This window comes from Bufo gargarizans, chromosome 7, assembly GCF_014858855.1.
Source record: "Bufo gargarizans isolate SCDJY-AF-19 chromosome 7, ASM1485885v1, whole genome shotgun sequence".
Lineage (NCBI taxonomy): Eukaryota > Metazoa > Chordata > Amphibia > Anura > Bufonidae > Bufo > Bufo gargarizans.
In genome coordinates, this window is record NC_058086.1 from 146,688,094 (window position 1) to 146,832,272 (window position 144,179).

General features: G+C 42.4%; 1 protein-coding gene across 1 annotated transcript; it reads left to right on the top strand.

Annotated features, from left to right (window-relative positions):
• The first annotated feature begins 10,000 nt into the window (after positions 1–10,000).
• LMX1A (LIM homeobox transcription factor 1 alpha) lies at positions 10,001–109,549 on the top strand. Its single transcript, XM_044301245.1, has 9 exons — positions 10,001–10,256; positions 11,233–11,312; positions 13,710–13,896; positions 89,433–89,665; positions 96,858–97,018; positions 99,067–99,144; positions 102,277–102,352; positions 104,095–104,262; positions 108,627–109,549. Exons 2-9 carry the CDS (start codon positions 11,240–11,242, stop codon positions 108,782–108,784), a joined length of 1,134 nt encoding a protein of 377 aa, XP_044157180.1. The 5' UTR covers positions 10,001–10,256; positions 11,233–11,239; the 3' UTR covers positions 108,785–109,549.
• The last annotated feature ends 34,630 nt before the right edge of the window (positions 109,550–144,179 follow it).

Sequence of the window (144,179 nt, forward strand, 5' to 3'; positions counted from 1 at the left end):
AGGGTGGTAAACAGAAATTAGGGAGGAGATGTATGGAGATACAGCTTTGTGGTTGAGGATCAAAAGTCTGAACTGTGTTCCGTGGTGCTTGGTGAAGTAACTTGCACAGGATAGAAGCATTGGCATAGTAGTTGGACAGATAGATGAGCCTGGCTGCTGCATTTAGGACAGATTGACGAGGGGAGAGTTTAGTGAGGGGAAGAGCAACTAGTAATGAGTGTCAGTAATCAAGACGAGAGTGAATCAAAGCAACAACAAGAGTTTTGGCCATTTCCACCTTGAGAAAAGGGCAGATTCTGGAGCTGTTCTTGAGGTGCAGACGACAAGAGCGTGCATGTGATTGGATATGGGGAACAAATGAACAAATGAAGGATCTAAATCAAATATGACCCCAAGACAGTGGGCGTGCTGCACAGGAGTTATGGCAGTACCACCTACTGAAATTGAGATATCAGTGCTTACCTTTTAGTCTCACAAAATAATAGTGTCAATTTCTACTGAACACAATAATAAATGGTGCTCACGCGGTATTTGTGATCTTCTCATTCCCACCAAACATAAAATTGCCCCTTTTACACCCCACACAATAACAGTGCCCCACACAGTAATAATGCTCACTGTCTTGGCTCCTACAGAGTAATTATGCCCCCTTTGAGCCTCTTAGACAGTAATAATGTACCTTTGACAATAATAATGCCCAGTTTGTGCCGCAACACATTTAAAGCGGATATTGTTATTTATTAAAAAAAGTGTCCCAAAGCAGTCATAATATTAAAAAAAAATTGTTTTGTGTTTCCATATCCTGAGAGCGATACCTTTTTATTAATCCATTGATAGAGCTTTGTGAAGGCTTATTTTATGTGGGATGAGAGGTCATTGTCATTGGTACTATTTTGGGGTGCGTATGATTTTTGGGGAGGTAAGATGAAAAAAAAAAAAAAAAATTCTGCCATTGTTTCTTTGCCTTTTCAGGTTTCACCGTGTGTTTTAACCACTTCAGCCCCGCTAGCTGAAACCCCCTTAATGACCAGGCCACTTTTTACACTTCTGCACTACACTACTTTCACCGTTTATTGCTCGGTCATGCAACTTACCACCCAAATGAATTTTACCTCCTTTTCTTCTCACTAATAGAGCTTTCATTTGGTGGTATTTCATTGCTGCTGACATTTTTACTTTTTTTGTTATTAATCGAAATTTAACGATTTTTTTTTGCAAAAAAATGACATTTTTCACTTTCAGTTGTAAAATTTTGCAAAATAAAACCTACATCCATATATACATTTTTCGCTAAATTTATTGTTCTACATGTCTTTGATAAAAAAAATGTTTGGGCAAAAAAAAAAATGGTTTGGGTAAAAGTTATAGCGTTTACAAACTATGGTACAAAAATGTGAATTTCCGCTTTTTGAAGCAGCTCTGACTTTCTGAGCACCTGTCATGTTTCCTGAGGTTCTACAATGCCCAGACAATGTTTTTTGTCACAAGTTAGCGGAAAATGATTTTTTTTTTTTATATATTTTTATTTTTATTTTTTTATTTTTTTTCTTACAAAGTCTCATATTCCACTAACTTGTGACAAAAAATAAAAACTTCCATGAACTCACTATGCCCATCACAAAATACCTTGGGGTGTCTTCTTTCCAAAATGGGGTCACTTGTGGCGTAGTTATACTGCCCTGGCAATTTAGGGGCCCAGATGTGTGAGAAGAAGTTTGCAATCAAAATCTGTAAAAAATGACCGGTGAAATCCGAAAGGTGCACTTTGGAATGTGGGTCCATTTGCCCACCTAGGCTGCAAAAAAGTGTGACACATCTGGTATCGCCGTACTCAGGAGAAGTTGGGGAATGTGTTTTGGGGTGTCATTTTACATATACCCATGCTGGGTGAGAGAAATATCTTGGCAAAAGACAACTTTTCAAAAAAAAAATTATACAAAGTTGGCATTTGACCAAGATATTTATCTCACCCAGCATGGGTATATGTGAAATGACACCCCAAAACACATTGCCCAACTTCTCCTGAGTACGGCGATACCACATGTGTGACACTTTTTTGCAGCCTAGATGTGCAAAGCAACCCAAATTCCTTTTTAGGAGGGCATTTTTAGACATTTGGATCCCAGACTTCTTCTCACACTTTCGGGCCCCTAAAAAGCCAAGGCAGTATAAATACCCCACATGTGACCCCATTTTGGAAAGAAGACACCCCAAGGTATTCAATGAGAGGCATGGCGAGTTCATAGAATTTATTTTTTTTGGCACAAGTTAGCGGAAATTGTTTTTTGTTTTTTTTGTATTTTCTCACAAAGTCTCCCTTTCCGCTAACTTGGGACAAAAATTTAAATCTTTCATGGACTCAATATGCCCCTCACGGAATACCTTGGGGTGTCTTCTTTCCGAAATGGGGTCACATGTGAGGTATTTATACTGCCCTGGCATTTTAGGGGCCCTAAAGCGTCAGAAGAAGTCTGGAATATAAATGTCTAAAAATTTTTACGCATTTGGATTCCGTGAGGGGTATGGTGAGTACATGTGAGATTTTATTTTTTGACACAAGTTAGTGGAATATGAGACTTAGTAAGAAAAAAATAAAATAAAAAATTTCCGCTAACTTGGGCCAAAAAAAATGTCTGAATGGAGCCTTACAGGGGGTGATCAATGACAGGGGGGTGATCAGGGAGTCTATATGTAGTGATCACCCCCCTGTCATTGATCACCCCCCTGTAAGGCTCCATTCAGACGTCCGTATGATTTTTACGGATCCACGGATACATGGATCGGATCCGCAAAACGCATACGGACGTCTGAATGGAGCCTTACAGGGGGGTGATCAATGACAGGGGGGTGATCAATGACAGGGGGTGATCAGGGAGTGTATATGAGGTGATCACCCCCCTGTCATTGATCACCCCCCTGTAAAGCTCCATTCAGACGTCCGTATGTGTTTTGCGGATCCGATCCATGTGTCCATGGATCCGTAAAAATCATACAGACGTCTGAACGGAGCCTGACAGGGGAGTGATCAATGACAGGGGGTGATCAGGGAGTGTATATGAGGTGATCACCCCCCTGTCATTGATCACCCCCCTGTAAAGCTCCATTCAGACGTCCGTATGTGTTTTGCGGATCTGATCCATGTATCCGTGGATCTGTAAAAATCATACGGACATCTGAATGGAGCCTGACAGGGGGGTGATCAATGACAGGGGGGTGATCAATGACAGGGGGGTGATCAATGACAGGGAGTGATCAGGGAATCTATATGGGTGATCACCCGCCTGTCATTGATCACCCCCCGTAAGGCTCCATTCAGACGTCCGTATGTGTTTTGCGGATCCGATCCATGTGTCCATGGATCCGTAAAAATCATACAGACGTCTGAACGGAGCCTGACAGGGGGGTGATCAGGGAGTCTATATGGGGTGATCAGGGGTTCATAAGGGATTAATAAGTGACAGGGGGGGTGTAGTGTAGTGTTTTGTGGTACTTTACACAGCTACCTGTGTCCTCTGGTGGTCGATCCAAACAAAAGGGACCACCAGAGGACCAGGTAGCAGGTATATTAGACGCTGTTATCAAAACAGCATCTAATATACCTGTTAGGGGTTAAAAAAAATCACATCTCCAGCCTGCCAGCGAGCGATCGCCGCAATAGCAATTATGTATATTTTTTTAAATTATTATTAAGTCTTATAGGGGAGAATCAGATGTTTTTACTGGTGGATCCTGTGTCTGCCTCCATCTTTATAGTATTATCTTTCATTGTAATCCTTCCCTGTGATAAGGAGATAACTGGAGATAACGGCTAGTGCACACAGTACAAGCTGAAAAGTTTTTTTTTGTCAAGCTTGACAGGGGTGGAGGTGGATTTGCAAGAGAGCAGAAGTGGCCTAAAATGGGACTTTTTACACCAAAATTCTGTCAAAATGTCACATAAGCCAAAAAGTCCAAAGAAGGGGGAACCTCAACAAGGGGAGGATCTCATAGACACAATGTTAGGTAAAGTAGACTGTTTGGGTTTTCCTGGCTGCATCAACAATGGAGTATGTAAGGGTAGGTTAAAACTTGCATTTAGTAGGTTGTTCTGCCAGAGTTCACCAGATCTGGTCTAGGTGGATACTGTTGTTCATTGCCCGACACTATTGACTATAATGGGATCCGGTGATCTGGCCAGTTTCCGGCATAAGTGCTGGGTTTAAACTGGACAAAAAAGTAGAATGGAAAAGATTTTGTCTACCCAGTTTTTGTCATTTATGCTGGGAAGTGGCTGGATCCCAGCCAGATCCCATTATTGTCAATGGGGGCTGGCGATGAACATCAGTATCTGGCTAGAACAGATAAAGTGAACTCTGTCAGGCTGTTCTCTGCTGGAACAGCCTACTAGATCTGATAAGTGTGAATCTACCCTTACTGTATATGCTCCACGGTTGGAGCCCAGCCGCGCCCATTATCTTGGAGCCCACCACCGCCCCGCTGTTAATTATTCACTCCTTTCCTCGCTGACTTTTTTTTTTTTTCTAGTGCGCTGTAATCTCGCGCATGCGCCCTGAATCCACACGTCCTGGCAGCAGCCTCACCGAACCAAGTGCGCAGACAGCTGGCCCATGTGCGCTTGGTTCGGTGAGGCTGCTGCCAGGACGATGCGCGGGCCAGGATGAGTGGATCCAGGGCACATGTGCGAGATTACGGCGCACTAGAAAAAAAAGTCGGCGAGGAGTGAATAATTAACAGCGGTGTGGTGCTGGGCTCCGAAATAATGGACGCGGCTGGGCTCCAACAGCCAGAGGGACAGCCCCTTGGGTTCCTTAGAGAGGTAATTTGCATATGAATAAAAGCGATTTTTAGCCTAAGTGACAAGACATATGGGGGTAAAACTAGTATATTTTAAACTAAATCGAGGAGACTGATGTGAAAAGCTCTGTAGCTAAAATCCGGATGACAGAATCCCTTTAAGGTCCCCCCCCAGTGTAGAGCTGTGGTAGCTTCACTGCTTCTTGCAGTGATATCCCACCCACCTACTGTTCAGTGAACTGCGTTGCTGCTCCATTTTAGTGTTTTTTTGTTTTTTTTTGTGCCAGAAAACCAAATCAGTCCTTTTTATAAGCAGGCATAGATTTGCGCCATAATTTATGTCAATTTTGGTGTAAATGATTGTAAATCTGCTGGTTCATGTATATCCGGCCATCCATACTACAGAAAAGTTGGAGGAAAACTGATGCCGGAACAGATCCCAACGATTTCTATGGGATTGCTCATGGCATCCAGCACATCAGTTGTGACCCAGGATGTCTCCTAGTTCAGTATTCAGTGTTTTTCTTTCCAGCTCTTTTAGGCTGGGTTCAGACCTGAGCGTTTTACAGCGCGTTCCTACGCGCTGTAAATCGCTCAACAGGCAAGAACCAATGGTTCCCTATGGGAATGGTTCCCACCTGAGCGTTTTACAGCGCGTACGATCGCGCTGTAAAACGCCCGACGCCCAAAGAAGTACAGGAGCTTCTTTGGGGCGTCTTGTCGCGCAATCCCGTACATAGACTTCAGCGGGAACGCGCGACAATGGGCGTCCGCTTGTTCCGGAGCCGCGATTGTAAACGCGCATACAATCGCGCATAAAGAGCGCTCCATCCCGAACGCTCAGTTCTGAACCCAGCCTTAGGCTATAGACACTGGACTGGTGCACTGGAGTGCACATACTAGACATCAGATGGAAAACAACTGGCCGGAGGAAACTATTATATGTAGACTGAGCATAATAGGTGTTTTGGTGCCATTTTTATTTTGTGTCATTTTTACATGTATTTCATACAGAGAATCCACTGGGAAAAAAGTCAAAACGAGAGGATGCAGTATTAAGAAAAAAAAAAACAATGAACCAAAATGCGTTGTATGCAGTGCATCTTTTATTTGACTATAGACTTAGAGATATGTCCCAAAGGTGCAGCTGTCTGCATCAGTATGTCCGTTCCGTTGCTCCGCAAAAAAAATATTGCATGTCCTATTTTTTTCTGGTTTGCGGACAAGGATAGGCCTTATTACAATGGATCCGCAAAAAAAACAGATCCGCAAAAAAAGTATGCCATACGGAACGTCATCCGTTTTATTTATTTTTTGCGGACCGCAAAACACATACGGTCGTGTGCATGTAGCCTGCAGCTGAGTGCTAGCTTGGCTATTAATGTAGCAAAGCATTGAATGGAAAGGTGGTCAGTGGTCACACATGCAGCAGGGCTTGCTCCCCATTCACTGCTATGAGAGTTCCAAAACTACGGTAGCTAAGCGCGCTTCCTTGGCTATTTTCAGAAATGTCCCATAGCAGTGTGCGCAGAGGATGCCACACGTGCCGTGCCCTGTACATTCCCAGTGGACCCTGTTCTGGAAATAGAAGCAGGTTCCAGAGGTAGGACTGCACCTATCAGGCATTTATGGCATACCCTAGTGATATGCTATAAATGTTCAGATGGGGCAATCCCTTTAAATGTAACACCTGACTGTAGAATTTTTTTGGGAAAGAAAAAAAATGCAATGTATTTTTGCACCACAAAAAAAAAAAGCCTCGGTGGAATTATTAAAAAAATAAAATAAAAAAATCATATCTAACCATATGAGAAATTGTCACAATCATTTTTTGTGATTGTAGAAAAAGGGAAGGCTCTAGGAAACTGAGTAGAATATATACAATTCCATGAACGCGTTGTAAGGTCATGTTCATACTTTTGTATCTGATCAGTAATTGTAAGCCAAAATCAGGAGAGGAACATGAAGAGAGAAAAGGTACAATGGAAAGATTTGCACCTCTTGCCCAGTTTGGACCCACTCCTGTGTTTGGCCTTCAAATACTGATGTAAAATGCTGACTAATGTGTTCTTAGGCTTCCTTCACTTCAGGTTTTCGTACTCTGGGTATGGATGTTGTTTTCAGAAGTCTTCCCATAGAACACCTGAAAAAAAAAAAAAAAAAAACACCCCTAAAAGCGCTTGTAAAAAAATGCCAGAATGAATATTTTACAAGCCATAATACACTATAAGGCTAGGGCTACATGGCAAAATGTATCGTGCGACAATAGGTCGCGCGACAGCAAGGGTACAACTGTACTGCGACTTGAGAAGCATGACATTCATGTCGCACCAATGTCACGTGACATATTTTAGAATGACAGTCAATAGTGTTGCACTGAGACATACTGCTACTGCGACAGTCCAACTTGGATGGATTGTTTGGGACTGTCGTGACGCAGTCGCAGCATGTCTCATGTCTACACATTGACTATCATTCTAAAAAATGTTGCACTACATTGGTGCAACATGATGTCACGAGGGTGTCAAGAGCCACGCCTGACTCCGTTGTACCTGGGGTCAGGAGGTCGCAGCGGTTGGCTGCACGCTCTATGTAAGATAGGGATGTTTCCTTATTGTAGCTTTCTGGGTTTGCTTTGCAACCCCTTTTGGCTCACTCAGGGATCCGTAGCTCCTTCTCTCAGCTGTTCCTTGTCCAGCACTCCCAATCCTCCTTATATTCCCCTCTTACACTTCTCTGGTTGCCAGATATAGAGCTTCCTGCCTGGACATCTATTCTGACCCACTGGAGCTGTGTTGCTGCGTTCTCTGGTAGTTGATCCAGAACGCTACCCTCCGGATCCCTGTTGGACCTTTTGTGGACAGTTGTTGTCGTCCACCTGGGTGTTTGTTTGTCTGTGTTTGTCTGTCCTCTCCCTGGTGTTTCCCTCTTAGTGTCAGTGGTGAGGACTTGCGATCCCACCGGCCCATTCATTATCTAGGGTTCATTTCAGGGAAAGCCAGGGTTTAGGCACGTGATCGCCGCACGGGTGAGGAACCCGTCTAGGGACGTCAGGGCAGTCAAGGTGCCAGCCGCAAGGAGAGTTAGGGGTCACCACCTTTCCCTCTCCCTTGGGCAGGACTTTCCCTTTTTCCTCCCTGTGCGTGTTGCCGGTCATTACACATGAATTGTGCAACACATGTCGCCGTGTAGCCCTCACCTAAACAGACAATTTGTGGCAGCACCCTAAAGGTGGGTTCACTTCACACACAAGTTCTATAGCTGGCATTTTTCTGCACTCTCACGTTTTTGTGGCATTTTTTGCATCTGTTTTTTTTTTGGGGGGAAGAAAAGAAAATGCAAGTGGTAAAACACACTGCAAAAAAAAAAAAAGCCCCAAGAAAAGTGACAGAAAAAGTAAAAAGTGTGGTGAAATGCGCAGATGACCAATAAGAAAGAAATAACGAATATAGTTAATTTGGAGTTTCTACCCCCCCCCCCTTCAAAAAAAATAAAATAAAATGTCAGTTTAAATATGTGTGTAGAGATCTCTAAGGGGTCAGGGTCAGGGGAGCAGCTATAGAGGGTGCAGAGGTAGCAGTCGCTACCGGGCCCAGGAGCCTGAGGGGGCCCAAATACCCTTGTGCTGCATAAGAAGACACACAAAGCACTGAGGGAAGGGGGGCCCAAGTCTAACTCTTGCACCAGGACCCATGAGCCTTTAGCTACGCCCCTGGTCAGGGTCACACGTGACTGGTTAGCTGCGGATGTGCCATCATGGTTTTTCATGTGGGAAATCCGTAGAGTTGTACAGCACCAGCAAAGTGGATGAGAAAGGTGCGACATTGTGGATTTAAAATCCGCAGCATGTCAATTTATAGAGCAGACTGCTCCTGCAGTGGAGAGGGTAAAATCTGATGGCTTTTTTGCAGCAAAATCTGCATGCACTACATGTGGCTTTGTTGTACTTTTTGTGCATTTTTGTTGCTGCAGAAACGCACCGAAAACCGCTGCGTTTTTTTTTTCCCACTGGATTTTTAGTCACTTGTTAAGGCAACCTAAGGACTCCTGCACTCAACCTTAGTATTGGTCCACATCCGATCTGCATTTTTTGCAGATCAGATGTGGACCAATTCATCTCAAAGAGGCCACAAAAGATGCGGACAGCACACCCGCGTACTGTCCACATCCTTAAAGGTATATTCCCATCACAGACAATGGGGGCATATAGCTGGGATATGCCCCCATTTTCTTATAGGTGCGGGTCCCACCTCTGGGACCCGCTCCTACGCCGAGAACAGAGAGGGGGGGAGTGGTGGCTGGAGGACCCCGGGCAACCACCAAGCGCTCTTCCCATACAGCGATTGCGTTGCCACCGCTCCCATTCATCTCTGTGGGGCTGACGGAAATAGCTGAGCCAGTGCTCGGCAATTTTCGGCACCCCCATAGAAATGGATGGATGCGCATGCGCAGTGTGCCCTCCACCACCTTTCCCCGCTCCGTTATGTGGGACCCGCACCTATCCTAGCTATATGCTCCCATTGTCTGTAATGGGAAAACCCCTTTAAGTCCGTTCCACAGCCACACAAAAAAATTGAACGTCCTATTCTTGTCCGTTTTGCGGACACTGATAGGTCAGTTCTGTAGGAGAAAAAAAAATGGAGGCAGGCTCTTGGGTGGTATCTGTGTTTTGCGGACAACAAAAACCTGATACGGTCGTGTGCTGGACCCCTTAGGCTGCTATAATTTAGTAATACATTGTTAGAAAATCCTTGCCCCAGAAACTGTGGTAACAAGATGAATTGTTGAAATGTAGGTTTCCAGGTATCTATATGGTGGACATCTTCACCCCCTTCCAGCCATTCTCCCCTACAGTATGTTCCTACAACTTTCTTATGTAAGCCATAAAACCTTTTCGGTCTCTTCAGGTGACTCCTGTAGAGGTTTACAATGAGATGAGACCTATAGGAGTTACTCATGTACACTGCAATGTGAGATACCAGATAACTGAGGGACTGTGAAAGAGATTTAGATTTGTGCAAGACCTAAGATTTCAGCAGAGAGTGGAGAAGAAGTAGGAGGGGGGATGTGGGAGAGGAAAGATAGAAGGAAAATTGGAAGGAACATCAGGAAGTTTTCCCTCCCAGGGAGTAGGAGAAGTACTGGAGGATACATTACAAGGAACTAGTGCCTGTGAGAAGAAGCAGGAGTGAGGAATGAGGAAGCCTGAAGGATCTCCTCTGGTCTCTGTCCTGTAGGCATCACATGGCTCCAGGGTCCCAGCAGTGACCAGTGAAGAGTGACAGGTGTCAGAGGCTGGATCCCAGTGACCAGTAGGCACACAGCTGGGCAGGGCTCCAGGGTAACCTGTAGCCTGGAGGAGGAGACAAGTCTCAGGACAGGAGCCGCACTGCTCCCTCTTATACCAGTATACCCAGTCCAGGCTGTCAGTGTCTGCAGGAGCTGCCCTGTCCATACAGCTGGTGAGTGCTCTGCTCCCCTGCCCCAGGGGTGCCACCATCAATACCTGTCACTGCCTAATGGGCATCAGTATCCAGCCTCTTCTCTGCTTTGTTTTATCTCCTCCGATGTCATTTACTGTATCTATTGTATGTCAGAAATGTATTACATGAATGTATCTATAGCTATTCAATACATTGTATCCAACTGTACATGTCCTATATTGTATATGTAATAACTTCTAGCTGTCATATCTCTAATTCTGTGAGTAAGAAGCTGCACTTGCAGGTCCCGGTGCCTCCATGTGCCTGAAATTACAGTAACCGCAGGATAAAAGCCAAATGTGTCATCATGTGACAATAATATATAGTGCAAATATATTCACACAAAAGTATAGTAAATATACGGTAGATACATTGTGTGTGTGTAAATGTATGTATATATATATTACACACAAAGTATAGTAAATATACGGTAGATACATTGTGTGTGTGTGTAAATGTATGTATATATATATTACACACAAAGTATAGTAAATATACTGTAGATACATTGTGTGTGTGTATATATATATATATATATATATATATACACAAAGTATAGTAAATATAGATTTTGTAAAAGTAATAAAAATATGTGCAATAATGCATATTGTAAATATATATATATATATATATATATATATACACGCCATAGTAAATATAGATACATGTATATTAAAAATAATATATAAACACACTAAAGTATAGTGAATATAGATTTTGTAAAAGTAATAGAAATGTATATGGAACAAATAGTTTTTATTCATGTAGCTTTACCCCTATGATTAGATGGAAGCGCTTTTATCTGGAAACAGAATCTATGATCCAATGTTCATTTATGACTAAGATCTCTCTATTTATACTTTATATCTATTTACATTATATTTATATATCTATTTATACTTTTATTTGGATGGGCTGTGCCGCTATATGACGGGTGCACGTTTCTTCCCCTCAGTTCCACAATGCTTGATGGGCTTAAAATGGAGGAAAACATACAGAATGTCATCGACAAGTCGGCGACTCTTTCCTTATTCGGTGAGTGTCCTGTATTTACTGCTGCGACCTGGGGGTGATCCGGCTTGTCTGCAGAGTCCTGTGTGTCCTACATTACTACCCCCATCATCCTCCTGCTTCTTATAATTATAATTATTTATAAAGATATCAGCTGAATAATAACAATAATAAAAAATATTATTATTATTCCAATAATACTAATACCAATACTACTACTACTACTAATAATAATAATAACCTCCATTGCTTCAGAATGAATGTGACATTTTACCATTAATGTAGTTCCCACACAGACTGTTCTGGTGATGTGTACGATTTATATCTGCTCAGTGCCGGTGGTATTAATATTCTGTGATGAATCCACAGACATTCCTGTCACATACTGTATATCAGGAAACAAAAACCTCTCCTGTATAGTGATAGTAGTAATAATCGGGGCCGGGCACTGGAGATAGTAGTAATAATGCGGGCACTGGAGATAGTAGTAGTAATAATCGGGGCCGGGCACTGGAGATAGTAGTAATAATGCGGGCACTGGAGATAGTAGTAGTAATAATCGGGGCTGGGCACTGGAGATAGTAGTAGTAGTAGTAGTAGTAATAATCGGGTCTGGGCACTGGAGATAGTAGTAGTAATAATGCGGGCACTGGAGATAGTAGTAGTAATAATCGGGGCTGGGCACTGGAGATAGTAGTAATAATGCGGGCACTGGAGATAGTAGTAGTAATAATGTGGGGCCGGGCACTCGAGATAGTAATAATCGGGGCTCAGATGGGCGCACAACTCGGACTGCGGGAAAGTAATAAAGAGAATTAACCCTTCCCGCAGCTTCTGCCTCCTGAAAAACCCATTCCCTGAGCTGAGAGAAAACGCGGGGTCAGGAGCAGCTCAGGATCCTTATACTGTGTATAATATATATATATAATTTCTAGGCTTATAGAAGTGATAACAGTGTTCATGAACATAAAATAGAATAGTTACATTGTATACTATACACCATATAACTACAGGGAATAAGGAGGTATTGTCCCAGAGAGATTATATATACTATATAACTATATATATATATATATATATATATATATATATATATATATATATATAATTTCTATATAGATATGATATAGATAATAGACACAGAGATGGATAGATATTACATAATAAAGATCTAGTTGAATTACAGAGATAATCCTTTGGGATGAGACGCTTGGATCCCCCCATAGGTCTATTTCTGTACCCATTACCCATCCAGCCCTGTGTGGAGGAAGGCTGAGTGACTGCAGGACTGGCACCAGTGCTTGTAATGTACTGGTGTGTTCCCAGTACATAAGGATAATAATTAGACCTCCTGTACAGTGATGTGCTCCAGGTATACAGTAGTAGGGAATATTGATTTGTCTACAGTCTAATATTATTACTACTAATACTACTACTGTTTGAAACAGCAGACACCTGAAGGACAGTGTCCACAATCGGCCCATCGCAGACATTTAACCCCTCAGATGCATTGGTCAATTGTTACCATGGCATCTAAGGTGGCTTTTCCCTGGAGTGCTGCACTCTGTCCCTCTGAAGGATCCAATACTGCCACAGCAATAGTTCCTATAGAGCCCTGGCTGTGATAGGGCTCCATAGAAACATAGCAAATATCCCATAGACTTCAATGGTAATTCATTGTAGTCTATAAGAGAAGTGATCAGATGACTGCATGTTCCCCTAGGGAGGCTGTACAAAAGAGAAGAAAAAAAAAAAAAAGTAAAATTAAATATTTTTTTAACTCCACCCCTCCCCCCATATTAAAATAAATAAAAAATGATCATAGGCACCAATGCCTCCAAAAACACCTGTACTATTGATATATAAATGTATTTGTCCAATACAGCTCCATAGATGTAACTAAAAAAAAACGGTTGTGGGGGGTCAGAATATGACAATGCAAAAATAAATAAATAAAATAATTTTTCTATACAGTTTATTTTTTTTAAGTATAAAAAAATAAAAATAAATCTGAATGTGGCATTGCTCTAATTGATCAGACACAGAGAATGAGAGACACAGGTCAGGTTTACCATGTAAAGAACACTGTAAAAACTACTTATTTTTCAATTCTACCCTATTTGGAACTTTTTTCTCCAGCTTCCCACTACATCGTATGCGATATTAAATGCTGCTATTAAGAAAGTCCAACTTGTCCAGCAAAAAACAAGCGCTTACAGCTATGTGATCGGAAAAATAAATAGGTTATTGGTCGGGGAAGGCAGGGAGTGGGTGATGTACCTGCCCCACTGCGCCCTGCTTAATGCAAACACAAAGCAAAACGGACTTTAAAGTCACCCTGAAAGTTTTTTTCTTTTTTTTAATGTCGCACATATGTTATGCGCCGCATGTGGCAGAGGGTGACTTGCTGTTACTTTGCAGGGCGAGCTCTGGACCAGAAGTGGCTATGTGAGGGCTGTGACCGTGTGATCTGTGACCGCTTCCTTCTGCGGATCAGTGACCGTCTGTGGCACGAGCAGTGTGCCCAGTGCTGCGCCTGCAAGGAGCCCCTGGAGAGCAGCTGCTTCTACCGGGACAAGAAGCTGTACTGCAGGACTGACTACGAGAAGTAAGTCCCTGAATTAGGCCTCTCCATTCTGTCTTGTCTCCTGTGTGGACAGCCTGGAAGTGACATGCAGTCCGATCCTTCCTATAGTGTTGTCTGTTTGCTAACTAGAGCTGATGGCGCTGCCTTTCCAGGGGTTGGCTGCTTTTTATTGAAGGCCAGGCCTGCCAACACCCTGACATTACACTGTGTAGTTCTATGGAATATTTATTACATCACACATGGTACAGGGACAAGTCAACCAAATGAGAATAGTGCAAGGGATTCTGTACAAGATCCTTGACAACTGGGCCTCACTGAATTCTGATGTATCACTTGTCAGGTTGTCGAATATATATTATGATTACAAAGTATATAGATTAATAAACATGATCAGTAAATATTTTCCAAAGAGGATACGATGGGGTAAGATGTAGTCCCTCCATTTATCTGCAACATGGTTGGAATTGATTGACATTTATTTCTGTGACCCATCTAAAAACACATTAAGGCGTCATGCACATGAATGTATTTTGTTTCCGTTTCTGTACCGTTTTTTTTTTTGTTCTGTTTTTTTGCGGGAAGGATGCAGACCCATTCATTTCAATGGGTCCACAAAAAAAATGCGGACAGCATCCTTATGTCCGTTCCGTAGCCCCGCAAAAAAATATAACATGTCCTATTGTCCATTTTAGGCATTGTTAAAATGAATCCGCCCCCCCAAAAAAACGGATGTCATCTATTTTATTTGCGGACCGCAAAACACATACGGTCGTGTGCATGTAGCCTAAAAAAGCAATATTTATTTCTTAAGTGCATATAAGACAAGGATTTGCGCTTAATATTTGTGTTGGGCATTGACCAAGTCTTGACTGAAGACTCGTTGTAAGCTGCGGTGTGAAAGGTCCGGATGATATACAGTATTTGTAACCAAATTCAAGGGGGCAAATAATGCAAAGCCCATTGCCTACACAGAAACTATTTTAGGGCAATATATTCGTATTCGTTTATTGTCCGCAGATTGCAGATCCACTAAATACTGGTGCGGTCCATGTGCATCAATTGAAAAAATGCCTATTATTCTCCGCAAAACAGACAAGAAAAGGACATGTTGTATGATTTGTGGAGCACGTGCAGGGATGCGGAAGGCACACGGATGACATCCGTGTGTTGCCTGCATTTTTTTGAGGCCTCATAGAAATGAATTGGTTCATGTGCGATCTGTAAAAAAATGTGGATCGGACGCGGACTGAAAGTATGGTCGTGTGAATGAGCCCTCACTTGGCATATGACAGGGTAGTGCCTTTAGTTCGAATAAAAACCGGACCTGCTACCAATGGATGTGTTGCGACAGGTTGTCCATTAGAAGATAGTATTATTAGGGCTCATTCAGACGACCATATCTGTTTTTGCGATCCGCAAATTGCGGATCTGCAAAACACGGATACTGGCCGTGTGCTTTTGGCATTTTGTGGAACAGAATGGCCAGCCCTATGATAGAAATGCCTATTCTTCTCTGCAATTGTGGACAAGAACAGGACATATTCTATCTTTTTTGCGGGACCACAGAACGGACATATGGATGCGGACAGCACACGGTTTGGAACGGTGTGGACACAAATATACGATTGTGTGTGTGAATGGGCCCTTAGTATGTAAGTGAGCATTATAAAAGTGGGCGTTACTGGTAAGATAAGTCTTCATGCCTATAAATAATTAGTAGGTGCATATAACAATACTGTGGGGCAGATATACTAAGACTGGCATGAAAACACTAGTCTTAAAGGGGTATTCCCATCACAGACCATGGGGGCATATCGCTAGGTCCACCTCTGGGACCTGCACCTACACTGAGAATGGAGTGGGGAAGGTGGTGGAGGGTGCACTGCGCATGCGCTCTCTATTCATTTCTATGGGGCCGTTGAAAATAGCCTAGCGCTGGCTCGGCTATTTCCGTTGGCCTTATAGAAATGAATGGGCGCGGTGGCTGGACCCTGGGAAACCTGGGGTCCTCCAGCCACCACTCTCCCAGCTCCGTTCCCGGTGTAGGTGTGGGACCCGCACCTATCACACAATGGGAGCATATCCTAGCGATATGCCCCCATTGTCTGTGATGGGAATACCTTTAATGAAAAATTCATTGGTGCAAAATGTACCTGCAAAAGAAATGGCGGTTACTCTGTGTGCATTCTGTTTCCATATTTCCGTTCCGCAAAATAATAGAACTTTTCTCATTATTGTCCACATTACGGACAAGGATAGTACTGTTCTATTAGGGCTGTTCCGTTCTGCAAAATACGGAATGCACATGGACGTTATCTGTGTTTTGCAGACCGCAAAATATATACGGTCGTGTCATGTGTCCTGTGCCAGATACTGAAGTCTACACCAGCTACAGGCTGGCATAGATTTCAGCTACACCTTACACCACTCTCTGTGAAAGTTGTAGTAAATCCAGTGGGCTGTGTGAAGCCATGCCGCCTCTCTTACCTGCACCGTGGAAAAGTGGCTAGAAGCTTAAAAGTTGCGCAAATATGGCAAACACTAAAATTAGCTATTTTTCTTTACACCACAATAATGGCAAAATCCTTTAGTAGACGTGCCCCTATGTGATGCCAGGAGACGGGGCACATATTTACTAGTATTATTTGAATACCTGTTTATATAGCAATAGATAGTGATTTTATTTGTCTTGTGCCGGGCAGTGCAGCAGGTAGACCTGACGCTGTCATATATGCCTCTTGTGGCATGCTGCTACCTTACAGCACACATTAGGGGGGGATGTAATCACCAGATATGTCACGGCACCTGCATAATTGCTGCACTAAATATATGAAGTGCAAACAACACCGTTTTTTTTCCCCATTTGCAACGTGTTAAACACGACTTTCTTGAAGACAACTTTTCTGCCAATTTTTTTTTTTTAGTCCTACTTTGGCCTTTTTGTCACAGTATTAGGCCTCATGCACACGACCGTTTTTTTTTTTTTAAGGTCCGCAAAAACGGGGTCCGTAAGTCCGTTATCCGTGACCGTTTTTTCGTCCGTGGGTCTTCCTTGATTTTTGGAGGATCCACGGTCATGAAAAATGAAAAAAAAATCTAAGTCAAGTTTGCCATTGAAATGATAGGAAAAAACGGACACGGATCACGGACGCGGATGACAATCTTGTGTGCATTTTTCACGGACCCATTGACTTGAATGGGTCCGTGAACCGTTGTCCGTGAAAAAAATAGGACAGGTCCTATTTTTTTCACGGCCAGGAAACACTGATCACGGATGCGGCTGCCAAACGGTGCATTTTCCGATTTTTCCACGGACCCATTGAAAGTCAATGGGTCCGCGAAAAAAAACTGAAAATGGCACAACGGCCACGGATGCACACAACGGTCGTGTGCATGAGGCCTCAGACACATTTTGGCGTATTTTTTGGGTCAAAAAACCTATTCAAGCTTCTAGGTGGTCTAAAAGGTGGTCTAAAATTCTGTTAGTAAAAGGACCTATGGTGCACAGTGTTGCAGATAGGCATCATGTGGCACATTTGATTACATTTCACAATCCATATTCATACTGACCATAACTGATCATGACCATAACATGCCACTAACTAAAAATGGCACAATCCAATATAAACCTGCCTTAAGATACCTGCTCTGGGCACTTTCTGTCGCAGGTGCAATTATTTAGTGATTGTATTTTACTTTATATTTAACAGCAAATCCAACTACTGTACGAGTATTACAGCATTACTGTACCTGGCTGTACGCCATGACCTGATCTGTCCAAGGTACTGAATGGGCTGATGAGCCATGCTATCATAACTCTACTTAATGGGGCAAATTATGACCCAGTGTATATGAAGGAAACTCATTTCAGACTTGTTACTACTATGTAACTGCAGAAGTGCAATGGCCATGTGCTTTTTAATAATGTCTATGTAGTTTGTATCCATCATTGGGCTGCTGTAATGAACTGATCAAAATTATTGATGTTTGGAACCTCATGGTCTCTTATGAATAATTATCAATTTTTTCTTTTAGTAATGCAAAGAAATGTGTTTTTTTTAATGGTTGTCTGTGTTATGCTTTATGTGTATTTTGAAATCCATGTTCTGGTGGCTAAGCTGTCAGAGCATTGCATGCTGTATATCTTCTACCGATATTCATGGTCTTGGTGGTGCCTAAATTTGACCCATTGCAAATATTCAGTTTGCTGTCCTAGCCCTGAACACAAAGGGGTTAAATACATAAATATTAATCACCTATCCTCAGGATAGGTCAACGGTATCAGATTGATAGCGCTTCAACTCTTGCAACCCCTTCCATTTGAAGGGCCAAGGACAGTGGCCTTTTCTTCAGCCTGTGTTATCAAGTCAATGGGTCACAAGACCTTTGTGCAGCACAGTCTCATTCTAGTGAATGGGGCTATGCTGCAATACCAAGCATAGCCGCTATACAATCGTCATAGAGTTGCTTGGTTTTCTTTGAAGAGGCTGCAGTGTTCGTCTGAGTGCCACAGCCTCTCAAGCTGCTGATTGGCGGGGGTGCACAGAGTCAGACCCCTACCAATCTAATATTGATTGCCTTTACTGAGGCTAGGGATAGAATTGGGTTTCTATTATTGTAAAAAATATTGAATCTAAGTCATAGTAACATAGGCCCCGATTTATCATACCTTCATTTCAGAATTCTGGCATCAAAAAGTTGCAATATAGGGCTTTTGCGGCTCTTTTGCACATGGCGCTTGCGCAAAAATTAGCAACCTTTTACACTGGGTGGAAAAGTGGGCGTGGTGAGCTATGTTAATGAGTTTCACTCCAGATTTAACATTGAGACTTTTTTTTAAAAGTCACAAAAAAGTCTCAATCTCACTCCAGGAGGAGGGTGGAGTAGGAAAACTGGAGGAGCTTCTTTAAGCCAGGCCAAATTTATCAAACTACCTGTGACATTTGATGAATTTGGCACAAAGTACTCCAACCCAGACTCAAGCAAAACTGACTACAAATATTCTCCTCATAATAAATTCCCCCCATAGTTTATAAGGCTGAAAAAATACATTTGTCCATTCAGTTCAGCCTGCAAGTTGATCCAGAGGAAGGCAAAAAAAATCCTCATGAGTTAGAAGCCAATTTTCCTCACTTTAGGGGGAAAAAATCCTTCCCGACTCCAATCAGAATAACTCCCTGGATCAACGACCCTAGTGGTCGGTGAAATAATGATAGAGATGTAAAAAAACTACAATTCAAATTGTAGTCTAGAATGCTGTTGTGATGAAATAAAAGTAATATTACCAGTAGGAATGACTCAATATGAAACTCAAACTGGTGGAGTCTCACCTTGAGCCTGATGAAGGCACTGGTTGAGTGCTGAAACACGTTGTCACCAAAAAAGCTTTCCTCTTGAACCCTAGTGGCAAGATTCAGTTCCATTCCACTGGTGGTTGTGACAGTCGGCTCTACTCTGGGCTCATTGAATCTGACAGATGACTCCTGTGACAAGTTTCAATAACATATCTGAAGAGATAGTTGATAACTTGAGCTCTATTTTCTCTTTGATGGAGAGGAACCATGTGGCCATCTCTCCAATAAAAAAGGGGTTCTGGACCCCATCATGCGTACGCTCCTAATTGTGGGAAGGGGCTAATATGTTTTCTGTAAGGTCTTGCTCCAAAGCAATACAAGTGTACACATAATGATACATAAAAATACACATATAGCAGTAATATCTGCATTAACAGGCCCATGATGTCCCAAGAAGATAAAACTAAATAAACAAGTCCCGATTTGGAGGCCAAGATGACATATGTCTTCAGTGGTGAATCTGACTTTTGACAGTTTTCTTTCGTTTGAAGCCATATGGAGTTCATTTTCTTTTTGCCCAAATGTACATAGACCTAGTTCTGTATTTGTTGGTTCAAAGTAATCAGTGGCGATGTGGAACATTTCCAGAAAAAGTTTTTTTTTCCTGGCTACAGATAGTTTTGCTTAAGGGGTTAATTGGCTCTTTGAACCTGCTGCTTTCTAAGCTTTGAGGGATCACCAGAGCTATTTCTGGAATGTCCGAGTGGGCCATAATAAGAAGCCCCCGCTGGGTGTCAGCCCCGTGGCTACAACCTTTGTCATCCTCACAATCCCTGGGCAAAAAACACTGTCTCTGGCCATTCAACTCACCTCTTGGAGTTAAAAGGTTAAAAGTGCTTTCATGTTTTTTCCACTGGTGATTATTTTTTTTTTAATGTTTGAACCAAATTCATTATAGAAAGACCAGAACCATAATTTTTATTAATCTATTTTATGTGATAAACTCTATTTAAAGGGGTTTGTGAAACCCTGAAAGTTTCAGACAAACCATTGCTGTTCTGCTGTGATGGTCTCCTATGTCTTCCATTGTTTTAGAGTATTCTTCGCTCTTCGTTACAGTTAAAACTTAAAAGAGACATTTTTACGTACTATATTATTCCACTCCAACATATGTAGATTATTGGAAGTCAACCTTCAACACTGAGGCTGTTGACTCCAACACATCATATACAGCCATGGACATGACGGGGGTTCACATATACATATAAGCCTATACTAATCTATATTTCCCCGGCTCTCTGGCAGTGATACATGTATAGTAATGACTCTTTGCCATTGCTAACCTTGGGGAAAGCAGCTTGTAAACCCTATTCAGTAGTTGGCTCCACACAGAACACCTATATGGCCAAGTTGGGCATCACAGCTCTAAACCAAGTGTAGAAAATGATGCCAGCCCGTCCCCTTCCCTGCCCATGCCATGCCCACTTTTTTAGACCTGGCGTGAGTGGGGAAGAAGTTGCAGATTGTGCCGCACTATGGTGTGCATCCGAATCTGCGCCAAATATACGCCACAAAAGTGGCGTGTATCTGGTCATAAATTACCCCCTATATTTGGTTGGGTGTTGAGTTGTCTAGATATCATCTGTATCTTTTTCATAAACTGTTTGCTTAGCACCGGTTTTGTCCCGGGCGCACCGGATCCGTCTCGCCAGTGTCATCTAGAAAAATGCATCCGGCATTTATTATTTTTACATTTTTAAATGTATGCGCAGACCGGAAAACTGGATCCGTCAATGCGGCACTAATACATTCCAATGGAAAAAAATGCCGGCAAGTGTTCAGGATTTTTGGCCGGAGAGAAAAATGCAGCATGCTGCGGTATTTTCTCCGTCCAAATACCGTAAAAGGACTGAACTGATGCATCCTGAACGGATTGCTCTCCATTCAGAATGCATTAGGATAAAACTGATCAGTTATTTTTTCCTGTATTGAGCCCCTAGGACGGAACTCAATACCAGAAAACTTTGACGCAAGTGTGAAAGTACCCTTAGACTACATGGAGAATCTCAGTTATGGATTTTGGTACAAATTCCTTGGCAAACCTATGTCAAAGTTTTGCGACTTTTTTTATTTTTTTCAAGAACTTGCTGCGGCTTTCACCCTATGTATTTCAGAAGGTCAATTCCGCTGTGAAGATCCACAGTAACCCTGGGTTCACACCTGAGCGTTCCTCAAACGCGCGTTTTACGCGCGTTTTTGTCGCGCGTTTTTATGCGCGTTTTTGTAATAGTAAACGCGCGTTTGACGCGCGTTTGTGTCATTGACTGCAGTGTCCTATGGCCACAAACGCGCGTCAAAACGCCCCAAAGAAGCTCAAGTACTTGTTTGAGCGTCGGGCGTTTTACAGCGCGTTCGTACGCGCTGTAAAACGCCCAGGTGTGAACCCTTCCCATAGGGAAACATTGGTTTTCATGTCTTAAGCGTTTTACAGCGCGTTTGAACGCGCTGTAAAACGCTCAGGTGTGAACCCAGGGTAAGAAATTGACATAGTGCGGATTTACAATCTGCACCGCATGTCAATTCACATGCGAATATTCTTTTCTCAGCATTTGGATAAGCTTTTTAAAATCTTTTCCATTTTTCTGCTGGTGTAATACGCAGGGTTTGACGTAGCCTTTGAATTAGGAGATTTTAAAGAAATGTCTGTCTCCCGTAAAGCAAATAGGATGAGAATGTAGAGAGTTACAGTGTTTTTCTGCTTAGTCCATTTCCCTAAATTCCCTTCCTTAGCCCCAGGCAGCGAGCGTCTTCCTACTGTGACCCCACACTTCCTACTGTGATGCTCACAATAACCGTCATCCCTACCTTTCTCTTTTCCTAAGTCTGGTGACTAATGTGACTCCGTGGAGACTATTCTCTGTGTGACAGCGCAACAAATCCTATTTAGCAAAATTATCATTGTCTGCTGATGGTAACTGATGGACCTTCCCACATAGAAGATAAATCGCCCATTTATTATTCATCTGCTGGAATTCAGTTAACAAACAGTCCAGGTAAATGGACCTGAGCATGCCCTGTGTGAAGCAACCATCGCTTATGGGGGTCATCTACAATCAGAAATATGCCTATATTAGACTCATTTCTGGTGCAGATTGCGTAGCAATTATTTCCCTGCTCATGCCAGGTGTATAAAAAAAAGTGGACGTGGCATGGGTGTGGAAGGGGGCGGGCCATCTTATTCATTATTTTCTAAGCCTATTTTAGGTGTAGAAATTGGTCTAAATGTAAGGAAGCCGGTCGGCCCTGAGAACACCAAAGTTATGTAATGGCCGGCGCCTCTGCATAACTTCGGCGGATCCATCGCCAGGTAAAGGGCTTATTAAGACTGACGTCTAAAATGCCGGTCTTCATAAATGACCCCCTATGTTTCTATTGTAGATCCACCTGAATATATGATAAAATATTAAAAGGAGTTATCCAGCTATTTTTTTTTTTTTTTTTAACTCCTTCACAAATGTTCTATCCTTGTCTGCAAAACGGACAAGAATAGGACATGTTAGTTTTTTCTTTTTTTTTTTTCAGGGCCGCAGAACGGATTTACGGATGCTGTCCGCATCTTTTGTGGCTCCATTGAGATGACTGGGTCTGCATCTGATCCGCAAATGATGCAGATCTGATGCGGACCATAATTACTGCCGTGTTCATGAGCCGTTAATCTTATCTCGCCCACAGGGGCGAGTCTTACAAGAATTGCTTTATGATGATTTTTTTTTTTTTTTCTACCTTACTTTGTGAGCGCTGCACTTCCTGGTCTAATTATGTTGCGCCCACTTCCGGATTCACATGTCGTACATTGGGCAGGTGATCCTGACATCCTAGCCTGGTTTCCACCCACAATGTACAGGGATTGCGTCTGCGCAGTGATGCAGCCTCTGACAGACAGCTCAGTGTCCAGGCAGTCTGATTGCGCAAGCACAACCCCCGTACATTGTGGGTTGAAACTGGGCTAGGGCAGGTTATACAGTTTATATATTTATACAAAAAAAATAAAAAATACTGCATGATATAAATTTCTCTTATGTAGTTATTTAATCAATTAACAGAAGTCTATGGCAGATGAATTTTACTCTTTCATAACTCTGGGACATATGCTGGATTGTTTGCCGAATGAAATGCCTGAATGCAGTGTGAACCTAGCCTTAGCCTTACCGCTGTTTTATGATATACTGTACTGTGTTCTCTGTCCTATTCACACACAACAATAAATGACAGCATGAAGTCTGCAGATCAATGCAAAAGGCAATGGTAGGGAATACATTTGCTGCTAAATGAGTTATTGCTTTATTACCTCTGTTTGTTTTTTGCAGTTGCTAGAATGGCAGGGAGCTGGTCGTCCTGTCACTTACTGACCTCTCAGCTCCGTTCAGTACAGTGAAGGGGCAATGAGGGCAAAACTACTGTGAGGGGGCACAGAGAGGGCAAAACTACTGTGAAGGGGCACAGAGAGGGCAAAACTACTGTGAAGGGGCACAGAGAGGGCAAAACTACTGTGAGGGGGCACAGAGAGGGCAAAACTACTGTGAGGGGGCACAGAGAGGGCAAAACTACTGTGAGGGGGCACAGAGAGGGCAAAACTACTGTGAGGGGGCACAGAGAGGGCAAAACTACTCCAATGCTCTCCTTTGCCCTGTGCTGAATCGCGTTGGTCAGAGGCATTTTATAGGAGATCTGGTGATGTATCGGGCTCTCCATAGGGACTGCTAGGCGGAGTCTTCTGCCCATCAGTGAGCCCGGTGATGTCACTGGAACTAATGGGCAGGCTTTAGCCACTGGGAACAATGCTGGGGGGAAGCCTTCGCCTAGCAGTGTACTAAAGTAAACAAAAAGAGCCCTTGAAAATTCCTAATAAAGACCAATTAGAAAAACTTTTTTTTAGCCCGGAATGAGTAAAATACAGTGATAAAAAATTTGTTCCCAAAGGTGTTCTTAGCTTTTAAAAATTTCTGGTAATTTTTTTTTTTTCAAATTTACTGTTTTATACAAGATATTCCATGCCAATCTGACAACTGGCCACCAATGAGCTGATGTTCAACAGAACTTTATAGCGGCATACAAAGGACACTCTATTGACATGTGTCTCTCCATTAATGTCTATTGGTATGTCAGTATGTACATTGGCAGACTGGGTATATGCCATCCATGCACTTTGAATAACCTACATGCCCTGATCTAGAGCACAGTAGGAAGCATAAACTGGAAAAGGGGTTTGCTATTCCAGAGAAACAAGGGCAATGCTCTACCATAATCACATGGCAGCAGAGAAGGATGTTGATAATGTTTCATAACCAGACATCACTCCGTGCAGCTCCCCACCTTGGCACATGTAACCTTCTGCACAGTCTGTTCCTGATGTATATCTAAAACCTGCTGCCTCCTTCCATCCATTTCAGCAGCATGTAATATGTCAGTGCTGCACAAAGATGATCCTGGCAAATGCCCCACCAGTATAGACATGAGACCTTTTATTCTGGTATACTTTTTACCTGGAGGTAAATAAGTCATGTTCTTTGTCATGAACCTTTAAAACTCTAACTTTACCATAGATGATATAACAACAATAATAGGCATGGCTAGTCAGTTGTGACTTTTTGGGACCTTAAAGGAGTTAGCCAAGAGTAATCAAAAGACGCTGAAATCAAAATCTGGTGATGGGGAACACGAGACCTACAGCCAATCACAAGTCACAGCGGTGAGCTGCTCCCTTTGAGCTACCAGGACTGGTCATGTGACACATGGGGAGCAGGTCACCACTGTTATTGGTTGCAGCGGTCACATGTACCCTCATTGACTGATGTTGATTTCAGCTCAGCAGGGAGAGGAAGAGCCAGCCCGGGGGAGTTAGACTCCAAACCCTGCAACGAGGATTGGGTAGGTATGATCTTCACCGTGAGTCGGCCACCCTGGGACGTCTGTCAGACTCTTGGATAACCCCTTTAATAATAGTCCATGTGCACTTTTTAACTAGATGGGCCCACTCAACTTATACAAAATTTGACTTCACGTTTGTACATGAGAAATATCCATTAGAAGAGTCTTTCTATAGATATCCTTAGTGTTATATTGTATTTTTAGGTTTAATGGGTTTCTGTCACCTGAAAAATGGGTATTAAGCTTGCTGACATTAGCGATGTGCTAATGTCAGCTGAACATAACTATATTAGTGCCATCTTACTGCCTGCCGCCGTTATTGAGAAAAACAAACTTTTATAATGTGCTAATTAGCCTCTAGGAGCAGGGGGGGGGGGGGGGGCATTGCCGCTGCTCCTAGAGGCTCCGTTCTCCCACCTCTGGCCACGCCCTGCTACACTAGATTGACAGGGGCAGGCATCATTGGTCTCCTACCTCGGGCCCTGTCTGCAGTGTAAATCATGCGCTGTTCAGTATTCGGCGCAGGCGCAGTGAGTGAAGGGCGCTTGCCGGCTGCTGAGTTCCTCACTGCACCTGCGCCGAATACTGAATGGCGCGAGATTTACACTGCAGACAGGGCCGGAGGTGGAAGACCAATGCTGCGTGGCCAGAGGTGGGAGATAGGAGCCTCTAGGAGCAGGGGAAAGGCCCCCCCCCCCCCCTGCTCCTAGAGGCTAATTAGCATATTATTAACTTTCGTTTTTCTAAATAACAGTGGCAGGCAGTGAGATGGCACTAATATAGTTATTGTCACACACATGGGGTTGGGAAGTGACCACTGAGCTCAACCCACACCCCTGTCCCTGCCTACTTGCCTCACAAGTCCTAGTGACAAGGGACAACTGGTTGACAAACCCTCAAGTAGGATAAGTGCAGGAAAGACAGACAAAACGCACAACAGAGCAGCCAAACAAGCCGAGTCAAAACCTGGAGATCAGCAAGGTACCAGAGGAGCAAGCAGAGGATCGTCAGGAGGAAGCCAAAGTCAGAACCAGGAGGGAACGCCAAGACCAAGGGATGAGACAGACGGAAGTCTAACATGAGCAGGAGAACAGCAAACCAGGTAAGTAATCGCAGGAAGGACCTCAATAACAGGCAATCTGTGGCCAGCAGATTGCCTGTTTAAATAGGGCCCTGGTGGAGTCATGTGACGTGGCCAGCATCACATGACTCCTGAGTTCTAATACAGCTGAGCACCGAGAGAGCAGCTCGGCGCTCAGCCCCATTGCAGTTACCATGGGAACGGGTGACGCCGTGGCGCGCTGATGACGCGAGCGCGCCCCGGCCGTCCCCGCCTACGTACAGAGCGCACTGTGGCAGTTATGTTCAGCTGACATTAGCACATTGATAATGTCAGCCAGCTTAATACCCATTTTTCAGGTGACAGAAACCCTTTAATATTTGGAGTATTTGACTTTTTTAGATGTCTCTTCAGTGGCTGAACAGCTCTCTCTCTTTTTTCAAAGATGCATGTGTTCTGACATGTGTACAGCCAGACTCCTCTAGTGGCAACATCTCACAGGGAGCAAGAATATTGGGTTTCTAAAAATCTGATGTCCCAATCCTTCTCTCCCCCAACATCTGCCTTTTGGGGAAGAGTCAGGAGGCTTCTGTAGATGGTCAGCTGGTGCTGCATAAATTAGCAGGTTTGGATTATATACATATATTGTGTATGGCCAGTTTAATTCTGGCTTCAAACACAGCATTTTTTTTTTCCGCCAAAAAATGCCACTGCCGTTTTTAGTTTATTTATTTTTTGGCGACAACCAGGATTGGTTTAAAAAAAAAACAACTGAGAATACAAAGGAAGTATGTGTCCTTCTCCTTCCTGTTGAATCCACCTCTGGCTTTGGCTGAAAACCAAAACTGCATCAAAAACTGCTGGATCTACTTCTGGCTGGCCACACTTTGTTCACAATACTTGGACTCCCCACACATTAAATGAAACAAATGTAGATCAGTGTAGGACCCTATCATGATCTAACTTTGGTTACGTTAAACCGTGTGTGTTTGGGGTTGGGGGTTATGACTAGAGATGAGCAAATCGAATCCCACGATTCGGAAATAAAGAAAATTCAAACTTACCTCCATTTCCTCGTGATGGGCCGCCAGTCTCCATCTTGATTGAAGATCTTGGCCGAAATCCAGTGCGTGGTGACATATGACGTCACCATGCCGGCCGGCGTGATGACGTAATCTCGCATCGCTCCAGATTTCGCTCCAGATCTTCAAGCAAGATGGCGGCCGCCGGCCCATCGCAAGCAAATGGAGACTGTAAGTTTGAGTAAAAATAATTTTTTATTATTAATTTTACACTGTTTTTACACTCAGATGCCGTGATCATGTATGAACTCGGCATCTGATGGGTACAATGAAGGGTGCGGCACTATAGCCGCTTCCTGTCATTGCACCTGCTACTTACAGAAAAATGCGCTTCGTGACAAAGTAATTCGGCACAAAGGAAATTTATTTTGATGAAAATTGGCGAATCAGCCGAATCAAACGTTTCAATTATTCGCTCATCTCTAGTTATGACCCTAATATATGTTTGATATCAGGACTACCAGACAGTTCTTGACTTCTCTTCAGTTTGTAATAGTATTTCTAAGATTAATATGAGGACTGTTAGACTTTTCTGTACACATCATTCATTAAATATATCTCAAACCATGCAGTTCTCTGGACGTTTCTTCAATGCTATAAAATTCGAGAGAATATATTAAAACTGGTGAAGTTCTCTGGACGTTTCTTCAATGTTCTAGAATTCGAGAGGATTAATATCATGGTTAATATAATTTTCTGGACCCTTCTTCAGTTGCATATAGTGGTTTCAGGGTTAAAATCTGGGATGGTGTCTATCACCAATATTATATTGTATTTTTAGGGTTAATATTTGGGACGGTGGACTTTGGCGCTTTCGTGTGATATCTCTCACATGGACTCTTCTGGAATGATGTGATCATTGAGTCACTTCACAATTAGCTGCAGGCGTGTGGAAGTGTTTGTCTGCCTTGCCTACATATCATCTCCTGTGTAGTTGCAGGTCCCAGCAGTTTGCTGCAAGACATTGCAGCGCTATGATGATTGTACAGCGCAGCCACGTGTACTTGACAGCAGCACCGAGAAGAGCAGAACTGTAGACTACCTACCACCCCCTAACTAGAATAACACAGAAGGGATGCAGTGGAGAAGGATTTTATTTTCTCATTTATAATACAGTATTGCTTTTGGTGGCATTTTTTGCTTCTAGTTTTCACCAAGTTTACCCGTTTTCTTTATTCTACTGAGAGACAATTCTTCACACATTTCCTGCAGATGTCTCTTGGAATTCACATTCCTCAAAAATAATACCAAAAATACTTGTAGAATGTAAATTTTGCTGTAGTTGCCATGAGTGAATTTGGCCAAATGCAACTTTAATGACACTCTGGAGAAAAGCTGAAAATCTAATTTTTGCTTCAAAGTTCAGGTGCTTACCTCCCTCCAAACCAGAGATCTCCATGTGTTTTTTTCTGCCAGATACTACTGCAGCCTATGTTGTCGTGACTCACATCTTATACACTTTACCATTGGATGGATAACATTTTTTTCATACCAAGACATTTTTTATAAAAATATTGAGGTAGATGTATTATTGTATTTGACCCTAGCTTGTTGGTGTTTTTTTTTTTTTTTTTTGTGCCATTAGTTTGATGTATATAATTTGGAACACATTATTTTGTACCAGAAAGAACAGGTTCGACACTTTGGTTTTTAGAAAATGAAAATAGGCAAAAGAGAGGTAAAGTCATTTTTAGGCTACATTCACACAACCATATGTGTGTTTCTGATCCGCAAAAAAATACAGATGCCCAGCTGAAGGCATCTGTGTTGGTCCCATGTTCATATGTGCCTGCATTGCTGAGAAAAATGATATTTTATTATATGCAAATGAGCCTCTAAGAGCAATTGCACCTAGAGGCTCTGCTCTCTGTGCAACTGCCACGCCATTTCCACTTTGCTTGGCAGTGCCAGGCGTGTTGATGTTTTCAACTGAGCAGTGCCTCTAGGTGTAATAGCAACGCCCCTGTTGCTCCTAGAGGCTCATTTGCATATATTAAAACACCATTTTTCTCAGCAGTTTGGGTACATATGAACATGGTGCCAACACGGATGCCTTCAGCTGCCAAGCACACGTGCAACAAGTCATCGACGTTCATAAGTACAAATCTGCTGACAGATGCCCATTAAGTGATTTTTATTTTTATTTTTAGCTGTCTTTATAATATAAAGTTAATCTGATTCATGTATTTTAGACCATGTTGTATGTTTACTGAGTTCCTACAAATGATAGATTTCCCCAGTTGATACCAATAGTCACCATCCTTCCGAATACTTGTCATCAGTCCTATCAGCCATATCGTCCGGGTCTGCTGTCTTCTGCATTAGAATTTTATTATCTCGCTTTTCTCTAAATCTTACTCCATTGTCAGCATCACATTCTTAATACTGTATCCTAGTTACAAAAACAACATAAGCTAAAGCCATTAACATCACATTGTATTGTACTGGGATTGTAGCTGCAGGCACTTACATGGAGTGTGGCCATGGAGTAGGAACATGGACATATCATTCCTTATATTATCTTCATGACTGGACATGCTCCATGGATGTAACAGTGTGTCAGTGGCTGGAGACCTTGAGATCTGTTATTAAGGGCCAAATGACCGTATTGGGGCCTGTCCACAGGGGAATTGTGGCACAGCACGGCGCCAATATTTTGGTGTCTTCCTGCCATTGTTTTCAAAGGGAGGAAACTTTGCAGTTTGCCGGCCAGCTTAAAGCCGCTACTGCGCCAAGAAGGAACATCTACTTTCTGGGCGCTGTGTCTTGATGGATGGCACCTGAAGCTGCAAAGGGCGTCTGCTAGTGGCTTACATCCATTCAATGCAACTGGATCTGGGGTATTCAGAAGTGAACAGCTGCGACAGAAACCATACGCAGCGTCAACATCCGCCATATGAACATACACTTTTGCTAACTGTTTGTGCTACTTTCACTACATGAAACTTCCTAAGCAGAACGTCTTTGAATTGGAACAGTGGCCATAAAATTTTTTATTATGCCTCTAACATATATATTAAATTACATATGACATGCTTCAATTGGATTAGAGGCCAATAAATAAGAAATAGCGCCTCTACGGTGTATGGCTGTGTCTGGTATTGCAGCTCCAACCCATTCACAAACCCTTTAACCAGCTTTAGGAGCAGGTCACCAGGGTCAAATTACCTAATGCAAAGTTCAGTATGTGTCATTTATTACAGACATGACTTCTTCCTTCTAGCTCAAGACAAGGTCATTGTCACTTTAGAGACATTAGGGCTGCTGATCTTCATGTTGATACACAGTTTATCTTACTCCTGCAGCTAACACTTCTAGACGTAGCCTTTAAATATTGCGGTGGGGCAGTTTTCTCATCAACAGTCCAGATGTCTAAGCACAATAGGACTTTTCATGATGAAGAAATAGAGGGAGCACTGTGGAAATCATCTCAAGACTTAGCACAAGTTGGGCCAAGCAAGATCAAACAAATAGAACAATGTTACAAGCTTAACGTGACAGGAGAGCAGCATCTTCCACACCTGCACTCCAGGGAAACCAAGGTAAAGCAGGCGTCTTACAGAACACAAGAGAATTTTACCTAAGTGAGGTCCAAATTCTTATGAAATTAGCTTATTTTCATTTATTTACGAACACTAGATAAGACCTTAGAACAATATCGTTTTGTATGCTTTGTCTGTGATATGGAAGTTCTGCAGATGACAGCATTACTAATCCATGTCGTTTGTAAGAGACTCGGGTACTAAAGGGGTTAAAGGGTCTCAGGTTTTGTTAGCTTTTGAGTCAGAACATGGTTTTCGACAAGTAACCAGAAGGGCTCCAGGGATAGGCCAGATGTTTCACAACAATCCCCTCCATCCAGCTGTGCAGAAACATCTCACAACTGGAAGGAGATCCAAAGTTTAGTCACCCTGCATTAACTCTTGCCTGATTGAATACGTCTCAAACACTCATAGATATTTTTCATTCTATAAACAATACGGCCTGGAGGATACTAGAATATTTGAGTGGTGTCTAAACACCTGACATTAGTCAGTTCCCTCAAGTCATGTTCATTTCTGTAACTTGTGGTGGAATCACAGCTGCAGTATTCCACATCTCCACTCTAGAATTCACCCTTTTTTTATATGAGTTTAGGGGCTAGCAGAGAAGATCTGTTTCCACTAAATGAAATTTCATCTTGTATTATGAGTCCAAATACATATAGTTATCAGGTCAGAAATATGTTCTGGGTGTTAAGGGTGAGGAGATTAGGCTACCTTGGGACTGAACCAGAGTTCGGCAAATGGTTTTCTACAGTAGAAATTGATTTATGAAGTTGTTATGCGAAGTCTCGCGAGACTTCACGAAACAATAACTTCGGCTCACCGTAGCCAATACATTCTAATACTGTACAGAGCTCCTACTCCGTACAGTATTAGAACAAAGTTTTATGCGAATCGACTTCAGATGTTTCATCCGAAGTAGATTCGCTCATCCCTAATTGTGAACCAAAAACGGATGCAGGTCAAAAACACAGAACAGGAGAAAATCTTTCCATTATACCTATCTCAGAGTAGGCTTCATGACTGGTTTTGGCTCACAATAACTGATGGGAATTACTGACCAAATAATTGAAGTGTGAACTCAGACTTAGAGTCCATGAAATGTCAAATTCATGGAAATCATTTACACATTGTGCATTCATGGTTTTTAGCTTTTTGTTGTTTCCTATGTTGTTTTCATCCCATTCAGTTCAGTGCATTTACAGGAGCTGTGTTATGGCTACTGTGCGGCATAGGGGGATGGGACTCAAGATTCAGAATTTCAACATACAGTACATAAAAAATGTAATGAACCACCGTTTGGGACGTGTGCTAGGCTTAACACTGTGTATCCATTTTGCCTTAAAAGTTCTATTGAGTTACCAGTATTTAATGCTGGAGATTTCTTGTGCCAGTCATTCTTCTTGAGAAAGTCAGTCAGATGACAAGTGAATTGTCTTGAAGGAAAATAAAACAAGTCCAGTTGCTTTGACCTATTACTGCTGATATGTTCCATTATAGGGGTTCTCCACCTACTGTATCTGAAGAAGGGGTTTACTACGTGCGGCTGGAGTCTGCGCCTTCTTTTGCCCGATTTTGGTTTTTCAAGCCGACATCTCTGCATCACTTAATTGACTAGGAGTCACCATGTTTCTGAGTATGATATAAAATATCAAAAGAATAATTATTACACATAAAACAACTATACGGTCCTGGCCAGCTTCTTCCAATGGAAATTCGCAAAAGGGACAAAAATTATATATTCAGGGACAGAAACGATTATAATGCAATAGATTTATTGTATGTTACGATAAGCTGGTGCAGCAAAAATAAAGTTTCAAATCTGTGGTGGAGATGGTAGCCAGGTAATATTACAACGTCAAAATGAGCAGATTAAAGTAAATTTGTCATCAGAAAATGACCTATTGTTTAAACACATTTTTTTAAGAATTTTTAGTGGATTTTTTTCAAGTTTCTCATGTCACTATCTACATGTATATTAAAAAATCAGAAACACAAAAACTAACATTCAGCAGTTTTCACTCTGGACACTAGGCCTTAAGACTTCCTGTCTTTTGAGAGTAGCTACAGGTACATGGGCCATAAACTCAATGGACAGGAACTGACCTCGTAGACTTCTATGGGAGAGATTTCTACGCATGCTCTGTGACCTGTACAAAGATGAGGGAGAGCTGATGAGCTCTGATATCACCTATTGTGAATGGTGGATTCTGTATTATCTATATAGAGGTGTTACTTGTCATTGTAATTCTGCCTGTGATGATAATGACAATAGCTACTAAAATGTTGCTGAAAAGAACGTCCAGGACATTGCACACCTCACCAACCATTTTATTGTAGACCTTACTTAAGGTACAGTGACCTTTTCATGCTGGAACAAGAAATATTCAGGCATTCAAAGTGTTGTCTCAAGGTTAGACAGACACACCTCCTCCTCTAAACTTTATACTGCTTAATGCCTTTGGGTAGGAAATGGTCTTCTTGAATCCACAAAGCCAAGTTTCGATTATGGTCGATTATGCATTTCTTCTACTTCATAGTTTATTGGTGGTATACTGTACTTTGACATGGCTTATAGTGATCTCAACTTGTGTGCAGTTCTTCCATACTGGCTAGAAGGGCATTCTACATGCATTGGGCCATAGAGTACCATTAGTACATAACAATGGACACAAATAGATAAGTGAATGTAACTGCGTAATTATTTTGTATTGCCAAGTTACATTTCACATGTGTTGCTTCATGGAATGTGCTTCTTCGTCCCTTTTTTTTAGCTCCACCAGTAACCTAAGTGGTTAGGCCACACTTGGCTGCTTGACACAACTATAGCTATAAATCTATAGCCTTGAATTCCTGCGTTGCCTTGTTGGATTGGGAGTTGTGTATTTCATCCACAAATATAGTCCTAGAGACCAACTACTGTGCTAAAATTCATATATTAGACAGAACAAACATCTTATAGTCTAAACATTCAGTAACATTTGAAGAATTGCTCTCATACAAAGTGAGAACATGAGATCATGTTGTCCTAGCGCTAAGCGTGCTGTTGGGGCCTACTGAGCAACATCAGCCTGGCGAACGCCTTACATTATTAGATCTGTGAACTATACTACATTAACACGCTGGCTAAACATTTGTTTGATTTGGTCGCAGATGAGGTTTCACCATACTGGGTTTTGTGAATCAGCAGATTTTTGTGACTGCAGGAGGTCAAAGTGTGGGAAAGTGGCAGGAAAAATAATATTAAGATCCATGAATTGGTCGGCATTGTATTTATGTTATCTGTCAAAATTTATATTGGCTAGAATATATTCCCATACCCGTCCATGTTTAAAGGTATAAACTAACACTAAAATAGTTAGGGGTGAACTCGAAGCTTAAAGTGGCCCTGGTAAAAACCTAAAAGTGGCTTCAATGTTGTAGGTGGGTCCAAATTGACATGTTAATGTGAGTTGTATAGACAAGTAATGAATTTGTCTATAAATCATAAAGTAGGTAGATGATCACACAAATCTAATTCCTTGCAGTTGCAGGTACTTCTGTAATTACAATTCCATAATATATGTATGTGTTCATGTTTGGTACAAGTGAATCTATGCTCTAAGGCCTCATGCACACGGCCGTGTTCCGTGGCTGAGAGCGGACCGTGGAAACCCGGCCGGGATTCCTCCTGACAGCATGAGCGCACGGCGTCATTGGTTGCTATGACGCCGTGCGCTTCATGCAGCCGCTCCTGTACAGTAATACACAGCTGCATGAAGCGCACGGCGTCATAGCAACCAATGACACCGTGCGCTCATGCTGTCAGGAGGAATCCTGGCCGGGTTTCCCTGGTCCGCTCTTGGCCGCGGAACACGGCCGTGTGCATGAGGCCTAAGGCCGCTGTCACATAAGATTGCAACCCTCATTTGGCCGACAGCTATCACTACCGATCCCCTCATACACATGTCTCTTTGGCTTGGACAAATAAGCATGTGTTCTCAGGACTAAAAGGGGGTTGAAGCTGCTGGCAGACTCCCCGGGAAGCTGCTTACCTGTGTCTTCCCAAAAACAAAAAGATTGGACAGTTGAAATCTAACTGCCGATCCCAACATCTGCCATTAGAGTCAGGAGGCCCCCATACACATAAGGCCACCTTCTTCTACCTGGCAACAGTGTATGCCAGGTAGAAAAAGGTGGCATACACATCTGCCACCACCTTTTTCTACCTGGCTACCAGGAAAGGCAGATTGTACTCAAAAACATTAGGCTCCATACACACGACCACATGTATTTTGTGGTCTGCAAAACATGGATCCGCAAAAAATACAGATGGCATCCGTATGATGTCCATGTTGCTTCCATGTTTTTTGAGGACCTATTGTAAGAATGCTTATTTGTGTCCGCAAAACGGACAAGAATAGGAGATGTTATATCTTTTTTGCGGGACAGCACACAGTGTGCTGTGTGCATTTATTGTGGCCCCATTGAAATGAATCAATCTGCAAAAAATGCGTATACGGTGCTGTGAATGGGGCCGTAGATAGATGCTGGTCCTGGAGAAATAAGTAGATTTGTCTGACATATACGGTATCTAATGTGTATGGCCAGCTTAAGTTTATTTTGGGTAGCTATTGTCCAGTTATAGCCCAGTCTACTACACATAGTCAGGGTTCATGCACACGGCTGTAAGTGTTTTGCGGCCCGCAAATCGTGGGTCCACAAAACACAGATACCGGCTATGTGCCTGTCACCTTTATTTTTTTTTTTTTTTACTCCTGCAGAAATGTCCTATCCTTGTCCGCAAAACTGACAAGTATAGGACATGTTCTATTTTGCTGCCGGGCAGTGGAATGGATTTACGGATGCGGACAGCATGGCTTCCATGCATCTTTTGCAGCCCTATTGAGAAGAACTATGGCCGTGAGCCCTTAAACTGAAAAATTACACATTGAATATTTTTAGAGCTTAGACAATATTCATGAGGTGTAGCAGGCATAACAGGTCAAAAAGGCATGAATAATACAAATAATAATAATAAGCTTTGACAGTGGCTAATTTATAGATAGTAGATATTTTTCTTTTATACAAACACAGTACATAAAAAAAAATGGCAGGAACCAGTGCTGTATAAAGAGGTGTATTATACCACAAATGTCATAGCTGTGGTAGTAGATCATAGAAAGTACTGCCAAGCCTTGTCGCCACCTTTGTGTTCTCGACTCAATCTGAAAATCTGGGACAGACTGATTACTAGAGATGTGATTCCTGATAACTCTTATAAAAAAGACTATAGCTGTACTGTCGCGTATTCCTAGCCCCCGGTCTGAGTCTTATATTTGAAAGCTACACTGGCACTGTGCATACAACAGATAGGAAAATACAGCTTGGTTACAGTAACACCAGGACATTCTTCATCTCAGCCTGTTATTAATTAGGTTTTTTTTCTCTTAAAAGTTTCTGGAAAGTAGACCCAAGGTCCTCTTTCCACTGTCTGCAAATGATGTTGTGGAATAATGGAGCTCTGGGACTCATCTGCCACCTTTTTCTACATGGTCACCAGAAAAGGCAGATTGTGCTCAAACACATTCAGCTGTTCAGAAGAATGTGAGTGACAAAGCCAAACCTCCTCAAGAGCGCGGAGACCCTGTGTTGTCACCTGGCAGGCGCATGAAGGGATACACTTTGGTTTTCCTTTACTTCTGATGACAACCTGTAGACAGCTCCTTCAGCAGAAAATATCCAGGCCGAATCCTTCTTGGAAGTCACCTGTGAGTTTTAACACCTCAGAAACACATTTAGCAAAGCTCTTCTAGATTTTGCCAAAGTGAAATTCAGCACAAAGCGCAGAGATCCAAAATCAACATTGAAGCAACGCCTGAAAGTTCAGATGTGTTAAAGCATAAATCCATCTTTGTGAGCTTTGATACAGTTTCTAAAGAAACCCCTGTGGCATATTCTGCTGTCTGCACGTGCTGCTAGATAGGATCCTTATTTTTATTTTTTTGTTGGAAGAGGAACACTTAAATAGGGGGCGCACAGTCTTATTTTGGTCATCGAGGGGCACCATTGATTGACTGCTCTTCTTGAAAGGACCGACGAGAATATGCATAGTATTCACTGCATTGTCACAAAATAGAAGATGTGCTGCTACAAAATATTGGAACTAGAAATAACATATATAACTTACTTGCAAAATACATTTATAGAGTAGTCTGACCAGGCCATGCTGCAAAGGCTGCTCTTGTGGACGTGTTTATTGATAGTTAATGTGAAAGTTACTGGCACATTGGATGACCTGAGCTTTTTAACAGTCTTCTGCCTTGGACACAAGGGACCACTGAAATCTCTTCTGAAGAGCCAGACATATAAGTAGTTCCGTAATCTGTAATTCCCTCGGCCACCCTCCGATCCTTTGCAGGAAAAGGTTTACATTAATATAGACATTAATTATTCACTGTCCAGTGCAAGTAATCGGAAAGGTTTCGCCGCAACCAACTTGGATAAAGTTAAATGCACTGACAACCCAATAAAAAAATGGAGAATTATCTTATGAGAGAACTTGTGGTCACCAGATGAATTGTTTAGCTGTTGGTTTTATGAAATAGAAGGAATTGCTTTCTTAGCCAGCTGGCTATCTGTAACTGTTCATAAAATAAAAATTAATCAGTAAATTCTAAAAATCAAATATTTTCTATATAGTTTATTTTAATAATAAAGGTTAGGAACCTTTGCCCAGGCTGATTTCAGCCTAGAACGAGCGCTGATCAACAGGCCAATGCAAACAGATGGGGGATGAACAATCACCAGTGCGATTGTTTGATCCATATACAGTTTGTACATTGTTGGCACACATCCAATGCCTGATGGCAGTAAATGCTCTCCAGCCCTCCTGTGAACTCTAGTGTGGGCAGTAGTACCAAGGCTTTCATCCCTGAACACCATTGTTTGACATCCATGCCTCCAATGGGCTCTCTCATGGCACCAGTGCAGGTGCAGTTGACGATGATGAGAGATCAGTGGCAAATGAGCTAGTTGAGTGCATGAATGCAGTCCTGCTTCAAGTAGATGGTTTCTTATGGTCTGGATAGTCACTTTAGGGTCTACTGCAAAACCAATTTGTGATGCAGTTGCTGTTTTGATATAGGGCAGCATGGTGGCTCAGTGATTGGCACTGGTGCCTTGCAGCTCTAGGTTTGAATCCGACCAAGAATAACATTTGTATGTTCTCCCCGTGTCTGTGTGGGTTTCCTCTGGGTACTCCAGTTTCCTCCCACACTTCAAAAACATACTGATGGGGAGCTTAGATTGTGAGCCCCATTGAAGACAGCAGGTGATGATAATGTCTGTAAAGCACTGCCGAATATGTCAGCACTATATAAGTGAGTAAAATAAATACAGCAACTCTTCTTATGGCGATCTTTTCATGAGTGTCCTCCTCTGACCACTGTTGACACCACTGATGCACTACAGAAACTTCGCATCCAACTCTTTCCGAGATTTCACAGACAATCCATCTTCTCGAAGTCTCACTATTTTCAAAGTCCATTGATTACACAAATGGTGCACAACTTTGTCTAGCAGGCATGAAAACTTCAATAACACCCAAAGAACAGTCCTGTAAAAGACAATGAAAAACACTGCAGCCAGACAAAAACAACAGTGATGCCAGAGGGGAAAGAGTCAGTAGAGCGTCTGTATATAAAGTAAGGATCTTAGAACTTTGATCACTACATATAATAAGCTCCAGCTTTGCCATATTGTAAAATAGGCTTTTTTATCATAACTCCTTGGTGTTCTTTTTCATTATATGTGTGCGTGTGTGTGTGTGTGTATATATATATATATATATATATATATATATATATTTATAATATAATTAAATGTACACATTAAAATGCAGTCAAAATCTTCTCTTCTCCAACTGACTTTCTTCTGAGACTCTGATTTTAAGGACATGGTAATATAATCTTCTATATGCATGAGATCTCCCTTTTCAGCAGCAGTGAAGAGCCTTTGTAATGTTATAAGAATATAAAGTCTGTCTATGGGGCTATTCCATCTCAGGGTCATGTCTTATCAAGATTCTTGTCATACTTCAAGCACTTAAAGAGCACCATTCATGGAATTTTTTTTGTTTAATTAAGTATCTTTACTTGCTGGGTACCCTCCGCTGATGCTGCCATCCTTGTCCTTTTTTTCAAATACCCCTCGCATGCCACGCTGTGCCCCCTTGCAGTTTTTGCTCCCAGAATTTTAATACTGCATAACAGTACAGGGAGAAGGAGACGCCAGGGTTTCTCACGGGGCATCTCCTTCGCCCTGGCTGTGCCGCAGTCCAATCACAACGAAGTGCATCACAGCCAGGGGGAAAAAACTGCTCCATCTCCCTGGCTGTGACGCGCTCCGCTGCAATTGGACCGCGGCAATCTGACCATGTGCGGCCACCTCACAAATGTAACAGAGGTGGACACAGAAATAAAGAGAAAAACAACGGGTGGTGCTATACAGATAGATTTTATTGAATAACTCAATGGCTATGCAAAAGTTTTAATGACATGCATTTTTGTATATAATGGTGCTAGTTTCAAAAGTGTAGCGTATTTTCGTACGACAACTCTTTACCTTACTGAGCTTTATGGCAGCTGGTCTTAGTGTCTCTTTCTCAATTCTCTACAGAGGAACATTTTGCATGTTTTAAAACAAAACTATCTGCTCATACACATAGCGTATCTCATCAATTCAATGCACATTTCCATTTTTCTCAGTGGATACAAGTAGCAGATGAATTGCCCAGCTCTCATATTCACTACTCACAATGTGGGCTACATAATTTAGATCCACATAGAAAGTGTCAGTAATGTAGAGTTTATCTCTATTATATCGGTATACAAGATACATTTACACATCAAAAAGTTTCTTTTTATAGAAAGTACAGTAAAGCATGCTAAAACCTCCTGAATGTAACTCTGCCGTCACTTTGTAAAGGGATTACCTTGTAAATTAGTGGAAATTGGACTATATTTATATGGTATTTCTGAGACCAAGTAACTACAAAGCAGGCAATTACACTAAGCTTTGCTGGAAGACGTCATTGCCTTCAAAACCGCTGCCTCATATCATTTATATGGTATTTCTGATGTCTGATACATATCCACCATATCCTTGTCACTGGAGATTACCCTGGATAATCAAACATATGATTACATCTGTGGGAGAAATAGCACTTTGCACTTAAAGGGCTTCTGTCACCAGTTTCATAGAATTCTAACAAGCTGACCATAGACCTGTGTGCTGGTCATCAGAATTGGCCTGTCTTGGTCCCATCCCAATATGTGGTCACATTTCAGTTAAAAATGATGTTTTAATATATGCAAATGAGCATTTAAGGGCAACTGGGGCGTTGCAGTTACTCCTAGAGGCACCATTCTCCCTGCTGCCACGCCGCCTGCACTTTGACAGGGCCAAGCATTGTGAACGTCATCGGTGCCTGGCCTTGACTTCTCATAAAGTCCCACATCTGCTCTGTGCAGTTTAGTAACCAACGCAGGCGGAGTACAGAAGAGAACTGCCGGTGAGCCTCCGACCTGTACTACACAAGCGTCAGTTACTGAGCTGCATGCAGTAACCCAAGACTTTATGAGAAGGCATGATGACGTTCACAGTGCCTGGCTCTGTCAATCAAAGTACAGGGGACGCAGCAGTAGCAGGGAGAACAGAGCCTCTAGGAGTGATGGTAACGCCCCCATTTGATCCTGTAGGCTCATTTGTATATGTTAAAACTTTTTTTTTTCCACCAAAATGCGGCCACATATCAAGATGGGACCAATCCAGGCTAATTCTGCAGACCAGCACACAAGTCTAAGGCCAGCCTGCTCTAATGCAATAAAACTGGTGACCAAAAGCCCTTTAAGGTTCCCATACACATTCAATAGCTCTCCCAACTCCCCAATACACATACACGTTGGGTTCAGCCAAATGTGTACGTATATTCAATGGGGAGAGCTGAGAAAGCCACTGCCCGACTTTTCTGGTGGTGGCTTATCTTTTGGGAAAACAAAAGGATCAGGAAAAATATTCATGTTAGGGGCTTCTCATACACATTAGAGTGATACCTGAATACAAAGAGAATATTGACGATAAACTAATGTTTATGGGGGGCCTTAAAGGAAATGATGTTTTTATGTTTAACATATTTCTAAAGAATTTTTGGTGATGTTGTTTTAAATTTTCCAAGTCAATATCTATAGTTAAAAACATAAAATGTGAGACGTCTCTTCCTTGCTCCCCTGAATTGGCACTGTTATCGCTAGGGATGGAGAACCTGGACAGACATAGAAAATCCCTCTTTACTCTCCTTTTAGCAGCGGCTAGATTACTTTTACCTACCCACTGGTTATCCTCTGAAATTCCCAGTATTGAACATTGGACGAATAAAGTTGACCAGATATATAGATTAGAGGAGATTTCACATTGGGAGGCACACTCTAGACCTCTCTTCCTAAAAACTTGGACACCCTGGAAGCGTTATAGGAACTTCCCCCTAGGTGTACATTCTTTGAGGCTTTTATATTTTTCATGACCCTCTCTATTACACCCCATCAGATAACAAATTACTATCGTTTTTCACCACTCCCTCCCCCTTCCTTCTCTTTCCCCCCCATCTACGCACCTATGCCATAGAATTGTGCACTTTATTTTTGCGCTTTTGTGCTAGACCTGACTTTGATGTCAGGCTTATACTTTTTGCTGATACCTGTCATGTTTTGGCTTAACCGCCTTCTGTTTTCTTGTTTTTATTTGTGACACCTTACACTAGGTGACCTTCACTTGTGATTCTGTCACTTATAATGTTGTATGCCTTGCTTATTGGACATTGTACTTTGCCTTGAAAAAATTGAAAACAATAAAAATTTTCAATATAAAAAAAATAAAAATAAAATCCTGCAGTTTTTGCACTGGCCACTAGCCTAATAGGCGACCCTTTTTGGCCTGTAACGATCACTTTACTGAAGTTACCTGCTTATCTGTCATTCTAATCCTGCCTGTCATGATATCACCTCTGTGTACAGGTAAGACAGAATCCACCATTCACAATAGGTGATTGTCAAAGCTTATCTATCCTTTCCTTGTACAATGACCTCGGCACAGGTCACAGAGCATGCCTAGAAAACTTACCCAAAGAAGTCATTGAGGTCCCCTCCTGACCATTGTGTCTATGGCCCATGGGGCTACTGTACAGGAATTTTCTTAATTCTTTCTAAATGCTTTTAAGAACAGATCAGGAAAGATGACCGCCCCCATAATCCTTTTCAGGAAATAGAATTAAAAAATCTGTAATCAGAAAATAAAAAGAGATTAGAAAAAAAAGGATGTATGTTACTGTCTGGTTTTAACTAGCAGAAAAAAAATTGTTGACACATTTCCTTTAAGTCTCTTGTCCTATTAGGCTTAGGGTTTACACCAACAGATTATATTTTCACCTATTCCTCATTTATAATCTGAATACTCTCTCAGGAAGATAGTCAACGTGGCATCTAAAAATGGCACCTAAAAAATTGCCTTATTTTTGCCACAATGCCCGTATCTTATGGATGCTAAGCAGCGCTTAACATTAGTGGCTAATATGCATATTTCACGGGTGCAAGTCCCGCACCCCAGAGGCCACAACCAGCTCTGGTCTAACCTGCGTAACACCACCAACTCTCCACAGGGTTGTGTCTGTCCATAGGGTCAGTTTTATATAACCTAATCAGCTCCCTCACCATGTTGAGACAATTTTTCTCATAATTTCCACCCACATAATGATATAGTGCCAATTAAATGCAGCTGTATGCATATGGCCCATATAATATCACCATATGCCACCAGAGTGCCCCAAGAATATGAAGTACCCAAATAACACTGTTTTGAGGGGCCCACTTAATACTGCCATATGCTCTCCCATGGTATATTGAAATTCTGCTCCTTAATAATATTACCGTACACCCCTATATAAAAATGATGGTTTAAGTTTGATAGTGACGTTTCTTGTCCTTGGGGGGCCCCTTAGTAAATGGAGACCCATCCACACTGCTGATGTACAGTTGCCATCGTTACTTTGACTGCCTTAATGCATTATTGCAACACAAACAAATTACACATTCTGTGGCAGATAGTGTCAAAATAATGCTGGCCACATCTGTAGGGACCATCTCGGCACAAAAATCACCTATTGCTGGAGTCTGCTAAATAAATGCAAGGGGAAACCCCAGGTTTTATTTTATTTTTTGGATTCTGGGAAGTCTAGCCGAAAAAGGTATTTATATTTACTTCTGATTTGGTTTATTTTAGGGGAAAATGCGTGTTTTTAAAAAAAAATTATTTGCAACCTAAAATGAATAAACCAAATTTAGTACAGATAGGAAGATTGTACATACTAGATACCGTATATGAAAGGGAGAAAAAAAGAAAGATCAGAATCAGATAGATATAGACAGTCAGTTTTGAAGCAGATGAGAAGGAAATTTATTGAGCTTGAATCAATAGTTTTCATTTTCCCTTTTGTTCTAGAATACACAGCCGCTTGTAACTGGCTTGTATCTATTACAATGAAAAACAAGTATGGAGGCACATCTCCTGGTGATCAACACGACCATTAAGAGGCGCAGGGTCGGGATCACCGTCCCTACACAGTAGTCACTGACAAAGAGGAGCTGAGATTTTATTTAACTTTCCAGCCAGGATCTGTAATTGGTCCAATAAACAGGGGCTATAAAAAGTAATTGGGGAGAAGGGTTTATTTACAAAGCAGGAAATTAAAGCATCCATAAAAATAGGAGCCGGGCCTCCTTCAGATGACTCTTTTAATTATGAAGCAAATATTTGAAAGAGACCGAGGTAATAAAAATAAAGGCGAAAATAGTAATAAGCTGTAGTGCACGCGTCCACACTGCTTACATAATGTGCGGGCTGCTGCCTCCATCCTTGAGGTTGGGAGAAACCACAGACTTAGGCCTCATGCACACGACAGTTTTTTTTCACGGTCCGCAAAAACGGGGTCCGTGGGTCCGTGATCCGTGACCGTTTTTTCGTCCGTGGGTCTTCCTTGATTTTTGGAGGATCCACGGACATGAAAAAAAAGTCGTTTTGGTGTCCGCCTGGCCGTGCGGAGCCAAACGGATCCGTCCTGAATTACAATGCAAGTCAATGGGGACGGATCAGTGTGCCCCCACCATCGCCCCCCCTCCCTCCCTCCCTCCCTCTATTGTATTAAATCGTTGGTGGCACAGTGTGCCAACCACCATCGGCCCACCCTCTCTCCCTCTATTGTATTAAATCGTTGGTGGCACAGTGTGCCAACCACCATCGCCCCCCCCCTCCCTCTATAGCAGTAACATTGGTGGCAGTGTGCGGTCTCAACAGTAGAAGATTCATACTTACCTGCTTGCTGCTGCGATGTCTGTGTCCGGCCGGGAGCTCCTCCTACTGGTAAGTGACAGGTCTGTGCGGCGCATTGCTAAAGAACTGTCACTTACCAGTAGGAGGAGCTCCCGGCCGTTCACAGACATCGCAGCAGCAAGCAGGTAAGTATGAATCTTCTACTGTTGAGACCGCACACTGCCACCAATGTTACTGCTATAGAGGGAGGGGGGGGGGGCGATGGTGGTTGGCACACTGTGCCACCAACGATTTAATACAATAGAGGGTGGGAGGGGGGCCGATATAACTGTGATTGGCTGCAGCGGTCATGGGACTTAGCCGCTTCCTTGTCCCACGGAGACTGGAAGCACCTGGGAACAGAGCATGGGTAGGCGAGTCTGCTTTGTTATGTTAAGGGACACAGGTTTAGACGATAGGGGTTGTTAGCTCCAACCCTTGATGCCCATTAGAATTAAAGGCTATATACATCTTTGGGGGCATTTTTTTTATTTATTATTGCATTATACTGATTTTGAGCTAAAAATCAAATTGGTCTTTATTAGTGGATTTTTTTTGTCCTTTGCGTCATCTGAGGAGCAGAGGGGCTCCTTTTCGCTGCTCTCTCACATCATAAACACTTTTGTTAAAGCTCAATTCTTATCTTAGTGATAAGATTGTGGCTTAAATAAGTGGTTATGACCTCTCAGTAGTTTAGAAATAAGGTTAATTAGAGGCACAAAGTGAGAGTGAAAGTACCAGTCACACAGTAAAAAAAACAAAAAACAATTGTTAACCCTTTGTGACTGAACAGCTCAATATTTTTAATAAAGGCCAATTGAAAATATGATTTTTAGTCAAAAATAAGTTAAATGCAATCATAATTAGTTTTTTTTTTTTTTTTTACTTCAAACGTGTACGTAGCCTTCAAGTTGACCGGTCCTTCCAGGTTAGCAGGAATAGGCCAACCATCTAATATGCATTAATATGCATGGGGGCTCCTGACTCTTTCCTGAGGGAGAGAAGGGTCAAGCATGTTAGATTTTACTATACACCCAATCCTTTGGTTCTTGGGGTGAAAAGCCACAAGCAGAGGATTGTTGATTTGCTTGTCATTCATTCTAAACACCCAGAATTTGGTAAATTTCTGTTTTGTTTCCTCTCTGTGCCATCACCATGCCCATCATACCTAGCTGCAGGTAGATCAGTGGATCACAGATGGCGTTCCTCTTCTGTGAGGTCTACAATACATGCCCTAATAGGCTGAAAATCACTTGTGTAACTACATGAACCATGTGCATTCCTACTTGTTGTATCTGATGTTGGTGCACACTTTAGGATTGTTCACAATATTGCAGAAATTAAATTATGCTCATACCTCTGTGGTGCTTAGAGCTCAAGGCACAGAATCCGTGACCAGCAGCCGTGAGTGGATTGTCTTATGATGACAGAATACCAGTAAGCACTGACCGGATGAGAGGAGTCATAGTATAATGAGAGACTCCTTGTAAGAACTTTTTGTCAAGGATTGTATGTACATATCTGAAATACGTTACCACAGCCATCTAGAGGTACAAGGCGAGGTACAAGTAGAGCCGACTGTGCTTCTATATTTTATTGGATTAATATACTGTACAGAGATAGGCTTGTAGGCTCTTTTGAGAATCCGATGGGAGATATAACATTTCCATCAGAGTTAAAGGGGTTTTCCAAGGTCCCCCCCAGAAAAAAAAAAAAAAGCACCATATCTTTCCACAGGTTGTGTGTGGTATTTCAGCTCAGCCCCATTCACTTCAAGAGAGCAGGGCAGTAATAGCAGACAACCCATGGATAGGTGTGGTACTGGTTCTGGAAGAAAGCAGCCATGTTTTACTAACTCTGGACAACCCCTATCGCTTCATTCATTTCTGTGGGACTGCTTGAGATAGACAACCGCGACAACCCTGCGATCCTCAGCCTTGCCTATTGAAATGAATGTGGCTGCCGCTGGGATTTTGGCTAAATTGTCTGCACCAATATTCCACAGTAATACCCGCTGTGTGAATGACCCCTAATATCACAGACTGAAAGTAGCTTCGCCTTGTGTCATAAACTGAAATCAGGAGAAATATGAAGCAGGACTGGCTGTGCTTTCAAGAAACGACACATAAGGAAATCCTGACATAGCCTTGCTAAAAATATATAAAATGCAGAGCTAAACTGGCCAAGCATGATACCATTTATTTATCGCTGAGGACTCCCTGGTGTCTTAACTGGTTTTCTGGGGAATTAAGAAAATAAAATTACAGAAAATACTTAAATATTACTTTGTTATAAATATATTCCCAAATACCTTTCATTAGTTATAATGGCTTAGGCTACTTTCACACTAGCTTATAGGTAGATCCGGCAACGGATCCGGTTGTATTATCTTTAACATAGTCAAGATGGATCCGTCATGAACTCCATTGAAAGTCAGTGGGGGACGGATCTGTTTTCTATTGTGTCAGAGAAAACGCATCCGTCCCCATTGACTTGCATTGTGGGTCATGATGGATCCATCTTGCTCCGCATCCCAGGACAGAAAGCAAACTGTAGCATGCTCCGGTATAAGAACGGAACTGAATGCATTTTGGAGCATTCTGTTTTGTTCAGTTACATTTTTCCCCCATTGACAATGAATTGGGACAAAACGGAACCACGTTTTTTCCCCCAGTATTGAAACCCTATGACGGATCTTAATAACGGAGAATATTAACGCTAGTGTGAAAGTAGCCTTATTTTGTCTGGGGAGCAATCATCAGGGGAAATAAAATGGCAGCTGTCCTATTAGTACACATAAAACCTCTCCTAATCACACAGCAGGACAAGTTACTTCAGAACACTGAGCTAAAGAGCTGCCTCGTCCTCCTCTCTGCTCTGCTTTTAAGGGATTATTATCCCGAATACAGATTATAAGAACTTCAGCTGAATCTCTGTAGGAATGGTGTGGAACTTATATGCAGTCTCCATTACTACAGCCCCACATTGCCACAGCCTGTCCTGTCCATCCTCTCTGTACTTCATGTATTCTCAGGAATTCCATTCCTACAGAAATTCATCTAGTAAGCTGTATTCAGGATCATAATCCTTGACAAGTAGAGCAGAGTGGAGGATGGGGCAACTCTTTAGCGCAGTGCTCTGAAGTAACTTCTCCTCCTGTGTGATTAGGACAGGTTTTGTGTGTACTAATAGGACGGCGGCCATTTTATTTCCAGACTAAACAAGCCATTATAACTAAAGAAAGGTATTTGGGAATATATTATATATAATATAATGAAGTAATATTCAAGTATTTTCATTTTCTTGATTCCCGGAGAACCCCTTTAAACAGCAGGAGAACTGTGAGGTCACCTAGAAGGACTTATCCATACAACTGGAACGGCCAGGGGCAATGTCCGTCAAGCTGGTTCATCTACGTTGTGCTGTTAATTGTTGAATATATCACATCAATTACTTTAGATTTTAAGGCCAAAGACAAACAAAAACTCTTTAAATCAAGTGTGTGCTGGAAGCCTGGGCCTGAAGGTAATAATAAATCCACCAAAGATGGTGCTTTATCCCTGGGATTAAATATAGTGCTATTTAATGGCCGTTCCCCCAATGTTCACTTGTAACCCTGCATAATAAATCAGATCTATGAGGCTGTCTAAAAGAAAAGCAGTCTTTGTTGCCCATAGCAACCAATCACAATGCAGATTTCATTTTTCGAGAGCACCATAAGAAATGAAAGCTGCACTGTGATTGGTTGCCATGGACAACAAATACAGCTTTTCTGTGAGACAGTTTCATAATTCTCCCCGATGTGCCCGTGCTGGGTAGAACAGCGGCGTGTTAGCCATAGCGGGGCCTCTGACAATACCTATACCCCCATAACAGACAAGCTACAACCAGAACACAAAAGTTACACTTGGACTGCAATATCGCAAGAAAATGGAACAAAACGGAGGAATAGAAGCAAATGCCTGGAAGGACAATGAAGTCCCTGCTGGCTCCCAGCGGGGACATGACTGATGGCTGTGCAGTCTTAATAATGGCAACAAAGACAGTGTCAGCTCAGTCATCTACCAGTTCATAATTTAGGACCACTTAACATCGGCTTGTGTTAACCCCTCACCACCTAAAGTGTCATGCTTTTATAGAAATGGTGTTTGTTTCTTCATATTGTCAGGCAATTAACTGCCTATCAACATCCATCACTATATATATGTATACATATAATGGTGACCCGTAGTGTTAAGCGTGAATATTCGAATCGCTAATTTTAATCGCAAATATCGCCACTTCGAGAATTCGCGAATATTTAGAATATAGTGCTATATATTCGTATTCACAAATAGTGTTGAATATTCTAATCGCGGATTTATCGCGAATATATTACATTGCCAATTTTCGCAATCAAGTAAACAATGGATCAAATTTGCTAATTTATGGCGAATATCTGCTAAATATTGAATATTTGAATATTGCCTATGCCGCTCATCACTAGTGACACGTAGCAAACCTCTGCAATATTCACAGAAATAATAAAGCTATCTACAGTCCTGACAGACCAAGCCAAGGGACAAAGTGACATTTTATTTCGTTTTAATGACCTAATTATGGATTGTGCAGAAGTAAAAGAGCTATAAGGAAAGATAGTGGAGAGTAGAACAATCTATCATTATCTGTATCTATCTATCTCTATAATATCTATCTATTATCTATCTATCTCTATAATATCTATTATCTATCTATATAATATCTATTTATCTATCTCTATCTACAGTATCTATTATATCTGTTATCTATCTCTCTATTATCTATCTCTATCTATATAATAACTATTATCTATCCACAGTATCTATTACGGTATCTATCTACAGTATCTATTATAACTCTATTATCTATCTTTCTATTTATCACTATCCATCTGTCTCATTTCTATCCATCTATTTATCTATCAATCTGATAATCTACTGATTTATTATATATTTTAATGACTGACCATCTAATCTCACAAAAGATGTTATAATGTAACTACGTACATTAGTATGAGAAGCTCACCTGAGTCTCATAGCAATGTATAGAGAAAGTGACGTCCTTTCCAGCCAAAAATGCTTTTGAGCTTCATCTAGTCACATGATGCACCAAGGCAGTGGTCCTCAACTCCAGTCCTCAGGGCTCACCTACCAGTCATGTTTTCAGGATTTCCTTAGTATTGGGCAGCTGATATAATTAGTGTCCATCCATCAGGATTTACCACAGGTATTCATTCTGTGGGATACTCCTAAATCCTGACCGGCAAGTGGGCCCTGAGGACTGGAGTTGGGGAACCCTGCACCAAGGGACCGGCATGGGTCGGATAAATCGAAAATAAAGGCTCCAGTAATACAATGGACTACTCTTATGTGCCACATGATAATATTTTAATGGGCATGCGTTGTTCTGTTCCTCTGATATTCCTTCCATAAATTCACCCTTGTCATAGATGATTTGTGTCTGTAGAGAATAACACAAAGACATCTTTCTTTTGTTTCTCACTTTTCCAGCACCCTCAATAGCTATTTCCTTGTTTGTGTCCCCATACAATCGGACCTTTTAGAACAATAATGTCTCCCTTGGTGCCCGACCGATCTGATCTTGATGAACTATTCTGAAAATGGGCCATCAATATCTAAGTACTAGAAAGCCCCTTCAATATTGAGGACATATCCTTCAATTTTAATCATTAAAGGGTTTATTGGGGTAAAGATAATGATGACCTATCCTTAGGATCGGTCATCATTATTACATCGGTGGGGTCCAAGTCCCGCCACCCTGGCTGATCAGCTGTGTCAGGGAGCTCTGGTGAGCACTGCAGGCTCCTAGCAGCTTTTCAAGCTCGGCACCGTACATTGTATGGTGGCTCTACTTGGTATTGCAGCTCAGCCCCTTCAATTTGAATGGGCCTGAGCTGCAACTAGGCCATGTGACCAATGTACGGTGACATCACATGGCCTAAGAAGAGGCAGCAGTGCTCAAGGAGTAAACGGCCTCTTATAATAGCTGATCGTTGGGTGTCTGGGGTGTCGTACCCCCACAGATCTGATATTGATTACCTATCCAGAGGATGGGTCATTAATAGTAATTCTTGGATAATCCCTTTAAAGGTCCAACTTTTGGGATCTAAACTAATCACAAAAACTAAGGGGCTACAGCTGCTCCATAGGTACACTACAGGCCATCCATATGTCGTGGATCATATTAGAGGTTAACCCCATTTACTTGAATACGGTCACTGAATATCGCCATTTTGCTATATTCCATAGTTTCATCCATGTTTTCTTCTGATACAAAATACTGACACAATATATGTATGTCTCTTATATTTTTGTTATGAATTCAATTAACCACCATCCATCAAGATAAGAGACCCCATGAGAAACCGCCTGATAGTACCCCCTGTTGAGTTGGTGTGGATACCTCTGCTCTTAATTTGTTATATTTCTGTACAACATCTCAATTTTCTACAATAATATGGATTTTTCATTCTTTCTGTCTAATAAATGTCAGTCTTAATATTTGTGCACCATATAGTGTCGGCAGGCCAGGCTAACATAGAATCTCCAATCTCCTGCTGAGCCAATAATGTGCTTCAACCATGTATGATATCTTAGAGAATATATTCTCTCTTGCCTTTCAGCATGTACTCACTGCCTTCCATAGCACTGACATAAGTGTTTTTATAATGTGATATATAATGTACATGGAACTATGTCCCTCACTATTGTATGGAAACCACACAAATGATGGCTTTCTTTTAGCATATACTAAGACAAATACGCCAGAACTCCTAAATTGGGTCAAAATAATGGCGTATATGGTGCATGCTAAGTTTGTCATTGTTCTCCTTTGAAAAGTGTTTAGGAAAAGTTGTGCAATTAAAATTACGACTCGCTTCCCATTATTTATATACTGCCAACATATTCCACATATTTTAATGACACATCAGTCCTAGGCCACAGTCTGGCGCCATGCTCTGCATCTTAATGGGGCTTTTTTACACTTAAAGGGGTTGTCCCGTGAAAAATATTCTACAGTTTTTAAACCAGCTCCTGGATCTGAATACTTTTAATATTGCATGTAATTACAAATTTAGTATAGCCACTGAGTTATTCAATAAAATGTTTCTGTCTAGCTCCACCTGCAGTTTTTTTCTTATTTCTTTGACCTGCTCGCTAAGATGGCCGCACATGCTCAGTTTCATCCTTCAACTGCCTCCTGAGCCGTGATAGGGAGAGCATGGACACTCCCCCAGAGCTGGAGCAGAAAAGACACTCCCCTTGAGCTGTCAGCTTGATATAAATCTAGCAGAGCAATGAATGGGGAGATCTCTGGATCCATGTGAGGTACAGGGCTGGTTCTAGCTTTGTTAGAAAGTGGTTGTCGTGTACCTTATGATGTCTGATTTTCATTTTTTACATTATTCATGGGATAACACCTTTAAATATTTATGAACTGTCTTCAAGGGGTTCACCTCCCACCAATCAGCTGGTGGAAGGGGCTGCACTGTGGCTTCTTCACAGTATACCAAGCACAGCACCTACATTGTTTAGTGGCTTTGCCTGGTATGGCAACTCAATCTCATGTACATGATTGGGGCTGAGCTGCAGAAGGACCATGTGATGATGATGTGACATCACAGGCTGAGGAAGAGGCCACAGCACTTTAGGGTCCATTCACAGGTCCGTATTGCATTGCGGATCCGCAATACACCTGGCCGGCACTGCCATAGAAATGCCTATTCTTGTCCGTAATTGCGGACAAGAATAGGACATGTCTTATTTTTTTCTGGAGCCTTGGACCAGAAGATCGGCGGCGTGCTCCGGAAATGCGGATACGGACAGCACACTGTGTGTGCTGTCCGCATCCATTCTTGCCCCATAGAGAATGAATGGGTCCGCACCCGTTCCGCAATTTGCGGAACAGATGCGGACCCACTATTACAGACGTGTGGATGGAGCTTTAAGCTCTGTTCACATTTACGTTACTCTCTTTATGGTCAGGGGTTCTCATATTTTTAATGGCAAGAATGGCACCTGGAGGACCTTATTATAAGTCAGTGGGATCCAACAGGGCTCATTGGAATCCATATGTAAATGAGATCCATCATAGATGTCATAGGACCATTATGAATGACTATAGTGTAGAAAAAAAAGACCATGTAACAGCACTCTGCAAACCAAATAAAGTACAATAATGCCATAATTATAGAAAACATTCTGGTGCTAATACTGCGCTTATTTTACAAACTTGAAATTCTTGGCAAATACATTTTGTACAAAATTCTTTGGGCCCGTCTGCCAAACGTCAAGGCGATCTCTATAAACCTATTTGCCAAGAATCTCAAATTTGTAAAATAAGCGTAGCATTAGCACCAGAATTTTTTCTATAATTATGGCATTATTGTACTTTATTTGGTTTGCAGAGTGCTGTTACATTGTCTTTTTTTCTTATGTTTCTAGCCATGGCAGCGCGCACGTGCACATTGGGATGTGTTGACTGACCCCCTTCTTTTTGCAGTTGAACAGGAGCTGGAGTTGTGGCTGACACCAGTTGGTCTTGTACCCCTGACTGGCCTGTCTGCCCCATAGGCTGATTTTAAATAGAGTATGGCCTCCAAGATATACTGTCCGTGAGCGGGTCATATGTCCCGGAGCGGCATTGATCATGCGCATGGGAGCACACAGCATCATAGATTGCAATGATGCTGTGCATGTTGGGCCGCCCGCGGGGCTATTGTCTCGCACTCATATGATCTTATGAGTGCGGTACCATAGTCCCGCGGGTGGCCCGACGTACACAGCATCATTGTAATCTATGATGCTGTGTACTCCCGTGAGCACAATCAATGCCACTCTGGGACATATATCTCGAAGGGCATACGGTTTTGTGCAAGAGGCCTAAGTGTAGAGCTGTAGCCTGCTCTCATTGTATTTATTGGAAGCCATTTGGCACCAGGAGAAGTATAGAGTGGGCTCAGCATGCATGTTGGTACCTGCATCCCTCGATTTAATAGAGGCACCAAAAATAAAATGGTAAAAAGAAGAGTGGACCCAGCATGCATGTGAAACCTGCACTCCCTGAATTTTATGGTGGCCATAACAGGTAGTATTTAGTGCTAGGTTCCCGTCTCATAGAGATCGCCTTGATGTTTGGGAGACAGGCCCAAATAATTTTGTACAAAATGTATTTGCCAAGAATCTCACATTTGCAAAATAAGCGTAGCATTAGCACCAGAATCTTTTCTATAATTATCGCATTATTGTACTTTATTTGGTTTGCAGAGTGCTGTTACGTTGTCTTTTTTTCTTAGTGTTTCTAGCCATGGCAGCGTGCACCTGCACATTGGGATGTGCTGCCTGACCCCCTTTTTTTTTTTGCAGTTGTATAGTATAGTGTAGAACACAACCAAAGGCATACGCTTGAGTACATGCTGAGGACTAGGGCTGAAACAATTAATCGATTAACTCGACACAAAAAATTCATCAAATCGATGATTCGTTTGTGCCATGTGATCAGAGTGTGAGTGAAGAGCTTGCTATTACTCACGCTCCATGGTCACCTGCCTGCTATCGCAACGCTGCTTTGGATCCTGACGTACACATATTGTCAGGACATTTTAGTTCACTGGCGCTGCAGCTGGGCACAGATGGCTAGGAGGGTGAGTGTGAGAACTGATGGCAGTGGGAGGAGCTGATGGCAGCGGGAGGGGGAGCAACTGATGACATGGGGAGCTGGTGGCATTGGAGGGGAGCTGATGGCACTCGGTGGGGGAGAGCTGAAGGCACTGGGGAGTGGAGCTGATGGGACTGCGGTGGGGCAGATCTGAAGGCACTGGGGTGGGGGAGAGCTGAAGGCACTGTGGGAGTGGAGCTGATGGCACTGGGGTTGGGGAGAAAGCTGATGGCACTGGGGTGAGGGACTGGTGGGGGAGAGCTGATGGCACTGGGGTGGGGGAGAGTTCATGGCACTGGGGGAGTGGAGCTGAAGGCACTGGGGTGGGGGAGAGCTGAAGGCACTGGAGGAAGAGGGCTGATGGCACTGGGGGATAGTGGAGCTGATGGGAACTGATGCACTTGGGCTGATCGCACAGGGGAGAACAAAAGGTGTTGGGGACTGATGGCAGGGGTCTCATGAGTTTTTATAAAGGAAAACAGTCTATTAATTCAATTTTTTCTTATTCGAGTACTTGATTAATTGTAAAAATTATTGGTAGAATACTCTATTACTAAAATAATTGTTTACTGCAGCCCTACTGAGGACAATGTCATAGGTGAAGAAACTCAGGATACCAGTGTTGTATGGCATCAGGACTGACCACAGAGCCTCCCTGCTCAAATAAGTGCTAAAGTAAAAAAAAAAACAGGACCAGGGAGTTAATTTTAAAAATGGTGTCGCTGTAACTGTTGTATAATTTGGGTAGATCCACGAATGTACGATCACAATTTAGGTAGGTGCGTCATCATAAAGTTCTGGATCCTTTGAAAAATATTGAAATTGTATCACAATATTTTTATGAATCACATCTAACTGGGAGTCACGGTGTAGCTTGGGCCTTAAAACATACCACAGTTTAAAAAAATAATAATTGCAGAACGACTGTGCTTCTTTGTACAATCACAACTGTGAATGAACAGGTCTTTTCTGGGTTTTGTGTCTCTTTCAGTCTTATTATTCCCCTCTTGATCCCCTCTTGAGCTGCACAGCTAGACACATTTCTCTCACAAGCAGAGGCTGTGTCACTTCTGTTCAATCTGCCAGCACTGTACTGCTTCAACATCCTTTCTCTTACTTCCCACTATGTTTGTATTTAACTCTGGAGCTCACAGAACACTTAAGGAGGAGCAGGCCACACTTACAGAAAGGCAGGAGGCTCATGTGATGTTTAGAGGCAATATAGAAGCAGTTCTTTTATCAGGCTCAGGATCTCAGCTAGCTCTGACACCCCCCCCCCCCCACTTCCTCTTTGCCATTTTCTGTGTCTCTGTTACTAGGGACGGATCTTGCTTGACAACAGAAAGTGGACTGCAAATTAGGTGGAAGTGAGACCCCTAGTGGGCATAACATTACAGCTATTTTTCAGGTAGATATAGGAATATTTTTTAAATTAAGTGATTTGGAAATTTGCTGTTTACATCATTCTCTATTAAATTAATTGATCAACAAAATTGTGATTTATGCATTTCTGGGTAGTAGTTAGGAATATTTGAATGCTGTAAATTTGAATATTGCATATAAATAGTGTTGGGCGCGAATATTCGAATAGCGAATATTAATTGCGAATATCGGCACTTCGAGAATTTGCTAATATTTAGAATATAGTCATATATTCGTAATTTCGAATATTCAAGATTTTTTTTTCATCAGTAACCTCCCTTCTTGCTTGTGGGCCAATGAGAAGGCTGCAATCTCTTTGTCTGAGCTTAGCAACATCCCTAGCAACCAATAGGAAAGTTGCCTACCCCTTACTATATAAGAACCTCCCCAGCAGCACTTGTATGCAGTATTTTTCAGATCTGAGAGAGAGAGAGAGAGAGAGAAAGTGTCATTACTGTGCTCCCTGCTTTCCTGTGTCATTACATTAGATAGTTAGGCTACTTTCACACTAGCGTTTTGGCTTTCCGTTTGTGAGATCCGTTCAGGGCTCTCACAAGCGGTCCAAAACGGATTCGTTTTGCTCTAATGCATTCTGAATTGAAAAGGATCCGCTCAGAATGCATCAGTTTGCCTCCGTTCCGCCTCCTGACGATGCGGAGGCAAACGGATCCGTCCTGACACGGGCATTACGCGAATATTACATTGCCGATTTTTAGCGATCAAGAAAATCTCGAATTCTACCAAATATTCGCAAAATATCGCAAATTCGAATATTGCCCCTGCCGCTCATCACTACATATAAAGAGGGTCATATCTCATTTACACAATTGGATCATATTATTTCCGTGTCTGTTTCAGAGATAACGGGCTACTTATTCTACAGACAAATAAATTAATATTTGATACCAATAATTACATGCATTAATTCTTTAAATCCTGATAAGTGCTGGGAAGCTCCCTTCTCCTGGGATGGATGTCCTTTCTGCCTCACTACGTCCCACGTATTAACTTTTTAATTGAAGAAATTTATCCCTCTGGGTTTAATAACTTCTTGGTAGAGGTTCCACCTCATGCCTTAACTCGTGTTACTGTCATCTCTGGATTTTATACATTTTCTGCATATAAAGATGGACATTTGCTATAATACAGTTGATAAGAGAATAGGGTTTACAAGTCTATCTGACTTTCCATAGATCTATCGATGGATGGATAGATTTTGATGATTGTTGATATTTGATATATTACATATGTACACATCAAATCTAATATTAAAAGGGTTTTACCATCACATACAATGGGGGCATATTGCTAGGATATGCCCCCATTGTCTGATAGGTGTGAGTCCCAGAGGTCGGACCTGCAGCTACAACGAGAACGGAGCAGGGAAATGAATGGAGGGTGCACTGCGCATGTGCAGCCGCCCTCCTCTCATTTCAATGGAGCACTGGCTCGGCTATTTCCGTCTGCCCCATAGAAATTAATGGGAGCAGGGGCGGTGGACGGACCCCAGAAAACTCGGGGTCCTCCAGCCACAGCTCTCCCAGCTCTGATCTCCTTGTAGGTGCCGGTCCCAGAGGTGGAACCCGCACCTATCAGACAAAGGGGGCATATCCTAGCAATATTTCCCCATTGTATGTGATGGGAATAACCCTTTAATATTGACAATATACTGTAGCTCCATGTGCCTCAGGGTACACGATTCAAAGAATTAAACAATTAATAAAAAATTTAAAGTCTTCTACATTATTATAGCTATTGTCTGTTAGATATTGGACTGAAATAAATAAAGCCCAGAAGGTAACAATCTATATTGCTAGGTCTGAAGATACATGTGGATCATCCTATTACCATGTAGCAGTGCTATCCCAGTTTAAAGCACAGGGCTTGTCTATTGGTAAGAACATACACTTTGACTGACAGGTAATAAAAAGAATTAGAGGAGGGGTGAGAATAAGGGCTCATGCATATCAGCGTGTATTTGGTCCGCATCTGATCCACATTTTGGACCCGTTTAGTTCAATGTGGCTGCAAAAGGTTTAGACAGCACATTGTGTGCTATCCACATCTGTGTATCCGTGCCACGGCACCTGCAGAAAAAAGTCCTTATTACCCATAAGGATAGGACTGTTCTATTATGGGACAGACTTCTGTCCCGGCATACTCCCGGTATCTGTGTTTTGCGGATCTCCAATTTGGGGACCCCAAAAATGGCTACAGCCATGTGCAAGAGCCCAAAGAAAGTGAAAATGACTACATGTATTCCACTATCTGGACAATTTTCTGTATTAATTGCAGTCCAGGCTACATGATTTTTATACGGAATGAACAGCAAACCTACTTGGGTGATTCTGCTCCCCAATGAACAAAGCAAATTTCTACATGTTCCCATATAATAAAAAAAATTTTTCTTCTTCTTCAATGGTCCATCAGATTTCCTATATGCCACCTCTGATCATCTGAAATCTTAACAGGTCCCTAAGAAGATACTCATTAGGCCTCTTTCACACGAACTGTGTGTCCCCCGTGGCCGTGCTATGAACCGCAAATTGCGGTCCGCAATGCAGGGCACCGACCGTGGGCCAGCCGCATGCGGATCGCGAACCCATTCATTTGAATGGGGTCCGCGATCCGTCCGTTCCGCAAAAAGATAGAACAAGTTCTATCTTTTTGCGGAATGGAAGCACGGAACGGAACCCCACGAAAGCACTCCGTAGTGCTTCTGTTCCATGGTTCCGTTCCGCACCACATCTCCAGATTTGCGGACCCATTCAAGTGAATGAACACGCCCGGTGCCCAGTGTATTGTGGACCTGTCGTATGCGTGTGAAAGACGCCTTAAAGATATATTCCACTTTCAACAAATATATTGTATTCTTTTAATAATGCTAAATTATACCACTTTCCAAAACACTATCAATTCCTTGCAGGGTTTAAGATATTTGCTTGTTGTCATTCAGTGGGAACTTTCATTAGTATAGTTACTATAGTATCCTGGCTCAAATATACACAGTAAGGCCTCATGCACACGACCTTTCAGTTTTTTGCAGTCCGCAAACCGCGGATCTGCAAAAAACGGAAGCCGTCCGTGTGCCTTCCGCAATTTATGGAACGGGCGGCCCATTGTAGAAATGCCTATTCTAAAGAATAGGACATGCTATATTTTTTTTGCAGGGCCACAGAACGGTGCAACGGATGCGGACAGCACACGGAGTGCTGTCTGCATCTTTTGCGAACCCGAACAACGGTCGTGGGCATGGGGCCTAAAGAAGGTATTGTATCAATGCACTGCACGAGAAAAGTAAAGATTTGATCCAAATTTATGATACATTTGCCACATTTTCAGGGTTGTTTGCGCAATGTAAGGCAGACTACCGGTACATTTACTAAGGGGGGCCAGATCTTTTGTAGGCGGAGCTACATTTTTAGCCAGATTTATAATTGCTACTTAAAAAGAACAAAAAACTTTTTTTAAGTTGGAATTTTACTCCAGTCCCCTGGTAGAGTATCCGTTGGTATTTTGTGTGATAAATTTAACAATTGAAGTGCAGTATTTTATATTTCTTGCAACAACAAAAAAAAAGCCTTCAAACCAAACATACACTTAAAAAAAGCCCCAAAAGTCCTCATATTGATACATTGAACAGGGTATCTAGACATGTACCAGATTTATCAGAGGGGCTCAGGCTGGATGATGAATTTGGTGCACGGCAGATGCTTTTGTCTAACATTAAACTAACTACTGATTGACTTACTTTGCTACAGAATTTTTTCCAAAATTTGGCACAACATGCATCATAAGCCATGCCCCTTTCCCGCCAAGCCGTGTCCTTCACTGGGTGAGGTGCAGTGGATTATTCTTTTTGGCTGGCTTGTTTCATAAATATCTTTTAACATGAGATGCGCCTAAATGTGAAATTATAATGGAAAATTTTTAATTTATACTAAAAAGATATATATATTTTTTTTGTTGCCAAATCAGGAATATCCATTTAATAATCAGTATGTATTACTCGCGTCAATGCAGTCAGATGGCGGTTATTATTTGTTTATTGTACATAACGTAATGGTCGTCACTGTACGGTAGGATCATATTGGGGGATTTAGTGAGCTGTGAAAATGGCATAATAATAGACTCCTTAGGGACATATTATTTCAGCAGACTGACATTCTGTGAATACGGGGAATTCATTGCCCTAGAAGCAGCTGCCGGAGCACTAATTATACCAGAATTCATAGCCAGTGGAGCCACATGGAGACCACAGCCGGCGGTTGCAGTTATGTTTGTAATAAGTGGATTGGATGAAAACCAATGGAAACTATTGGCGGAGTTACAAAGCACGCTGCCATTGAAGGGGCTTCATAAATTGTTCTCTTTCAGAATATACTTGTGTTTTTCATGTCCCATATCACTTATAGTATCACTCTGTATCGTATACAGAAACAGTAACTTATTATTCACCAAACACATGAGCAATATGGGCTGGGCATAGCATTTCTACAGTATGGATCCGCAAAATACGGATGAAATACGGATGTGTTCCGTGTGCGTTCCGTATTTTTTGCGGACCTATTGACTTGAATGGGGCCTCGGACCGTGATTTGCAGACAATAATAGCACATGCACTACTTTTTTGCGGAACGGACATGCGGACAAATTGAAACTGAATGCACACGGAGTAACTTCTGTATTTTCTACAGCCCCATTGAAGTGAATGGTTCTGCATACGTCCGTAAAAAGAATGGAAGCAGAAAGAAAATATGTTTGTGTGCTCGAGCCCTAACTGTGCTATAAATGTGCTACATTACGTAACATACGAGTTCATTGTGTTACGACAACTAACAAGCATATAATATGGAGCCATGTAAGGAGAGATTCGTATGGGAAAGTGCCAAATGTGAAAGCTGTGCAGGAATTTTCTGGTTTTACGTATATATTACGAAATCTAGTGTAGACAAAACAGCTTTGCCTCCAGGCTGAAAGCTATTACCTACACTGATACGTTGTAGGCCTGGCCACACGCATGTGATAAGTGTAGGCCGATCACTCACTCCAAACAGCGATCTCTTCCGACATATCCCCAACACACTCCAGCTCAGCCTTGCAGAGCATGCATGTGTTCTGAACGGGAGAGAGGAGAAGGCTGCTGTCAGACTCATCTGGTCACTGCTAGTGATGAGCGGCAGGGGCTATATTCGAGTTAGCGATATTTCATATATTCGCGAATTCAAGATTATTTCTTGATTGCGAAAAATCGGCAATGTAATGCATGCGAAATCCAGGCGTGGGTCACTTTTGCTACATTTTCCAAGCTGTAGGAAGTTTTCCGAGTCTGGAGAAAATGGTTGGCACGGCAGAACATAAAAAATGGCTTTATATGCAGTTAGAGTGCTCCAATATATCTGCGATTGCGCTAATCGGCACTAATTATGTGAATATTTTGGTGCAATACATGAAACTTCACATTTTAGTAGGTCTGCTTATATGTATGGACAGCAGAACCTAACACCCTGCACTGCAACAGCTACACTATATCAGAATATAACCTTCACTGACTGTCTGTATTATATATACCGTATTTTTCGCCCTATAAGACGCAACTAGGTTTTTGAGGAGGAAAATAAGAAAAAAAATATCTGTAACCAAAAGTTGTGCTTTTGGTGGCGGTCCGTTCATGACACTATTATGGGGGATCTGTGGATGATGCACTGTTATGGGGTGGGGGATTTGTGGATGGCACTGTTATGTGGGGGATCTGTGGATGGTATTATGATGGGGGGATCTGTGGATGGCATTATTATGGGGGGATCTGTGGATGGCATTATTATGGGGGGATCTGTGGATAGCATTATTATGGGGGGATCTGTGGATGGCATTATGATGGTGGGATCTGTGGATGGCATTATGATGGTGGGGGGGGATCTGTGGATGGCATTATGATCGTGGGGGGGGGGATCTGTGGATGGCACTGTTATGGGGTAGTGGATCTGTGGATGACACTGCTATATGTGTCATCCACAGATCCCCCCCATAACAGTCCCATCCACAGATCCCCCCCCCATCATAATGCCATCCACAGATCTCCCCCACCATCATAATGCCATCCACAGATCCCCCCACCATCGAAACGCCATCCACAGATCCCCCCACCATCATAATGCCATCCACAAATCCCCCCATCATAATGCCATCCACAGACCCCCCCCCCCCCCCCCCCATTATTATCCCATCCATAGATCCCTAAGGAGGGTCTGTAGTAGGCGGGGAGAGCGGCGGGTAGTGCAGACACTGTACTGTGGCTCCACCGCTCAGTATGTACTGTATTATACCTAGTGTTAATCATAATATCTAAACTGCGCTCCCCATCTGTACCGTACTTACCGGTACATGTCACACTCCGTCTCCTTTAGTAAGCGCTAGCAGGCAGGTCGGGCTGCAGGCGGCCGTAACTCACTGAGGTCTTGTGCCTGCTCCGCCTGCTTCATTCATAAAGTAGGCGGAGCAGGCACGTGACCTCAGTGAGTTACGACCGCCTGCAGCCCGGCCTGCCTGCTAGCGCTTACTACAGGAGACGGAGTGTGACATGTACCGGTAAGTATGGTACAGATGGGGAGCGCAGTTTAGATATTATGATTAACACTAGGTATAAGGCCTCATGCACACGACCGTTGTGTGCATCCGTGGCCGTTGTGCCGTTTTCCGGTTTTTTTTGCGGACCCATTGACTTTTAATGGGTCCGTGGAAAAATTGGAAAATGCACTGTTTGGCAGCCGCATCCGTGATCCGTTTTTCCTGGCCGTGAAAAAAAGACCCGTCCTATTTTTTTCACGGCCAACGGTTCACGGACCCATTCAAGTCAATGGGTCCGTGAAAAAACACGGATGCACACAAGATTGTCATCCGCGTCTGTGATCCGTGTCCGTTTTTTCCTATCATTTCAATGGCAAACTTGACTTCGATTTTTTTTTTTTTCATTTTTCATGTCCGTGGATCCTCCAAAAATCGAGGAAGCCCCACGGACGAAAAAACGGTCACGGATCACGGACCTACGGACCCCGTTTTTGCGGACCTTAAAAAAAAACGGTCGTGTGCATGAGGCCTAATACAGTACATACTGAGCAGCGGTCCAGAGTACAGTGCCTGCACTGCCCGCCGCTCTCCCCGCCTACTAAAGACCCTCCTCACAAATACATCGCAGTCTGCTATGTAAATTGCCAGCATTCGCCCCATAAGACGCTTTTTTCCCACTTTTGGGGGGGGGGGGGAGTGCGTCTTATGGGGTGAAAAATACGGTATATAAGCTGTCTAACTATCTAATGTAGTGTGGAAAGCACAGAGCACAGCAATGACACTGCTCTCTCTCTCTCTCTCTCTCTCTCTCACTCTCTCTGAACTTTAAAAATACGGTAGAAAATGGCTGCTGGGGAGGTTCTTATATAGTAAGGGGTAGGCAACTTTCCTATTGGTTGCTAGGGATGTTGCTAAGCTCAGACAAGACATTGCAGACTTCTCAATGGCCCACAAGCAAGAAGGGAGGTTGCTGATGAAAAAAAAAAAATCTAGACTATTCGAAATTACGATATGGTTCCGCAAATAGTCCTAAAAAAAAAAAAACGAACGGACACGGAAAGAAAATATGTTCGTGTCCATGAGCCCAAAGGGGCAGAGAAGGGATGCAAATGCAGGAAAACAGAGTAGCTGGGGTGCACTGAGAGGCTTTAGGCCTTTTGCACACAAACATATTTTCATTCCGTGTTCGTTCCGTTTTTTTTGCGGACCGTATACGGAACCATTCATTTCAATGTGCATTCCATCTCTGTATTTCCGTTCCGCAAAAAATTTGAACATGTCCTATTATTGTCCACATTACGGACAAGGATAGTACTGTTCTATAAAGGGCCAGCTGTTCCGTTCTGCAAAATACAGAATGCACACAGATGTCATCCGTATTTTACATACATACGGTCGTGTGCAAGAGGCCTTCGCCTGCCCCTTGGTGCACTGGAGCCCTCATTTGCATAAGCATTATATGGTTGATCCTGCTGACTGATTACTTTTGCAGCCATTTCAGTCTGGATATATTGCTTGGTTTGTAGAACACCTCTGCATACAGAACATTGTATTACAGAGGCGCTAAACTGCATTCACTACTAACAGTATGGAAAGAAATTTGTCACTCAGGGCTCATTTAGACGGCCGTATGCTGTCCGCAACAATGCTGATTTGTTTTTCTGCGGATTAGATGCTGACCCGTTGACTTCTACGGGGCCCTTTTCTTCCATTCCACGGCTCCGCAAAACAAATGAAACATGTTCTATACTTGTCAGTGAAAATCAGAACGTGGCCCCATTGTCTGAAAAATATGGAATGCTGTCTGTTTTTTTGCGGACATGAACTGTCCACAAAAAAAAGGATCTGCATTTTTGCGGACAGAATACGGCCGTCTGAATGAGCCCTTATAGAGATATTGGAGATTTATCAGAACTTGTGTAAAGTAGAACTGGCTTAGTTGCCCATAGCAACCATTAAGATTCTACGTTTCATTTTTCAGCGCTTATTTGGAAAATGAAAGGTGGAATCTGGTTGCTATGGGTAACTAAGCCAGTTCTACTTTACACCAGTCTTTGATAACTCTCCCCCTATTGATATGTACATATATGTAGATGTAAAAAATCAGACCAAATAAAGACCAAATGTGTCTATAAAACCTCCCCTGGAGCTGGCAGATCCACAGAGAGGTTTGCTATGCGATCTGTCATCCGTTATATGTGTTCCAGGCCGAGTGCAGCAATATATAGATTATTCGAGCATGTATCCAGGATGACGGGCACAGCACAGGTCCAGGTATCGCTTCTTAACCCTGGCGGTAGGAGAGTTATTACAACGTAACTACAGCTTCAGGAGGGTCCAGTTTTGACAGTGTCCGAGGTCTTATTTTTTGGTAGGCCGGCAAAGACAGATTTGCCATGAGGACTGCCCAAAATCCAAATGTCTTCATCCCTTGATACGTCAGGTCGTCTCGGGCTTGAGACAGGAGTCGGAGATCGCTAGCGAAGTAAAAGCACTAATAGAATTTAATTAAGCACAATGGCGATCTCCATTAAATGGATTGCTGCACAGCTTCAACGTATCAGTTATGCTAGCTGTCATGGCTTCACGGTATGAGACCTATGGCCGGGCAAGGCCGGGGTCACTTGATTGACTGTGAAATGAAGTTAAACTTGACAGATTTGTGGGAGTGAAGGGGTTACAGAGGAAAGAATTCTCCATTACACAGCAATATGCTGGGAATCAGCTTGCTGAGCGCAGGCTACATTGGCTGTCTTTGTTGAGGGGCCTTGTTAAGTATTAACTAGAGAAAGGCTCTGCCCGGCCTACTCCATGGGAACACTTTATCTCCTCTTCACTGGAGCCACGGCCTGCGGTGTTTAATTTTTCTCTCTCGGTTGGGCTGCGGCCCTGTGCCGTTCCAGCCAAAAAACGTTCATATTTGAGGAAGCTTAACTCTCCCTTGGTTGCCAGGTATTAAACGAAAACTTGTCTGTCACAGGAGGAGAGGGTCAGGGGGAGAGAATAAGGGGTCATGTTAACTACTAAGGCAAAAAACAAACTCCAGGCCGACTAGTCACGTGAGACAGCTTTTAGCTATGGAGACAGCCCTGGGGCCAAGAGAGAGAGAGAGCGATACAGTAGTGACCGTCTGGAGGTATGAGTGAAGTTGCTCCCTGAGGGGTACAGATACGCACTCTTGCTTCACTGGATTGCTTTCAATATTTCTGCTCTTGAAAAATAATACTGAAAACTCAATGGTCTCTATAAAAGCGTACAGCGAAAAATAATCCTATCTTCATGTATTGAGGAACTTAACCAATTATATCCATAAGCCCCATTCAAATCAAGTTTGTTCAGTAAATATAGAAAAACAGCAGTACCCCATCCCCCCCATTGTTGTTGTGGAAACTATGACTCCCAGCATTGCCTAAGAGCATGCATGGAGTTAGGCCTCTTGCACACGAACGTTGTGTGCCCGTGCCCGAATTGCGGCACCGGCCCGTGTGCACTCCGCATCACTTGAATGGGTCCGCAATCCTGGAGATGCGAAACGGAAGTGCGGATCGGAACTCCACGGAAACTCTACGGAGTGCTTTGGTGGTGTGCACTCCGCATCACTTGAATGGGTCCGCAATCACGGAGATGCGAAACGGAAGTACGGATCGGAACCCCACAGAAACACTACGGAGTGCTTTGGTGGTGGTTCTATTTTTTTGCAGTGCGGACGGATCACGGACCCATTCAAGTTGAATGGGTCTCGATCCATCCCGGCTGCCGCACGGACGTTGCCCGTGCATTGTGGACCGCAAAATGGGGTCCCCAATGCACGAAACGGATGCACAATGTTCGTGTGCAAGAGGCCTTATGGCTTAACAGCTGGAGAGCCACAGGTTGTAGACCATATAAAGGGTTTTTCTAGGAGTTATCCCATGACTAATGTACTGTATAGATGAAAATCAGAAATCATATTGTACATGTCAAACTCTTTCTAATAAAGCTAGAACCAGCCCTGTACCTCACATGGATCCAGAGATCTCCATTCATTGCTCTGCTAGATTTATATCAAGCTGGCAACTCAAGGAGAGTGTCATTTCGAATGCAGCTCAGGGGGCGTGTCCTTTCTGCTGCAGCCCCGTTCCTATCACAGCTCAGGAGGCGGTCTAAGGATGAAACTGAGCATGTGCGGCCATCTCACTGAGCTGGACAACAAAATAACAAAAAACAAACAAACAGCAGCTGGCGCTATGCAGATACATTTTATTGAATAATTTGTGGATATATTATTTTTATAGGGTAGAGATCTGCAGCAGTGAAGGCATACTTGCCCCCCCCCCACCACCCAGAGAAAGGATATGTCTTCTGGGCTGCCAGGCTGAAGATAATCTAGCAGGGCATTTGGAACAAGAACGGGGAGATTCTCTGGATCTATGGGAGGAACAGGCCTTCCTCTAGCCTTGTTAGAAAGAGATTATGTGGTGTTTTTTTTATTTTTTAGATTAATCATGGAATAACTTTAAATTTGCATAAACTGCATTGAGCTCCAAGTTGGACAGAATGGCCAGTTGAAACTATTTATTTATTGCATTGGCAACAGTCTAAGAATATGCAAATTACGACATACTAGTCACATGAGCCTCCTCCAAAAACGGAGCTAATTTGCATACTTTTTTCCCATGGAACATTGCCTAAAAAAAGGTCTCCAAATACCTGCTGGGTCTCCTCAGTGCTAGTCTTAGACTAAAAATGGAAACTATAAAAAAAAATAAAAAATTGATCTTTCTATTACCCGGCTGCCTTCACTCTGAATACCTGGATAGCATATAAATATACTCAAAGTGTAATACAATTCTAACTCCAAAAAGCACACAGTAAAAAATCCCAACTGTTTCCACGCAGCAGCCAGGAATAAGTCCAGAGTTCATCTCTATATGGGAAAGATTTTCCCTTGTTTATAAAAAAAAAAATGAAATGTTCTATGTGTTGCAACGCCCAGTTTTGTGTTGAAAGCTTCATGGAACAGATTTACTCTATGACAAATTATTGCTGGTTAGATTTTTTTTTTCCTTGAAATTTTTTTTATTTTTTATTAATTCTTTTTCCTTGCTCTTGTAGTTTTACCAGAATTAAAAGGGTTACCCCATGAGTCATGTGAAAATCAGACAGCATATAGTTACAATCTCTCTCTCTCTCTATATATATATATATATATATATATATATATATATATATATATATATATATATATAGTAACTATACTACTATGCTACCTGATTTTGCTAACAAACTTAGAACTTGCTCTGTACCTCACATGGATCCAGAGATCTACCCATTTATTGCTGCAATTGTTCTACTAGATTTATTTCAAGCTGGCAGTTAAGGGGGCATGCACTTTTCTCAGGGGGTGTGTCCTTTCTCCTGCAGCTGGTGAAGAATGGAGTTGAGCATGTATGCTAAGTTCTGTGAGCTGGACAGATAATGTGTGAGGGCTAATTTTTTGCAGGTTAATCTGTAGTTTTCAATTGTATAATTTTGGGTGTGTGTATGACTTTTTGATCTAGATAAAGTATCTCACAAGTCAGTACACCCCTCACATTTTTTGTAAATATTTTATTGTATCTTTTCGTTGGACAACACTGAAGATCTGACACTTTGATACAATGTAAAGTAGTCAGTGTACAGCTTGTATAACAGTGTAAATTTGGTGTGCCCTCAAAATAACTCAACACAGTCATTAATGTCTAAACCACTGGCAACAAAAGTGAGTACACCCTTAAGTGAAAATGACCAAATTTAGCCCAATTAGCCATTTTCCCTCCCCGATGTCATATGACTCATTAGTGTTACAAGGTCTTAGGTGTGAATGGGGAGCAGATGTGCTAAATTTGGTGTTATCGCTCTCACACTCTCTCATATTGGTCACTGGAAGTTCAACATGGCACCTCATGGCAAAGAACTCTCTTAGGATCTGAAAAAGAGAATTGTTGCTCTACAAGAAGATTGCCAGCACCCTAAGGGTCCATTCACACGTCTGTTGTTTCTTTCCTGATCTGTTCCGTTTTTTGCCGAACAGATCTGGACCAGATCTGGACCCATTCATTTTCAATGGGTCCTGAAAAAAAATCTGACATTGTGCTGTCCGTTTTTTCCAGGACCCATTGAAAATTAATGGGTCCAGATCTGGTCCAGATCTGTTCGGCAAAAAACGGAACAGATCAGGAAACAAACAACGGACGTGTGAATAGACCCTTAAACGGAGCTGCAGCATGGTGGCCAAGACTATACAGTGGTTTAACAAGACTGGTTCCACTCAGAACAGGCCTTGCCATGGTCGACCAAAGAAGTTGAGTGCACGTGCTCAGCTTCTATACAGAGATTGTCTTTTCAAAATAGACATATTAGTGCTGCCAGCATTGCCGCAGAGGTTAAAGGGGTGGGGGGGTTAGTCTGTCAGTGCTCAGACCATACACCACACACTGCATCAAATTAGTCTGCATGGCTGTCATTCCAGAATGAAGACTCTTCTAAAGATGAAAGCCCACAAACAGTTTGCTGAAGACAAGAAAACAATTATTTGGTTCATATGGTGTCAAGAGTGTGTGGTGGTAACCAGGTGAGGAGTACAAAGACAAGTGTGTCTTGCCTACTGTCAAGCATAGTGGCGGGAGTGTCAAGGTTTGGGGCTGCATTAGTACTGCTGGCTGTGGGGAACTACAGTTCAATGGGGGAACCATTAATGCCAACATGTACTGTCACATACTGAAGCAGAGCATGATCCCCTCCCTTTGGAAACGGGGCCGCAGGCCAGTATTCTAACGTGATAATGACCCCAAACACACCTCCAAGATGACCACTGCCTTGCTAAAGAAACTGAGGGTAAAGGTGCTGGACTGGCCAAGCATGTTTCCAGACCTAAACCCTATTGAGTATCTTTGGGGCATCCTCAAATGGAAGGTGGGAGGATCCCAAGCTCTTTAACATCCACCAGCTCCATGATGTCATCATGGAGGAGTGGAAAAGGATTCCAGGGGCAACCTGTGAAGCTCTAGTGAACTCCATGCCTAAGAGAGTTAAAGCAGTGCTTGAAAATAATGGTGGCACCACAAAATATTCACATTTGGGTACAATTTGGCCATTTTCACTTAGAGGTGTACTCACTTTTGTTGCCTGTGGTTTAGACATTAATGACTGTGTTGAGTTATTTTGAGGGCACACCAAATTTACACTGTTATACAAGCTGTACACTGACTACTTTACATTGTATCTGAGTGTCCTATCTTCAGTGTTGTGCCATGAAAAGATATAACAAAATATTTCCACAATTGTGAGGGGTGTGCTCACTTTTATGAGATAGTGTAGATAGATATTAGATATATTTATATTTCATATAAAATTATTTCTTTTTTTATATTTTTAAAAACTTAAAAAAAAATATTAAATCTCCCTAAGGTTCTTTAACATGCAATCTTTAGATTGCATTTCTCATATTTTACTGTGATTTTACTCACCTTTTTTTTTTTTTTAGAGAGACCCAGGGTATTGGAAACAACCGCAGCGCTCCTGGGAAAAGCCACCTCATATGTCAAAATTGACCGTGGCATTTGAGGGATTAAATGTCTGTGATTGGCAGTATCGCTGATCGCAGACATTAGCTTTGGGTGACTGCTGTGTGAAACAGAAGGCACCCACTGGCATCCACCGTACATATGAAATAAATTAGAAGTTGATTAAATTAATATGTACTTCATCTGAATTTCTTGAAATATGTATAATTTTTATTTTATTTTTTAAGGACAGCATTATTCAATTGTCATGTAATGATGCAGTTTAGAGATATTAATCTCACATACTCTATTCTTTTTCTATTGTTCCATTTTTCGAAGCAGTTTGACAATCCTTCTTTATATATTATTAACAGGACATTCCAGTATGCAGAGTCACACCGCATTTACATGGGGTATAATATCTAGTTTATTTAATTTATGCATTTCCAGGAGTAACAACATAGGCGGAACTATACAACATAAAGTTCTACAAAAAGATACACAAAAATTCATGGGGAGTACAAGTGCTTTCTAACAAACGTGTTCGGAGAGCTGACACGTCTTCTTCAAAATAATGATGTCTTCAACTGCTTATTTTCCTCCCAGATTTATATGTAGATTATAAATGGAAATCTTCGTGCAGTGTGACAAAGTATGTTTATTATCTGAAGAATTCCATTTTATGAAACGAAAAAGCATAATTCTGATGAAATGAATGTTCTCCAGCTTGAGAAGAACGTCTTGATGTGTCTACAGGTCAGAGCCTTGGCTGAGAGTGCTGGTTGGGTAGCAGGAGGGCAGAGAAGATGAATGTAGACACCATTCTTCATTGACTTGCAGCTGTTTTCTCCCTCGTGTTGGGGTCTTAAAAGAGACACATTTCTTCCCCATTTCTTGTGGGTGTTTTGTAGAATGGTTAATCCTTTAGTTTAATTAAAGGAAAATAAAAACACAGAGTACGTGAGTCAGACTATTGTTGGTCTCCTGGAACAGAATGTCAACCGGTAACTTCTCAATAGGGGATGGATAAAACCATAGAGGAATCATAATGTCCATGTGTTAAATCCTCTTATCCCAATCCTACCTCCTTCCTCACTTCACCACCGCCCTGCTGAGAGTAGAGGCCTGGGGACATGCTGTAAACTGCCTAAAGAACAGCCTTTCTGATAATGGTTTAGTATTTGAGGAATTTTACTGGTCCGAGTAAACAGAGAACATAGAGATCGAAACAGCAGCGGAGCAATGAAAGAGCAAAGGGGAACATAACACGGGCTAAATATTAGCCACTGAGGGAAGCAGTGAAAAGAGCTGGTAGAGGACTGATATGTACGGGGAAAGAGAATGGAGTAAGGCACATATCTGCAAAATGATGCATTATAAAATGTACTATATCGTCTGAGCATTGAAGATTTCTGTGTGATAAATAATTGTGGAACATCTTTTCCTGGTACTTCTCATTGTGCCATTCCTCTTTAAAGGGAACCTGTCACCAGGATTTTGTGTATAGAGCTGAGGAAATGGGCTGCTAGATGGCCGCTAGCATATCCGCAATACCCAGTCCCCATAGCTCTGTGTGCTTTTATTGTGTAAAAAAACCGATTTGATACATATGCAAATTAACCTGAGATGAGTCCTGTCCCTGACTCATCTAACATACAGGACTCATCTCAGGTTAATTTGCATATGTATCAAATAAATTTTTTGACACAATAAAAGCACACAGAGCTATGGGGACTGGGTATTGCGGATGTGCTAGCGGCCATCTAGCAGCCCATGTCCTCAGCCTTATACACAAAATCCTGGTGACAGGTTCCCTTTAAATCCTCCTAGAAATGTATGAACAAATTGACATCTGGGTGTTACCAGTTTAAGGCATATCTTGCACAGTGCTATTGTCCAATCCGTGCTGCTAGTAGCAGAAAGTGTACGGACACACCCCTTTGACATTGGAATTACGGACAGTTTTTAAATTTAATTTTATATTTATAGGAGGAGTAACAGAGGAACAGTACAACACAGAGATGAGAAAAAAAGATGCTCCAGAATTATTGTATTATAGGTAGAGATGAGCGAAGTTATGAAAACGTCCATTCGGCTGCTTTGCCGAATTTCACATTTGCTTTGTTACGAAGTGCAATTCTTTTTAAGTAGCGGGTGCAATTATGGGGAACGGCGATTGCGCCCATCCCCCCCAACATCATTGAACCCCTGATCGTCGCTCATCATGGCATCTGAGATAAAAAAAATAAGGGATTTCAGGGGTTAAAAAAATAAATCTGTCATCCGTTTGAGCGTGATGAGGCCACCGCAGCTATCTTGATTGAAGATCCCGTGCAAAATCTTGCGCGGTGCGTGATGACGTCATCAAGATGGCCTCTTCGCACTCAAATGGATGAGGCTGAGTGTGTTTTTATTTTTATTTTATTTTTTTAACGCCATTTCAGGGAAAATGTATTCGTTACCACAAAGCACAAGGAAATTCGGCTTTGCAGTGAATCGAATTCTCCCTGAAATTTGGATCTAAGTCCACTTTGATTTTCTCAACACTATTTATAGGGAATGCAAGTGTTAAGTAATACATCAATGGATGGTCATTTTCTGGCATTTATAAGAGGTGCTTTTTCCCCCCTACACAATATCCTAGGAAAGAAATAGAGATCGCACTCAAGCAAAAGACAAGCCCAACTAGGAAATGTCTGGAAAGACTAAGGACCAGATTTACTATTTCTATAGATGGCGTTAATTTAGGCAGACTAGACCTTCACCAGCTTTACACAGTAGCTGATGCTGGATGATAAATCTGGTGTATGAATAGATATATTTCTCTAACTCTGTCTTAACTTTTGGTTATTTTACTTTGAGACAGAATTTTACATCAGAATCGTGGCCTAATTTTGGCACAAAAAGGTGCACATTAGGCCATGGCCTCTTTCCCACGAAGTTCTGCTCCCTTACTGTTAAGCCCCACCACCTTTCTGAGCAGATCCGAAAAAAAGTGTAGAAACCCTAGTTACGACAAACTGCTCCAAAATTGTTCCAATATGCACAACTTTTTAGACAAAAAGTGTAGACACATTGGTAAATCAGGGCCTGAGTCCTCTCTCTTTGAATCCACTCCTGACTTTGGCTTTAAAAACTGCATCAAGAAACCTTACCATGGAAACCCATTAAAGGGGTCTTCTGATTATTTATTTATAACGGACGACCTATTCTCTGGATAGGTCATCAGTATTTGATCAGTGGGGGGTCCTACACCCGCTCGGACCCCCGCCAATCAGCTGTTTAAGAAGGCACCAGTGCTGTGAGCACCATTGGCTTCTTGCAACTTACCAAGCACAGCGCCATACATTGGTTAGTGGCTGTGCTTGGTATGGCAGCTCAGCCCCATTCACTTGATTGCTGAGGTACACCTAGGCCATGTGACCGATGGACATGACAGGCCTAGGCAAAGCTGTGAGAAGGCCGCAGTGCTCACAGGAGCGCCAATGCCTTCTCCAACAGGTATTTGGACTTCTCCCGGGTATTGGACCCCCACCGATCAGATGATCAAACCCGTTTAAATAACATGGATTTATATACTGTACATTTGCAAAACAAATGTTATGGCACAACAGGGGCTGTAATAGATAAAAAAAAAAAAGTTAAACTTTTTTTTTTTTTTTTTAGTTTTGTACCTATTTTGGAGCTTGGTTCCTTTTGCAGTATTCTCCAAATGGGTTTAATGTCCTTATGTGTCGTCTAGCCGTGGTGGCACCCAATGGTAAATTACTCCCAATTAATGGGAATGGTACATGTAATTAGATCACCTTCTATAAATAGATTCGGCAGGGTTTGTAGAAGATGTGAAGCCATCTGGCCGCTACCCTTACATCAGCTTCACTTCTCAGTGTGACTTGTCATTATACATACAGCTCTTGCTCTTCTCTACAGACATTAATGTGAAATTACATGTTATGTTCATCTGATCTCCAGCGCTGTGGTGGACAAGCAGTAGATTGAGTTATGTAACATTTAGTAAATGAATATGTCTTGACATTAGAAGCAACTAAAATCTTCACAAAAGAAAAAAATCTTTTTAGGCACGTGCAAAGCTGCCCGTAAAATTTCTATCCCATACTTCTCCATATAGGTGATATGAGGAATTAAAACCTTGGTAGAACTGTAACCAAGTGAAGAATATGTGGGGACACTATGGAGATTTATCAAAACTGGTGTAAAAGAAAACTGGCTTAGTTGCTCATAGCAACCAATAAGATTCCACCTTTCATTTTTTAGAGCTCCTTTGGAAAATGAAAGCTGGAATCTGATTGGTTGCTATGGGCAACTAAGCCAGTTCTACTCTACACTCTGATAAATCATGGCCTATCTCTTCTAAATACACTACAACCTCTGCCTCTAAAACTACTTACCTTAAGGGGTCTCCAGGCAGATGAGGGTGCTGGAAATATTAATGATGGATCTAGATAGGACTGAAGTATAAATGGTGAATACTCCTATACTCCTGTGGTGACTTGAGAGTAAAAGATTGTCTAGTGTGGCCTAGGGATAAATACATATTTTATTCTAATAACCGTGATCGTCAGGGATGGTGAACGGGAATGGTAATATTCCTGTTGGTGAAGGGGTTAATTTATATATAGTCAGTAGGTTACTTACCTCTGTAGGCTTTAGAGTGGTCCCTGCTGCCTCTGACAGGAAGGTGAACTTGATATCCTCATCGCATTCAGTTGTCTCTTTATGTCTGATGATGATTCTCAGTCAATGCAAAAACATATTTACAACACTTTTTGGTTTGGTCAAAAAGATTTTTCAAATAGAAAAATCTGGCAAAATATATTAATATAAATAGCAGTATCAATGGTTTTACCTGGTGTATGCCTAACTTAAAGAGGTTATCCCACCAATAATGTAAAAAATGAAAATCGTACATAATCTAGTACATGACAGCATTCTTCTAACAGAACTAGATTCAGCCCTGTGCCCCACATGGATCCAAAGATCTCCCCATTCATTGCTCAAATTGTTCTGCTAGATTTATTTCAGGCAGTCAGCTAAGGGGCGTGTCCTTTCTCAGGGGTTTGTCCTGTCTACTGCAGCTGGTGGCAGTGGAAGGATGGAACTGAGCGTGAGCTTCCGTCTCAGTGAGCAGGACAAAGAAATTAGAAAAAGAGCAAACAGCAGGTGGCGCTGTACAGATGCATTTTTCATTGAATAACTCAGTAACATTTTAAATTACATGCAATTACAAAAGGATTCAGATCCAGGTGCCGGTTTGAAAGTTGTAGAATATTTTTAGGGGGGACAACCCCTTTAAAGAAATTTCTCAGGAATGAGCAGCCGCAGAGAAGTGATTGCCATCCACAGATATCACCAGGGATAATTGATCCTTACCTTTCCTCTGCGGTAGCTACTTTATAGAGGATGTAATATGACAAGGCTCCTGTGTAAGAGTGTGGGAGCCCAAGTGCAGTATAGATGTCCTCAGTGAAGACGAGGAGTCTGGTGGCGACTGTGGACTTTCTTTTGTACATGCACGGGTATACCCCAACAACCACACTGATGGGCAAACAAGTAGCTTTATAGAGTCCTAGCTCCACCTATGTCCTACCAGATATATGGCATCTGACAAGTCATTAATGGATTCCTCAGTACTGAGGATCTCAAAGTACAGTCTCCTGCAACATAACGCCCAGGGCCTGATCTACCTGAGGGTCACACTCACAGTAACCCTTAGCAGCCACCATATCACAGTGGACATAAACAGATAAACTTATATAAAATTACATCAATGAATAATATGACACAAATAAAAAGCACAGTAATAGCAGGTCCTATCATCGCTGCAGATCTCAGGAGAACACATTTCTCTCATGTGCTCCAGAACAGTTCATGATGTGAAGACTCAACTTCCTGTTACTGAAAGAAAACACTCACACCCTACGCACTGACACTCTTAAAGCGACAATAACATAACATTTTCAGGACACAGAACATAATATAAGGAATATATTCACTGGGGGTTTGGAGCACACCTCTGAAGGCCACGGTGAAGTTTTTGGTGTGGAAGAAGGAGATGTTGGTGGAACCATTAGTGGAGACAAACTGTGGAGACAAACATGTAACTGCTTTCAGGGACCTTGATTAAAAAGTGCATACAGTACTTAAACAATAAACAGAAAAACCCATAAAATGCCTTTAATTTGTGGAACACAGAGGAGCATAAAGAAGATGCTAGAGCTACTTATTTTGTAAATGGCCTCTGTCTCCAAATACATACTATATTGTACAGTCCCGACTTCATCTCTGTCATTTTCTTCTCTGTGATGTGAAGAAACACACAACTTCTGAACACATACACTAGATCCAGAAATATTATTGTAAAAAAAAAAAAGCCACAGAGTATTTTGGGAAGCTATTAGATGATAATTATGCTTCCTGGCCTTGGGAACCAACCTGATGTCTGCAAAGAGCTGTAATTCTGTCAGTAGGCAAGGTCTTGGCTGTCCTTTTTTATCAAGGAGTTCCCTGAACGTTACACACACAATGTACTCAAGAGGAGCAATGTTTATGTCTGAAAGGGATTGCTAAGTGGCCACTTTATTATGACTAGGACATTGTTAGCATATTGGTTATTTTGCAGTATAAGGCCTCATGCACACGACAGTATTTTTTTGCGGTCCGCAAAAAGAGGTTCCGTTGTTCCGTGATCCGTTTTTGTTTCCGTGTGTCTTCCTTTATTTTTGGATTATCTCCAAACATGAAGGAAAGTAAAAAAAAAAATCTAAGTTTAGTTTGCCATGCAAATGATAGGAAAAAAGCGGACGCGGATGACAATCTTGTGTGCATCCGTGTTTTTTCACAGACCCATTGACTTGAATGGGTCCACGAACCGTTGTCCGTGAAAAAAATAGGACAGGTCATATTTTTTTTCACGGACAGGAAACGCGGATCACGGACGCGGATTACAAACAGTGCATTAGCCGAATTTTCCACGGACCCATTGAAAGTCAATGGGTCCGTAGAAAATCACGGAAAACGGAACTACGGACACGGGACACAACAACGGTCGTGTGCATGAGGCCTAAGGTATAGAAAAGCAGTCGGTAATGCTGATTATAATTTTCCTATAAAACCATTCACGCATTCCTAAAATTTGGAAAGGGATTTCTATAGATTGTGAGTACCAGAATATCAATGTAGATATTATACAGAAAATGGGCATCAACATTAAAATTATAGCAATTCCTTATCATTTTTTAGCATCACTACATGAAGCTAATAAAATGTTATGCATCTTCTTTTTTCAAGAACTGAAGTTTGTTTGTGTCCATCCCACCAGTCATGAGTCCTTGGACATCTTTCTAATCGTTTGAAGCTAATGCCCAGTAGACTCCCTATGAATTGAGCGAATCATACTCCATGAAGCTGAATTCGATTCGAATTTCAGGGGAAATTCGATTTGTCGCAAAGCCGAATTTCCTTGTGCTTCATGGTAACTAATCGATTTTACTTGAATGGTGTATAAGAAAAATAAAATAAAAATATTTACCTAATCCATTTGAGCGCGCACACTGTATTATTGCTATCAGATGCCGCGATCATGTATGAACGTGTTATCTGAGGGGTACAATGATGGGGGCGGCGCAATCGCCACTACTTACAAAGAAATGCGCTTCGTGATGAAGTAATTGTCACAAAGCGATTTTTTATTTATTAGTAAAATTCAGCGAAGCAGCCGAATCGAACTTTCCAATACTTCGCTCTTCTCTAGTTATAGATAGTGTTGAGAGGAGCAAAACATTCGAAGCGGAATTTGGTCTGAAGTTTAGGAAAAATTTGATTCTAAATGAATAACGAGTGGTAATGGTATCAAGTCAGTTTAACTAAAATGGTGATTGAAGGTGTTAGAAAGTGAAAATAAGTGTAGAGGAGACAAGCCCGGGAACATCACCCATAATGATGTGCAGCCAGACAATCTGCAGGTAGTCATCCCCTGTAAGGTCACAGCCCTGTAAAAGCCTCTTCCCACGCACTTCCGGGTCCGCAATTCAGTTCACGAAAAAAATAGAACATGTCCAATTCTTGTCCGCAATTGCATTTTCTATTATGTGCCGGCGATGTGCGGTCCGCAAAATGCGGAAAGCACATCGCCGATGTCCGTGTGTGTTTTGCGGATCCACAAAAAACGGATGTGTGAATGGACCCTTAGGGCTCATGCACACGACCGTATGGCTTTTTCAGTGTTTTGCGGTCCGTTTTTTACGGATCTGTTCCGTTTTTTGTTTCCGTTGTGTTTCCGTTTTTCCGTTCCGTTTTTCCGTATGCCACATACAGTCTACAGTAATTACATAGAAAAAATTGGTCTGCGCACAACATTTTCAATAGATGGTTCAGCAAAAACGGAACGGATACCGAAGACATACGAATGCATTTCCATGTGTTCTGTTTTTTTTTTGCGGAACCATTGTCTTGAATGGAGCCAAGTACCGTGATTTGCGGACAAGAATAGGACATGTTCTATCTTTTCACGGTACGCAAATACTGAAACGGAATGCACACGGAGACACCAGTTTTTTTTTTCTGAACCATTGAAATGAATGGTTCAGTATATGTACCTCATACTGAACTAAAAAAAACGGCCAGTATACTGAACGCAAAATACTGTCGTATGCATGAGCCCTTAATCTGTTTTGTTAGCTATACAGTTACTGTGCCTCAGTATTAAAGACAGGTGTAATATATCGCCTGGCCATATCACAGCTTCTGTGTTTCAAACTATGACATGACCAAGTAGAGTACCAGAATATTACTCCTAGTCCTTCCTTTCATGAAATGTTTTTTTTCTTTACAGTGGAGAACTCCTCTTAAAGGGGTTCCCTCACTTCAGCAGGTGGCATTTATCATGTGGACAAAGTTAAAACAAGGCACTTACTAATGTATTGTGATTTTCCATATTGCTTCCTTTGCTGGCTGGATTCATTTTCCCATCACATTATACACTGCTTGTTTCCATGATTACGACCTCTCTGCAATCCAGCAGTGGTGTTCCTGCTTGCACACTATAGAAAAAAGCGCTGGCCTCTCTGGTAGCCGGGACCGTGGGAGCTCACATAGGCTGGTGCTTTTAACTATAGTATTCAAGCACGGCCACTGCTGCTGGACTGCAAGGTGGTCATAACCATGGAAATGAATACTGTATAATGTGATGGAAAAATGAATCCAGCCAGCAAAGGAGGCAATATGGACAATCACAATACATTAGTAAGTGCCTTGTATTCACTTTCTCTACATAATAAATGCCGTTTGCTGAAGTGAGACAACCCCTTTAATGTCTTATTATAGTGTATACTAGTGTCATCCAGCTAGGTTACTACTAGAGAATTCATATCTCTGAGAAATGAACAATTTGATTATAAATTAATCAAATTTGTCTTCAATTTCCCCAAAATTCGGATTTCCAGCAAATCCAAAACTTTTGTGATTCAATTCAGATGAATCACGCGAAATGGCATATGCCATTTTATAGATTGGAAGAAAGCACAGCATCGTAGGGGAGGGAGACATTCAGGAGGGATGATCTTGACATGTGTCATAGGCACTATATACGGTCCCTACCGGGTAATCCATATGTATTCTGAACTTGTACTTTGATGCAATAGGACATCTATCAGACAGCAAAGAAAGCTTAAGACACTTAATACAGTTAGTTTAGTGTCAGAAGGGGACAGTTTTAGGGGAAATAATTAGGGATGAGTGAACCCGAACTTTGCTTTTTCACTCAAGTCCAGGTTTGGTGTTCGGGTGATTTTATTATTTTCCGTTATAACATGGTTAAATCAGAAAATAGTAGCATTCTTAAGACAGAATGCAAAACAATATGGCCATTTAGGGGTTAAAAAAAAAAAAACCCTCACCTCATCCACTTGATCGCGCTGCAGCCGCTTCTTTTATCTTCACTTAACATGACCTGCCAAAGGACCTGCGATGTGCGTGATGATGTTGACTTCAATGGGGTTCGGGTCAAGTTTATGTTCCGAACTTTGATCTGAATTTTGTCTGAACCTGGCAAATCTAAACTTCCACGGGTTTGCTCATCCCTAAAAATAATAGCTAGTTAGTTAGCCTTAAAGGGGTTGTCCAGGTTCAGGGCTGAACCCAGACATAGGCTTCCCTTCACTCTTTTAGCATGTAGGAGATGAGCATCAGAGCATTTCATTGTTCTGATGCTCCCCTTGCCCTGTGCGATACAGTGCAGGGCAAGGGGAGCATCGGAGAAGGGAATTACTCCGAAGCTCCTATCCTACATGCTAAAAGAGTGAAGTGGAGCTTATGTGTGGGTTCAGCCCTGAACTCGCTCAACCCCTTTAATTATCGATAGAGAGAGAGGCTTTATGTAGGAATTAGAGATGAGCGAATTTCTCAAAAATTCAATTCGCCTGGTTCAACGAATTTTCCGAAAAAGTTCGATTCGATCCGAATTTATTTGTGGCGAATTGCGTTAAAAATGGCTATTTCCTGGCTGCAGGGAGCCTTTATAGGGGTGTAGAACACTGTGCCTTGCAGTAACACGTATAGGGAGTCTGCTGTGGTAGTGAAACAATACTGTGAGTCAGTATGACATGCAGATGACAGGCATCGCTCTTAGAATCACTGCACACTTCACTTATTTGGGCAGTTACGGGGCCAAAACTGACCAAATAACCCAAGTGTCAACTCAGCCTTACAGGTCAAAGTAAGCGTCAAGAAGAAGCACACTCCTTTTACACTGTCATCAGCTGATTCCACATAGATGTCTACAGAACCTGTTCTATTAAATGTTATACAAGTAGAGCCCCCGACAGAGTGGAGAGGGTGTCAGCGGTAAGTTTGTGTTGACGTCACTGATTATTTTGCTCTTCCTCTGATCCGTCAGAACAATAACCCCCAAAAAACGGATCCTGTCTGTGGAGCATCCACCTTCACTTGGTCAGCATTTAGTCAGTAATCCATTAGTATTGCTAAAGCCCCCCAAAAAACAGGAGTGGATCCAAAACAGAGATGACTGGAATATTTGCATGTCTTCTGTGTTTTGTACCCACTCCTGCTTTTGGCTACCAAATCATAAGCTAATTCTGATGCAAAATAGGCCTTCCAGCTGCTACATAGACAGGATCCCTTGTGAGTCTCATTTTTCCTACCTTCTGACAGATCTGAAGAAGGTTCTAATAAATGATGATGTCAACAAGGCCAAAAAATCAAAATAGTGGCCCAGTGACATAGTGGTGAGATGGCAGCAGCATGAGGAGGCCACAGACTGGCAAGGTGACATAGACTGCACCGCTGAACGGCTAATAAGATTTTTTTTCCCCACTAATACACCACAAAAAAGGCAGTAATTTTGTCACTTCACTGAACAATGGCTAACAAGCCTTTTTTTCCCACTAATACACCACAAAAAAGGCTTTAGAACATATAACTGCACCGCTGAATGGCTAATGAGACTTCTTTATTTCTACTAATACACAACAAAAAAGGCTTTAAAATAACTGCACCGCTTAATGGCAAATAAGCCCTTTTTTCCCACTAATACACCCCAAAAAAGGCTTTAGAACATGCACCGCTGAACGGCTAATAACACTTTATTCCCCACTAATACACCCCAAAAAAGGCTGTCATTTTGTCACTTCACCACACAACGGCTAACGAGCCTTTTTTTCTCCACTAATACACCCCAAAAATGCTTTAGAACATTTTATTGCACCGCTGAATGGCTAAGGGTCCATTCACACGTCCGTTTTTTCTTTCCTGATCTGTTCCGTTTTTTCAGGAACAGATCAGGACCAGATCTGGACCCATTCATTTTCAATGGGTCCTGGAAAAAATCGGACAGCACAATGTGTGCTGTCCGTTTCCGTGGTTCCGTTCCGCATGTCCGTTTAAATATAAAACATGTCCTATTCTTGTCCTGAAAAATCGGATCCTGGTACAATACAAAGTCAATGGATCCGCAAAAAACGGATGACATTCGGATGTCATTCCGTATGTCATCCGTTTTTTGCGGATTCCGTTCCTGGAAACACATAACAAATATTTTTTTTTTTTTTTTTTTTTATTTTTTTTTCAAAGAAATCCAAACAACTTTATTTGATTATTGAAATGTATACATGTTCCCGTTTTTTGCGGATCCGCAAAAAACGGATGACATACGGAAACATTTTCAGGAACAACGGATCCGCAAAAAACGGACCGTTTTTCAGGATGAAAAAAAACAGGACGTGTGAATGGACCCTTATACGACTTTTTTTCCCCCCACTAATACACCCCAAAATAAAACTTTAGAACATATAACTGCACTGCTGAGCGGCAAATAAGCCCTTTTTTTTTTACCACTAATGCACCCTAAAAAAGGCTTTAGAACATACAGTATAACTGCACCACTGAACGGCTAATAAGACTTTTTTTTTCCCACTTATACACCACAAAAAAGGCTTTAGAACATATAACTGCACTGCTGAACAGCTAATAAGACTTTTTTTTCAATAATACACCCCAAAAAAGGCTTTAGAACATATAACTGCACCGCACAAGGGCTAATAAGACGTATACATATTTACTAGTAATAGACCCTGTTAATGGCTGTATCACACAGCACTTGCACCCCAATAACAAGCAAGGTTTGTTGGAATTACAGAGGTATCATCTATTGCAAACCTAAAAGCAGCAGTAACATGGTAATTTGGATTCCCAGTCAGTGCAGCAAGGTGTAATAGGATTGTTCCTATTACCCAGGCTGTACACTCCCCTATTGGACCCAATTCTCCTTGTATAGTGTGGAATAATTCCTCCCTATTCTTTCCCTAAACTTCTAATGATCTTTCCCTGAACTTCTATTCAGCTAAAAAAAATTAAGTATTTTCTACCACTTTCCCTAGCGCCTGCTAATGTCTCTCCCTGCACTAAGTACACTAGAAAATGGCTAAATCCAAAATGGCTGAGGCTTTTTATAGGGCTGTGACATCACAGGGGCTGGCTGGCTGCTGATTGGCTGCATGCATGGCATTGTGGGTGATCCCTCGTTCCCAGAGTTCTTTGCTCCATGTCCTAACACTTGCATCAGCCAAAATGTTAATTCTACTTCGTCAACTTCGAATCACTCATATCTAGTAGGAATAGCATGGGTTCAGTGTGTGTGTCATTGAACTCAGCTATTTTCAGTGAATGCTAAACTTCAGCAGCAATATTTAATGCTATAGTACTGTTTTTTTTATTAATGTATGTCAGCCCATGCTTTATCACATAATTCATAATCACAGACAGAAATCTCCTACTATAGTCTACCAATTTGTCCATCATGTTCCATACTTTGTTGCTGCTGCCACTACTACCCCTACACAGCCGCACATCTGCTGCCTTTACCATCATGTTCCATACTGTGTTGCTGCTGCTGGGTACCCTACTCTGCACAGTATAAAAAACCTGAAACTGCTGCCACAGAAGTTTTTGACACATTTTGCCATGATGAAAATTAAAAATAAAATAACACCAAACATGTTGCTGCTCCCCAAAAAAGGGATCGTTTTTGAACTATTTATAAAAAACAACAACAGACCATTGCTTCTTCCAATACCATCATTTGTTTATAAACACCAGAAGACAATTTGTGGGCCTTTTTAACCCATTCGACCCCGGGCCAGTTTTCACCCTTCTGCCCGGGTCATTTTTTGCAAATCTGACATGTCAATTTATGTGGTAATAGCTTTGGAACACTTTTATTTATCCAAGCCAGTCTGAGATTGTTTTCTTGTGACACATTGTACTTCATGATAGTCATAAATTTGAGTCAATATATTTCACCTTTATTTATGAAAAAATACCAAAGTTGCCCAAAAATTTAAAAAAATGTGCAATTTTCTAAATTTCTATTTCTCTGCTTTTAAAACAGAAAGTGATACCTCATAAAATATTTATGACAGGGAAAATCCTCAGCCGTGCGATGCCAGATGATGTTAACCCCTGCTCGGCCAGGACGACAGAATTAGGGAGCAGGTCACCTTCTAATCGCATCCCTAATCTGACCCTAACTCCTAGCTGCATGGGCCGACCTTTAAGGTACGAGGACCCATGCTCAGGAACCTCGGATCCCTAACTCACCCTCCGACCGGTCCCTGGACTAGGAGTCAGGGTAAGACGGCCTTTTCCTTCTGGACACGGAGGAACAGGGGTATCACTGGCCAAGCTGCAGGGAAAAGGGGGAACACAAACAGATCTATGGATATGGCAGGTGAACTGAACCAGTTCCACCTACCTGCCACAGCCTTGCTGACTGGATCCCTGTGCTGGCAAGCTGAAGATCACAACGCATCCACACACAGGGACCCAGATCCATAGCTGCACAGAAAAACAAGGAAAACATCAAATAGACATCACACATAAACTTGACATAAACTTATGACCACAAGGGTGGCCCCCACTGGCAGGTGAAATAACAGGAGGCTGCTCCAGCTAAGCATGGCTAAAGCAACCCACAGACTGGAGCTAACAGTGAGGCTTTATAGGCCCAAGTAACCACACCCAACAAACACACCCAGTGTTCACACACACAGAAGGGAAATTAACCCTTCAGACACAAGGCAAGGGAAGATGGCCACTTAAAGGGGAATACACACATAAAGCACACACTTCACCTGTTGCCGCGGGTAACGGCATGTGCGGCAATCATGTCCTGGGGATCAGCCATAGGACTGGGACACTGCCACCACACGCACTCAACACCACACGTTGCCACGGACAACCAAATGAAGGAAAGTGTCACACCACATACCATAGGCCGTGACATTCAGGTCTGAAGTCACTTTGTGATGCTTACATAGTAGAAACCCCCAATAAATGACCCAATTGTAGAAACTACACCCCTCAAGTTACTCAAAACTGATTTTTACAAACTTTAACACTTTAGGTGTTCCACAAGAATTAAAGGGAAGTTGAGATGAAATTTAAATTTTTCTCTTTAACACATCAAGGGTTAACAGCCAAAGAAAACTCAATATTTATTACCCTGATTCTGCGGTTTACAGAAACACCCCACATGTGGACGTAAACTGATGTAAGGGCACACAAAAGAAAAGGAACGCCACATGGTTTATGGAAGCCATATTTTGCTGTACTGTTTTTTAGATGCCATGTTCCATTTAAAGCCCCCCTGATGCACCCTTACAGTAGAACACCCCACATGTGGTCGTAAACTGATGTAAGGGCACACAAAAGAAAGAAAACACCATATGGTTTTGGAAGGCAGATTTTGCTGGACTGGTTTTTACACAGTATCAATTATACCAACACACAGTGGAGATGCGTTTGCGGTATATGTTCACACCCAAATATAACTGAATTGTATTGTGAATAGGAATTTTAAAACATAACATTTACTAAATCATTTAAAATAAATGCCACTTGGTGAGAAACATTAAGGACAAACACCTCCACTATAGCATAAATAAATAAAGGGTGGATCTTACCCCGTTTGATGGGTTCCACAGCCTGTGGAGGACGGTTCAGGTAGTAGGTGGACCACCGGAACCTGTGTGACCAAGGTGCTGAAGTCTATAGGCAATATGGCACTCCTGTATAGCCCTAATATGTCTTTCCTACCTACATACAGGTGGGGGGCTACTTGAGCAGCTGCCTAGCACACATGGAGCACCCGCCCCGACAGGGGCGACCCCATACCGATCCTGTCCCTCAGTATGGGCCTTGTGCTATTTTTTCCCTAATACAAAACCCTACATGCCATGTTTCGGTCCTAGACTCCAGACCTCCTCAGGGGTTTCATAGACGTATTCAGGGGTAACTAGAAATAAATTAACAAACACACACTAAGTATAAGTCACATATAAAACTGAGTTGCCAATGTTCATAGATTGGATTCAAACTCAGATTACTTACTGAAGGAAGATCGTTTTTAGCCTCCTACTTTCAATCCGGATCTATGGTGTATGGTATCCGAGCCTTGACATGAGAGGTGTCCCAAGCAAGTGCTGTGTCTCACCTCAAATAGTGGCGATTTGGGTGAGCAATTTGTGGTTGTTGCTCACCTCCTTATATTACCCCACTTCCTAGTGGGTGTACGCCCCCCTGTATATCCAACTCACCTGTCCATAGCGATCACAGCATGTGTGATTGCCTGTGGAACGCACGCCGCTCGCGTGCGTTCCACCGGACCGGAAGTTGTCATCACATGGTACGGGCGAACCGGAAGTGAGGTAAGGACCTGCTTCCAAGCGTCGCCGGTTACATGGCAACACCTGAAACACGGCCCTGAATGCCGCAAATGATAACTTGCAAGCGATTTTCATTTCTGCTGGATCGCAGTATGGATATTAACTGGCAGGACATTCAAACACATACCCCGGCTCCACTGCAATTGTAGCAGCAAGCCAAGGAGGGAATACTATTCTGCTACAAGTAGCAGTATTTTCTTTAAGTGACATCTACCTGTTCATTAACCCCAACATGTCCAGTTCAAGTTCTAGAGCACGTGCGCATATAGGGAAACATGAACAACCAGATATCAACACATTAGTTAGACTGGTTTTTAGATGCCATGTACCATTTGAAGCCTCCCTGATACACCTTAACAGTAGAAACTTCCAAAAAGTGACCCCATTTTGGAAACTAGGGGATAAGATGCCAGTTTTATTGGTACCATTTATGTGTACATATGATTTTTTGAGAATTTATTATTACACTTTATGGGGCAAGTTTTTATTTATTTATTTTACAGCGTTTACCTGAGGGGTTAGGTCATGTCATATTTTTATAAAGAAGATCGTTACATACGTGGTAATACCTAATATGTATACTTTTTCTTATTTATTTAAGTTTTACACAATAATAGAATTTTTTTAACCAAAAAATGATGTTTTAGTGTCTCCATGTTCTGAGAGCAATATATTTTATTTATTTTTTGAGCGATTTTCTTATGTAGGATCTCATTTTTGGCAGGATGAGGTGACCGTTTTATTGTTACAATTTTGTGGGACATATGCCTTTTTGATCACTTGGTGTGATATAAGGTGACAAAAATGGATTATTTTTTTACACAGTTTACATTTTTTATGGTGTTCATCGGACGGGGTGGATCATGTGATATATTTATAGAGCCTATACGCGGCGATACCTATCATGAAATCTGGGGAAGGAGGCTTTTTTATCTTTTTTTTTTTACTTGAAACAATTTTTTTTATTTAAAGCACTTTTTTGTAAAACTTTTTTTAAAACTTTATTTCTGTCCCACTCTGGGACTTCAACTTTTGGGGGTCTGATCCCCTCTGCAATGCATTACAATACTTCTGTATTGTAATGCATTGTCTGTTAGTGTATGACAGACATTAACAGGTTGCCTAGAAGACCCACCCTGAGGCTGGATCTCCTGGGCACACGTAGAAGGCAGGTCCCGATGCCATTCAAGGCATTTGGCAGCCTCTGCATTGGGCTGCCTTATCACCCATCGGGTCCCTGCCACAGCAGCACGGGGAATCGATGGACTCCCTCACCCTCAGCCAACCCCTTTTATGTCTTGGTGTTGAAGAGCGTTAAATGGGTTAGATACAGTCCTAGGAGAAGTTGGAGTATCATACACAACTTTTCAGGGCAATCTCAGCACTTTCAATCTGGGGGGAATTTATTCTAACCCTAATAGAATCTGATGACCGATTCGTGATAATCAGACCCAAAACGAATTTCATGAAACTTGCTCATCCCTACTGAACACCTAATAAATTAAGAACTATAAGCTATCCCAGTTCACAAGACATCAATAGAATAGCCATTCCAGAGAGTGCGGATATAACCTAGTGAATTCATCCCTTTTAATTAGGTTCCAGTTCCCTATTGATATCAGCAAGACCTGAATCGGCCTTCCTAGGTTCCTCCTCTGTCATCACATAAAACAGAAAGGAGGCTGTGAGTGTGACAGTTGTACATTTTGGCACGATGTGGCCTTGGGATAAAGTGCTTGAATAAATAACTAATGTATAATTCGGTGTCCTTCTGCTGATTAAACAGCTGGACAGGATCAGACTTTGTAAAGGTTCACTTGTGGGACGTGTGTGGTTATGCAGCTTGGAGTCGCAGGCCTTGTTATCTTCAGCCATGTTATTGCTGGATTTAAGAAGATTAACTCAGTTCTAAGCTATTAATGAACTCTGTACACAGTCTGTAACTACACCCCAGCCATTCACTCGACAGAGGGTAGAAGGTGAAAAGAATGGCCCTTTTCGTATCAGAATTGGAATAACTAGATTTTTTTTTTATTAGTATCACATCAGCATTTCAACTGCAAACTTGATATTCATAATTATTTGTTCATACAGTATACGTGTCATAAAAATAGTTTAAATTGCTATATATAACAAGGTAATACTATAGTTGACACTGACTATATAAACCTAGTCGTTAAGACTATGCAATGATTATCTTTAAGATACTGAAAAATAAAAAGTTATTTCTACCTAAAATGAAAATTTTAAATGGCTATATTTAAATGAATGCGATGAAGGAGCCATAAAGTCATAGCATTACATTTAACGGGTTATAGTGACATAGTACAGTCGTGGTCGAAAGTTTTGAGAATGACACAAATATTAGTTTTCACAAAGTTTGCTGCTAAACTGCTTTTAGATTTTAGTTTCAGTTGTTTCTGTGATGTAGTGAAATATAATTACATGCACTTCATAAGTTTCAAAGGCTTTTATCGACAATTACATGACATTTATGCAAAGAGTCAGTATTTGCAGTGTTGGCTCTTCTTTTTCAGGACCTCTGCAATTCGACTGGGCATGCTCTCAATCAACTTCTGGGCCAATTCCTGACTGATAGCAACCCATTCTTTCATAATCACTTCTTGGAGTTTGTCAGAATTAGTGGGTTTTTGTTTGTCCACCCACCTTTTGAGGATTGACCACAAGTTCTCAATGGGATTAAGATCTGGGGAGTTTCCAGGCCATGGACCCAAAATGTCAACGTTTTGGTCCCGAGCCACTTAGTTATCACTTTTGCCTTATGGCACGGTCTCCATCGTGCTGGAAAATGCATTGTTCTTCACCAAACTGTTGTTGGATTGTTGAAAGAAGTTGCTGTTGGAGGGTTTTGGTACCATTCTTTATTCATGGCTGTGTTTTTGGGCAAAATTGTGAGTGAGCCCACTCCCTTGGATGAGAAGCAACCCCACACATGAATGGTAGCGCTCACCTTTTCTTCTCCGGACAAGCCTTTTTCCTGATGCCCCAAACAATCGGAAAGTCCCTGGTGTTTTTTTTGGAGAGAAGTGGCTTCTTTGCTGCCCTTCTTGACACCAGACCGTCTTCCAAAAGTCTTCGCCTCACTATGCGTGCAGATGCGCTCACACCTGCCTGCTGCCATAAATGTATGGCTGGTAATTCCGGAAGTGCCAGGATATTTAATTCGACCGGGAGCGTCCAATTAGGTACTAAGGGGATCATTTATCAAACAGAAATACGCCTAAATTAGAATTATTTCTGGGGCAGATTGCAGAAATCTGTGTGTTCTCCCCGCTCACGCTAGGTCTAAAAGAGGCGTCTTGGCGTGGGCGGGGAAGTGGACAGGCCATCTCATTTACAATTTTCTACATCTGTTTTAGGTGTAGAAAATGGTCTAAATGTAAGACAGCTAGGAAGCTGTCTTACATTAGGAAGTGGCGGAGGATCTGCCAAAGTTATGTAAAGGCCTTCGGTTCTACATAACTGTGGCGGATCCACCGCCAGGTAAAGGGGTTATTAAGACCGATGTCTAAAATGCCAGTCTTTATAAATGTGCCCCTTAGTGCACTCTGAGGAAACTTACTCAAACATGGGAAGATCGTACAAACCCTATGCAGATTTTATCTTTGGTCAAATTCAAACCCTGGCCCCTGATGCTGCAAGACACATTTAGCCACCATAAAGCATTAACAGAATTCTATATTTGAGGTGGGGTGGAGTTTACATTTAGAAAACTGCAAGGTTATTCAACAAAAACATGTGAACAATTCTATTTTTTTCCACCAGGTTATTTGCAGTAAAATGTGGATCCTGCCTAGACACCATCACACCCAGTGAGTTTGTCATGAGAGCGCAGAAAAGTGTCTACCATTTGGGATGCTTCTGTTGCTGTGTATGTGAAAGACAACTTCAAAAAGGTGATGAGTTTGTGCTCAAGGATGGACAACTTCTCTGTAAGAGTGACTACGAGAGAGAACGGGACATGCTGAACCTTGTCAGTCCAGCTGCCTCTGACTCAGGTATAGATTTACAATGAAATATACCCAAAAGGTTCATCAAACATAGAATTGTGTGTATTGTCCCTTCGATTATGACTCTGCACATCTATGAATGCTAGATTGAAAAGGATCCAAATGTAATTATATGCCTGTAAATGCCATAGCGATTTCATATATACAAAGGCAAAATGTCACTGTATAATTGTATTACATAATCCTATTAAATGTATATTTTATATTCGGTAGTTATTTTGGTAACTAAATTTTGAGTTTAGGAAATTTTAATTTTTAATAGCTTTGAAACCATATCTTCCCAAGCACTGTTTTTAGGGCAGTGTGAGAGACATGCTGGAAAATGTAAGAAGAAGAAAATTTTGTGCTGCAATCTGTGCCAGAAATACGATTAATATAGACGTATTTCTGTTAGTAAATAACTCCCTAAGTATCTAAGTATATATGACCCAATGGCAGATATCTGGGGATTGAACTTGTTGAATCCTAATGTGACAAATCTTTTGCTCCTGCTGCCAGAGCAACAACTTCTCATCCCTCTCTCTTTCCATAGAAATTGTAGGTGAGTGTATACAGTGATTATAATAAATGATTATATTAATAGCAGTTATATAAACCTCCTGATGCATACTGCCTGTACTATCTGTGTGCTGACTCTCCAGTGTAGTTCTATGAGATGTAGCTTCACACTGTCTTCTGCATATAAGAGCTGGCAGGGGAGAGACAGGGCAAAGAGGGGAGACAGGCTGAAGCTGAATCACATGGGCAAACATGGAGACCCTGCGGTGTGAGTGGACAGCAGTTCAGTGTCACGGCTGTCCTACACCGTGCAGTGTAGTGAGAATCCGCTGCCTCCGTCTCTGCAAAGCCAGGCATGATGGGAAATGTAGGATTCATTAGGTAAAACAATGTGAGGGAAGAATGTGGTACCTTGGAACCGAACCCGAGTTCAGGAAATGTTTTTTTACAATAAAAATGAATCTATGAAGTTATTACGTGAAGTCAAGCGAGACTTCGCAAAGTAATAACTTCGGCTCATCTGAGCCAATACATTCTAATACTGTACAGAGCACTCGCTCCATACAGTATTAAAACAAAGTTTTATGCAAATCAACTTTGGATGTTTCATCTGAAGTTGATTCGCTCATCCCTAATAATAATTTGTGGTCAGCCAATAGAAGTGTCTGAAGTGGACTTCAATCCGAATTTCAGGAAAAATTGGATTTGCCGCAAAGCCAAATTTCCTTAGTTTTCATGCTAACAAATCAATTTTACCTGAAATAGGGTAAAAAAAATAAAATCATAACACCTCATCCGTTTGAGCGTGAAGAGCCCGCCGCTGCCATCTTGATTAGAGATTCCGCACAAAATCTCGTGCATGGTGACATATGATATCACCACGCTAGCCAACGTGATGACGTGAGATTTTGTGCTGGATCTTGGATCAAAATGGCTTGCTCTTCGCAATCAAATGGATGATGTAAATATGATTTTATTTTTATTATAGACCTTAATATTAATGTCAGATGCTGTGATCAGCGATGAACGCGGCATCTTAGGAGTTCAATGACGGTGAGCGATACAATCGCCATTCCCTGTCATTGCATCCATTACTTACGAATAAATATTTTTTATAGAATTCCGCGAAGCAGTCAAATTGAATTTTCAAGAACTTCACTCATCTCTAATAATAATGATAAAGGTGATTATTATAAATGTATGAAATGCAATAAATTTAGAGTTTTACCCTTTCCCTATGTTTGGTCACCATAATAATCAAAACAATGCAATGCTAAGAATATCTTCATTCTGTTACTTCACCTGTTGAGCATCTCCTGTCAGTCAAGATGCATTATTGGCTGACTGCAAAGAGTATTTGTATCATTGCTGGTAAAATGGAATAGTACATGGAAACATTAGTTACATCTATTATAAAATAAGAAAGCATTATTTCTACATAACAGATATGAAGGATTTGTTGTCTGAGGCTTGACTATCCATTTCCATCTTCATTTTCCACGATTGGTCTTTCTTTTTCTATATCCCTATGCTTTGCTTTGCTTTCTAATGTCTATCTTTCAAAGGGTTTTCTATAGACAAGAGGGTGAGAGAGGGAAAGCATAAGTTAAACCCAATTTTATTGGAAAATGTAGAAAGGGGTAGAGCTGAGCTGCAGATCCCATATGCTGAAGCTAATCTCCAAAGCCTGTACTTCAATTACAGCCTCTGTCGACTCAGGCACTCAATCCTATGTAAACAGAACCAACTCAAAAACCATCCACATTTCCAATTAAGTGCCCTAACTCAGCCTCTCCATCTAATTCCCTCACACCAAAAGAAGGAGTGATTCAATAGGCAAGAAAGAGACTGATGAGTGCAGCTTTATTATCTGAGATGTCCCTTTTAGCCGTCATCTCATACAATAATAAACACCTCTGGTACAATATGGACCTCACAATTGTCTGGAGCCATCCAAGACCAACTCATGGAAAGGTCACCAAACACAATATGTTTCCTACTTCTCAGGCAGGACTAAGAGAAGGGGGTTAAGGCTTAATTAAGTAGCCCTTCTAGCGCCTGAGACATTTAAGATTGCTGAGATCTCACTAATTAAAATTAAGACTCCTCTTGTTGAATTTGCCTTGGTCTTAGGAGCTGTCTCCTTTTATTCTACATAACTATGATCTTTTGTAGCAGGTGGTGACAAGCTGGGCGATATTAGGGTCTCAGCGTGTTGGCAGCTCCCCTGTGTGTTACTGTTTGCTCTTTCTCAGTCTATCGCCTTGGCTTAGCGTTTGTAATACAGACCTGTACATACACTGTTCTTACTAGCACCTGGTTAAAAAGAACAGTCTGTCACCATAGCAAATGGAGTCGCTTTGTCTCAATTTACACATTTTCCAAAGGATAGAGGAGGGAAACAGATTGAACATTTTCATTTCATTCTAAACTTTTATTACATAACCTAGTCAAAAGTGGTTCTGACAAAGTTAGGGTAATAAGGGATCCTGTCACACTGAACGTGATGTCTGATCTGCTAGCGGCATGGTAGAGATCAGGACGAGCAGAGTGGTATATAGTTTTAAGGGAAAAGATTCAGTATACATTTTCATTTATTCATTTAAATCCCTGCTATTTCATATGAGCACTGCCTGCTTGCCGCAGGAATTGCAGTGGTGAGCAGGTGTTATTACAAGTAGAGATGAGCAATTTGTCAAAAATTTGTTTTGCTGGTTTGCAGATTTTTTTTATTTTTATTTGATTTGATCCAAATTTATTTGTGGCAAATTTTTTAAAAAACTGCTATTTCCTGGCTGCAGAGAGCATTTATAGTGGTGTAGAACACTGTGCCTTGCAGTAACACGCTGTGGTAGTGAAACAATACTGTAAGTCAGTATGACATGTAGATGACAGGCGTCACTCTTAGAATCACTGCACACGTCACTTACTTGGGCAGTTACGGGGCAAAATAACTCAAGTATGAACTCAGCCTTACAGGTCGATGTTAGTGTCAAGAAGAAGCGCACTCCTTTTACACCCTCATCAGCTGATTCCACATAGATGTCTACAGAACTTGTTCTATTAAACGCTTAAACAAGTAGAGTCCCCCTGACAGAGTGGAGAGGGTGTCAGCAGTAAGTTTGTGTTGACGTCACTGATTATTTTGCCCTTCCTCTGATCGTCCGAAAAATAACTCCCAAAAAACGGATCCTGTGTGTGGAGCATCCGCCTTCACTCGGTCAGCATTTGGTCAGTAATCCATCAGTATTGCTAATGCCAAAAAAACAGGAGTGGATCCAAAACAGAGCTGACAGAGTCAACCATTCAAGAACCGCTGGGTTGCTGGTCAAGACATGACTGCTAGACACCGGCATCTCGCTCAGGCCTCTCGCTGCGACCCCTGCTGCCATGCCCCCTTACTCTGCTGCGACCTCTGCCTGTGCCAGAAACATTTAGGCCTCTGCCACTCCCCTGTGCAGGGTCTGGCACTTCTCTGTCTGACATAGTGTTTACTTCAGCACACAACCGCTAAAAAGTCCTTTTTTCTTACCACTAATACACACCAAAAAGGGCTTTAGAACATATAACTGCACCGCTGAACAGCAAATAGGCTCTTATTTGTTTCCACTTATACACAACGCAAAAGGCTTTAGAACATATAACTGCTGACCAGCAAATATATTTTTTCTTTTTCAACTACGGTAATACACAACAAAAAGGGCTGTAGAACATATAACTGCACTGCTGAACGGGAAATATAGTTTGTTCTTGCCACTAATACACTACAAAAAGAGCTGTAATTTTAGCACTTTACCACACAACGGCTAATTAGCCCTTTTTTCCCATTAATACAATCCAAAAAATGCTTTAGAGCATATAACTGCACCGCACAAGGGCAAATTAGATGTAGAAATATGTCCTTGTTATAAACCCCGTTAATGCCTGTTTCAAACAGCACTTGCACCCCAATAAGAATTACAGAGCTGTATAATGGCAATTTGGGTGCCCAGTCAGTGCAGCAAGGTGTAATAGGATTGTTCCTATTACCCAGGCTGTAACCTCCCCTACTGAACCCTGTTCAACATAAAAGCTGTGGAATGATTCCTCCCTATCCTGTCCCTACTCCTTTAATAATCTTTCCCTGCACTTGTAAATATTTTTTTTAGCACAATGAAGTTTTTTCTATCACTGTCCCTAGCGCCTGCTGACCTCTCTCCCTGCACTGGTGAATGGCAGAATCTAAGATGGCTGAGGCTATTTATAGGGCTGTGACATCGCAGGGCTGGCTGGCTGCTGATTGGCTGCTCGCATTGCATTATGGGTGATCCCTCCTTCCCAGAGTTCCTTTCTCCATCTCCTCACACATGCAGCAGCCATTTTAGGAAAAATGTGATTCATTACATCGAAGCACGAGGAAATTCGGCTTTGGTGCGAATCCAATTTTTCCTGAAATTCGGATCGAATTCCACATCGTCAGCTTCGATTCGCTCATCTCTAATTACAAGTATGGTGTCCCCATTCACTGGAACGGCTCTGTCTGTTCAAGGGAATACTACAAAGCCGTCCTATAGAAGTAAATGGGGACGCCATACTTAATTACACCTGCTCACCACTGCAATTGCTGCGGTGAGCAGGTAAACAGAGCAGAGAAGGCAGCGCTCGTAAGAGCGCTGCTTTCTCTTCAAACAGCTGGGGTGCCGGGAGATGGACCCCTGCTGACCTGATGATGACCTGTCCTGAGGATAGGTCATTACTTGTAAGAAGTGGAGAACCCCTTTTAAGCAGTAATTCAGGTAAGGGTGGGTTCACATCTGCGTTCTGGATTCCGTTATGTATTTCCATTATAACATGGTTATAACAACAGAATCCATAAGACGGAAGTCAAAACGGAAGCCTTTAGAGGCATTCCGTTTTGATCCGTCTTAATGGAAGTCTATGGGAATCATAACGGATCCGTCTGGGTCCCGTTATGCAAGACTGAAAACAAAGTCCTGTCGACAGGACTTTTTTTCTCCGTTCTGCATAACAGAAACCACACAGATCCGTTATGCTTCCCCATAGACTTCTATTAAGACGGAAAGCAAAACGGAATGCCTTTTAAAGGCTTCCGTTTTGCATTTCGTCATAATACAAGCATATGGGCAGCATATCGGATCCGTCCTTCCGTCTTATGGATTCTGTTAATTTCCGTTATAACCACTTTATAACGGAAAGCCATAACGGAATCCAGAACGCAGATGTGAACTCACCCTAAGGAAACAAATGAAACATGAGGACATATGAATAAATAACTTTGAATATTAAAAAAGAAATCATACGTCTTTAATGGTGATATAAATGGTACAGATTATCTAAATGATTGTAGTAATGTCATAAATCAGAGGTAGATGGGAGAGACCTGAACATTTATCATCTGCTACTTTGTTATTAATTAACAGGATACTTACATCTTCCCGCTGCGTTCTAAATCAAGCCTCGTAGACATATAAATTTGCTCTTTTAATTCAGCGATCATTTCCTTTCCAAATTGGCTGTAATGGAAGTAAAGAAAAAGTGCTCTTAATAATTTATGCTCCATTACAGGTAGTTTAGGATCTGAAATATTCATTAGTTTTGCAGATAACTTTTAGAATCTTAATCTCCTTATCATAAAATATACTAAAATAGGTATTTCAATTACAGAAGAACAAAAATGGAGGAGGCCAGATGTAATAGACACAATAGACAGCTACAATACATAGATTATATACAAATACTTCGATTTTCGCAGTGACCCGGTGATTCACTGCTTAAAGGGAACCTGTCATCACCTTTATGCTGCCCATACTAACAGCAGAATAAAGTAGAGATAGGTGAGTTGATTTCACCGGTCTGTCATTTATAAGTTAAAAGTAAGTGGTTGCCAAGAACCAACATCACAATAATTGCAGACTGGGCCTGGAAAAGAGTCACGGCCTCCTGAGAAGAGTCCTGATTATTCATGAATTGCTGCTCTCCCTGCCCACCTCCTGATGACTGACAGTCTTCTTAGTTTTCTCCTTTTCTCTCTAGGAGAGAACTGCCAATCAGCAGATGAACGGGGAGAGCAGGAGATTATGAATAACCATGACTCTTCTCAGGTAGATACAGTATGACTCTTTTCAAGGCCTGGGCTGTAATGATTATGATGCTAGTTCTCGGCAACCACTTACTTTTAGCTGATGAGTGACACACCGCTGACATCAGCATTTCTGTCACTACTTTATACTGCCCTCAATAAGGTCAGCATAAAGTTGACAACAGGTTCCCTTTTAAAGGGGTTTAAATTGTGCTGTATACAATGCTTGTATCCCAAAGGCTGAATACAAGGAGTTGAGGGTTAATGCACTGACCTCTTACAGATAGTTGCTGGGTGTGGGCTAGTCCCATCTCCTGGGGCCAGAAGCTGGAGCTAGAGAGTGTGTGCTGCTAGATTCCAAATGTACATGTTTATGTCTAAGTGTCAAGCTGGAATTAAAGAGAGAAGCCGTCAATAGGTACACACCAACCCTGGCAGGGGTAGCAGCCATATAGCTGCCAAAAACCAGCGCCAAGCTCTGAGAGAAGGAGCAAAAGGGGAACTCAGCATAAAAAGGTCCAAAAATTTAGACCATAATAGTAAGCAACTGTACTTCTAATGCTTATGAGTACAATTGTTGATTTCTGACTTCAAATATTGTAGGTAAGAGTGATGATGATGAAGATGGTAAATTTGAAGATGGTAAAGGAATTGAGGATGGTAAAGATCAAAAACGACCTAAAAGACCAAGAACTATTCTGACAACGCAGCAAAGAAGGGCTTTCAAAGCTTCATTTGAGGTGTCATCTAAACCATGCAGAAAGGTATGATGGTGCTGATCATATGTCATCTCCCTCCGTCAGATATATATTTTATGATGTTATTCTGTTACTCTAACACCCATGGGCTTTTTAGAAAGTGAAAATATTGGGCAAACATTTATTAAAGGAATATCACATGTTCACTATTTTATGAAAGAATAAAAACATTAATAAAATGTTCATGGCATATCTATTAGTCTATGAGAATAGGGGGGACCAAATAATTAAGGTGGGTGAAGGGAACCCCATTCTGCCCCCCAGTGAGAGTCATAGAAATGGAAGTAGTGCATTTCCCCCATAAATGTATAAAACTCTGTTCTCCGACGTGGATTCCATGTATAATAGAAGTCATGACCCTCTTCCAGATCTGTCATACAACAGATCCCATAGGTGTCTAATGGACTCCATTGATGTGCAGTGGAGACTGCTGGGGTTCTTTCATGGTGCAGCACTATTTATTTAAAATCTGATGGAAATGCAGATTGAGGTTCTGAATAGAACCAATGTAAGCATGGTCTAAAATGCAAATAGTCCTTTAACCTATTAATGACCGCCAATACAGCGGTCACTAAATGGCCTTATACTGGGCCACCGCCTTTTTATGCCACCTTAGTCTGAGTGCTGCACGGGTCTCCCATTCAGTGGAGAGCGGGGGCATTGCTGTAAAATTATGGCCCAGACAGTCAGGAGCATTGATCCAGGCTTTTCAACCCCTTACACGTTGTGGGCAATAGCGCCTGCGCATGTAGGCGGTTACAGAGGGAGTGGAGTCCCTCTGTCTTCCATTAGCATCCTGCAGATGAGATTTTGGGGTGCTGATGTCAGTGCAGCAGGCCAGGGCCTAGTGAAGGCCCCAGGCCTGCCTCTAGCATGTCCCAGCAGGCTGCTTCTCTCTGGCGCAGCCTGCTGGTGAATGTAAGTATAGCAATGACATTTAAATACATTGTGTTACAGAAATAGTGCAATGTACAGTATTTTAGAAGCGATCAGAAAAAACCCTATTATAGTCTCCTTGTGGGACTATTAAATGATTTTAAAAAAGTAAAAATAAAAATGGTTTAAAAAAAAATTCTATTGGGAAAAAAGGCTTTACAATTGTAAATATTGCAAGAATAAAACCTCTGCCACATGTTTGGTATCGCCGTTTCCATAACGACCCACACTACGCAATTATCAGGTAATTTATACCATACAGTAAATGCAGTACAAAAAAATGGCAGAATTGCTAATTATTGCTTATTCGCCACAAAAAAAAGCTGAACAAAATGTGATTTAAAAAAAGTCTTGGGATGCGGTGATGCAAAAACAATTTTTCTTTTTAAAAAAAGGGGTTTTATTGTGCAAAAGTAGTAAAACTTAAAAAAAAAATACATATTTAGTATTGCAGTATTTGTACTGACCCAGAGAGTAAAGTTATTATGTTATTTCTGCCAAAAAATTAACGACACAAAATTTACAACATGAAAACTTTTTTTCCCATCTTTCTCCCAGAAGGGAGTTAATAAAGTTAATCAGTAAGTTAGGCCTTATTCACATTTCCATTTGTGGATCCAGAAGGCTGTTCCTGCACAGAGCAGCCTGCGGGATCTCACAGATCTGGCATTGCTAGATCCTCTAATTCACTGCTGGATGCCCATTGACTGCAATGGGGTCCGGCAGTAATCTGGATGATTTCTGTCAAGAATGCTGGGTTTCGGACAGCTATAAACTGTTGCATGTACCCAATGTACAGTCATGTCACTGGCCTAGGAAGAGGCTGCGGCGCTCAAGGCCTCTTCTAACAGCTGGTTGGTAGGGGTTCTAGGTGTCTCACACCCGTAGATCTGATACTGATGACCTATCCTGAGGATAAGTCATAAATATATTTTCTTGGATAGCACCATTAAGAAGGGGATACATCTCTAAATCAATACAGTGTCCACTTTGTTCTAAGTATCAGTGGGAGACCTAGCAGTTGGTACCCTACCAATCAAACATAAAGTGATGGCATATCCCATATGAGTTTAGGCAGTATATTCCGTACACTGACTATTTGATGTTTCCCTTGAAAGGTGAGGGAGACACTTGCTGCAGAAACTGGCCTTAGTGTCCGTGTGGTGCAAGTCTGGTTCCAGAATCAAAGAGCAAAGGTAAGAAATCTAAAACAGCATGTGCATGTGTTGTTATCATCTCAAATGAATTGCATATCATGCGTGACAAATCTCATTGAGTCCACTATGAACCAGTTGTCCCACATCACAGCAAATGTCAACCAATCCTGTATTTTCTGACTAATGTTATTGGTGGAATGTCCAAAGGATATACCAGAAAATGTCTACATAGATTACCGTATTTTTCGCCGTATAAGACGCACCGGCCTATAAGACGCACCTAGGTTTTTGAGGAGGAAAATAAGAAAAAAAATATTTTGAACCAAAAGGTGCACTTTTGGTGGGTTTTGAACTAATTGTGGTCTGTGGGTGACGCACTGTTATGGGGGATCTGTGGGTGACACTTATGGGGGATCTGTGGGTGACTGTTATGGGGGATCTGTGGGTGACACTTATGGGGGATCTGTGGGTGACACTTATGGGGGATCTGTGGGTGACACTTATGGGGGATCTGTGGGTGACACTTATGGGGGATCTGTGGGTGACACTTATGGGGGATCCTCTCTGGATGGCACTGTTATGAGGATGAGGATCTGTGAATGACAGTTATGGGGGGGATCTGTGGATGACACATATATAGCATCTTATGCTGTCATCCACAGATCCCCTCCATAAGTGTCCCTGTAGTGAATGACCCTCAATACAGGGGGTGGGGGTCGCATCTGCTTTAATAATGACAGCGGGGCCCGTGCAGTGACTATTCTACTACACGGGCCCCGCTTACTGTATAATCATATCTCTCTAATAGTTAATTGTTGTATGCATGTAATCGCATAATGAGCGCTAATGAGCGCTGTGTATTACCGTACTTAAAACTAGCAGCGCTCGCCGTTCGGAGCAGAGAGGAGGCAGGAGGCAGGCCGGGAGGACGGGCGCTTGCAACGTGAGTCATACGTCACGCGCCTGCGCCGCCTGCTTCATTCATAAGTGGGCGGTGCAGGCGCGTGACGTATGACTCACGCTGCAAGTGCTCGTCCTCCTGGCCTGCCTCCTGCCTCCTCTCTGCTCCGAACGGCGAGCGCTGCTAGTTTTAAGTACGGTAATACACAGCGCTCATTAGCGCTCATTATGCGATTACATGCATGCAACAATTAACTATTAGAGAGATATGATTATACAGTAAGCGGGGCCCGTGTAGTAGAATAGTCACTGCACGGGCCCCGCTGTCATTATTAATGCAGATGCCGCCCCCAGCCCCTCCTCCCTCACAGCTGATACACCCGCCGCGCGGCATCGCGGCGGGTGTATCATTGAAAACTGGGCAAAAGAAGCTACATTCGCCGTATAAGACGCACTGCTATTTTCCCCCCACTTTTGGGGGGAAAAAAGTGCGTCTTATACGGCGAAAAATACGGTATATACAAATAGGAGGAACATATACATACATGACCAGTAGTGATGAGCGGCATGGACGATGGTTGGCTAATTTTTAGGCGAATATTCTCCATAAATTCGCAAATTTGAGAATTCGTGATCTCCAGTCATTATCTTCTTCATTGTGAAAATCGACATTTAGAAAATTCGCAATAAAAATGTGGGATAAAAAAATTCACAATCAACACTACTCCTAAAGTCAAAGATATTGCAGCCTTCTCATTGGCCCACAAGCAAGAAGCAGCGAGGGATCATGGGTACTGCTAACAAAAAAAATCTAGAATATTTGCGATTACGAATATGTAGCACTATATTCTAGATAGACGCGAATTTTCCAATATTCGCGAAGAAAAAATTGCGATTAGAATATTCGCAATCAACACTAATGACCAGCAATCCTTATACTGTGCTCCTATTTCTCTTGGGAGGTGCAAGTCTCAGAGTTAAAACCCCACCAGTCATCAGGCATTTTTGGCATTACCTTTGGATAGGTCATAAATGTGTTTGGTTGGAATTTCTTTATAGCAGCATGATGGCTCAGTGGTTAGCACTGGTGCCTTGCAGTGATGGGGTCTTAGTTTCAAATCCAAGAAAGGACAACATCTGCCTGGAGTTTGTATGTTCCCCCTGTGTTTGCGTGGGTTTCCTCCGGGTTCTCCAGTTTCTTCCCACACTCCAAAGACATACTGATAGGGAATTTAGATTGTGAGCTCCACTAGGGCCAGAAAGTGTCTGTAAGGTACTGTGTAAGTAAAATGAAACTGCATATCATATCTTTTTCAATGGCAGTATCGGAAGCAAGCTATTAAACCACAAGATATTGCATATACCAGCGTCTGACTTCCATACAAGTTTACCAGGTCACTTATTTTCCTAAGCACCCCACATGTTCACAGCTCACTAATTGAAAATTATATCTGACAACTCTCATGGAGCTTCTAGCTAAGCTTCAAATTTACCATATTTTCACCATCATCTGCAGCCAATTTTGGATTCTAGGTGAGCATCAGTACTCTGATGGTACTTTGGTGAACACTATTTAAGGTAAAGGTTTAACCTACAGCATATGTAGCAGAGTATGACTTACTGAGTGCAGCAGGTGCCTCAGTGTTATGAGAGCCCCTTCAACATTTCAGATCAATAATCTGGTATTTTGGCTTTCTGATATATGCTCTTATTAAGTGTTGTTGAGGGGTATGCATCTTACAAAGCACAAAAGTACTATATCGCCAGGAGTTGGGAGTCTCTAACTGTTGAACTGTAATCACCTGATGCGAGTAGGATACAGAAGAAGGCTGTAATAATTTTGACAACCAAACTGTCTGTACATCACGGGGTGGAATTTATTATGCCCTGTACTCTAGAATTCTGACATCAAAAACGGACAAAATAGGGCTTTTGCAACTTTTTGGTATTTCTTGTGCAAACATTTTGTTATGTTTTGCATTTTTACATCTCTCTCTCCAGTTATGATAAGTTGGTGGAAAAATGGGTATGTTTAGTTATGTATTTTTTTAGATAAAATATTCTTGTAGAGGAAGAATCTTAGAGGTGTGAACAGATCCATGCCGTAATACCATATGCCACTCAATCATTGTTCCTGCTTGCCAAAATAAAGAGCTCATCATGCCATTCCCGGATCTGATTTATAAACAGAGTGCACTGATTGAATTACCAGAATGCTACATAGACACACCTATATTCTGGAATCTTATTCCTGTACTTTCTGTTAAACAGATGAAAAAGTTGGCAAGAAGACAGCAACAACAGCAACAGCAGCAAGATCAGCAAAACCCATCCCGTGTACCAGCAGGTAGGATTGTGTGTAGGAACTAGGTATTTTTACAGTAAGGGACTGGTTCCAAAAATTATATATATATTTTATATAATATATATATATATATATATATATATATATATATATATATATATCATTATTATGTGAGCTTTATTTAATTATTTATTGGCTTATCTTTTTTACTACTCAGTTTCTTACTTTACAGTGTATTATTATCTTATTGTCAATTAGGCTGTTTACATGTAGATTTAACCTTTAACATTTTTGTAGTATGGGCTTAGTTACAGTATGCATTTTATTTCATAGCTTCATTTATAATTTTGTTGTCATTGGAAACTCATTAGAGGGGTTGTCTAGGATACATTGGGCCAGATTTACTCATTTGCCTGTGCCAAGAATCTAAGTGCCGCAACTTGGCACAATTGTAAAGCAGTTTGGCGCAAATAGGGTTTCTACATTGTTTTCTGACTTGCTAGATGGGAAGGTGGACATGGCACGAACGGTGAAAAAGGGGCATGGTCTATGATGCAACATTTTGTGACAAAATTGCACCACAATTCTGGTGTAAAGTTTTATCTAAGGCCTAGTTCACACGAACGTTTTTTTGTGCCGTTTTTTGGTGTTCCTTATACGGAACCATTCATTTCAATGGTTCCGCAAAAAAAAAAGGAATGTACTCAGTATGCATTCCGTTTCCATATTTCCGTTTTTCCGTTCCGTTGAAAGATAGAACATGTCCTATATATGGCCGCAAATCACATTCCGTGGCGCCATTCAAGTCAATAAGTCCGCAAAAAAAACTGAACACATACGAAAATGCATCCGTATGTCTTCCGTATCCATTCAGTTTTTTCTGAACCATCTATTGAAAATGTTATGCCCAGCCCAATTTTTTCTATGTAATTACTGTATACTGTACATGGCCGTTCCTGTACGGAAAAACGGAAACACAACGGAACTCAAAAACGGAACAACGGATCCGTGAAAAACGGACCGCAAAAAACTATAAAAGCCATACGTTCGTGTGAACTAGGCCTAAAGGTAAGACAACCAAAAGTTGGTATAGAGTTAGAGAAAAGTGTCCATTAATGCACCAGATTTATCGTCCAGCCTGAGCTCCTGCGATAAATATGGTGAAGGTCTAGACAACCTGTCTAAGTTTATTAGTAAATCTGGGCCTTTTAAAAAAAATTTTTTTAAAGGTATAGAACCAGCACTGCTGTTCCAATATTACTTTAGGCTGGGTTCAGACCTGAGCGTCCTGACCTGAGCGCTGTGTATGCACGATTCTCTGGCATCTCACATACGCGGCTCCGGTAGTATGTGAACGCCCATTGTCACGCGTTCCCTGAAGTCTATGTACGGGAACGCGCGACAAGACGCCCCAAAGAAGCTCCTGAACTTCTTGGGGCGTCGGGCGTTTTACAGCGCGATCGTACGCGCTGTAAAACGCCGAGGTGAGAACCATGCCGATAGGGAAGCATTGGTTTCTCCTTGTTGAGCGTTTTACAGGAACATATATAAAATGAGAAGTTCAGCCCAATAAGTCACTTGACTGCATTGATACATGAGGTTCTCATTTATGGAAATATAATACTAACTACTAATACTAAATACTAACTATAAAAATATTTATATATTAAATGTATTAAATGTGATGCATTAGTCCTGATTATAAATGCCTTTGCTGATACAGATTGTTCTGGTACATTTCTAGAAAGTAGTCAAATACTTGTTTTTTACTGATTACTCTGCAGCACAAACACACAACTCCAGCAACTCCAGCATTGAAGGAATCATGAATGTCTTTACATCACTCCCTCAGCAACATCTACTTTCCATAGAGCAAAACATATATAATTCAGACCCATTCCAGCAAGGACTTACGCCTCCGCAGATGCCAGGAGACCATATGCATCCTTACGGTAAGTTGTTTTGTATTTGAAATCTTCTTTATCCCCTTAAGGACCCTACCATTTATCACCTTAAGGACCAGGCCATTTTTAGCAAATCTGACATATATCACTTTATGTGGTAATAACTTTAAAATGCTTTTACTTATCCAGGCCATTTTGAGATTTTCTCATCACATTTTGTACTTCATGACAGTGGTAAAATTTAGTTAAAAAATTTCATTTTTATTTATAAAAAAATACCAAATTTACCCAAAATTTTTGAAAAATGTCCAAATTTCTATTTATCTACTTTTATAATAGATAGTAATACCTCCAAAAATAGTTATTACTTTACATTCCCCATATGTCCACTTCATGTTTGGATCATTTTGTGAATGCCATTTTATTTTTTGAGGATGTTAGAAGGCTTAGGCCCCTTTCACACGGGCGAGTATTCCGCGCGGGTGCAATGCGTGAGTTGAACGCATTGCACCCGCACTGAATCCTGACCCATTCATTTCTATGGAGCTGTGCACATGAGCTGTGATTTTCACGCATCACTTGTGCATTGCGTGAAAATCGCAGCATGCTCTATATTCTGCCTTTTTTCACGCAACGCAGGCCCCAAAAAAAGTGAATGGGGCCGTGTGAAAATCGCAAGCATCCGCAAGCAAGAGCGGATGCGGTTCGATTTTCACGCATGGTTGCTAGGTGACGATCGGGCTGGGGACCCGATCTGTATTACTTTCCCTTATAACATGGTTATAAGGGAAAATGATAGCATTCTGAATACAGAATGCAAAGTAAAATAGTGATGGAGGGGTTAAAAATAAAAAAAATTAACTCACCGAGTCCACTTGATCGCGTAGTTGCGGTCTTCTTCTGTAATTTTGAGCTACCGGCTAAGGACCTGTGGTGACGTCACATCACATGATCCAATCACATGGTCCCTAACTATGGTGATGAACCATGAGATTGGACCATAGTGACGTCACCACAGGTCTTTTGCCAGGTCCTGAAGATAGAACAAAGACCGGCAGCTATGTAATTAAACTTTTTTTTTTTAACCCCTCTATCCCTAATTTACTTTGCATTCTGTATTAAGAATGCTATTATTTTCCCTTATAACTATGTTATAAGGGAAAATAATAAAATCTACACAACACCTAACCCAAACCTGAACTTCAGTGATGAAGTCCGGGTTTGGGTCTGGGTATCAAACATGGCGATTTTTCTCACGTGGGTGCAAAACGCATTAAAACGCTTTGCACTCGCGCAGAAAAATCGTGCATTTTAGCGCAACGCACCCGCATCTTATCGGGCCCTCACACGCCACGCTCGTGTGAAAGAGGCCTCAGAAGTTTGGAAGCAAATCTTGAAATTTTTCAGAAAATGTCCAAAACCCATATTTTAAGGACCAGTTCAGGTCTGAAGTTACTTTGTGAGGCTTACATAATAGAAACCACCCACAAATGACCCAATTTTAGAAACTACACCCCTCAAGGTATTCAAAACAGATTTTTACAAACTTTGTTAACCCTCTTGGTGTTCCACAAGAATTAATGGAAAATGGAGATTTTTGGGCAGATTTTCCATTTTAATCCATTTTTTTTCCGCTAACAAAGCAAGGGTTAACAGCCAAACAAAACTCAATATTTATTTCCATGAATTCTTAAGTTTACAGGAACGCCCCATATGTGGCCGTAAACTGCTGTACGGGCACACAGCAGGCCGCAGAAGGAAAGGAGCTCCATGTGGTTTTGGGAAGGCAGATTTCATTGGGATAATTTTATGCTGCAATGTCACATTTGAAGACCCCCCTGATGCACCCCTAAAGTAGTAACTACAAAAAAGTGACCCCCTTTTGGAAAGTATGGGATAAGGTGGCAATATTTTAGGTACTAATTTAGGGTACATATGATTTTTGGTTGCTCTATATTACACTTTTTGTGAGGCAAGGTAACAAACAATTGCGTTTTTGACACCGTTTTTATTTTTTATTTACAATGTTTATCTGACAGGTCAGATCATGTGGTATTTTTATAGAGCAGGTTGTTACAGATGCGAAAATACCAAATATGACAACTTTTGTTGGTTGTTTGCTTCAGTTTTACATAATAAAGCATTTTTTAGTTTCTCCATATTCTGAAAGCCATCGTTTTTTTTAATTTTCCTGGGCGAAAGTCTTATGTAGGGGCTCATTCTTTTCAGTATCAGATGACGGTTTGATTAGTACTATTTTATGGTGTATATGACTTTTTGATCGCTTGGTATCACACTTTTTGTGATGCAAGGCTTTTTTGAAACCCTTTTTATTTTTATTTTTTTACGGTGTTCACCTGAGGGGTTAGGTCATGTGATATTTTATACAGCAGGTTATTACGGATGCGGTGATACTTAAGATGTATACTTTTTTTTATATATTTAAGTTTTACACAATAACAGCATTTTTTAAACAAAAAAAATCATGTTTTAGTGTCCCCATATTTTGGGAGCCATAGTTTTATTTTTTGGGCGATTGTCATTTTTGTGGGATGAAGTGACAGTTAGATTGGTACTATTTTGGTGGGTATACGCCTTTTTGATCGCTTGGTGTTGCACTCTTAGTGATGTAAAGTTTATTTAGCACAGTTTTTATTACATTTTTTATTACGGTGTTCATCTGAAGGGTTGGGTCATGTGATATTTTTATAGAGCCGGTCGATACGGACACGGCGATACCTAATATGTCTGTTTTTCTTTTTTTCCCTAATTAAAAAAAAAAAACTTTTTAACTTCATTTTGGGAAAAATACACTTTTTTTTAACTTGAAACTTAATTTTTTGGGGTGAAAACTTTATTTTTTTAAACTTTTTCTTTCACTTAATTTTTTTGTTGTACTCTGGGACTTCAACTTTTGGGGCTCTGATTCCCTTTACAATGCTTTTCAATACTTCTGTATTGTAAAGCATTCGCTGTAAGTGTATTACTGAATGTAATACACTTCAGCCTGCTTGCCAGTGAGATCCAGGGGGATGGATCTCAGAGGCGCTCCTGGAAGGCAGCCACGATGCCTAAGGAAGGCATCGGGCTGCCTTCCCTGCCATTGGGTCCCTATAACAGCAGCGCGGGGACCCGATGGACATCCCGCACATGTCTGAAGCCTGCACGTGCCGTGGTCAGAGCTGACCGTGGCCATGCAGGGGTAATGCGCCGGCATCTGTGATTTCACCGATGCAGGCACATACAGCAGGGGTCCAGCTATCAGTTACTGCCAGACCGCTGCCGCTGATCGGGCAGGCGCAGCCGCCCGATCACCATGACATCCATGTACTTCTCTGGTCCTTTAGTCACATCCAGAGATGATGTACATGTACGTCATGGGTCCTTAAGGTGTTAAAAGGGTCCTCTGAGAATTAAGATAAGGTAAAATCTTAAATATAATTTTATTATAAATATATTCCCAAATATATTTCATTAGTTATAATGGCTTGTTTTGTCTAGGAAGCAATCAATAGGATAAATAAAATAGCCGCTGTCTTATTAGTACACACAAAAGTTGTCTACACAGCAGGACAAGTTACTTCAGAACATTAAGAGATGCCTTATCCGCCTCCCCTCCTTGTCGGGGATTATGATCCTGAATACAGCTGATAAGATCTTCAGCTAGAAGTCTGTAGGAATGGAGTTCATGAGGAGACATGAAGTACAAAGAGGACAATCAGGACAGACTGTGGTGATGTGGGGCAGTGGTAATGGAGACTGTATATTATCCACATCCCCCCCTTCTCTCTGTACTTTGTCTCCTCATAATCTCTATTCCTACAGAGATTCATCATATTAAACTGTATTCAAGATCATAATCCCTTACAAGTACAGCAGAGAAGAGGCTGAGGTACTGTAGCGGCTAATGATTGCTCCCCAGACAAAACGAGGCATTATAATGAAAGGTATTTGGGATTATGTTTATAATAAAGTAATATTTCAGTATTTTTATTTTCTTAATTCCTGGAGAACCCCTTTAAGTTATGGACGACCTTTATGTTTCAGTAGGACTCTCAAGCTAGCCAGACTTTCAATAGCTGTCAGCCAACAGCGATTCCTAATGAGTAACCCATACATGGTTTGGCCAAGTGTTCTCAAAGGGGAGAGGTGATAAGCTGTTACCAGACAAGTATGACAGCGACTTATCTCTAAAACAAAGATTGGCTACATTGAAAATTAACATGCTGAATCATTTTTTATCCAACATTGAACATCATGTACACATCAGATGTTTGGTCTGTCTTGACTTCCCATGTTGACTCCTACACTGTGTGATTATATATCCAGCCAGGTATCCCATCATGTGCTTATGTGTTACTAATTCATCAACACGCAGCAGTAAAAATGAGACTTCAACTTGTGTTTTCCAGGTGGGGAGACCATGTTCCATGACATGGACAGCGATGATGCTTCCCTTACCTTGGGTGAATGTCTTCTAGCAGCACCTGAAGTAGGGTCACTGCAGACTCGAGTGGGAAATCCCATTGATCGTCTTTACTCTATGCAAAGTTCCTATTTTACGTCCTGAAAGCAACATTGGAAGTTGCTAAAAGAATGTTATCTGGAACTGGAAATTATACTGGTTGTCTGCAATTTTTAGTCAATCTGACCAAGTTAGAGATTATGGCTGTTCACGATGCTACTGAAAATTCGGGTCATGCATGACTCTTTAGAAACAATTTCCACTGGATTATTATCCACAATATAAAAAGTATTGTTCGTTATTTTAGACTATGTAAAGAAAAACCACTTGATCACTGGCATCACATGGGTCACCAGAACTTCATGGAAGATATTTGGAACATTCTACATAACTGCTGCTGAGGTTGAACCTAAATAAACTGAACCCCTATGGATACATTCTATAGGAATGACCTTAAAAAACATTTGTGTATTCTGAAGCTATAAAAGAGCCCCTTCACTTTGAGCTAAAGACGTTGACTTTGTGACATTCTGGATTTATGACACAAGGTTCATTTTTCAGTACACCCATGAAAATGACCCAAGGTATACATGGATACATTACGTTTTCACCTACTGACTAAATTTACTGCAGAATATCAAGAAACACATCCACAAGCTTGACACGTCGCAAGAATGTATACAATTGTGTTTTGAAACAGACTAGGTCATTCACTTGAAGGATGTTGACTGACAATAAATTCAATGAATTAGTTGCATTATCCAAGACACTGATTGTATAGCCCAGCAATATTGCCATTGGGAGCTATTTAATATTGCCCACATGCATTAACTTATGTCAGATGTTAGACTTTATTTTCTGTGTTGTCTTAGGCTGGGAAAATGTCTGTGACTTTATTTTTTGTCCATTAATTGCATTATGTTTTGTTGTTATTACTGAAATACATGAAGAAAATTCAGTTCTGTACTACTGCCTTATTGTCTTCGGAAACATTACAAGAGATTACGGTTATAGGAGCCTAAATGTGGCTATATAGATCAACCAAAACGGTCTTTTATAGGGTGGACAATCATTTTAGCCAACTGATGATGAACCCTCATCACCTTTAAAGGAGCCAGCCTTTGCTAGTCCATGAAGGATCTTTCCCTGAATGAACATTGGCATAACGTTCCCAGAAAGATTGTTCCTCCATCACCTGGTGTCATTAGTCATGTATGGGCAGTTTAAATGTTTATATCAGCCAATAACTAAAAGGTGTATGACTCCATCAGCAAAGCAATCTTTCACCAGATGGTCATTCGTTCAACAGATGTTCAATCAATAACCTACTTCTATCTGACATATATGGACAACGTAAAGGGGTTTTCCTGTAGTAGTTATTTTCTTATCAAGTGCCTGCAGCATGTCCCCTAAAACAGAAGATTCATACTAACCTGCTACTTGCTGCCTCAGTCCTCCTCACTGCTGCTGTCTTTATCTTTTGGTCCCCATGCTGTTTATATCCAGTTGCCATGGGCTCATGCACCGCTCAAGCTAATGGCAATCTTCAGCTGTGCTGTAGCCACAAGCAGCATGTCAACACTGAAGCAAGTCAATGACTGGAGAAGTGCATGTGTCCATTCCCATGGCCAGGTGTATATAAACAGCATAGGGAAAAGAAGATTGAGACAGCGGGGGTAGCAAGGAGGACAGGAGCGGCATGGAGCAGGTAAGTATAAAACGTAATTATTACCAAAACCTCTTTAAAGGGGTTCTCCAGGAATTAATAAAATACTTAAATATTACTTTACTATAAATATATTCCCAAATACCTTTCATTAGTTATAATAGCTTGTTTTGTCTGGGGAGAAATCATTAGAAGAAGTAAAATGGCTGCCGTTCTATTAGTACACATAACACTTGTCCTAATCATACAGGAGGACATGCTACTTCACAACACTGAGCTAAAGAAATGCCTCATCCTCCTCTCTGCTCTGCTTGTCAGTGGTTATGATCCTCAATACAGCTGATAAGATGTTCAGCTGAATCTCTGTAGAAATGGAGTTCATGAGGAGACATGAAGTACAGAGAGGTGGGTGGAGCGAGGCTATTGAGCAGCAACACTTGTATGCAGTCTCCATTACCACAGCCTCACATTACCACATTCTGTCCTTTCCATTCTCTAGGTCTTCAAGTCTCTTCATGAACTCTATTCCTACAGAGATTCAGCTGACGATCTTATCAGCTGTATTCAGGTTCATAATCCCTGACAAGTAGAGCAGAGAGGAGGATGAGGCAGTTCTTTACCTCAATGTTATGAAGTAACTTGTCCTCCTGTGTGATTAGGAAAGGTTTGTGTGGGCCAATTTATTTCACCTAGTGATTGCTCCCTAGACAAAACAAGCCATTATAACTAATTTGGGGATATAGTTATAGTTATAATAAAGTAATATTTAAGTGATGTGTGGAATTACTGATGTGTGAGGACTCGGGAGGACTATGATATAGTGGGAATAACTGAGACATGACTGGATGATAGCTATGACTGGGCAGTTAAAGGGGTTGTCCAGGTTCAGAGCTGAACCTGGACAGCCCTCCATTTTCACCCAGGCAGCCCCCCTGACATGAGCATCGGAGCAGTTCATGCTCCGATGCTCTCCTTTGCCCTGCGCTAAATTGCGCAGGGCAAAGGCATTTTTCTGAGTTCCGGTGACGTACCGGGCTCTCCATGGGGCTGACAGGAACCCCGGTGACGTCACCGGCACTGATGGGCGGGATTTGGCTCTGCTCTAGCCAGTAAAACGGCTAGGGCAGAGCTAAAGCCCGCCCCTCAGAGCCGGTGACGTCACCGAACACACTGCTGGGCGGAAGTTACCGCCCGGCAGTGTGTTATTGAAAACACAAGAGCCCGTGCCCTGCGCGATATAGCGCAGGGCACTGGAGCGCATCAGAGCATGAGATGCTCCGATGCTAGGCTCAGGGGGGCTGCCGGGGTGAAAATAAGGGTATGTCCGGGTTCAGCTCTGAACCTGGACAACCCCTTTAATGTACATGGTTACAGTCTGTTTAGTAAGGATAGCCGAAACCGGAGAGGGGAATGGGTCTGCCTTTATGTAAAGTCCTATCTAAAGCCCACACTCAGGGAAGATATACGTGAGGGATTTGAACAAGTGGAGTCACTGTGGGTAGAAATACATGGAGGCAAAAACAATAATAAATTATTAAAAAGAGTTTATTATAAACCACCTAATATACACAGAAAATCTGATACTAAACGAGATAGACGAGGTGGCAAATCATAGACTGGGAAACTGAAACCTGTATATCTCATAAAGGAAATAGGTTCTTGGAAATAACCAAAGACAATTACCTTTCCCAACTGGTTCAGGACGCGACTAGAGGGACGGCCATACTGGACTTGGTAGTAACCAATAGACCCGACAGAACAACAGATGTTCAGGTTGGGGGACACCTGGGAAATGGTGACCATTAAGTAATAACCTTCCAATTATCATTCAAAAGACAGTTTCTTCAGGGAGGAAAAAAAAATACCAAACTTAAAAAAAGCTGGGACAAAGTCCTCAAAAATAAAAATACAGCCAAAAAATTGGATATTTTTAAAAGCATCCTAACATCTAATTGTGAGAGGTACATACCTTATGGGAATAAAAGGTTAAGGAACAAGAAGAAACCAATTTGGATAAATAGAACTGTAAAGAAAGCAATAAATGACAAAAATAAAGCATTTAAATCACTAAAACAGGAGGGAAGCGAGAAAGCAAAACTATAAGGGGGAAAAATTGAATATGTAAAAAACAAATAAAAGCAGCCAAACTAGAGACCGAGACATTAATTGCCAAAGAGAGTAAAACTAACCCTAAAATGTTCTTCAATTATATAAATGGTAAAAAGTATATATCTTAAGGTGTCGGCTCTCTACAGAGTGATGAGGGGGGAGTTGCAGAGCGCAATGAGGAGAAAGCAAAGCTATTAAATATTTTTTTCTTCACTATATTTATGGAAGATAAAATGCAGAATGTAAAAGTAAATCCCCTATTAAAAGTACCCTGTCTGACCCAGGAAGAAGTATAGCGGTGTCTTAAAAAGATTAAAATAGACAAATCGCCAGGACCAGATGGCATACACCCCTGTCCCCTAAGAGAATTGAGTAATGTCATAGCCAGACCCTTATTTCTAATATTTAAGGACTCTATACTGACAGGGAGTGTTCCACAGGATTGACGCATAGCCAATATTCAAAAATGATCCAAAAACAGAGCCCATAAAACCTATAGGCCGGTAAGTTTAACATCCATCGTGGGTAAACTGTTTGAAGGTTTTCTATGAGATGCTATCCTGGAGAACCTCAATAAAAATAAGCAAATAACGCCATATCAGCATGACTTCATGAGGAATCGGTCATGTCAAACTAATTTAATCAGTTTCTATGGGGAGGTAAGTTCTAGACGTGACAGCGGCGAATCAATGGATGTCGTATATCTGGACTTCTCCAAAGCATTTGACACTGTAACACATAAAAGGTTAGTATATAAAATGAGAATGCTCGGACTGGGAGAAAACATCTCTATGTGGGTAAGTAACTGCCTCAGTGATAGAAAACAGAGGGTGGTTATTAATGGTACACACTCAGATTGGGTCACTGTCACTAGTGGAGTACCTTAGGGGTCAGTATTGGACCCTATTCTCTTCAATATATTTATTAATGATCTTGTAGAAGGCTTGCATAGTAAAGTATCAATTTTTGCAGATGACTCTAAACTGTGTAAAGTAATTGACACGGAAGAGGACAGTATAATGCTACAGATGGATCTGGATAGATTAGAGGCTTGGGCAGAGAATTGGCAGATGAGGTTTAACACTGACAAATGTAAGGTTATGCACATAGGAAGGAATAATGCAAATCACCCGTACATACTAAATGGTAAAACACTGGGTAACACTGACATGGAAAAGGACCTAGGAATTTTTGTGAACAGCAAACTAAGCTGTAAAAACCAGTGTCAGGCAGCTGCTGCCAAGGCCAATAAGATAATGAGTTGCATAGATGCCCGTGATGAGAACATAGCCCTACCACTTTACAAATCACTAGTCAGACCACACAGAGGGGAGATCTAATGACTATGTATAAATAAATCAGAGGTCAGTACAGAGATCTCTCCCATCATCTATTTATCCCCAGGACTGTGACAAGGGGACATCCTCTGCGTCTGGAGAAAAGAAGGTTTGTACACAAACATAGAAGAGGATTCTTTACTGTAAGAGCAGTGAGACTGGAATTCTCTGCCTGAGGAGGTGGTGATAGGGAGTTCACTAACAGAGTTCAAGAGGGGCCTGGATGTATTTCTGGAGTGTAATAATAACAGCCTATAGCTACTAGAGATGGGTCGTTAATCCAGGGAGTTATTCTGATTGCCTAATTAGAGTCGGGAAGGAATTTTTTTTACCCTTAAGTGGGGAAAATTGGCTTCTACCTCATAGGGTTTTTTTTTTCCTTCCTCAGGATCAACTTGCAGGATAACAGGCCAAACTGGATGGACAAATGTATTTTTTCGGCCTTATATACTATGTTACTAAGTATTTTCATTCTCTTAATTCTTGGAGAACCCCTTCAAAGAAATATTGGAGTTGAAGCTCCAAAAAGTTGGTCGTCATGGTCACACATTGATTAAATCGTTAGAGTGGATGGCAAAGCTTTTGAGGCACTTTCTATAGGGTTTATGCAGTGTCCGTCCAAAGTTTTAATCTGAAATATTTTTCTGACACTGATTGTGCTTAATACTCAATGGCATCTATCATCCAAAGGCACCCATATTAAAAATGTTTTTCACATGGAGTATGTGTTTACTACTGGATCTTCTATATGGAATATTATTGCCTGCTGTGCATTCCTTATAGTTATAAAAAAATAGTATCCTTGACAGATATAAGCCCAATGGAGGCCAAAAGGAGACTGGAAGAATATTGGCACAGGGAGCACATAAGGTAATTGTACACTGCTGGCACAGTGTGAAAAGACTGACAATTTACAGGGGACTTTTACATCAAAACAGCCAGCGCCCAGAGCTCCAGCATCCAACTAAAGTCCTCCACCAGCCCACCCAGGGCCGGTTTTAGACCAAATGTGGCCCTGGGCAAAATCAAAAGTGGGCCCCAAATATTTTAATAATGTACTAACAATACAGTCACATTCTGTTAATTCCGGCCCTCACTCACAGATTTACACCCCATAAAGCCCCACACACACAGATCTGCGTCCTCATGGCCACAGAATACACCACATGCCCCCTTATCTCACAGGAATGAGTTCCCCTCAATCACAAAAAGCTACAGCAATGGAGCGGGTGACCATACAGCACTTCTCCTAGGACTGTGCTGCACACCACTAGACCCTCCCTCACATGGCCGCTCACAGGCATACACAACCATTATCTCCTAAAGTACCTGCACAAGCTCCAGTGTCTGTGCAGAAGTAAATCTCTGTCCTATAAACATTTGGTGATGTGACTATTAAACCACATTCCGACATCCACCGTAAATGTATGGCACATGTCGGGTCTTTAAAGGTGGTGCCCACTCTGGAGCGGAGCAGGTGCCATAGCATTCGGGCACCTGCTGTTTCATCCAGCAGGTATCCGAGGCCAATATCCATGATCTGCAGTAATGCTGACCTGGACATTAAACCACAAACTACACAAAAAAAGAGCGAGGATATATCACAATAAAAAACTCATTTTATTCATTTGACTTAACATGATTAATACAGGTAAGAGCAAAATAGGGACAGGACATGAAGACTGAGCCGTAATGGGGCTCTACAATGTGAAGAATTACATTTGGGGGTGAGTGTAACCATAACCAGCAGGTGACATAACAATTTTGGCAGAGGATCCAGACACAGGAGTAGATGCGGGTGCAAAGTGCTGTTCCTATTTATTAACAACTAACATCCTCTTGGTCTAGGCATCTGACATATGGATACTGTAGAGCAGGGATGTCAAACTCGTGGCCCTCCAGCTGTTGCAAAACTACAACTCCCATCATGCCTGAGCATACTAAAGCTATCAGGGAATGATGGGAGTTGTAGTTTTTCAACATCTGGAGGGCCATGAGTTTGACATCCATGCTGTAGAGTATTGGAAGGACGGTGGAGTGCTAAATTAAAGATGACAATATACAAGGTCACTAAAGCCACCCGTCCCACCCTGCACAGGATACCATGTTACCTACCCATCTGGACATTAAACCATTCAGATGCTGTGGTCAAATGTCACCACGGCATCTGAGAGTGTTAGAAACCGGAACCGTGGGCTTCCTGTTCAGGCATGCTTTCCCCCAGCGGAGATCGTGGAAAGCACCCTGTTCTAAAAATGAGTCGCAGCCTGTACTAGGCTTCCAGGCTCATTATTAGCATATCCCAGTTCAAGCCACTAGGTGGCAGCACTGAACTGTGATGCACTGATACAGAATAATGAAGTAATTATCATTCTTATGTATAAGTTGCAATCTGATGATTGCAAGTTGTGGTACACTTGAGGACCTAACAAAAAGTAAAAAAAAAGAAAGAAAAAAGTTTTGAAAATATAAAAAAAAAATTAAAATTCTAATCACCCCTCCTCCCATTCCCCAAAATAAAAATGAACAAAAAAAAAACCCATCATGGGCATCACCACATGTGAAAGCACCCGTACTATTAAAATATAAAAAAGTTAACCCATAGGGTGAATGGCGTAACAGAAAAAAATAAAACAGGCTGATTCAAAGTTTTTTCATTACTTTATTTCTCAAGAAAATTGAATACACACCCCAAAATGGTATTGTCAAAACTAACAGATCGTGCATTCATATATATCAGAAGTATTATTTTATATATTTTTTTTAGCAATTACATATTTATTTTGTGCCATACATTTTATTTACAATTACTATAAAAAATATGAAATGATACTTTTGCTGTATATGAATAGCTCATGCATGACAAACTTCTATGAGGTTTTTCAGCAATAGTTTAACATTGAGCTCTATAGCTTTGTGGTTAAGGTTCTTGCCTTTACTGTAGATGGTTGTGAGTTTGGACAATGCTTGGGGATACCCCTTTCATGTTCATAGCACTGACTCCATATATGGACACAGCCATATATGGAGTAAGAGCAGGGACTCCTAAGCTAGGACCGTTCTGACTCTTCAGTAACACTGCTGGAGTCCCCACTGTTTAGCAATCTGCTTGAACTGAAGCAGGGGGCCCTTAAAGGATCAGGGCCCTGGACATTTGCCAGCCTTGAGCCCACCACTATGCCCTGGCTAAAAGATCCAGAGACTTTAGACATATTTCAGGTGCAGATGGCGGTGCAAATAACTGCGACTTCTTCCCCCTCACGCCAGGCCTAAAATTGTGGGTCTGGGTGGGGAAGGGGACGGACCGGCAGGCCCATCTCATTCCACATTTTCTACGCCTGGTTTAGGCATAAAATATGTTCTAATTGTAAGACAGCTCGGAAGTTGTCTTACTTTTAGAACTAGAGCTGGATACACCAAAGTTATGGAGAGGCCTGCGCCTCTTCATAACTTTGGGCGGAACTTCCACCAGCTATGGGGCTTTATTAAGACAGGCATGTAAAACGCCGGCCTTAATAAATGCGCCCCTTTATCTCCAGAAAGGCACTATTTCTGGCAGGTAGACCTCTTGCACCAAGGGTCTATTAACGGCTGTTCTTCCGTGATACATACATATGTTTGGTAGAATTCAGTTTACAGTAATTATAAGATAAATAAGTGGACAGACTGTGAACATTTCGCTGTCAAACTGTATAAGTCGCTCACACCACAGCATCTAATATCTTTAGTCGCTCACACCACAGCATCCAATATCTTCACAGTCAGAGATGTTTTTTCATATCTTGACCACAATGTATGCTAGGGCAGATGCCATAATAGAAAGAGTTAAATTCCATTTTCTTAGGCATGAACTGGGCAAACTCTCGACTCTATGAATGGAGGTCACATCATTATTTTATTCCTGAGGAGGTGGCTGAGTTCCAGGTGACACCTGTTCCAAATGTACAGATAAGGGGGGGAATGGATCAGCTAGCACATAAATTAGCACCCGATGACAGACTTAACTAGAAGACTGACCTGCACACAGCTTATCTTCTCTGCAAGGGGTGGGAGAGGTAAATATGTGTGGAACAGAAAGAGGATTCAAGATCAGATTCCACTGCACCTTAAGCATTATTGTGTGCACAAGATACAAGACCAGATTTACTAAGATTCAAATCTTTTTTTCTTTCTGTACCTAGTGATAGTATTCACATTCCAGATGATGGCAGGAAGGGAAAATGTATCATGTCAGTTATATATCAAGGCTCATGTGGAATTGAAAGTAATTTAGGAGACACAAAATGTTAAGGTGTAGAGCAATCACAATATATAGGCCAATAACATCTTTGAAAGCCCTAAAACCTTCAGTATGAAGCTGTGCACAACTAATATAATGTATGCAGCTTCTTGACTGTACCAGTCTTTTGCCCAGGCAAAGAGAACCGTGTCCGGTGACGGAAAATGGGAGTCATACTCAGCACATTTCATCCAAGTTCAACCTTGTAGACCAGATCATATAGTAAAGTATGTTTTTAGTAGGTCAGTTGTCTCCAACCAGTGGCTGGCCAGCTGTTGATAAAATACAATTCCCACCATGCCCTGACGACTCCATGGAGGTTGTAACAGCAGGAGAACCACTGATTTTGGAGTTTGGAGACCAATGATGTTCGGAAATTTTGGGTTTCCTGTCTCAAAATGGTCTTCCATTTAGCTTTCAGTTTGTAAAGTTGTCAAAAAAAACTGAAAACATGGAAGCAGGGAGGGATTGGCGGACCATTTGTAAGATAATAAATCTGTCCACTGTGTCTACAAACATACTTATCAGAAGAGATTAACGTGTGGGCTGACTTCTGTTCTCTACCATCGTTGCTAAATCTCCTTTGTTTTGTCTTGGTACAGCCTTTCTGATTTTAAAATATTTGTTAAAGGGGTTGTCTCACTTCAGCAAGTGGAGAGAACGTTAATATAAGTCAGGACCATGGCAGTGCACATAGGCTGGTGCTTTATTCTATAGTGTGCAAGCACAGACACCACTGATGGATTGCAGGGTGGTATTAACCCCTAGGTATGAGCAGTGTATAATGCGATGGAAAAATTAATCCAACCAGCAAAGAAAGCAATATGAATGATAACAATATATACGTAAGTGCCTTGTATTGTGAGACAACCCCTTTAAGGACACCATGCTTTGCACAATTATTTTGGGGTACATGGTAAACACTATTACTATTGGACACTCAATTATTGGGCTGCTTGGGCACTATACTGTCTAGGACAATAGGGCAATAAGGTCTTTGCAAAACATGTTTGTAATTCCCAGGCTTAGGGGTACAGAATTTAAGAAATGGCTTGCCAGGACCATGTCAAAGTGTGGAAGGGTATATTAGCAATGTCCCTCTCACTGCAGTAAATTCTCTTGTATCCTTTAACAGCGATAACCTTACAGACTGACTCCAGTGCTCAGCCTTGCAGATTCTGGACCTTCTAATTCTTTCTCTCTTCCGAGTACTGTGAAGTATAGATGGCTTTCTTGATGCAAATGTCTCAGAGATAGTGATTCTTGATAGTGAGGAGTGAGCACACGTCACTCTTCTCACTTCCTCAGCTAGAAAGAACTACAGGTAGGTGCAGCCTAAGTCCATCTCCTAACTTTCTACAAGGACAGAGTCAAGATTGTTAACTCTGACTAATCCATACATAACTTTACGGGTAATAGAATACATCAGAACATTAAATGACAAAAAACTATTTTGCAAGTACCCTCTTCTGGGTTACTGCACTAGTATTTTCAGGCGAATATCTATGCCATGTTATTTCTATAATATAGTATTTGAGTGCATGGTGGAACACAGTGGGTCCAGTATTGTTGATAGCTGCAGAGAGTAAAAACAGCGCATGTTTTATGACAACGTAACGCGGTTTTACAAATGTGGTTATCGACCATGCAGTTTTAACAGGTCGAACTAAGTTTTCACTTGTAAAAACTGCATCACAAAACCTCTGCAAAACTCTACACATTGTATTGAGAATTGAACAGTATTTTGCTGCTCAGCAAACTATTGCTACATGGAATCCCAATCTTAATATAATGGCTGTAAATTTCATTCAATTTGTTTCTAATGGAAGGACATACAGAAAGGAATTTTTTCAATTACCAACAATGGCTCCAAGAGAAACCTACAGTAAGTCATAGCTGTTAAGTATGGCACCTTAAAGGGATTGTCTAGTTTATAAAAAAAAAAAATTCAAATACCCTATTATAGAATTCTGACTTGATCCCTTGTGTACCTCGCTGTAAATATACGGCGCAGCAGTAAGGGAGTTCCCAAACAGCGCCGTAATATTATGGCTCACTGATCCTGTGGGGACCGGAGCTGTATTTCCTTAATCAGGGCAGAGGCCTGGCTGTAAATGCTGGAATCAGTGACAATTCCAATGATTCAACCCCTTATATATGGAGATCAATGGTGACTGTCGCATATAAGTGGTTTGCAGAGGGAGCGAGCATTTTCTTTGACCCCATTGGCTCCACCCGATGCGATCGCGGGGTGACGATGGTTGCGATTGCTGCTCGAGGCCTTACAAAGGCCTACTGGCCTGCTAGCTATGTAAGCTTATGAGGCACAGGCCAACTATCATTGAGAAACTGACAGTTACAATGCATTACTATACAGTACAGCAGAGAGCACTGGTTTAACTGGGAGAAAGATCTAGGTCAAGATTCCTGGGATACTATATCTCCTTATGACCTTATGTCCCCCTGACCTAGGCCTCGCACCTAGTTTCGCTAGTACTATCTGCTCTGCACTGATGAGAGGCATCATCCCAAAACTGTTGTCTGCAGATGAGGTGCTGGCTTAATTATTATCCTGAATATTGGAGAGAACCGCAGCACTCTGAAGTCTTCAAAAAAACAGTCGTTTATTCACCAAATAGTGCGACGTTTCAACCTTACATTGTCTTTTTCAAGCTTGAAAAAGACCATGTAAGATCAAAATGTTGCACTACTTGGTGAATAAACTACATTTTTTTTTGAAGACTTGAGAGTGCTGCGGTTCTCTCCAATATTCAGGATAACGGAGGCACTACAGGCTGGTGCCTATCACCTCTTGCACCACCACCATATTTATGATATAAATATTTTCTGTAAGTGCTGCTACAACTTTTTCTGTACTTTTATTTTTATTATCCTGTCAAGTCATGTCTCAAGGCCTGTTTAAAAGGTTGAACATTGACTTATAGGATAGCTACCTTTCACTTGGTGGCATAAGAGGCAGAGCTTGCTAAGAGCTCATTTGCATATACTCTTCCCAGAATTCCATAGGAGTATTGTCTGGCCTATAAGACTCCTCATGCTGTTTAAACGCTCTTCATAAGGAGATATAGTATCCTCTGAATCCTGACCTAGGCCTCTCACCCAGTTAAGCCAGTACTCTCTACTCTGCACTGATGAGGGGCAAATGCCCCACAACAGCTGTCTTCAGATGAGGTGCTGGCTTAAATATTATCCTAGTCATCTCTCAATGCCTGTTTAAAAGGTCAAACATTGACTTATAGGATAGCTACTTTACATCTGGTGGGGGTATTTTATATGGGGGGCTCTGGCTAAGGGAATTTTATACTGGGGCACATTATGGTGGGTACTATGGGGAAGGGGAGAGAGGAGTACTATAGGCTCATCTATGGGGGGCACTAAGAAGGGGTATTTTATACTTGCAAATTATGGGGGATACTGAGGGCATCTACTGGGGCACTATACATGGGGCATTTTATACTGGTACATTATGGGGGAACTAGGAAGAAGGGGGGAGAGGAGCACTAGGGGGGCATTTACTGGGGGCAGTGTATAGTGGTATTTTTACTGCCACATTATAGGGACATTAGCTCAACTGGGGGCCTTAAAAGGGGGTATTCTTTGCACTGGCACATTATAAAGAGAATTATTGCTACTGGGGGGCATTATGGTGGGCTTTATTACTACTGGGGGTATACGGGGAACATGATTACTAGTATGGGCACTATGGGAGCCTTATTACTTCTGGGGCACAGTGGGGACATGTTGGGGGCACTGTAGGAGCACTATTACTACCATGTGAGCTCTAGCAGAGAATTATTCCTATTGGTGGGACTTTTGGGAGCACTATTACTGTGGGGGCACCTTGGCACAGTATCAGCTTACCACAATTATTTTTGGGGGACGTTATGTTTACACTATTAGTGTCAGGGGCACTATTTGCTGGGCACAATTATTTTAGGGCACTGTGTGCCAATAATTGTTGAAGGGCACTATCTGCATAGTACTACTATTATCAGGGGGTTTATCCGTTTCTGCAGTATAGTATTGGGGGCACAGCGGCACAGTATTGGGGGTGGTTGGATGATTTGTCCAGAAGATGGGAGGATGATGGAAAAGTAGTAAACTAAGATTTTGTCCATTTGTCCACTGATTTCAGTGGCCCAATAGAATTCTTAATATCCCCTGTGGTGGAAAGAGCTGTTGTGGGGAACCTCCAACATTTGGCTCTCTAACACTAAGATACTAATGATTTTATCATAAAAATATATGAATGCTTGGTTTCCCTTTTGCTTGTTATGAGCGGAATGACTATAATTATGTGCAAATATCTCAAAATCCTTTTCTTTACCTCATTTGGAAACTGTTGAAATAATATCTAATTCCCCATTTTTTAATGTTAGCTTCATACTGGCAACCTGTCTCCTCTTTCAGGATAATGAGGTTAAATTATATTTATCCTCTCTCCTAAAGTCTAAGATAAAAAAAATACAGACATTTTCCAAAATTACCAAAATTAGATATATTTGGATGACTTTCAAAATAATGTAAGGTTTCAGAAAGAAATTCATAGAGTGCTCCAAACTCGTTGGCAGCCATGACATAGAACTATTGTGTTGTATGGTACCTGCATTCTCATTATTAAGCTGATAAATGTGGCTTATATGGGCGAGCGATACCTTGATAACCCTCTTATGTTTTCTTAACAGCATTAGCAGGCGTACAAAAGTCTGTTGTCTATGCAATCCGGTAGAAGATATGCATACAGGTCAACATGTCCTCTTTGGTTTTAAAAGGAATACATATTCAGAAAATGACCTATTGGTCAAATCAAGTTTTTATGTTAAACACGTTTTAATTAATTTTTGGTAATGTTATTTTTCATTTCCATGTCTCTATATTTAAAATAAATCGTAAAATTCGCACTGGCCACTAAGCCTAATAATAGGCCCCACATTATGGTCTGTTCTGATCATTTTTCAGCAGTCATCTCATTATCATCACGATGGCAGATATCACCTATATAGATAACATATGATTTACTATTCAAAATAGGTGATGTCTAAACTTATCTACTTTCTCCTCACCTCTGCATGGGTCACAGAGCATACCTAGAAAACTCTCCAACAGAAGTCAATGAGTCCCCTCCAGGATATATAGGTATGTGGCCCATGGTGGCTGCTGTAAAGTATATCTCTAAATGCTGTTAAAAAAAAAAAAAAGTGCAGAAAATCAGAAAATGAAAACAGGTTAGAAAAAAGGATGTGTCGCTACCTGGTTTTAACTGGCAGAAAAATTCTAGATGACACATTATTTTTAAAGGATCATTCCCATCTACTATACTGATAAAATACCACTGGCATATACCAGTGATCAGGTGAGTACAAAAAGTTAAAATATGCTACTAAACTAATGTCTATTACCGTAATAGGGCATAGCTGACCTGGAGTTGTTTTTTGTGATACCAAAAATTTGATGAAAGCATCTTAAACAAAACACTGTTTGTAGCGCATTCTATATTTCTCTGTTGACTTTAAACTAACATCTGGATGCCACGATTTTTGGAGGAAAAAAAAAACCAAGAAAAATGTGGCCTTTTTAAAAATATTTTATTTCTTAAACCACCATATTGAACTCTGTGCAAGGGTCCTTACGTGCACAGATTTTACCAGATACAGTAGTGTTTTCTTCATGGTGTTTTTCCCCTATAGAGGAGGTGATGCTGCATTTTCTATAAGAAGCCAGAAAAGCAAAAAAAAGACACCTAATGAACAAAAACATGCCACTAAAATGCAAAAATGCTGAAATATGCCAGCATAAATCTATATGTGAATCCTTTGAATATCCCAATGTTTACGTAAAATCTCTGGCTGCTTGCAACCACCATTAGAGGGAGCTCAGTACATATGAATTTATACAGTTACAATAGCACTCTATAGGAGCTGTATAATTTGCTAGGCAGTGATCTCCCCCTAGTGGCATCCTCAAGAAGTTCACTTGACTATGTTGGGAAGCAGTGAAAGGGGCCAGTGCAGGACCTCAAGGGCCCTGTTGCGGTCACGTAGTCTGCCTCCATGGAAGTTGCAATCTAAGTGAGGGTCCGTATTCTAGGACCCCCTCCAATTCTCTGAATGAAAGCAGCACTGCTTTGTTTTAGCTTTATCTCCCCTGCACAATGGTGCGGTTGGGTCACTTGAATGGGGTCATGCTGCACTTGCTTGCACAGCTGGTTCTAGGAGGCTAAGGTGCTTCCTACAATCTTGATCTGCCTCATTTAATAATCTGTGATAGCTCATTGCAATGGACATATTAAACAGTTCAGCATGTCAGCCAGGGGCGTAACTAGAAGTGACTGGGCCCCACAGCAAATATTTGTAAGGGCCCCCCTCAGCGCGCTTTGCACCTCCCTCCTCCTGTGTAAACCCCACTCCTTTGGCACAGTGTAGCGGTATACTGTATATTGTGTGGCACAGTGTAGAGGTATACTGTATATTGTGGGGCACAGTGTAGCGGTATACTGTATATTGTGTGGCACAGTATAGAGGTATACTGTATATTGTGTGGCACAGTGTAGAGGTATACTGTATATTGTGTGGCACAGTGTAGAGGTATATTGTGAGGCACAGTGTAGCGGTATACTGTATATTGTGTGGCACAGTGTAGAGGTATATTGTGAGGCACAGTGTAGCGGTATACTGTATATTGTGTGGCACAGTGTTGAGGTATATTGTGAGGCACAGTGTAGCGGTATACTGTATATTGTGTGGCACAGTGTAGCGGTATATTGTGAGGCACAGTGTAGAGGTATACTGTATATTGTGTCACACAGTGTAGCGGTATACTGTATATTGTGTGGCACAGTGTAGAGGTATACTGTATATTGTGTGGCACAGTAGCAGTATACTGTATATTGTGAGGCACAGTGTAGAGGTATACTGTATATTGTGGGGCACAGTGTAGCGGTATACTGTATATTGTGTGGCACAGTGTAGCGGTATACTGTATATTGTGTGGCACAGTGTAGAGGTATACTGTATATTGTGTGGCACAGTGTAGAGGTATATTGTATATTGTGGGGCACAGTGTAGCGGTATACTGTATATTGTGGGGCACAGTGTAGCAGTATACTGTACATTGTGGGGCACAGTGTAGGCTATATGTGCATAACATAAACATACTCCACATGAACACTTACAGTTACTTGGCTCGGCCCTTGGGGATCTCGAACGCCACTTCCACACTTGGCCGGGGACTCGGCGGAGCTGATGTTGTGTTTTATCCTAATGAGAGAGATTTTATAATAAGGATTTGGAGAAGGGGCAGAGGGATAGCAGAGCAGGGAGAGGCTGGGGCTGCTACTAGGGGGTCATACCATGGGGCAGTAATAAAACCCACCATAATGCCCCCCCCCCCCCCCAGTAGTAATAATTCTCCTTATAATGTGACAGTGCAAAAAATACACCCTTGTAATGCCCCCAGTTGAGCTAATGTCCCTATAGTGCCCCCATAATGTGCCAGTATAAAATACCCCTATATAGTGCCCCCAGTAAATTCCCCCATAGTGCTCCTCTCCCCCCTTCCTGCTAGTGCCCCCCAAAATGTACCAGTATAAAATGCCCCATATATAGTGCCCCAGTAGATGCCCCTCAGTGCCCGGCCTCTGATAGGCTGCCAGCCTAGTGTCCCCCATAATGCCCCCCAATAATGTGCCAGTATCAAGTGCCTCTCCCCCCCCCCCACATGTCCCAGTATCATAGTGCCATCTCCCCCCATGTGCCAGTATCAAGTGCCTCTCTCCTTCCCACCCCCCATGTGCCAGTATCAAGTGCCTCTCTCTTCCCCCCATGTGCCAGTATCATAGTGCCATCTCCCCCGCAAAAAAGTGCCAGTATTAAGTGCCTCTCCCCCCATGTGCCAGTATCATAGTGCCAACCCCCCCCCCACATGCCAGTATCAAGTGCCTCTCTCCTCCCCCCCATGTCCCAGTATCATAGTGCCATCTCCCCCCCCCCACTAAAAAGTGCCAATATCAAGTGCCTCTCTCCCTCCCCCCTCCCCATGTGCCAGTATCAGGTGCCTCCCCCCCCCCCATGTGCCAGTATCAAGTGCCAACCCCCCCTCTCCCCTCCAGGTGCCAGTATCAGGTGCCTCCCCCCCCCCCATGTCCCAGTATCATAGTGCCATCTTCCCCCCCACCACCACCACAAAAAAAGTGCCAGTATCAAGTGCCTCTCTCCCTCCCTCCCCCCCCATGCCAGTATCAGGTGCCTCTCTCTCCCCCCCCCCCCCATGCCAGTATCAGGTGCCAACCCCACTCCCCCCCATGTGCCAGTATCAGGTGCCTTCCGCTCCCCCCATGGCAGTAACAGTGGGTAATAAAAAAAAATAATAAACACTTCTACTTACCTCCATGTCAGCGATGCGATGCAGCCTCTTCCTGTGTCCCGCCTTGTATTGTGTCCCGCCCTGTATGTCCTTATATGGAGTCAGTGCTTGTATTTCAGAAAAGAGTCTGCTGGGATTCGAACCCACGACCTTCTGCTTCAGAGGCAGAGCAGCTAACCACTAGACCATAGGCTGCCTTGATGCTGGCTGAAAAAATATGAGACTTCTACTGTTATAGCTGGCTAAGTGTACATCTATACACATGGCAGCTGCTCATATATAGAGATGTAGCAGAGCTGAATGTGCTGAGACAGCTGTCATATACAGATATAGCAGTGCTAGGTGTGTTTGGGCAGCTGTCATGTGTATAGATGTATTTTTTTTTTTTTACAGTCAGTTGTAATGCAGCCTTTATGGCTGTGAGGGTAAATGCTTTGCCACTGATTCACTAATAGATTGGAGGTTGTGGGTTCGTAATCCCAGACCAGGAGACTTTAGCAGACAGTAAAATTAGATCACACTAGCGGCTGCTGTAAAGGGGCCCTGAACACTATATTTAACTAACTTAAAAATGTCACACAGGGCCCCCTTGGCAGCCCGGGCCCCGAAGCAGCTGCTTCCCCTGCTTCCCCGGTAGTTACGCCACTGATGTCAGCCCATTCAGAGTGGTGTGGTATTACCATGATGATGGAATGCCACAACTCTCTGCTACATGTGAGGTGCACAGCTCTTACTTGGTATCAGTCCTGTGATGAGTTTCTGGGCTATTTTCCTGTTTACAATTTTCTGTGTTTGACCCGTGTTGCCTGACTTGACTTGACTATTCATGTGCAGACCCCATGCCAGCCCTTCTGATCCTGCTTTCTGATACCAATCTTAAGGGCTCTTTATGAGGGCCAAGAATTGTAAAGATCATCACTAATAAGCGTTCATTTTATCACTCGTTAGCGATGATCTGGTGGTATAAATTTACTGCTGATTCCAGATGAGCAAGCGAAATGCTCGTATATCGGGTAATTGGATTGTTTGTGTGAACACAAAATTCCTCTTTTCCCGTAAACAGATCGTGTTGTGTAAACAGGATCTGCTGCTGGGAACCAACGAGTCTGTATGGGGAAGAGCAATGGCAGTAGCGATCGCTCTTCCCCATCTCTGGAGGAGATCGCTGCATGTAAATGCACCAGTCTCGTCAACGCTCCTTCCCGACACTCTGTTGTAATATCGTCCCATGTAAATGGACTTTAACTTCACATTTATCTGTCTGTTGCCAATCTGGATCTGTCCTGAGTACTTCTATAGCCAAGCGTGCTATCTGACCATTTATTGTGAACTATCCTGGGAACCACAACCTGGGTATCTTATCAGTAAAGTCTACAACAGAAGATACCTCATGCCTGTATTACACAGGCTGATAGTTGGTCAGGTCATCGCCAACGTGCATTCATAGCAACGCTCGTTACCGTTGATCTAGCAGTGTAATACTGCCGCCTATTACCCGATGAACCAGCAAATGCTAATTCATCGGGCAATCCAGATTTTTATGCAGACTTAAAAATCATTGTTAGTGGATTTATTAAATAAATGGCAGTACAGTCCAAACCAGTAAGCATATACAGGTAACCAACCCGAATAATAACCTGTGCAGGTAAACACCAAGGGGACAGCCAGCGACCAGGCCAAAGTTCATATGCACAGTAATAGTCCTTTTAACGTGGTACCTAGGGATGAGACGTCAGGATTTCCAGCGTCCAATCCAAGGTCATACACGAGACAAACTGTTCAGCAAAGATGAGGTATCCAAAGGCAGTCTCTAGAGATAAATCGAGGATGGCAGAGGTCATGCACAAGTAAGTCTGGGAGAATATGAACCGCAACATACACCTGGGTTGTCAAAACAACAGTGGGCAGTGACCAGCCAGGGAGATCACCTTTTAAGTATCTGCTAGCTAATCACAAAGTGCCATGTGTCTATTTCTCATAGGTCATATAATGATTCTAATCCCTGACACTTGTGCGGCCTAGGCTGGTCCTTAGTCACTTAACCCATGCCTGCCCTCTAATCTACTAGAATTAACGTACAGGTATTTTCCTTATCAGCGGCAGGCGTAGCGAATAAGATGCGCGTACGTTTGGCCGTGTATCCTGTTGCGAACCTCCTCTCGAGCGTGCACGCAGACGCTCGAGGGGCCCAGCATGAATACACGATCGCGTTGGCACGGACACCGGAACGGAACCCGCAGGTGAAACTGGAGACAGGATCGGCCGCTGCGTGCCGCCACCAGTCCGGTCAATCTGCCCCCGAGACCCCAGCGGTCTTCCCCTCCGGCGACCACACAGACGCACTACCGTGTCTGTCTGCAAAGGAGTTTAAACTGAAGATTCCCCAGTCACATGTGTGACCTGTCCCGCTACTTCAATGGGGTCCCCCGCAGGCCGAGCCCCACGAGAACCCCTGGGGGCCCCAGTGGAACAGGAGAGTGTCTTACAAAGGGCTAGAGGGCTGCAAAAGGAAGCACAATGGGGGTAAGAGCAGGACAATTACAGCAAATAAATGTGGATAGGGAAATGACTTAAAATAACAGAATAGAAAAAAAAGTGGAGTAGGAGGTTGAGGAGGCAGTAGACGTGGTGGTGTAGGTGGAAGCGGCGGTGGAGGAGGAGTAGATAGCCAAGACATAAATTTTGTAAGGCCCCAAAACATTGGGAAATGGAAAAGAGAATGCAAAGAGAAAGTGCGCTGGAGTATAACAATGGCTGGGTGTGGCCGGTACACTTGTCTATTCAGCAGAAGGTATGGACAAGTCCTGTGGGATCCATGCCTGGTTCATTTTAATGAATGTGACTCGAGCTTCATTTTAATGAACGTCAGGGACATCCTAAAACAATGAGACAATAGGTTTCCGCGGAGTGCTCTCCCTGCCGTAAACCATGTAATTTGGTTTTGGCCTGAGAGGTCCGATCCAGGTCATCATAAAGAAGACCAAAGGCTCTAAAAAATTCATCTACCGACTGGAGGGACTATGATCTGGTCGGCAGAGAAAAAGCCCAAGACTGGGCGTCACCTTTAAAGGGAACCTGTCACCAGTTTTATGGTGTCCTAACTAAGGGCAACATAAATAAGTGACTGATTTTCTTAGCAGAATGCTGGGTCACTTTCTTTAATTGACCCAGTCAATCTGCCAACATCTTGTATTGAAAAGCTCCAGCTGATAATGATGAGTCATGAATATTTATGAGCTCCTGACTCTCCCCGCCCACCTGCTGCTGAGTGACAGTTTGTTTCCATATGAACCAGCAGCAGGTGGGCAGGGGAGTGGCTATAGCTCTGAATTAAATATACGCTGGACTCGATGAACTCACGCTGGACTCAAATCATCTCATTAGCATGCAGCATGCGGCATCTTTGTGTGTATATTATGAGGTAACCATCTGTCACATCAGTAAGTGAATACATCTAAGGTACTTTTTAGTAGTTAATGATTGTATATAATTAGTTAGATTATAATCAAATATCCACATGACAGGTTCCCTTTAAGCAATTAAATGATCATACCCACACGTTGACTCTCATCCCCAGAAAAGCACGGACACAAATTAAGGTACAATTTATACGACTCCCTGAACCGAATAAAATTGTCGCTACCCCTGTAAAATCTGTTCGGGAGGGCAACCTTAGGTTCAGCGCAGGCCTGGTACCCACCACCAGAACCAGCCGCCTGTGGTCTCTGGATCTGCAAGACGGTCGCGCGGAGATCAGCTACCTACAAAGACAGACCCTGCAGCTCTCCGACCAGTGCAGACATAGGATCCATAACTGCACTGATCCGAATAAAATGGTGGTTTTAGGCAGTTTATAATGTCACGAATACAGGGTAGGGGAGGGACACAGAACTAGGCCTCAAGGCTAGGGAGAGGGAAAAGGTCACCTCCTAGGAAGCCTCTAAACCTGGCCCTGACTCCTGTCAGCACGTTCAGACCCTGAAGGTGGGAAAATACATACGCCGGAACCTAGACCCTAGGAGCCCTGAAATGACCTAGGTAGTGGCAGAGAATGAGACTACTGGTTCCTTCCCAGGTGAATGAACCAGCGTCTCCCTGAGGCCTAGTAACAACAAGCACAGGGGATCAACCAAATACAAAGAGCAGTAGAACTTATCTAATAGAAAATGGATGAGCAGGAACACAGGTAAGGTCCACAAACCAACTCTTCCAAATCCAAGCAGAAAAAAATCAACCGCATGGTATGAAGTGTGAGACCAAACTAAGTAGGGAATGCAGTAATGACCACGGGCTGCACCCGACAAGAGGTGTGGTCAATACCAAACCACAACACTGAGAATCAAGAGACTGTCAGTTAACCTCACGTGCAGTCAGTCTCTCCGATCTTCTAACCTCTGTCACAGAAGGTACTGTGACAACATGTATCTCACACCAAAAATGGGTATATGTCACCCATCGAACTAACAGACGGATTAACTATTATATTTTTGTGTCATTGCACCCACAAAAAATCACTATTGGTCACCCACAGAATTAACAGCCAGATTAATTATTATATTTCTGTGTCAGGGATACAAAGATGGTGCCACCCAGAAAAAATCGCTATAGGTCACCCAACGGGCGCCTTCCTCTAGGGCCCTCTATAACGCGACCCAGGTATAGGAATGCCGAGTGGTATAGTGCGGCCTAAGATGTCTCTCTATGTGTGTCACAGTGCTCCTACCTGGACTCGTCTGGACCCCAGGCTTTGGCTCCGAAGCAATAAATAGGGGGAATAATTGAAGAATTGGAAAGAAAGACTAAGTTCCAGACCTTGTCTATAGTTGAACAGCAGCTTTACTTGAATAAATGTTTATCAGAAACAATCTTCAAGCTTTGTCTTGGTCCCAGCAGGCTTTAGCATTAAACTGGCAGGCTTCTTCAATAACTCTTCTTCTTGCTTTCTCTCTCCCTGCTGTACTGATAAGCTGAATAGGTAACTTGGCTTCCTCTGTAAGCTGTAGGCGAACTTGATATTTGCAGCCACAAAATGCTTACTAGATGTGCACACATAGTCCCACAACAAACAGGGACACTGACATACCAGAAGTATTAAGCGAATCTGCGATCTACAAGCATTATTTTTTTATATGCTAAATTTCGACAAAGTATTAATCGCAAGAGCACATGCACTAGGAAAGCGTGGCCTACTACAGCAACTGGTTTGCACCGACAAGAACTTACATGGATGCGATGGTTGGAAACAAGTTCAGCGACGAAGAGCAAGAACTCCTGGTGACTGTAAGTAATCATATATTAAAGTAGTGTATTTGATTACATTTCACCTGCATGTCTGAACAATCGCTTTATATGCATAAAGAGTGTTATAAAAAAATCGCCAGTGAGACCTTCTGCAATTTTATTATTTCGCAAGTGCACACAACTTCACATTTTATAAGGTCTCATTAGATATTAGTGATTGTTGCACTAAGTATTCCTGTGACATCACACCCACTATGTTAGTAGCATATGTGTATGGAAAGAAGAGAAATATATTTCACATGGACATTGCACATCCATTGTCATGCCGCACACTATATACCGCACACACACGCTATATACTGCACACACACACTATATACCGCACACACACAGACGCACACTATACACTCACCTAAAGAATTATTAGGAACACCTGTTCTATTTCTCATTAATGCGATTATCTAGTCAACCAATCACATGGCAGTTGCTTCAATGCATGTAGGGTTGTGGTCCTGGTCAAGACAATCTCCTGAACTCCAAACTGAATGTCAGAATGGGAAAGAAAGGTGGGCTACAACAGCAGAAGACCCCACCGGGTACCACTCATCTCCACTACAAATAGGAAAAAAGACTACAATTTGCACGAGCTCACCAAAATTGGACTGTTGAAGACTGGAAAAATGTTGACTGGTCTGATGAGTCTCGATTTCTGTTGAGACATTCAAATGGTAGAGTCTGAATTTGACGTAAACAGAATGAGAACATGTATCCATCATGCCTTGTTATCACTGTGCAGGCTGGTGGTGGTGGTGGTGTAATGGTGTGGGGGATGTTTTCTGGGCACACTTTAGGCCCCTTAGTGCCAATTGGCCTCGTTTAAATACAACGGGCTACCTGAGTATTGTTTCTGACCATGTCCATCCCTTCATGACCACCATATACCCATCCTCGGATGGCTAATTCCAGCAGGATAATGCACCATGTCACAAAACTCGAATCATTTCAAATTGGTTTCTTGAACATGACAATGAGTTCACTGTACTAAAATGGCCCCCACAGTCACCAGATCTCAACCCAATAGATCATCTTTGGGATGTGGTGGAACGGGAGCTTCGTGCCCTGGATGTGCATTCCTCAAATCTCCATCAACTGCAAGATGCTATCCTATCAATATGGGCCAACATTTCTAAAGAATGCTATCAGCACCTTGTTGAATCAATGCCACGTAGAATTAAGGCAGTTCTGAAGGCAAAAGGGGGTCCAACACCGTATTAGTATGGTGTTCCTAATAATTCTTTAGGTGAGTGTATACCGCACACACACACTATATACCGCACACACACAGACACACACCATATACCGCACACACACACAGTTTATAGATTATAGTTTGTGTCCTGTTGGTCAGGACTCAGAAGAAGCTTTATTTGTCAGACCGCCAGTATTTGCTGGTTCATTTAGAGTTACCCAGGGAGCACCAGGGGGAGGCGAACCAGCAGTACACCCCATACCGTACCGTCACTTCACTAGACAGGTACATCTCTGCTTTGTTGGACAATATCTGATAGCTCAGACCCCACCCACATACAGTCGTAATACAATCCCATCTTCTAACCGTAACAGTAAAGCCGCATGCATTTCTACTTGAAAAACTTAAATTTTGCAGTTAACTTGAGTAAATTATTTTCAATACTATTGGGATTATATGCTTGCATTTTTATCTTGCAGTGGATGTTGGGGCGGGGATACGACCGGACCCGATCCCACGCTGAGCTGTGGCGCAAAACGGGTGTCAAACACCGACATCTGGCCATCATTAAAAAATGGTCAGACATGAAGCGAAGACACGCCGGTTTTATAAGAAGAATCCGGGATTAGGGATGAGCGAACTCGAACTGTATAGTTCGGGTTCGTACCGAATTTTGGGGTGTCCGTGACACGGACCCGAACCCGGACATTTTCGTAAAAGTCCGGGTTCGGGTTCGGTGTTCGTCGCTTTCTTCGCGCTTTTGTGACGCTTTCTTGGCGCTTTTTGAAAGGCTGCAAAGCAGCCAATCAACAAGCGTCATACTACTTGCCCCAAGAGGCCATCACAGCCATGCCTACTATTGGCATGGCTGTGATTGGCCAGAGCACCATGTGACCCAGCCTCTATTTAAGCTGGAGTCACATAGCGCCGCCCGTCACTCTGCTCTGATTAGCGTAGGGAGAGGTTGCGGCTGCGACAGTAGGGCGAGATTAGGCAGATTAACTCCTCCAAAGGACTTGATTAACTGATCGATCTGCAGCTGTGGATCATTGAGCTGCTGATCCTCAATTGCTCACTGTTTTTAGGCTGCCCAGACCGTTTGTCAGTCACATTTTTCTGGGGTGATCGGCGGCCATTTTGTGTCTTGTGGTGCGCCAGCACAAGCTGCGACCAAGTGCATTTAACCCTCAATGGTGTGGTTGTTTTTTGGCTAAAGCCTACATCAGGGTGAAGCTGTCACACCAAGTGCATTTAACCAGCAATAGTCTGTTCATTTTTTGGCCATATACAAAATCAGGGGCAAGCTGCGCCTGTCACCAAGTGCATTTAACCCTCAATGGTGTGGTTGTTTTTTGGCTAAAGCCTACATCAGGGTGAAGCTGTCACACCAAGTGCATTTAACCAGCAATAGTCTGTTCATTTTTTGGCCATATACTAAATCAGGGGCAAGCTGCGCCTGTCACCAAGTGCATTTAACCCTCAATGGTGTGGTTGTTTTTTGGCTAAAGCCTACATCAGGGTGAAGCTGTCACACCAAGTGCATTTAACCAGCAATAGTCTGTTTATTTTTTGGCCATATCCCAGTCTAATTCTGTCACTAAATCCATACCGGTCACCCAGCGCCTAAATACTAGGCCTCAAATTTATATCCCGCTAAATCTGTCCTTAGTGCTGTAGCTGGGCGAGTTATTTAGTGTCCGTTCAAGCACATTTCTTGTTCTGGGTTGAAATACAATTCCCAATTTAGCAATTTCATAATTTAGTGGTTTCTGCTATATCAGAGCTATTTGAAATCTATCCCTAAAAGGGTATATAATATTCAAGGTGCACATTGGGTCATTCAGAATAACTTCACACACACCCGCTACTGTGTATTTCCAAGTCTAATTCTGGCACTAAACCCATACCTGTCACCCAGCGCCTAAATACTAGGCCTCAAATTTATATCCCGCTAAATCTGTCCCTAGTGCTGTAGCTGGGCGAGTTATTTAGTGTCCGTTCAAGCACATTTCTTGTTCTGGGTTGAAATACAATTCCCAATTTAGCAATTTCATAATTTAGTGGTTTCTGCTATATCAGAGCTATTTGAAATCTATCCCTAAAAGGGTATATAATATTCAAGGTGCACATTGGGTCATTCAGAATAACTTCACACACACCCGCTACTGTGTATTTCCAAGTCTAATTCTGGCACTAAACCCATACCTGTCACCCAGCGCCTAAATACTAGGCCTCAAATTTATATCCCGCTAAATCTGTCCTTAGTGCTGTAGCTGGGCGAGTTATTTAGTGTCCGTTCAAGCACATTTCTTGTTCTGGGTTGAAATACAATTCCCAATTTAGCAATTTCATAATTTAGTGGTTTCTGCTATATCAGAGCTATTTGAAATCTATCCCTAAAAGGGTATATAATATTCAAGGTGCACATTGGGTCATTCAGAATAACTTCACACACACCCGCTACTGTGTATTTCCAAGTCTAATTCTGGCACTAAACCCATACCTGTCACCCAGCGCCTAAATACTAGGCCTCAAATTTATATCCAGCTAAATCTGTCCCTAGTGCTGTAGCTGGGCGAGTTATTTAGTGTCCGTTCAAGCACATTTCTTGTTCTGGGTTGAAATACAATTCCCAATTTAGCAATTTCATAATTTAGTGGTTTCTGCTATATCAGAGCTATTTGAAATCTATCCCTAAAAGGGTATATAATATTCAAGGTGCACATTGGGTCATTCAGAATAACTTCACACACACCCGCTACTGTGTATTTCCAAGTCTAATTCTGGCACTAAACCCATACCTGTCACCCAGCGCCTAAATACTAGGCCTCAAATTTATATCCCGCTAAATCTGTCCCTAGTGCTGTAGCTGGGCGAGTTATTTAGTGTCCGTTCAAGCACATTTCTTGTTCTGGGTTGAAATACAATTCCCAATTTAGCAATTTCATAATTTAGTGGTTTCTGCTATATCAGAGCTATTTGAAATCTATCCCTAAAAGGGTATATAATATTCAAGGTGCACATTGGGTCATTCAGAATAACTTCACACACACCCGCTACTGTGTATTTCCAAGTCTAATTCTGGCACTAAACCCATACCTGTCACCCAGCGCCTAAATACTAGGCCTCAAATTTATATCCCGCTAAATCTGTCCTTAGTGCTGTAGCTGGGCGAGTTATTTAGTGTCCGTTCAAGCACATTTCTTGTTCTGGGTTGAAATACAATTCCCAATTTAGCAATTTCATAATTTAGTGGTTTCTGCTATATCAGAGCTATTTGAAATCTATCCCTAAAAGGGTATATAATATTCAAGGTGCACATTGGGTCATTCAGAATAACTTCACACACACCCGCTACTGTGTATTTCCAAGTCTAATTCTGGCACTAAACCCATACCTGTCACCCAGCGCCTAAATACTAGGCCTCAAATTTATATCCAGCTAAATCTGTCCCTAGTGCTGTAGCTGGGCGAGTTATTTAGTGTCCGTTCAAGCACATTTCTTGTTCTGGGTTGAAATACAATTCCCAATTTAGCAATTTCATAATTTAGTGGTTTCTGCTATATCAGAGCTATTTGAAATCTATCCCTAAAAGGGTATATAATATTCAAGGTGCACATTGGGTCATTCAGAATAACTTCACACACACCCGCTACTGTGTATTTCCAAGTCTAATTCTGGCACTAAACCCATACCTGTCACCCAGCGCCTAAATACTAGGCCTCAAATTTATATCCCGCTAAATCTGTCCTTAGTGCTGTAGCTGGGCGAGTTATTTAGTGTCCGTTCAAGCACATTTCTTGTTCTGGGTTGAAATACAATTCCCAATTTAGCAATTTCATAATTTAGTGGTTTCTGCTATATCAGAGCTATTTGAAATCTATCCCTAAAAGGGTATATAATATTCAAGGTGCACATTGGGTCATTCAGAATAACTTCACACACACCCGCTACTGTGTATTTCCAAGTCTAATTCTGGCACTAAACCCATACCTGTCACCCAGCGCCTAAATACTAGGCCTCAAATTTATATCCCGCTAAATCTGTCCCTAGTGCTGTAGCTGGGCGAGTTATTTAGTGTCCGTTCAAGCACATTTCTTGTTCTGGGTTGAAATACAATTCCCAATTTAGCAATTTCATAATTTAGTGGTTTCTGCTATATCAGAGCTATTTGAAATCTATCCCTAAAAGGGTATATAATATTCAAGGTGCACATAGGGTCATTCAGAATAACTTCACACACCCGCTACTGTGCATTTCCAAATCTAATTCTGTCACTAAACCCATACCTGTCACCCAGCGCCTAAATACTAGGCCTCAAATTTATATCCCGCTAAATCTCTCGTTACCGCTGTCCTGTTGTGGCTGGGAAAGTTATTTAGTGTCCGTCAAAGCACATTTTTTGTTCTGGGTTGAAATACAATTCCCAATTTAGCAATTTCATAATTTAGTCGTTTCTGCTATATCAGAGCTATTTGAAATCTATCCCTAAAAGGGTAGATCATATTGAAGGTGCACATAGGGTCATTCAGAATAACTTCACACACACGCTTCTGTGCATTTCCAAGTCTAATTCTGTCACTAAATCCATACCGGTCACCCAGCGCCTAAATACTAGGCCTCAAATTTATATCCCGCTGAATTTGAATACAATACATTGGGCCAAATAATATATTTGTTGTTGTGGTGAACCATAACAATGAGAAAAACATCTAGTAAGGGACGCGGACGTGGACATGGTCGTGGTGGTGTTAGTGGACCCTCTGGTGCTGGGAGAGGACGTGGCCGTTCTGCCACATCCACACGTCCTAGTGTACCAACTACCTCAGGTCCCAGTAGCCGCCAGAATTTACAGCGATATATGGTGGGGCCCAATGCCGTTCTAAGGATGGTAAGGCCTGAGCAGGTACAGGCATTAGTCAATTGGGTGGCCGACAGTGGATCCAGCACGTTCACATTATCTCCCACCCAGTCTTCTGCAGAAAGCGCACAGATGGCGCCTGAAAACCAACCCCATCAGTCTGTCACATCACCCCCATGCATACCAGGGAAACTGTCTCAGCCTCAAGTTATGCAGCAGTCTCTTATGCTGTTTGAAGACTCCGCTGGCAGGGTTTCCCAAGGGCATCCACCTAGCCCTTCCCCAGCGGTGAAAGACATAGAATGCACTGACGCACAACCACTTATGTTTCCTGATGATGAGGACATGGGAATACCACCTCAGCATGTCTCTGATGATGACGAAACACAGGTGCCAACTGCTGCGTCTTTCTGCAGTGTGCAGACTGAACAGGAGGTCAGGGATCAAGACTGGGTGGAAGACGATGCAGGGGACGATGAGGTCCTAGACCCCACATGGAATGAAGGTCGTGCCACTGACTTTCACAGTTCGGAGGAAGAGGCAGTGGTGAGACCGAGCCAACAGCGTAGCAAAAGAGGGAGCAGTGGGCAAAAGCAGAACACCCGCCGCCAAGAGACTCCGCCTGCTACTGACCGCCGCCATCTGGGACCGAGCACCCCAAAGGCAGCTTCAAGGAGTTCCCTGGCATGGCACTTCTTCAAACAATGTGCTGACGACAAGACCCGAGTGGTTTGCACGCTGTGCCATCAGAGCCTGAAGCGAGGCATTAACGTTCTGAACCTGAGCACAACCTGCATGACCAGGCACCTGCATGCAAAGCATGAACTGCAGTGGAGTAAACACCTTAAAACCAAGGAAGTCACTCAGGCTCCCCCTGCTACCTCTTCTGCTGCTGCCGCCTCGGCCTATTCTGCTGCTGCCGCCTCGGCCTCTTCCTCCGCCTCTGGAGGAACGTTGGCACCTGCCGCCCAGCAAACAGGGGATGTACCACCAACACCACCACCACCACCTCCGTCACCAAGCGTCTCAACCATGTCACACGCCAGCGTTCAGCTCTCCATCTCACAAACATTTGATAGAAAGCGTAAATTCCCACCTAGCCACCCTCGATCCCTGGCCCTGAATGCCAGCATTTCTAAACTACTGGCCTATGAAATGCTGTCATTTAGGCTGGTGGACACAGACAGCTTCAAACAGCTCATGTCGCTTGCTGTCCCACAGTATGTTGTTCCCAGCCGGCACTACTTCTCCAAGAGAGCCGTGCCTTCCCTGCACAACCAAGTATCCGATAAAATCAAGTGTGCACTGCGCAACGCCATCTGTGGCAAGGTCCACCTAACCACAGATACGTGGACCAGTAAGCACGGCCAGGGACGCTATATCTCCCTAACTGCACACTGGGTAAATGTAGTGGCAGCTGGGCCCCAGGCGGAGAGCTGTTTGGCGCACGTCCTTCCGCCGCCAAGGATCGCAGGGCAACATTCTTTGCCTCCTGTTGCCACCTCCTCCTTCTCGGCTTCCTCCTCCTCTTCTTCCACCTGCTCATCCAGTCAGCCACACACCTTCACCACCAACTTCAGCACAGCCCGGGGTAAACGTCAGCAGGCCATTCTGAAACTCATATGTTTGGGGGACAGGCCCCACACCGCACAGGAGTTGTGGCGGGGTATAGAACAACAGACCGACGAGTGGTTGCTGCCGGTGAGCCTCAAGCCCGGCCTGGTGGTGTGTGATAATGGGCGAAATCTCGTTGCAGCTCTGGGACTAGCCAATTTGACGCACATCCCTTGCTTGGCGCATGTGCTGAATTTGGTGGTGCAGAAGTTCATTCACAACTACCCCGACATGTCAGAGCTGCTGCATAAAGTGCGGGCCGTCTGTTCGCGCTTCCGGCGTTCACATCCTGCTGCTGCTCGCCTGTCTGCGCTACAGCGTAACTTCGGCCTTCCCGCTCACCGCCTCATATGCGACGTGCCCACCAGGTGGAACTCCACCTTGCACATGCTGGACAGACTGTGCGAGCAGCAGCAGGCCATAGTGGAGTTTCAGCTGCAGCACGCACGGGTCAGTCGCACTACAGAACAGCACCACTTCACCACCAATGACTGGGCCTCCATGCGAGACCTGTGTGCCCTGTTGCGCTGTTTCGAGTACTCCACCAACATGGCCAGTGGCGATGACACCGTTATCAGCGTTACAATACCACTTCTATGTCTCCTTGAGAAAACACTTAGGGCGATGATGGAAGAGGAGGTGGCCCAGGAGGAGGAGGAGGAGGAGGAGGAAGAGGGGTCATTTTTAGCACTTTCAGGCCAGTCTCTTCGAAGTGACTCAGAGGGAGGTTTTTGGCAACAGCAGAGGCCAGGTACAAATGTGGCCAGCCAGGGCCCACTACTGGAGGACGAGGAGGACGAGGATGAGGAGGAGGTGGAGGAGGATGAGGATGAAGCATGGTCACAGCGGGGTGGCACCCAACGCAGCTCGGGTCCATCACTGGTGCGTGGCTGGGGGGAAAGGCAGGACGATGACGATACGCCTCCCACAGAGGACAGCTTGTCCTTACCCCTGGGCAGCCTGGCACACATGAGCGACTACATGCTGCAGTGCCTGCGCAACGACAGCAGAGTTGCCCACATTTTAACCTGTGCGGACTACTGGGTTGCCACCCTGCTGGATCCACGCTACAAAGACAATGTGCCCACCTTACTTCCTGCACTGGAGCGTGATAGGAAGATGCGCGAGTACAAGCGCACGTTGGTAGACGCGCTACTGAGAGCATTCCCAAATGTCACAGGGGAACAAGTGGAAGCCCAAGGCCAAGGCAGAGGAGGAGCAAGAGGTCGCCAAGGCAGCTGTGTCACGGCCAGCTCCTCTGAGGGCAGGGTTAGCATGGCAGAGATGTGGAAAACTTTTGTCAACACGCCACAGCTAACTGCACCACCACCTGATACGCAACGTGTTAGCAGGAGGCAACATTTCACTAACATGGTGGAACAGTACGTGTGCACACCCCTCCACGTACTGACTGATGGTTCGGCCCCATTCAACTTCTGGGTCTCTAAATTGTCCACGTGGCCAGAGCTAGCCTTTTATGCCTTGGAGGTGCTGGCCTGCCCGGCAGCCAGCGTTTTGTCTGAACGTGTATTCAGCACGGCAGGGGGCGTCATTACAGACAAACGCAGCCGCCTGTCTACAGCCAATGTGGACAAGCTGACGTTCATAAAAATGAACCAGGCATGGATCCCACAGGACCTGTCCGTCCCTTGTCCAGATTAGACATTAACTACCTCCCCATAACCATATATTATTGGACTCCAGGGCACTTCCTCATTCAATCCTATTTTTATTTTCATTTTACCATTATATTGCGAGGCTACCCAAAGTTGAATGAACCTCTCCTCTGCCTGTGTGCTAGGCCTAAATATATGCCAATGGACTGTTGCAGTGGTGGCTGACGTGAAGCCTCATTCTCTGCTATGACATGCAGACTGATTCTCTGCTGACATGAAGACAGATTGTCTGTTACGGGACCTCTCTGCTCTGCCTGTGTGCTAGGCCTAAATATATGCCAATGGACTGTTGCAGTGGTGGCTGACGTGAAGCCTCATTCTCTGCTATGACATGCAGACTGATTCTCTGCTGACATGAAGCCAGATTGTCTGTTACGGGACCTCTCTGCTCTGCCTGTGTGCTAGGCCTAAATATATGCCAATGGACTGTTGCAGTGGTGGCTGACGTGAAGCCTGATTCTCTGCTATGACATGCAGACTGATTCTCTGCTGACATGAAGCCAGATTGTCTGTTACGGGACCTCTCTGCTCTGCCTGTGTGCTAGGCCTAAATATATGCCAATGGACTGTTGCAGTGGTGGGTGACGTGAAGCCTCATTCTCTGCTATGACATGCAGACTGATTCTCTGCTGACATGAAGACAGATTCTCTGTTACGGGACCTCCCTCCTCTGCCTGGGTGCTGGGCCTAAATATATGCCAATGGACTGTTGCAGTGGTGGCTGACATGAAGCCTGATTCTCTGCTATGACATGCAGACTAATTCTCTGCTGACATGAAGCCAGATTGTCTGTTACGGGACCTCTCTCCTCTGCCTGGGTGCTGGGCCTAAATTTATGACAATGGACTGTTGCAGTGGTGGCTGACGTGAAGCCTGATTCTCTGCTATGACATGCAGACTGATTCTCTGCTGACATGAAGCCAGATTGTCTGTTACGGGACCTCTCTGCTCTGCCTGTGTGCTAGGCCTAAATATATGCCAATGGACTGTTGCAGTGGTGGCTGACGTGAAGCCTCATTCTCTGCTATGACATGCAGACTGATTCTCTGCTGACATGAAGCCAGATTGTCTGTTACGGGACCTCTCTGCTCTGCCTGTGTGCTAGGCCTAAATATATGCCAATGGACTGTTGCAGTGGTGGGTGACGTGAAGCCTCATTCTCTGCTATGACATGCAGACTGATTCTCTGCTGACATGAAGCCAGATTCTCTGTTACGGGACCTCTCTCCTCTGCCTGTGTGTGTGCTGGGCCTAAATATATGCCAATGGACTGTTGCAGTGGTGGCTGACGTGAAGCCTGATTCTCTGCTATGACATGCAGACTGATTCTCTGCTGACATGAAGCCAGATTGTCTGTTACGGGACCTCTCTCCTCTGCCTGTGTGTGTGCTGGGCCTAAATATATGCCAATGGACTGTTGCAGTGGTGGCTGACGTGAAGCCTCATTCTCTGCTATGACATGCAGACTAATTCTCTGCTGACATGAAGACAGATTCTCTGTTACGGGACCTCTCTCCTCTGCCTGGGTGCCGGGGCCTAAATATCTGAGAATGGACTGTTCCAGTGGTGGGTGACGGGAAGCCAGATTCTCTGCTATGGAACCTCTCTCCAATTGATTTTGGTTAATTTTTATTTATTTAATTTTTATTTTAATTCATTTCCCTATCCACATTTGTTTGCAGGGGATTTACCTACATGTTGCTGCCTTTTGCAGCCCTCTAGCTCTTTCCTGGGCTGTTTTACAGCCTTTTTAGTGCCGAAAAGTTCGGGTCCCCATTGACTTCAATGGGGTTCGGGTTCGGGACGAAGTTCGGATCGGGTTCGGATCCCGAACCCGAACATTTCCGGGATGTTCGGCCGAACTTCTCGAACCCGAACATCCAGGTGTTCGCTCAACTCTATCCGGGATGAAAAATGCCCAGGTAGATGTGTAAATAACTTTTGTAAGTTTTGCCAATACTCTGTAATGTATACAGTGCTAATCAAAAGTATTCACCCCCCCTTGACTTTGGTATTTTTTTGTTGCCTCACCACCTGGAATTAACATGGATTGTTTGAGGATTTGCATCATTTAATTTGTAGAACATGCCCACAACTTAGAACTTTTTTTAAATTTGTTAATTGTAAAGCATACAACAAATAGGATAAAATAACAGAAAAGGTAAATGCGCATAACTATTCACCCCCCTAAAGTCACTACTTTGTAGAACCACCTTTTGCAGCAATCACAGCTCTAAGTCGCTTTGGATAAGTCTCTATGAGCTTGCCACATCTTACCACTGGGATTTTTGCCCATTCCTCCTTTCAAAACTGCTCCAGCTCCTTCAAGTTGGATGTTTTGCGCTTGTGAACAGCAATCTTTAAGTCTGACCACAGATTTTTTATTGGATTGAGATCTGGGCTTTGACTAGGCCATTCCCATACATTTACATGTTTCCCCTTAAACCAGTCAAGGTGTTGCTTTAGCAGTGTGTTTGGGGTCATTGTCTGGCTGGAAGGTGAACCTCCGTCCTAGGCTCAGACCACGCACAGAGTGGTACAGGTTTTGCTTAAGAATATCCCTGTCCATCTTTCCCTCAACTGTGACCAGTTTCCCAGTTCCGGCTGCTGGAAAACATCCCCACAGCATGATGCTGCCACCCCATGTTTCATTGTGGGGATGGTGTTCTTTGGGTGATGTGATGTGTTATCCGTGCGCCAGACATAGCGTTATCTTTGATTGTCGAAAAGTTCAATTTTAGTCTCATAAGACCAGAGCACCTTCCTCCATAAATTTTTGGATTCTCCCACACACCTTTTCGCAAACTTACAACGTGCCTTTTTGTTTTTAGCTGAAAGTAATGGCTTTCTTCTGGCCACTCTGCCATAAAACCCAACTCTATGGAGCTTACGGCTTATTGTCGTCCTATGTAAAGATACTCCAGTCTCTGCTGTGGAACTCTGCAGCTCCTTCAGGGTTACCTTAGGTCTATGTACTGCATCTCTGATTAATGCCCTCCTTGTCCTGTTTCGGTGGGCGGACGTCTCTTGGCAGGTTTGCTGTTGTGCCATGTTCTTTCCATTTGGTTATGATAGATTTGATGGTG

Coding starts and splice junctions, on each gene's coding strand:
- LMX1A (XM_044301245.1), top strand. CDS start 11,240: ATGCTTGATGGGCTTAAAATGGAGGAAAACATACAGAATGTCATCGAC. Junction 89,666..96,857: donor TCCAGCTGCCTCTGACTCAG/GTATAGATTTAC, acceptor CAAATATTGTAG/GTAAGAGTGATGATGATGAA. Junction 97,019..99,066: donor CATCTAAACCATGCAGAAAG/GTATGATGGTGC, acceptor TTCCCTTGAAAG/GTGAGGGAGACACTTGCTGC.